The sequence below is a fragment of the Equus asinus genome, chromosome 24, assembly GCF_041296235.1.
Source record: "Equus asinus isolate D_3611 breed Donkey chromosome 24, EquAss-T2T_v2, whole genome shotgun sequence".
NCBI lineage: Eukaryota > Metazoa > Chordata > Mammalia > Perissodactyla > Equidae > Equus > Equus asinus.
Genome location: NC_091813.1, coordinates 4,611,964 through 4,756,142, shown reverse-complemented (window position 1 = coordinate 4,756,142; position 144,179 = coordinate 4,611,964).

Genomic DNA, 144,179 nt, shown 5'->3' with positions numbered 1-144,179 from the left:
GAAAATGCAAATCCAAACTGCAAGGCCATGGCAGCTCACTGTGGTCAGCATGGCTAGAAGGAAGCAGACAGGAAATAACAAGTGTCAGAGAGGAGGTGCAGAGAAGGGAAGCCTCCTGCACTGCTGGTGGGAGTGTAACCCGGTGCAGCCACGATGCCAAAGGTGTGGAACTGCCTCAGAAATTTAAGTATCCATGTCCCGTATGACCCAGCTATTAATCTGCCGCTTGCTTATCCAAAAAAGTCAGAAAGACTACCGCATAAAGACATGTGCATGGCTGTGTTCACCACAGTCTTACTCCTGATATCCAAGACTTGGAAAGCACCCTGGTGTCCAGCAAGGGATGATTGGAGAAGGAAGATGGGCTATAGCCACACAATGGTATACCACTCAGCCGGAACAAATGATGCAATCCAGCCATTTGTGACCACCAGAATGGCTGTGAGGGTTTTAGGGGAAGTGTAACAAGCCCCAGTGAGAAATTCAAATACCATAGAATCTCACTTACAAGGAGAAGAAAAAGCAAGCACTAACCAACAGGTGGCACTGAACATTTGTATGCGGGCTCCCAGAGGCAAAGAGGGGCGGTGACGGAGGGTGAAAGAGAAGATTAGGCACAAGTGTGTGGTGAGGGCCTGTGATTAGTCTTACACTGGTGAAGATGATGTAAGCTACACAGAAGTCTAAAGCAATGAGGATGTGAATCTGGAAGTTATAGTACGTTCTAATGCAGGGCCATGGCTATAAATTCACCTCAAATCAAAAATCCAAAAAGGGGTCCAGAATGATGTCATAAAGCTTTGGGGGCGGAAAGAGTTTACGGAAGGTGAACTTCCAAGGATGGAAAATCACCTCCAAATGCTTACAGATGCTACAGAAAGGCAGACCATTCCAAATAGGTGAAGAGGAATACTACGAAGAGAACATGATCAGTCCTAAACCCATGAACGAACGGAAAATGTTACCGTCCATGATGTTATTACTAATCACCTTCACGAATAATCCAAACAGGCCCACGTCTTCCCAAGTTCAGGCAAAAGGTTGGTCCAAAAGTACAATTCAGGGCCGGCCCTGTGGTGGAGCAGGTAAGTGCCCACATTCCGCTTGGGCGGCCCGGGCCTCACTGTTTCACATTACGAGTGCATATCACATTAGTAGTGTTAGGAAATATAGATTTCATGGTATGGTGCGGGCAGAGATCATAAATAAGCAGCAATTGTGAGGATACGTTATCAATACGCACAAGAAAAGGAACCATAAGAATATTACAATCTATGGAAGTATCTGGTACACTTCCCAAAGGCAGAAGGAAGGAAAACTTGTGACCTGCCAAGGTGGAATTGGCAGAGTGCCACGAGATGACACCATCATCGTGCATCAGAACATTCCCTGGGCAACTTCAACTTGTGAGGGAGTCCAGGACTTTTTCTGGGTAAGGTCCACCCATTTTGCCATCTACCCAAGATATAAGAGATAAAACCCAGGATAATCTTACAGGAGTGACACCAGTGTCTAGAGAGAATGTAGGAGCCCTTTCGAAGTTCAAGGAGAAAGATAGAAACTGACAACAATTGCAGAAAAAGGAAAACTATCCTACCTAGACAGGGTGAGGAGTCAGACTGGTCTGAGATGGCTGTGAAACTCTGTGTGCACGGAGGTTGTCAGGACAACTTCGAATTTTGAGGTCGCTTATGACATCACGGTGAACATGTCCCCCAGGGTGGCCGCATGGTTACAGTCTGAGGATTGGCCTAGGCTAGGCTATTAAAGGGACAGATACCCAGAAACAGGTTTGGCAAACAGAAAGCAGGCACAGAAACTAGAAGAGATAAAACAGAGTCTGATGCAAGGGATAAGAAAGGAACCCTAGGCCACAAGTGAGAATAGAGGGACAGGCACGGAGAGGAGAACATTGTCATCTATTCAAGTCTATGGGGAGGTCATGCTGATTCAAGCTTGCAACTTCATTGGAAACAAGTGGCCGGACTTGGCGTTCATCACACCTACAGTGCCCTTGTGCCTTAAGCATAATGCAAAGTCAAGAAAGATGTCTTGAGGACATTGAAGAGAAGAATCGATGCCTCCTTTCCAAGGCCCATAGCATTCTTTGCAGGTCAGTCTCTTTTTCCGAAGCTCTGGTGTCACGTGGGCCCACTGGGCACATGGTAATGTGTCCCAAGAGATGTCTTGGAAGCCTTGAAGGAATGGAGCCCTGTCACGCTTGGGGTATGTCTCTTTGTTTGGAAGTGCTCTACAAGGGTGCTGAAAAGCACCCTCTTCCACAGGGCTTCGTTCCTTCGTGAAGGCTGCCCTCCCAGGCTAGTGTGCTCTGTTTGCCTCCATCGAAATTCTCTCCCCCTACCTCTTGCCGTAGAAGGATTATTGATTATGTGTTTTGACACCACATGTAAGGAAGTTGCAGGAAAATTAGAACTTTACAGTTGTGTTTCAAGAAAAATAAACAGGCCAGGGTAGAGGATGTAGGGCAAACAAATGGCACACCCTATAAAAATTAAGTAAGCCCGTATCTGGACGGAATCTAGGGGAACGTTCAAGGATCAGGGGTCAAGTTCGAAACTTCCCAAATCCGGAAAAGAGACAGAAAAATATCTTTCCTGGAGAGTGGAATTCATCCGATTTGTCTAAGTTGTCTTGGAAACATTGTGTCCGTGAAGGGGGTTGCCAGGACCACCTCGAATTTGGAGTTTCTGATCTCAGGATGTCAAACCAACCCACATGACCACGTGTTCTCAGTGCTTAGTTTGACCTAGGCTAGGGTAGCCAAGAGTCCTACAAGTGACCGGTGCAAATTCAAGGACAACAACCAAGAGTCACGAAAGCACTCACACCTCACCCTAGAGAACATACAGCGATTAAAGAAATACAAACTAATCCCTTGGAATGAAGGAGAACGGACTGATAAGCATGTCTAAGGGAGATAGCTGAGAAAGACCATGACGAGTATACTATGGAAAAGAAAAAGAGGACCCAGAAAATGGAAGGTGAACAGAAATCACACCTGAATTATCCACAATGAAAGATGATGTCCGTCTTTAGACAGACTCTGCTGGAACGTTTGAAAGTCAGAGAAATTCACAAGCCAAAAAACGGCAGCGAAGGTCAAGCATGGGCTAACTGGGAAGGGTGAGTTATGAGACTGCTCCAAGCAGGCTCTGAAACCTGTATCCAGGAAGCATGCTGGACCTCAGAGACACAATTATGACAAATCCTCTGACATCACAATGGACCCGAAAAACAACCTAGCCTCATCTACACAGTGCTAGAGTTGGGCTCACTAGTATATTTAACTCCCATTGCACTCAACTGCACGTTGCCACTGAACATGTAAGTGGCCGGCCGGTGGTGCAGTGGTGAGGTCCGCACCTTCTGGGTCTGTGGCCCAGTATGGGCTGGGTGGAATCCTCGGTTTGGGCCTCCTCACCACTGCTTCAGTTGTTCTGGTGCAGGCGTCCGAGGTAGAGTAGAGGCAGATGGGAAGGGACGTTGGACAGGGCCAGACTTCCACAGCAAATACAGGAGCATTGCCAGCAGATGTGAGCACAGCAATGCACTTGTGCCAAAACAAAACCAATTAAAAGTTGCAAAGAATAGAAAAACTGAAGCTAAGGAAAAAAAAAACAAAAAAACAGGAGCTTGCCATTACGAAGAATAGGATCTCTGTGAATAACCTTAGCAAAACAGGTGAATTCTATGTTAATTCAAAAACTAGCAAACCTTTGGCGAAAGAAACTCAAGAAGACACAAGAAAAAAAAAGATATCGAGGGATCTAGGAATGGAAGGATTAACACACTTGAAAGGTTCATACCGCAGTAAGGAATCTCTGGATTCCATGCAATCCCAGTCAAAGTTGCAGCAGTATTTGCCACAGAGAAGAAGAGAGAATCCTGAAGTTTCTAGCCAGCAACACGAGACCCTGACTAGGCAAAGGAATCCTCAGGAAAACGAACAAAGCAGCACGTGTCACAATTTCTGATTTCAACATAGAGGACGAAGCGCTAGGTACCGAAACGGCACAGTCTGGGCCCCAAAACAGGCATGAAGACCCATGCAAAACAATTGAGAGCCCAGAGCCCAACTCAAACTTACATGGACAGCCCATTTTGGACCAGGGAGCCAAGTGGAGACAGCGGAGAAAGGAGAGTCTCTACAATAAACGGTGCTGGGAAGCCTGCACAGCCACATGGAACACAACGAGAGTACACCATGATGTTACACCTGGCACACACACCACCTGAAGTGGATTAAAGCCTTGAATGGCAGACTTGAAACCGTGAACCTTGTAGGAGAAGACCTAGGCAGAGTGCTCTTTGCCATCTGTCTGAGCCGCCTATTTGGAAGAAGCATGTCTGACTGGGCAAGGGCAACAAAGGAAACAAGAAACAAACGGGACCACATCAAATGCACACACTTCTGCCCACTCAAGGAAACCATCAACTGAATACTAAGACACCACAACAATTGGGAGAGGATGTTTGCAAACCACACATCGGACAAGGGGTGAAAAGCCCAAAGATACAATCAACTCGCACGTCTCCACAAGAAAAAAAACAAGCCAATGAAAACCTGGTCAAAAGATGGAAGCAGAGATTTCTCCGAAGAAGACAGAAAGAGGGCCAGTAGGTGCATGAAAACTTGTTCACCATCATTAAGTCTCAGGAAAATGCAAATCCAAACTGCAAGGCCATGGCAGCTCACTGTGGTCAGCATGGCTAGAAGGAAGCAGACAGGAAATAACAAGTGTCAGAGAGGAGGTGCAGAGAAGGGAAGCCTCCTGCACTGCTGGTGGGAGTGTAACCCGGTGCAGCCACGATGCCAAAGGTGTGGAACTGCCTCAGAAATTTAAGTATCCATGTCCCGTATGACCCAGCTATTAATCTGCCGCTTGCTTATCCAAAAAAGTCAGAAAGACTACCGCATAAAGACATGTGCATGGCTGTGTTCACCACAGTCTTACTCCTGATATCCAAGACTTGGAAAGCACCCTGGTGTCCAGCAAGGGATGATTGGAGAAGGAAGATGGGCTATAGCCACACAATGGTATACCACTCAGCCGGAACAAATGATGCAATCCAGCCATTTGTGACCACCAGAATGGCTGTGAGGGTTTTAGGGGAAGTGTAACAAGCCCCAGTGAGAAATTCAAATACCATAGAATCTCACTTACAAGGAGAAGAAAAAGCAAGCACTAACCAACAGGTGGCACTGAACATTTGTATGCGGGCTCCCAGAGGCAAAGAGGGGCGGTGACGGAGGGTGAAAGAGAAGATTAGGCACAAGTGTGTGGTGAGGGCCTGTGATTAGTCTTACACTGGTGAAGATGATGTAAGCTACACAGAAGTCTAAAGCAATGAGGATGTGAATCTGGAAGTTATAGTACGTTCTAATGCAGGGCCATGGCTATAAATTCACCTCAAATCAAAAATCCAAAAAGGGGTCCAGAATGATGTCATAAAGCTTTGGGGGCGGAAAGAGTTTACGGAAGGTGAACTTCCAAGGATGGAAAATCACCTCCAAATGCTTACAGATGCTACAGAAAGGCAGACCATTCCAAATAGGTGAAGAGGAATACTACGAAGAGAACATGATCAGTCCTAAACCCATGAACGAACGGAAAATGTTACCGTCCATGATGTTATTACTAATCACCTTCACGAATAATCCAAACAGGCCCACGTCTTCCCAAGTTCAGGCAAAAGGTTGGTCCAAAAGTACAATTCAGGGCCGGCCCTGTGGTGGAGCAGGTAAGTGCCCACATTCCGCTTGGGCGGCCCGGGCCTCACTGTTTCACATTACGAGTGCATATCACATTAGTAGTGTTAGGAAATATAGATTTCATGGTATGGTGCGGGCAGAGATCATAAATAAGCAGCAATTGTGAGGATACGTTATCAATACGCACAAGAAAAGGAACCATAAGAATATTACAATCTATGGAAGTATCTGGTACACTTCCCAAAGGCAGAAGGAAGGAAAACTTGTGACCTGCCAAGGTGGAATTGGCAGAGTGCCACGAGATGACACCATCATCGTGCATCAGAACATTCCCTGGGCAACTTCAACTTGTGAGGGAGTCCAGGACTTTTTCTGGGTAAGGTCCACCCATTTTGCCATCTACCCAAGATATAAGAGATAAAACCCAGGATAATCTTACAGGAGTGACACCAGTGTCTAGAGAGAATGTAGGAGCCCTTTCGAAGTTCAAGGAGAAAGATAGAAACTGACAACAATTGCAGAAAAAGGAAAACTATCCTACCTAGACAGGGTGAGGAGTCAGACTGGTCTGAGATGGCTGTGAAACTCTGTGTGCACGGAGGTTGTCAGGACAACTTCGAATTTTGAGGTCGCTTATGACATCACGGTGAACATGTCCCCCAGGGTGGCCGCATGGTTACAGTCTGAGGATTGGCCTAGGCTAGGCTATTAAAGGGACAGATACCCAGAAACAGGTTTGGCAAACAGAAAGCAGGCACAGAAACTAGAAGAGATAAAACAGAGTCTGATGCAAGGGATAAGAAAGGAACCCTAGGCCACAAGTGAGAATAGAGGGACAGGCACGGAGAGGAGAACATTGTCATCTATTCAAGTCTATGGGGAGGTCATGCTGATTCAAGCTTGCAACTTCATTGGAAACAAGTGGCCGGACTTGGCGTTCATCACACCTACAGTGCCCTTGTGCCTTAAGCATAATGCAAAGTCAAGAAAGATGTCTTGAGGACATTGAAGAGAAGAATCGATGCCTCCTTTCCAAGGCCCATAGCATTCTTTGAAGGTCAGTCTCTTTTTCCGAAGCTCTGGTGTCACGTGGGCCCACTGGGCACATGGTAATGTGTCCCAAGAGATGTCTTGGAAGCCTTGAAGGAATGGAGCCCTGTCACGCTTGGGGTATGTCTCTTTGTTTGGAAGTGCTCTACAAGGGTGCTGAAAAGCACCCTCTTCCACAGGGCTTCGTTCCTTCGTGAAGGCTGCCCTCCCAGGCTAGTGTGCTCTGTTTGCCTCCATCGAAATTCTCTCCCCCTACCTCTTGCCGTAGAAGGATTATTGATTATGTGTTTTGACACCATATGTAAGGAAGTTGCACGAAAATTAGAACTTTACAGTTGTGTTTCAAGAAAAATAAACAGGCCAGGGTAGAGGATGTAGGGCAAACAAATGGCACACCCTATAAAAATTAAGTAAGCCCGTATCTGGACGGAATCTAGGGGAACGTTCAAGGATCAGGGGTCAAGTTCGAAACTTCCCAAATCCGGAAAAGAGACAGAAAAATATCTTTCCTGGAGAGTGGAATTCATCCGATTTGTCTAAGTTGTCTTGGAAACATTGTGTCCGTGAAGGGGGTTGCCAGGACCACCTCGAATTTGGAGTTTCTGATCTCAGGATGTCAAACCAACCCACATGACCACGTGTTCTCAGTGCTTAGTTTGACCTAGGCTAGGATAGCCAAGAGTCCTACAAGTGACCGGTGCAAATTCAAGGACAACAACCAAGAGTCACGAAAGCACTCACACCTCACCCTAGAGAACATACAGCGATTAACGAAATACAAACTAATCCCTTGGAATGAAGGAGAACGGACTGATAAGCATGTCTAAGGGAGATAGCTGAGAAAGACCATGACGAGTATACTATGGAAAAGAAAAAGAGGACCCAGAAAATGGAAGGTGAACAGAAATCACACCTGAATTATCCACAATGAAAGATGATGTCCGTCTTTAGACAGACTCTGCTGGAACGTTTGAAAGTCAGAGAAATTCACAAGCCAAAAAACGGCAGCGAAGGTCAAGCATGGGCTAACTGGGAAGGGTGAGTTATGAGACTGCTCCAAGCAGGCTCTGAAACCTGTATCCAGGAAGCATGCTGGACCTCAGAGACACAATTATGACAAATCCTCTGACATCACAATGGACCCGAAAAACAACCTAGCCTCATCTACACAGTGCTAGAGTTGGGCTCACTAGTATATTTAACTCCCATTGCACTCAACTGCACGTTGCCACTGAACATGTAAGTGGCCGGCCGGTGGTGCAGTGGTGAGGTCCGCACCTTCTGGGTCTGTGGCCCAGTATGGGCTGGGTGGAATCCTCGGTTTGGGCCTCCTCACCACTGCTTCAGTTGTTCTGGTGCAGGCGTCCGAGGTAGAGTAGAGGCAGATGGGAAGGGACGTTGGACAGGGCCAGACTTCCACAGCAAATACAGGAGCATTGCCAGCAGATGTGAGCACAGCAATGCACTTGTGCCAAAACAAAACCAATTAAAAGTTGCAAAGAATAGAAAAACTGAAGCTAAGGAAAAAAAAAACAAAAAAACAGGAGCTTGCCATTACGAAGAATAGGATCTCTGTGAATAACCTTAGCAAAACAGGTGAATTCTATGTTAATTCAAAAACTAGCAAACCTTTGGCGAAAGAAACTCAAGAAGACACAAGAAAAAAAAAGATATCGAGGGATCTAGGAATGGAAGGATTAACACACTTGAAAGGTTCATACCGCAGTAAGGAATCTCTGGATTCCATGCAATCCCAGTCAAAGTTGCAGCAGTATTTGCCACAGAGAAGAAGAGAGAATCCTGAAGTTTCTAGCCAGCAACACGAGACCCTGACTAGGCAAAGGAATCCTCAGGAAAACGAACAAAGCAGCACGTGTCACAATTTCTGATTTCAACATAGAGGACGAAGCGCTAGGTACCGAAACGGCACAGTCTGGGCCCCAAAACAGGCATGAAGACCCATGCAAAACAATTGAGAGCCCAGAGCCCAACTCAAACTTACATGGACAGCCCATTTTGGACCAGGGAGCCAAGTGGAGACAGCGGAGAAAGGAGAGTCTCTACAATAAACGGTGCTGGGAAGCCTGCACAGCCACATGGAACACAACGAGAGTACACCATGATGTTACACCTGGCACACACACCACCTGAAGTGGATTAAAGCCTTGAATGGCAGACTTGAAACCGTGAACCTTGTAGGAGAAGACCTAGGCAGAGTGCTCTTTGCCATCTGTCTGAGCCGCCTATTTGGAAGAAGCATGTCTGACTGGGCAAGGGCAACAAAGGAAACAAGAAACAAACGGGACCACATCAAATGCACACACTTCTGCCCACTCAAGGAAACCATCAACTGAATACTAAGACACCACAACAATTGGGAGAGGATGTTTGCAAACCACACATCGGACAAGGGGTGAAAAGCCCAAAGATACAATCAACTCGCACGTCTCCACAAGAAAAAAAACAAGCCAATGAAAACCTGGTCAAAAGATGGAAGCAGAGATTTCTCCGAAGAAGACAGAAAGAGGGCCAGTAGGTGCATGAAAACTTGTTCACCATCATTAAGTCTCAGGAAAATGCAAATCCAAACTGCAAGGCCATGGCAGCTCACTGTGGTCAGCATGGCTAGAAGGAAGCAGACAGGAAATAACAAGTGTCAGAGAGGAGGTGCAGAGAAGGGAAGCCTCCTGCACTGCTGGTGGGAGTGTAACCCGGTGCAGCCACGATGCCAAAGGTGTGGAACTGCCTCAGAAATTTAAGTATCCATGTCCCGTATGACCCAGCTATTAATCTGCCGCTTGCTTATCCAAAAAAGTCAGAAAGACTACCGCATAAAGACATGTGCATGGCTGTGTTCACCACAGTCTTACTCCTGATATCCAAGACTTGGAAAGCACCCTGGTGTCCAGCAAGGGATGATTGGAGAAGGAAGATGGGCTATAGCCACACAATGGTATACCACTCAGCCGGAACAAATGATGCAATCCAGCCATTTGTGACCACCAGAATGGCTGTGAGGGTTTTAGGGGAAGTGTAACAAGCCCCAGTGAGAAATTCAAATACCATAGAATCTCACAAGGAGAAGAAAAAGCAAGCACTAACCAACAGGTGGCACTGAACATTTGTATGCGGGCTCCCAGAGGCAAAGAGGGGCGGTGACGGAGGGTGAAAGAGAAGATTAGGCACAAGTGTGTGGTGAGGGCCTGTGATTAGTCTTACACTGGTGAAGATGATGTAAGCTACACAGAAGTCTAAAGCAATGAGGATGTGAATCTGGAAGTTATAGTACGTTCTAATGCAGGGTCATGGCTATAAATTCACCTCAAATCAAAAATCCAAAAAGGGGTCCAGAATGATGTCATAAAGCTTTGGGGGCGGAAAGAGTTTACGGAAGGTGAACTTCCAAGGATGGAAAATCACCTCCAAATGCTTACAGATGCTACAGAAAGGCAGACCATTCCAAATAGGTGAAGAGGAATACTACGAAGAGAACATGATCAGTCCTAAACCCATGAACGAACGGAAAATGTTACCGTCCATGATGTTATTACTAATCACCTTCACGAATAATCCAAACAGGCCCACGTCTTCCCAAGTTCAGGCAAAAGGTTGGTCCAAAAGTACAATTCAGGGCCGGCCCTGTGGTGGAGCAGGTAAGTGCCCACATTCCGCTTGGGCGGCCCGGGCCTCACTGTTTCACATTACGAGTGCATATCACATTAGTAGTGTTAGGAAATATAGATTTCATGGTATGGTGCGGGCAGAGATCATAAATAAGCAGCAATTGTGAGGATACGTTATCAATACGCACAAGAAAAGGAACCATAAGAATATTACAATCTATGGAAGTATCTGGTACACTTCCCAAAGGCAGAAGGAAGGAAATCTTGTGACCTGCCAAGGTGGAATTGGCAGAGTGCCACGAGATGACACCATCATCGTGCATCAGAACATTCCCTGGGCAACTTCAACTTGTGAGGGAGTCCAGGACTTTTTCTGGGTAAGGTCCACCCATTTTGCCATCTACCCAAGATATAAGAGATAAAACCCAGGATAATCTTACAGGAGTGAAACCAGTGTCTAGAGAGAATGTAGGAGCCCTTTCGAAGTTCAAGGAGAAAGATAGAAACTGACAACAATTGCAGAAAAAGGAAAACTATCCTACCTAGACAGGGTGAGGAGTCAGACTGGTCTGAGATGGCTGTGAAACTCTGTGTGCACGGAGGTTGTCAGGACAACTTCGAATTTTGAGGTCGCTTATGACATCACGGTGAACATGTCCCCCAGGGTGGCCGCATGGTTACAGTCTGAGGATTGGCCTAGGCTAGGCTATTAAAGGGACAGATACCCAGAAACAGGTTTGGCAAACAGAAAGCAGGCACAGAAACTAGAAGAGATAAAACAGAGTCTGATGCAAGGGATAAGAAAGGAACCCTAGGCCACAAGTGAGAATAGAGGGACAGGCACGGAGAGGAGAACATTGTCATCTATTCAAGTCTATGGGGAGGTCATGCTGATTCAAGCTTGCAACTTCATTGGAAACAAGTGGCCGGACTTGGCGTTCATCACACCTACAGTGCCCTTGTGCCTTAAGCATAATGCAAAGTCAAGAAAGATGTCTTGAGGACATTGAAGAGAAGAATCGATGCCTCCTTTCCAAGGCCCATAGCATTCTTTGCAGGTCAGTCTCTTTTTCCGAAGCTCTGGTGTCACGTGGGCCCACTGGGCACATGGTAATGTGTCCCAAGAGATGTCTTGGAAGCCTTGAAGGAATGGAGCCCTGTCACGCTTGGGGTATGTCTCTTTGTTTGGAAGTGCTCTACAAGGGTGCTGAAAAGCACCCTCTTCCACAGGGCTTCGTTCCTTCGTGAAGGCTGCCCTCCCAGGCTAGTGTGCTCTGTTTGCCTCCATCGAAATTCTCTCCCCCTACCTCTTGCCGTAGAAGGATTATTGATTATGTGTTTTGACACCATATGTAAGGAAGTTGCACGAAAATTAGAACTTTACAGTTGTGTTTCAAGAAAAATAAACAGGCCAGGGTAGAGGATGTAGGGCAAACAAATGGCACACCCTATAAAAATTAAGTAAGCCCGTATCTGGACGGAATCTAGGGGAACGTTCAAGGATCAGGGGTCAAGTTCGAAACTTCCCAAATCCGGAAAAGAGACAGAAAAATATCTTTCCTGGAGAGTGGAATTCATCCGATTTGTCTAAGTTGTCTTGGAAACATTGTGTCCGTGAAGGGGGTTGCCAGGACCACCTCGAATTTGGAGTTTCTGATCTCAGGATGTCAAACCAACCCACATGACCACGTGTTCTCAGTGCTTAGTTTGACCTAGGCTAGGATAGCCAAGAGTCCTACAAGTGACCGGTGCAAATTCAAGGACAACAACCAAGAGTCACGAAAGCACTCACACCTCACCCTAGAGAACATACAGCGATTAAAGAAATACAAACTAATCCCTTGGAATGAAGGAGAACGGACTGATAAGCATGTCTAAGGGAGATAGCTGAGAAAGACCATGACGAGTATACTATGGAAAAGAAAAAGAGGACCCAGAAAATGGAAGGTGAACAGAAATCACACCTGAATTATCCACAATGAAAGATGATGTCCGTCTTTAGACAGACTCTGCTGGAACGTTTGAAAGTCAGAGAAATTCACAAGCCAAAAAACGGCAGCGAAGGTCAAGCATGGGCTAACTGGGAAGGGTGAGTTATGAGACTGCTCCAAGCAGGCTCTGAAACCTGTATCCAGGAAGCATGCTGGACCTCAGAGACACAATTATGACAAATCCTCTGACATCACAATGGACCCGAAAAACAACCTAGCCTCATCTACACAGTGCTAGAGTTGGGCTCACTAGTATATTTAACTCCCATTGCACTCAACTGCACGTTGCCACTGAACATGTAAGTGGCCGGCCGGTGGTGCAGTGGTGAGGTCCGCACCTTCTGGGTCTGTGGCCCAGTATGGGCTGGGTGGAATCCTCGGTTTGGGCCTCCTCACCACTGCTTCAGTTGTTCTGGTGCAGGCGTCCGAGGTAGAGTAGAGGCAGATGGGAAGGGACGTTGGACAGGGCCAGACTTCCACAGCAAATACAGGAGCATTGCCAGCAGATGTGAGCACAGCAATGCACTTGTGCCAAAACAAAACCAATTAAAAGTTGCAAAGAATAGAAAAACTGAAGCTAAGGAAAAAAAAAACAAAAAAACAGGAGCTTGCCATTACGAAGAATAGGATCTCTGTGAATAACCTTAGCAAAACAGGTGAATTCTATGTTAATTCAAAAACTAGCAAACCTTTGGCGAAAGAAACTCAAGAAGACACAAGAAAAAAAAAGATATCGAGGGATCTAGGAATGGAAGGATTAACACACTTGAAAGGTTCATACCGCAGTAAGGAATCTCTGGATTCCATGCAATCCCAGTCAAAGTTGCAGCAGTATTTGCCACAGAGAAGAAGAGAGAATCCTGAAGTTTCTAGCCAGCAACACGAGACCCTGACTAGGCAAAGGAATCCTCAGGAAAACGAACAAAGCAGCACGTGTCACAATTTCTGATTTCAACATAGAGGACGAAGCGCTAGGTACCGAAACGGCACAGTCTGGGCCCCAAAACAGGCATGAAGACCCATGCAAAACAATTGAGAGCCCAGAGCCCAACTCAAACTTACATGGACAGCCCATTTTGGACCAGGGAGCCAAGTGGAGACAGCGGAGAAAGGAGAGTCTCTACAATAAACGGTGCTGGGAAGCCTGCACAGCCACATGGAACACAACGAGAGTACACCATGATGTTACACCTGGCACACACACCACCTGAAGTGGATTAAAGCCTTGAATGGCAGACTTGAAACCGTGAACCTTGTAGGAGAAGACCTAGGCAGAGTGCTCTTTGCCATCTGTCTGAGCCGCCTATTTGGAAGAAGCATGTCTGACTGGGCAAGGGCAACAAAGGAAACAAGAAACAAACGGGACCACATCAAATGCACACACTTCTGCCCACTCAAGGAAACCATCAACTGAATACTAAGACACCACAACAATTGGGAGAGGATGTTTGCAAACCACACATCGGACAAGGGGTGAAAAGCCCAAAGATACAATCAACTCGCACGTCTCCACAAGAAAAAAAACAAGCCAATGAAAACCTGGTCAAAAGATGGAAGCAGAGATTTCTCCGAAGAAGACAGAAAGAGGGCCAGTAGGTGCATGAAAACTTGTTCACCATCATTAAGTCTCAGGAAAATGCAAATCCAAACTGCAAGGCCATGGCAGCTCACTGTGGTCAGCATGGCTAGAAGGAAGCAGACAGGAAATAACAAGTGTCAGAGAGGAGGTGCAGAGAAGGGAAGCCTCCTGCACTGCTGGTGGGAGTGTAACCCGGTGCAGCCACGATGCCAAAGGTGTGGAACTGCCTCAGAAATTTAAGTATCCATGTCCCGTATGACCCAGCTATTAATCTGCCGCTTGCTTATCCAAAAAAGTCAGAAAGACTACCGCATAAAGACATGTGCATGGCTGTGTTCACCACAGTCTTACTCCTGATATCCAAGACTTGGAAAGCACCCTGGTGTCCAGCAAGGGATGATTGGAGAAGGAAGATGGGCTATAGCCACACAATGGTATACCACTCAGCCGGAACAAATGATGCAATCCAGCCATTTGTGACCACCAGAATGGCTGTGAGGGTTTTAGGGGAAGTGTAACAAGCCCCAGTGAGAAATTCAAATACCATAGAATCTCACAAGGAGAAGAAAAAGCAAGCACTAACCAACAGGTGGCACTGAACATTTGTATGCGGGCTCCCAGAGGCAAAGAGGGGCGGTGACGGAGGGTGAAAGAGAAGATTAGGCACAAGTGTGTGGTGAGGGCCTGTGATTAGTCTTACACTGGTGAAGATGATGTAAGCTACACAGAAGTCTAAAGCAATGAGGATGTGAATCTGGAAGTTATAGTACGTTCTAATGCAGGGTCATGGCTATAAATTCACCTCAAATCAAAAATCCAAAAAGGGGTCCAGAATGATGTCATAAAGCTTTGGGGGCGGAAAGAGTTTACGGAAGGTGAACTTCCAAGGATGGAAAATCACCTCCAAATGCTTACAGATGCTACAGAAAGGCAGACCATTCCAAATAGGTGAAGAGGAATACTACGAAGAGAACATGATCAGTCCTAAACCCATGAACGAACGGAAAATGTTACCGTCCATGATGTTATTACTAATCACCTTCACGAATAATCCAAACAGGCCCACGTCTTCCCAAGTTCAGGCAAAAGGTTGGTCCAAAAGTACAATTCAGGGCCGGCCCTGTGGTGGAGCAGGTAAGTGCCCACATTCCGCTTGGGCGGCCCGGGCCTCACTGTTTCACATTACGAGTGCATATCACATTAGTAGTGTTAGGAAATATAGATTTCATGGTATGGTGCGGGCAGAGATCATAAATAAGCAGCAATTGTGAGGATACGTTATCAATACGCACAAGAAAAGGAACCATAAGAATATTACAATCTATGGAAGTATCTGGTACACTTCCCAAAGGCAGAAGGAAGGAAATCTTGTGACCTGCCAAGGTGGAATTGGCAGAGTGCCACGAGATGACACCATCATCGTGCATCAGAACATTCCCTGGGCAACTTCAACTTGTGAGGGAGTCCAGGACTTTTTCTGGGTAAGGTCCACCCATTTTGCCATCTACCCAAGATATAAGAGATAAAACCCAGGATAATCTTACAGGAGTGAAACCAGTGTCTAGAGAGAATGTAGGAGCCCTTTCGAAGTTCAAGGAGAAAGATAGAAACTGACAACAATTGCAGAAAAAGGAAAACTATCCTACCTAGACAGGGTGAGGAGTCAGACTGGTCTGAGATGGCTGTGAAACTCTGTGTGCACGGAGGTTGTCAGGACAACTTCGAATTTTGAGGTCGCTTATGACATCACGGTGAACATGTCCCCCAGGGTGGCCGCATGGTTACAGTCTGAGGATTGGCCTAGGCTAGGCTATTAAAGGGACAGATACCCAGAAACAGGTTTGGCAAACAGAAAGCAGGCACAGAAACTAGAAGAGATAAAACAGAGTCTGATGCAAGGGATAAGAAAGGAACCCTAGGCCACAAGTGAGAATAGAGGGACAGGCACGGAGAGGAGAACATTGTCATCTATTCAAGTCTATGGGGAGGTCATGCTGATTCAAGCTTGCAACTTCATTGGAAACAAGTGGCCGGACTTGGCGTTCATCACACCTACAGTGCCCTTGTGCCTTAAGCATAATGCAAAGTCAAGAAAGATGTCTTGAGGACATTGAAGAGAAGAATCGATGCCTCCTTTCCAAGGCCCATAGCATTCTTTGCAGGTCAGTCTCTTTTTCCGAAGCTCTGGTGTCACGTGGGCCCACTGGGCACATGGTAATGTGTCCCAAGAGATGTCTTGGAAGCCTTGAAGGAATGGAGCCCTGTCACGCTTGGGGTATGTCTCTTTGTTTGGAAGTGCTCTACAAGGGTGCTGAAAAGCACCCTCTTCCACAGGGCTTCGTTCCTTCGTGAAGGCTGCCCTCCCAGGCTAGTGTGCTCTGTTTGCCTCCATCGAAATTCTCTCCCCCTACCTCTTGCCGTAGAAGGATTATTGATTATGTGTTTTGACACCATATGTAAGGAAGTTGCACGAAAATTAGAACTTTACAGTTGTGTTTCAAGAAAAATAAACAGGCCAGGGTAGAGGATGTAGGGCAAACAAATGGCACACCCTATAAAAATTAAGTAAGCCCGTATCTGGACGGAATCTAGGGGAACGTTCAAGGATCAGGGGTCAAGTTCGAAACTTCCCAAATCCGGAAAAGAGACAGAAAAATATCTTTCCTGGAGAGTGGAATTCATCCGATTTGTCTAAGTTGTCTTGGAAACATTGTGTCCGTGAAGGGGGTTGCCAGGACCACCTCGAATTTGGAGTTTCTGATCTCAGGATGTCAAAGCAACCCACATGACCACGTGTTCTCAGTGCTTAGTTTGACCTAGGCTAGGATAGCCAAGAGTCCTACAAGTGACCGGTGCAAATTCAAGGACAACAACCAAGAGTCACGAAAGCACTCACACCTCACCCTAGAGAACATACAGCGATTAAAGAAATACAAACTAATCCCTTGGAATGAAGGAGAACGGACTGATAAGCATGTCTAAGGGAGATAGCTGAGAAAGACCATGACGAGTATACTATGGAAAAGAAAAAGAGGACCCAGAAAATGGAAGGTGAACAGAAATCACACCTGAATTATCCACAATGAAAGATGATGTCCGTCTTTAGACAGACTCTGCTGGAACGTTTGAAAGTCAGAGAAATTCACAAGCCAAAAAACGGCAGCGAAGGTCAAGCATGGGCTAACTGGGAAGGGTGAGTTATGAGACTGCTCCAAGCAGGCTCTGAAACCTGTATCCAGGAAGCATGCTGGACCTCAGAGACACAATTATGACAAATCCTCTGACATCACAATGGACCCGACAAACAACCTAGCCTCATCTACACAGTGCTAGAGTTGGGCTCACTAGTATATTTAACTCCCATTGCACTCAACTGCACGTTGCCACTGAACATGTAAGTGGCCGGCCGGTGGTGCAGTGGTGAGGTCCGCACCTTCTGGGTCTGTGGCCCAGTATGGGCTGGGTGGAATCCTCGGTTTGGGCCTCCTCACCACTGCTTCAGTTGTTCTGGTGCAGGCGTCCGAGGTAGAGTAGAGGCAGATGGGAAGGGACGTTGGACAGGGCCAGACTTCCACAGCAAATACAGGAGCATTGCCAGCAGATGTGAGCACAGCAATGCACTTGTGCCAAAACAAAACCAATTAAAAGTTGCAAAGAATAGAAAAACTGAAGCTAAGGAAAAAAAAAACAAAAAAACAGGAGCTTGCCATTACGAAGAATAGGATCTCTGTGAATAACCTTAGCAAAACAGGTGAATTCTATGTTAATTCAAAAACTAGCAAACCTTTGGCGAAAGAAACTCAAGAAGACACAAGAAAAAAAAAGATATCGAGGGATCTAGGAATGGAAGGATTAACACACTTGAAAGGTTCATACCGCAGTAAGGAATCTCTGGATTCCATGCAATCCCAGTCAAAGTTGCAGCAGTATTTGCCACAGAGAAGAAGAGAGAATCCTGAAGTTTCTAGCCAGCAACACGAGACCCTGACTAGGCAAAGGAATCCTCAGGAAAACGAACAAAGCAGCACGTGTCACAATTTCTGATTTCAACATAGAGGACGAAGCGCTAGGTACCGAAACGGCACAGTCTGGGCCCCAAAACAGGCATGAAGACCCATGCAAAACAATTGAGAGCCCAGAGCCCAACTCAAACTTACATGGACAGCCCATTTTGGACCAGGGAGCCAAGTGGAGACAGCGGAGAAAGGAGAGTCTCTACAATAAACGGTGCTGGGAAGCCTGCACAGCCACATGGAACACAACGAGAGTACACCATGATGTTACACCTTGCACACACACCACCTGAAGTGGATTAAAGCCTTGAATGGCAGACTTGAAACCGTGAACCTTGTAGGAGAAGACCTAGGCAGAGTGCTCTTTGCCATCTGTCTGAGCCGCCTATTTGGAAGAAGCATGTCTGACTGGGCAAGGGCAACAAAGGAAACAAGAAACAAACGGGACCACATCAAATGCACACACTTCTGCCCACTCAAGGAAACCATCAACTGAATACTAAGACACCACAACAATTGGGAGAGGATGTTTGCAAACCACACATCGGACAAGGGGTGAAAAGCCCAAAGATACAATCAACTCGCACGTCTCCACAAGAAAAAAAACAAGCCAATGAAAACCTGGTCAAAAGATGGAAGCAGAGATTTCTCCGAAGAAGACAGAAAGAGGGCCAGTAGGTGCATGAAAACTTGTTCACCATCATTAAGTCTCAGGAAAATGCAAATCCAAACTGCAAGGCCATGGCAGCTCACTGTGGTCAGCATGGCTAGAAGGAAGCAGACAGGAAATAACAAGTGTCAGAGAGGAGGTGCAGAGAAGGGAAGCCTCCTGCACTGCTGGTGGGAGTGTAACCCGGTGCAGCCACGATGCCAAAGGTGTGGAACTGCCTCAGAAATTTAAGTATCCATGTCCCGTATGACCCAGCTATTAATCTGCCGCTTGCTTATCCAAAAAAGTCAGAAAGACTACCGCATAAAGACATGTGCATGGCTGTGTTCACCACAGTCTTACTCCTGATATCCAAGACTTGGAAAGCACCCTGGTGTCCAGCAAGGGATGATTGGAGAAGGAAGATGGGCTATAGCCACACAATGGTATACCACTCAGCCGGAACAAATGATGCAATCCAGCCATTTGTGACCACCAGAATGGCTGTGAGGGTTTTAGGGGAAGTGTAACAAGCCCCAGTGAGAAATTCAAATACCATAGAATCTCACTTACAAGGAGAAGAGAAAGCAAGCACTAACCAACAGGTGGCACTGAACATTTGTATGCGGGCTCCCAGAGGCAAAGAGGGGCGGTGACGGAGGGTGAAAGAGAAGATTAGGCACAAGTGTGTGGTGAGGGCCTGTGATTAGTCTTACACTGGTGAAGATGATGTAAGCTACACAGAAGTCTAAAGCAATGAGGATGTGAATCTGGAAGTTATAGTACGTTCTAATGCAGGGTCATGGCTATAAATTCACCTCAAATCAAAAATCCAAAAAGGGGTCCAGAATGATGTCATAAAGCTTTGGGGGCGGAAAGAGTTTACGGAAGGTGAACTTCCAAGGATGGAAAATCACCTCCAAATGCTTACAGATGCTACAGAAAGGCAGACCATTCCAAATAGGTGAAGAGGAATACTACGAAGAGAACATGATCAGTCCTAAACCCATGAACGAACGGAAAATGTTACCGTCCATGATGTTATTACTAATCACCTTCACGAATAATCCAAACAGGCCCACGTCTTCCCAAGTTCAGGCAAAAGGTTGGTCCAAAAGTACAATTCAGGGCCGGCCCTGTGGTGGAGCAGGTAAGTGCCCACATTCCGCTTGGGCGGCCCGGGCCTCACTGTTTCACATTACGAGTGCATATCACATTAGTAGTGTTAGGAAATATAGATTTCATGGTATGGTGCGGGCAGAGATCATAAATAAGCAGCAATTGTGAGGATACGTTATCAATACGCACAAGAAAAGGAACCATAAGAATATTACAATCTATGGAAGTATCTGGTACACTTCCCAAAGGCAGAAGGAAGGAAATCTTGTGACCTGCCAAGGTGGAATTGGCAGAGTGCCACGAGATGACACCATCATCGTGCATCAGAACATTCCCTGGGCAACTTCAACTTGTGAGGGAGTCCAGGACTTTTTCTGGGTAAGGTCCACCCATTTTGCCATCTACCCAAGATATAAGAGATAAAACCCAGGATAATCTTACAGGAGTGACACCAGTGTCTAGAGAGAATGTAGGAGCCCTTTCGAAGTTCAAGGAGAAAGATAGAAACTGACAACAATTGCAGAAAAAGGAAAACTATCCTACCTAGACAGGGTGAGGAGTCAGACTGGTCTGAGATGGCTGTGAAACTCTGTGTGCACGGAGGTTGTCAGGACAACTTCGAATTTTGAGGTCGCTTATGACATCACGGTGAACATGTCCCCCAGGGTGGCCGCATGGTTACAGTCTGAGGATTGGCCTAGGCTAGGCTATTAAAGGGACAGATACCCAGAAACAGGTTTGGCAAACAGAAAGCAGGCACAGAAACTAGAAGAGATAAAACAGAGTCTGATGCAAGGGATAAGAAAGGAACCCTAGGCCACAAGTGAGAATAGAGGGACAGGCACGGAGAGGAGAACATTGTCATCTATTCAAGTCTATGGGGAGGTCATGCTGATTCAAGCTTGCAACTTCATTGGAAACAAGTGGCCGGACTTGGCGTTCATCACACCTACAGTGCCCTTGTGCCTTAAGCATAATGCAAAGTCAAGAAAGATGTCTTGAGGACATTGAAGAGAAGAATCGATGCCTCCTTTCCAAGGCCCATAGCATTCTTTGCAGGTCAGTCTCTTTTTCCGAAGCTCTGGTGTCACGTGGGCCCACTGGGCACATGGTAATGTGTCCCAAGAGATGTCTTGGAAGCCTTGAAGGAATGGAGCCCTGTCACGCTTGGGGTATGTCTCTTTGTTTGGAAGTGCTCTACAAGGGTGCTGAAAAGCACCCTCTTCCACAGGGCTTCGTTCCTTCGTGAAGGCTGCCCTCCCAGGCTAGTGTGCTCTGTTTGCCTCCATCGAAATTCTCTCCCCCTACCTCTTGCCGTAGAAGGATTATTGATTATGTGTTTTGACACCATATGTAAGGAAGTTGCACGAAAATTAGAACTTTACAGTTGTGTTTCAAGAAAAATAAACAGGCCAGGGTAGAGGATGTAGGGCAAACAAATGGCACACCCTATAAAAATTAAGTAAGCCCGTATCTGGACGGAATCTAGGGGAACGTTCAAGGATCAGGGGTCAAGTTCGAAACTTCCCAAATCCGGAAAAGAGACAGAAAAATATCTTTCCTGGAGAGTGGAATTCATCCGATTTGTCTAAGTTGTCTTGGAAACATTGTGTCCGTGAAGGGGGTTGCCAGGACCACCTCGAATTTGGAGTTTCTGATCTCAGGATGTCAAACCAACCCACATGACCACGTGTTCTCAGTGCTTAGTTTGACCTAGGCTAGGGTAGCCAAGAGTCCTACAAGTGACCGGTGCAAATTCAAGGACAACAACCAAGAGTCACGAAAGCACTCACACCTCACCCTAGAGAACATACAGCGATTAAAGAAATACAAACTAATCCCTTGGAATGAAGGAGAACGGACTGATAAGCATGTCTAAGGGAGATAGCTGAGAAAGACCATGACGAGTATACTATGGAAAAGAAAAAGAGGACCCAGAAAATGGAAGGTGAACAGAAATCACACCTGAATTATCCACAATGAAAGATGATGTCCGTCTTTAGACAGACTCTGCTGGAACGTTTGAAAGTCAGAGAAATTCACAAGCCAAAAAACGGCAGCGAAGGTCAAGCATGGGCTAACTGGGAAGGGTGAGTTATGAGACTGCTCCAAGCAGGCTCTGAAACCTGTATCCAGGAAGCATGCTGGACCTCAGAGACACAATTATGACAAATCCTCTGACATCACAATGGACCCGAAAAACAACCTAGCCTCATCTACACAGTGCTAGAGTTGGGCTCACTAGTATATTTAACTCCCATTGCACTCAACTGCACGTTGCCACTGAACATGTAAGTGGCCGGCCGGTGGTGCAGTGGTGAGGTCCGCACCTTCTGGGTCTGTGGCCCAGTATGGGCTGGGTGGAATCCTCGGTTTGGGCCTCCTCACCACTGCTTCAGTTGTTCTGGTGCAGGCGTCCGAGGTAGAGTAGAGGCAGATGGGAAGGGACGTTGGACAGGGCCAGACTTCCACAGCAAATACAGGAGCATTGCCAGCAGATGTGAGCACAGCAATGCACTTGTGCCAAAACAAAACCAATTAAAAGTAGCAAAGAATAGAAAAACTGAAGCTAAGGAAAAAAAAAACAAAAAAACAGGAGCTTGCCATTACGAAGAATAGGATCTCTGTGAATAACCTTAGCAAAACAGGTGAATTCTATGTTAATTCAAAAACTAGCAAACCTTTGGCGAAAGAAACTCAAGAAGACACAAGAAAAAAAAAGATATCGAGGGATCTAGGAATGGAAGGATTAACACACTTGAAAGGTTCATACCGCAGTAAGGAATCTCTGGATTCCATGCAATCCCAGTCAAAGTTGCAGCAGTATTTGCCACAGAGAAGAAGAGAGAATCCTAAAGTTTCTAGCCAGCAACGCGAGACCCTGACTAGGCAAAGGAATCCTCAGGAAAACGAACAAAGCAGCACGTGTCACAATTTCTGATTTCAACATAGAGGACGAAGCGCGAGGTACCGAAACGGCACAGTCTGGGCCCCAAAACAGGCATGAAGACCCATGCAAAACAATTGAGAGCCCAGAGCCGAACTCAAACTTACATGGACAGCCCATTTTGGACCAGGGAGCCAAGTGGAGACAGCGGAGAAAGGAGAGTCTCTACAATAAACGGTGCTGGGAAGCCTGCACAGCCACATGGAACACAACGAGAGTACACCATGATGTTACACCTGGCACACACACCACCTGAAGTGGATTAAAGCCTTGAATGGCAGACTTGAAACCGTGAACCTTGTAGGAGAAGATCTAGGCAGAGTGCTCTTTGCCATCTGTCTGAGCCGCCTATTTGGAAGAAGCATGTCTGACTGGGCAAGGGCAACAAAGGAAACAAGAAACAAACGGGACCACATCAAATGCACACACTTCTGCCCACTCAAGGAAACCATCAACTGAATACTAAGACACCACAACAATTGGGAGAGGATGTTTGCAAACCACACATGGGACAAGGGGTGAAAAGCCCAAAGATACAATCAACTCGCACGTCTCCACAAGAAAAAAAACAAGCCAATGAAAACCTGGTCAAAAGATGGAAGCAGAGATTTCTCCGAAGAAGACAGAAAGAGGGCCAGTAGGTGCATGAAAACTTGTTCACCATCATGAAGTCTCAGGAAAATGCAAATCCAAACTGCAAGGCCATGGCAGCTCACTGTGGTCAGCATGGCTAGAAGGAAGCAGACAGGAAATAACAAGTGTCAGAGAGGAGGTGGAGAGAAGGGAAGCCTCCTGCACTGCTGGTGGGAGTGTAACCCGGTGCAGCCACGATGCCAAAGGTGTGGAACTGCCTCAGAAGTTTAAGTATCCATGTCCCGTATGACCCAGCTATTAATCTGCCGCTTGCTTATCCAAAACAGTCAGAAAGACTACCGCATAAAGACATGTGCATGGCTGTGTTCACCACAGTCTTACTCCTGATATCCAAGACTTGGAAAGCACCCTGGTGTCCAGCAAGGGATGATTGGAGAAGGAAGATGGGCTATAGCCACACAATGGTATACCACTCAGCCGGAACAAATGATGCAATCCAGCCATTTGTGACCACCAGAATGGCTGTGAGCGTTTTAGGGGAAGTGTAACAAGCCCCAGTGAGAAATTCAAATACCATAGAATCTCACTTACAAGGCGAAGAAAAAGCAAGCACTAACCAACAGGTGGCACTGAACATTTGTATGCGGGCTCCCAGAGGCAAAGAGGGGCGGTGACGGAGGGTGAAAGAGAAGATTAGGCACAAGTGTGTGGTGAGGGCCTGTGATTAGTCTTACACTGGTGAAGATGATGTAAGCTACACAGAAGTCTAAAGCAATGAGGATGTGAATCTGGAAGTTATAGTACGTTCTAATGCAGGGCCATGGCTATAAATTCACCTCAAATCAAAAATCCAAAAAGGGGTCCAGAATGATGTCATAAAGCTTTGGGGGCGGAAAGAGTTTACAGAAGGTGAACTTCCAAGGATGGAAAATCACCTCCAAATGCTTACAGATGCTACAGAAAGGCAGACCATTCCAAATAGGTGAAGAGGAATACTACGAAGAGAACATGATCAGTCCTAAACCCATGAACGAACGGAAAATGTTACCGTCCATGATGTTATTACTAATCACCTTCACGAATAATCCAAACAGGCCCACGTCTTCCCAAGTTCAGGCAAAAGGTTGGTCCAAAAGTACAATTCAGGGCCGGCCCTGTGGTGGAGCAGGTAAGTGCCCACATTCCGCTTGGGCGGCCCGGGCCTCACTGTTTCACATTACGAGTGCATATCACATTAGTAGTGTTAGGAAATATAGATTTCATGGTATGGTGCGGGCAGAGATCATAAATAAGCAGCAATTGTGAGGATACGTTATCAATACGCACAAGAAAAGGAACCATAAGAATATTACAATCTATGGAAGTATCTGGTACACTTCCCAAAGGCAGAAGGAAGGAAAACTTGTGACCTGCCAAGGTGGAATTGGCAGAGTGCCACGAGATGACACCATCATCGTGCATCAGAACATTCCCTGGGCAACTTCAACTTGTGAGGGAGTCCAGGACTTTTTCTGGGTAAGGTCCACCCATTTTGCCATCTACCCAAGATATAAGAGATAAAACCCAGGATAATCTTACAGGAGTGACACCAGTGTCTAGAGAGAATGTAGGAGCCCTTTCGAAGTTCAAGGAGAAAGATAGAAACTGACAACAATTGCAGAAAAAGGAAAACTATCCTACCTAGACAGGGTGAGGAGTCAGACTGGTCTGAGATGGCTGTGAAACTCTGTGTGCACGGAGGTTGTCAGGACAACTTCGAATTTTGAGGTCGCTTATGACATCACGGTGAACATGTCCCCCAGGGTGGCCGCATGGTTACAGTCTGAGGATTGGCCTAGGCTAGGCTATTAAAGGGACAGATACCCAGAAACAGGTTTGGCAAACAGAAAGCAGGCACAGAAACTAGAAGAGATAAAACAGAGTCTGATGCAAGGGATAAGAAAGGAACCCTAGGCCACAAGTGAGAATAGAGGGACAGGCACGGAGAGGAGAACATTGTCATCTATTCAAGTCTATGGGGAGGTCATGCTGATTCAAGCTTGCAACTTCATTGGAAACAAGTGGCCGGACTTGGCGTTCATCACACCTACAGTGCCCTTGTGCCTTAAGCATAATGCAAAGTCAAGAAAGATGTCTTGAGGACATTGAAGAGAAGAATCGATGCCTCCTTTCCAAGGCCCATAGCATTCTTTGCAGGTCAGTCTCTTTTTCCGAAGCTCTGGTGTCACGTGGGCCCACTGGGCACATGGTAATGTGTCCCAAGAGATGTCTTGGAAGCCTTGAAGGAATGGAGCCCTGTCACGCTTGGGGTATGTCTCTTTGTTTGGAAGTGCTCTACAAGGGTGCTGAAAAGCACCCTCTTCCACAGGGCTTCGTTCCTTCGTGAAGGCTGCCCTCCCAGGCTAGTGTGCTCTGTTTGCCTCCATCGAAATTCTCTCCCCCTACCTCTTGCCGTAGAAGGATTATTGATTATGTGTTTTGACACCACATGTAAGGAAGTTGCACGAAAATTAGAACTTTACAGTTGTGTTTCAAGAAAAATAAACAGGCCAGGGTAGAGGATGTAGGGCAAACAAATGGCACACCCTATAAAAATTAAGTAAGCCCGTATCTGGACGGAATCTAGGGGAACGTTCAAGGATCAGGGGTCAAGTTCGAAACTTCCCAAATCCGGAAAAGAGACAGAAAAATATCTTTCCTGGAGAGTGGAATTCATCCGATTTGTCTAAGTTGTCTTGGAAACATTGTGTCCGTGAAGGGGGTTGCCAGGACCACCTCGAATTTGGAGTTTCTGATCTCAGGATGTCAAACCAACCCACATGACCACGTGTTCTCAGTGCTTAGTTTGACCTAGGCTAGGGTAGCCAAGAGTCCTACAAGTGACCGGTGCAAATTCAAGGACAACAACCAAGAGTCACGAAAGCACTCACACCTCACCCTAGAGAACATACAGCGATTAAAGAAATACAAACTAATCCCTTGGAATGAAGGAGAACGGACTGATAAGCATGTCTAAGGGAGATAGCTGAGAAAGACCATGACGAGTATACTATGGAAAAGAAAAAGAGGACCCAGAAAATGGAAGGTGAACAGAAATCACACCTGAATTATCCACAATGAAAGATGATGTCCGTCTTTAGACAGACTCTGCTGGAACGTTTGAAAGTCAGAGAAATTCACAAGCCAAAAAACGGCAGCGAAGGTCAAGCATGGGCTAACTGGGAAGGGTGAGTTATGAGACTGCTCCAAGCAGGCTCTGAAACCTGTATCCAGGAAGCATGCTGGACCTCAGAGACACAATTATGACAAATCCTCTGACATCACAATGGACCCGACAAACAACCTAGCCTCATCTACACAGTGCTAGAGTTGGGCTCACTAGTATATTTAACTCCCATTGCACTCAACTGCACGTTGCCACTGAACATGTAAGTGGCCGGCCGGTGGTGCAGTGGTGAGGTCCGCACCTTCTGGGTCTGTGGCCCAGTATGGGCTGGGTGGAATCCTCGGTTTGGGCCTCCTCACCACTGCTTCAGTTGTTCTGGTGCAGGCGTCCGAGGTAGAGTAGAGGCAGATGGGAAGGGACGTTGGACAGGGCCAGACTTCCACAGCAAATACAGGAGCATTGCCAGCAGATGTGAGCACAGCAATGCACTTGTGCCAAAACAAAACCAATTAAAAGTTGCAAAGAATAGAAAAACTGAAGCTAAGGAAAAAAAAAACAAAAAAAACAGGAGCTTGCCATTACGAAGAATAGGATCTCTGTGAATACCCTTAGCAAAACAGGTGAATTCTATGTTAATTCAAAAACTAGCAAACCTTTGGGGAAAGAAACTCAAGAAGACACAAGAAAAAAAAAGATATCGAGGGATCTAGGAATGGAAGGATTAACACACTTGAAAGGTTCATACCGCAGTAAGGAATCTCTGGATTCCATGCAATCCCAGTCAAAGTTGCAGCAGTATTTGCCACAGAGAAGAAGAGAGAATCCTGAAGTTTCTAGCCAGCAACACGAGACCCTGACTAGGCAAAGGAATCCTCAGGAAAACGAACAAAGCAGCACGTGTCACAATTTCTGATTTCAACATAGAGGACGAAGCGCTAGGTACCGAAACGGCACAGTCTGGGCCCCAAAACAGGCATGAAGACCCATGCAAAACAATTGAGAGCCCAGAGCCCAACTCAAACTTACATGGACAGCCCATTTTGGACCAGGGAGCCAAGTGGAGACAGCGGAGAAAGGAGAGTCTCTACAATAAACGGTGCTGGGAAGCCTGCACAGCCACATGGAACACAACGAGAGTACACCATGATGTTACACCTGGCACACACACCACCTGAAATGGATTAAAGCCTTGAATGGCAGACTTGAAACCGTGAACCTTGTAGGAGAAGACCTAGGCAGAGTGCTCTTTGCCATCTGTCTGAGCCGCCTATTTGGAAGAAGCATGTCTGACTGGGCAAGGGCAACAAAGGAAACAAGAAACAAACGGGACCACATCAAATGCACACACTTCTGCCCACTCAAGGAAACCATCAACTGAATACTAAGACACCACAACAATTGGGAGAGGATGTTTGCAAACCACACATCGGACAAGGGGTGAAAAGCCCAAAGATACAATCAACTCGCACGTCTCCACAAGAAAAAAAACAAGCCAATGAAAACCTGGTCAAAAGATGGAAGCAGAGATTTCTCCGAAGAAGACAGAAAGAGGGCCAGTAGGTGCATGAAAACTTGTTCACCATCATGAAGTCTCAGGAAAATGCAAATCCAAACTGCAAGGCCATGGCAGCTAACTGTGGTCAGCATGGCTAGAAGGAAGCAGACAGGAAATAACAAGTGTCAGAGAGGAGGTGGAGAGAAGGGAAGCCTCCTGCACTGCTGGTGGGAGTGTAACCCGGTGCAGCCACGATGCCAAAGGTGTGGAACTGCCTCAGAAGTTTAAGTATCCATGTCCCGTATGACCCAGCTATTAATCTGCCGCTTGCTTATCCAAAAAAGTCAGAAAGACTACCGCATAAAGACATGTGCATGGCTGTGTTCACCACAGTCTTACTCCTGATATCCAAGACTTGGAAAGCACCCTGGTGTCCAGCAAGGGATGATTGGAGAAGGAAGATGGGCTATAGCCACACAATGGTATACCACTCAGCCGGAACAAATGATGCAATCCAGCCATTTGTGACCACCAGAATGGCTGTGAGGGTTTTAGGGGAAGTGTAACAAGCCCCAGTGAGAAATTCAAATACCATAGAATCTCACTTACAAGGAGAAGAGAAAGCAAGCACTAACCAACAGGTGGCACTGAACATTTGTATGCGGGCTCCCAGAGGCAAAGAGGGGCGGTGACGGAGGGTGAAAGAGAAGATTAGGCACAAGTGTGTGGTGAGGGCCTGTGATTAGTCTTACACTGGTGAAGATGATGTAAGCTACACAGAAGTCTAAAGCAATGAGGATGTGAATCTGGAAGTTATAGTACGTTCTAATGCAGGGTCATGGCTATAAATTCACCTCAAATCAAAAATCCAAAAAGGGGTCCAGAATGATGTCATAAAGCTTTGGGGGCGGAAAGAGTTTACGGAAGGTGAACTTCCAAGGATGGAAAATCACCTCCAAATGCTTACAGATGCTACAGAAAGGCAGACCATTCCAAATAGGTGAAGAGGAATACTACGAAGAGAACATGATCAGTCCTAAACCCATGAACGAACGGAAAATGTTACCGTCCATGATGTTATTACTAATCACCTTCACGAATAATCCAAACAGGCCCACGTCTTCCCAAGTTCAGGCAAAAGGTTGGTCCAAAAGTACAATTCAGGGCCGGCCCTGTGGTGGAGCAGGTAAGTGCCCACATTCCGCTTGGGCGGCCCGGGCCTCACTGTTTCACATTACGAGTGCATATCACATTAGTAGTGTTAGGAAATATAGATTTCATGGTATGGTGCGGGCAGAGATCATAAATAAGCAGCAATTGTGAGGATACGTTATCAATACGCACAAGAAAAGGAACCATAAGAATATTACAATCTATGGAAGTATCTGGTACACTTCCCAAAGGCAGAAGGAAGGAAAACTTGTGACCTGCCAAGGTGGAATTGGCAGAGTGCCACGAGATGACACCATCATCGTGCATCAGAACATTCCCTGGGCAACTTCAACTTGTGAGGGAGTCCAGGACTTTTTCTGGGTAAGGTCCACCCATTTTGCCATCTACCCAAGATATAAGAGATAAAACCCAGGATAATCTTACAGGAGTGACACCAGTGTCTAGAGAGAATGTAGGAGCCCTTTCGAAGTTCAAGGAGAAAGATAGAAACTGACAACAATTGCAGAAAAAGGAAAACTATCCTACCTAGACAGGGTGAGGAGTCAGACTGGTCTGAGATGGCTGTGAAACTCTGTGTGCACGGAGGTTGTCAGGACAACTTCGAATTTTGAGGTCGCTTATGACATCACGGTGAACATGTCCCCCAGGGTGGCCGCATGGTTACAGTCTGAGGATTGGCCTAGGCTAGGCTATTAAAGGGACAGATACCCAGAAACAGGTTTGGCAAACAGAAAGCAGGCACAGAAACTAGAAGAGATAAAACAGAGTCTGATGCAAGGGATAAGAAAGGAACCCTAGGCCACAAGTGAGAATAGAGGGACAGGCACGGAGAGGAGAACATTGTCATCTATTCAAGTCTATGGGGAGGTCATGCTGATTCAAGCTTGCAACTTCATTGGAAACAAGTGGCCGGACTTGGCGTTCATCACACCTACAGTGCCCTTGTGCCTTAAGCATAATGCAAAGTCAAGAAAGATGTCTTGAGGACATTGAAGAGAAGAATCGATGCCTCCTTTCCAAGGCCCATAGCATTCTTTGAAGGTCAGTCTCTTTTTCCGAAGCTCTGGTGTCACGTGGGCCCACTGGGCACATGGTAATGTGTCCCAAGAGATGTCTTGGAAGCCTTGAAGGAATGGAGCCCTGTCACGCTTGGGGTATGTCTCTTTGTTTGGAAGTGCTCTACAAGGGTGCTGAAAAGCACCCTCTTCCACAGGGCTTCGTTCCTTCGTGAAGGCTGCCCTCCCAGGCTAGTGTGCTCTGTTTGCCTCCATCGAAATTCTCTCCCCCTACCTCTTGCCGTAGAAGGATTATTGATTATGTGTTTTGACACCACATGTAAGGAAGTTGCACGAAAATTAGAACTTTACAGTTGTGTTTCAAGAAAAATAAACAGGCCAGGGTAGAGGATGTAGGGCAAACAAATGGCACACCCTATAAAAATTAAGTAAGCCCGTATCTGGACGGAATCTAGGGGAACGTTCAAGGATCAGGGGTCAAGTTCGAAACTTCCCAAATCCGGAAAAGAGACAGAAAAATATCTTTCCTGGAGAGTGGAATTCATCCGATTTGTCTAAGTTGTCTTGGAAACATTGTGTCCGTGAAGGGGGTTGCCAGGACCACCTCGAATTTGGAGTTTCTGATCTCAGGATGTCAAACCAACCCACATGACCACGTGTTCTCAGTGCTTAGTTTGACCTAGGCTAGGGTAGCCAAGAGTCCTACAAGTGACCGGTGCAAATTCAAGGACAACAACCAAGAGTCACGAAAGCACTCACACCTCACCCTAGAGAACATACAGCGATTAACGAAATACAAACTAATCCCTTGGAATGAAGGAGAACGGACTGATAAGCATGTCTAAGGGAGATAGCTGAGAAAGACCATGACGAGTATACTATGGAAAAGAAAAAGAGGACCCAGAAAATGGAAGGTGAACAGAAATCACACCTGAATTATCCACAATGAAAGATGATGTCCGTCTTTAGACAGACTCTGCTGGAACGTTTGAAAGTCAGAGAAATTCACAAGCCAAAAAACGGCAGCGAAGGTCAAGCATGGGCTAACTGGGAAGGGTGAGTTATGAGACTGCTCCAAGCAGGCTCTGAAACCTGTATCCAGGAAGCATGCTGGACCTCAGAGACACAATTATGACAAATCCTCTGACATCACAATGGACCCGACAAACAACCTAGCCTCATCTACACAGTGCTAGAGTTGGGCTCACTAGTATATTTAACTCCCATTGCACTCAACTGCACGTTGCCACTGAACAGGTAAGTGGCCGGCCGGTGGTGCAGTGGTGAGGTCCACACCTTCTGGGTCTGTGGCCCAGTATGGGCTGGGTGGAATCCTCGGTTTGGGCCTCCTCACCACTGCTTCAGTTGTTCTGGTGCAGGCGTCCGAGGTAGAGTAGAGGCAGATGGGAAGGGACGTTGGACAGGGCCAGACTTCCACAGCAAATACAGGAGCATTGCCAGCAGATGTGAGCACAGCAATGCACTTGTGCCAAAACAAAACCAATTAAAAGTTGCAAAGAACAGAAAAACTGAAGCTAAGGAAAAAAAAAACAAAAAAAACAGGAGCTTGCCATTACGAAGAATAGGATCTCTGTGAATACCCTTAGCAAAACAGGTGAATTCTATGTTAATTCAAAAACTAGCAAACCTTTGGGGAAAGAAACTCAAGAAGACACAAGAAAAAAAAAGATATCGAGGGATCTAGGAATGGAAGGATTAACACACTTGAAAGGTTCATACCGCAGTAAGGAATCTCTGGATTCCATGCAATCCCAGTCAAAGTTGCAGCAGTATTTGCCACAGAGAAGAAGAGAGAATCCTGAAGTTTCTAGCCAGCAACACGAGACCCTGACTAGGCAAAGGAATCCTCAGGAAAACGAACAAAGCAGCACGTGTCACAATTTCTGATTTCAACATAGAGGACGAAGCGCTAGGTACCGAAACGGCACAGTCTGGGCCCCAAAACAGGCATGAAGACCCATGCAAAACAATTGAGAGCCCAGAGCCCAACTCAAACTTACATGGACAGCCCATTTTGGACCAGGGAGCCAAGTGGAGACAGCGGAGAAAGGAGAGTCTCTACAATAAACGGTGCTGGGAAGCCTGCACAGCCACATGGAACACAACGAGAGTACACCATGATGTTACACCTGGCACACACACCACCTGAAGTGGATTAAAGCCTTGAATGGCAGACTTGAAACCGTGAACCTTGTAGGAGAAGACCTAGGCAGAGTGCTCTTTGCCATCTGTCTGAGCCGCCTATTTGGAAGAAGCATGTCTGACTGGGCAAGGGCAACAAAGGAAACAAGAAACAAACGGGACCACATCAAATGCACACACTTCTGCCCACTCAAGGAAACCATCAACTGAATACTAAGACACCACAACAATTGGGAGAGGATGTTTGCAAACCACACATCGGACAAGGGGTGAAAAGCCCAAAGATACAATCAACTCGCACGTCTCCACAAGAAAAAAAACAAGCCAATGAAAACCTGGTCAAAAGATGGAAGCAGAGATTTCTCCGAAGAAGACAGAAAGAGGGCCAGTAGGTGCATGAAAACTTGTTCACCATCATTAAGTCTCAGGAAAATGCAAATCCAAACTGCAAGGCCATGGCAGCTCACTGTGGTCAGCATGGCTAGAAGGAAGCAGACAGGAAATAACAAGTGTCAGAGAGGAGGTGCAGAGAAGGGAAGCCTCCTGCACTGCTGGTGGGAGTGTAACCCGGTGCAGCCACGATGCCAAAGGTGTGGAACTGCCTCAGAAGTTTAAGTATCCATGTCCCGTATGACCCAGCTATTAATCTGCCGCTTGTTTATCCAAAAAAGTCAGAAAGACTACCGCATAAAGACATGTGCATGGCTGTGTTCACCACAGTCTTACTCCTGATATCCAAGACTTGGAAAGCACCCTGGTGTCCAGCAAGGGATGATTGGAGAAGGAAGATGGGCTATAGCCACACAATGGTATACCACTCAGCCGGAACAAATGATGCAATCCAGCCATTTGTGACCACCAGAATGGCTGTGAGGGTTTTAGGGGAAGTGTAACAAGCCCCAGTGAGAAATTCAAATACCATAGAATCTCACTTACAAGGAGAAGAGAAAGCAAGCACTAACCAACAGGTGGCACTGAACATTTGTATGCGGGCTCCCAGAGGCAAAGAGGGGCGGTGACGGAGGGTGAAAGAGAAGATTAGGCACAAGTGTGTGGTGAGGGCCTGTGATTAGTCTTACACTGGTGAAGATGATGTAAGCTACACAGAAGTCTAAAGCAATGAGGATGTGAATCTGGAAGTTATAGTACGTTCTAATGCAGGGTCATGGCTATAAATTCACCTCAAATCAAAAATCCAAAAAGGGGTCCAGAATGATGTCATAAAGCTTTGGGGGCGGAAAGAGTTTACGGAAGGTGAACTTCCAAGGATGGAAAATCACCTCCAAATGCTTACAGATGCTACAGAAAGGCAGACCATTCCAAATAGGTGAAGAGGAATACTACGACCATGAACGAACGGAAAATGTTACCGTCCATGATGTTATTACTAATCACCTTCACGAATAATCCAAACAGGCCCACGTCTTCCCAAGTTCAGGCAAAAGGTTGGTCCAAAAGTACAATTCAGGGCCGGCCCTGTGGTGGAGCAGGTAAGTGCCCACATTCCGCTTGGGCGGCCCGGGCCTCACTGTTTCACATTACGAGTGCATATCACATTAGTAGTGTTAGGAAATATAGATTTCATGGTATGGTGCGGGCAGAGATCATAAATAAGCAGCAATTGTGAGGATACGTTATCAATACGCACAAGAAAAGGAACCATAAGAATATTACAATCTATGGAAGTATCTGGTACACTTCCCAAAGGCAGAAGGAAGGAAATCTTGTGACCTGCCAAGGTGGAATTGGCAGAGTGCCACGAGATGACACCATCATCGTGCATCAGAACATTCCCTGGGCAACTTCAACTTGTGAGGGAGTCCAGGACTTTTTCTGGGTAAGGTCCACCCATTTTGCCATCTACCCAAGATATAAGAGATAAAACCCAGGATAATCTTACAGGAGTGAAACCAGTGTCTAGAGAGAATGTAGGAGCCCTTTCGAAGTTCAAGGAGAAAGATAGAAACTGACAACAATTGCAGAAAAAGGAAAACTATCCTACCTAGACAGGGTGAGGAGTCAGACTGGTCTGAGATGGCTGTGAAACTCTGTGTGCACGGAGGTTGTCAGGACAACTTCGAATTTTGAGGTCGCTTATGACATCACGGTGAACATGTCCCCCAGGGTGGCCGCATGGTTACAGACTGAGGATTGGCCTAGGCTAGGCTATTAAAGGGACAGATACCCAGAAACAGGTTTGGCAAACAGAAAGCAGGCACAGAAACTAGAAGAGATAAAACAGAGTCTGATGCAAGGGATAAGAAAGGAACCCTAGGCCACAAGTGAGAATAGAGGGACAGGCACGGAGAGGAGAACATTGTCATCTATTCAAGTCTATGGGGAGGTCATGCTGATTCAAGCTTGCAACTTCATTGGAAACAAGTGGCCGGACTTGGGGTTCATCACACCTACAGTGCCCTTGTGCCTTAAGCATAATGCAAAGTCAAGAAAGATGTCTTGAGGACATTGAAGAGAAGAATCGATGCCTCCTTTCCAAGGCCCATAGCATTCTTTGCAGGTCAGTCTCTTTTTCCGAAGCTCTGGTGTCACGTGGGCCCACTGGGCACATGGTAATGTGTCCCAAGAGATGTCTTGGAAGCCTTGAAGGAATGGAGCCCTGTCACGCTTGGGGTATGTCTCTTTGTTTGGAAGTGCTCTACAAGGGTGCTGAAAAGCACCCTCTTCCACAGGGCTTCGTTCCTTCGTGAAGGCTGCCCTCCCAGGCTAGTGTGCTCTGTTTGCCTCCATCGAAATTCTCTCCCCCTACCTCTTGCCGTAGAAGGATTATTGATTATGTGTTTTGACACCACATGTAAGGAAGTTGCACGAAAATTAGAACTTTACAGTTGTGTTTCAAGAAAAATAAACAGGCCAGGGTAGAGGATGTAGGGCAAACAAATGGCACACCCTATAAAAATTAAGTAAGCCCGTATCTGGACGGAATCTAGGGGAACGTTCAAGGATCAGGGGTCAAGTTCGAAACTTCCCAAATCCGGAAAAGAGACAGAAAAATATCTTTCCTGGAGAGTGGAATTCATCCGATTTGTCTAAGTTGTCTTGGAAACATTGTGTCCGTGAAGGGGGTTGCCAGGACCACCTCGAATTTGGAGTTTCTGATCTCAGGATGTCAAACCAACCCACATGACCACGTGTTCTCAGTGCTTAGTTTGACCTAGGCTAGGGTAGCCAAGAGTCCTACAAGTGACCGGTGCAAATTCAAGGACAACAACCAAGAGTCACGAAAGCACTCACACCTCACCCTAGAGAACATACAGCGATTAAAGAAATACAAACTAATCCCTCGGAATGAAGGAGAACGGACTGATAAGCATGTCTAAGGGAGATAGCTGAGAAAGACCATGACGAGTATACTATGGAAAAGAAAAAGAGGACCCAGAAAATGGAAGGTGAACAGAAATCACACCTGAATTATCCACAATGAAAGATGATGTCCGTCTTTAGACAGACTCTGCTGGAACGTTTGAAAGTCAGAGAAATTCACAAGCCAAAAAACGGCAGCGAAGGTCAAGCATGGGCTAACTGGGAAGGGTGAGTTATGAGACTGCTCCAAGCAGGCTCTGAAACCTGTATCCAGGAAGCATGCTGGACCTCAGAGACACAATTATGACAAATCCTCTGACATCACAATGGACCCGACAAACAACCTAGCCTCATCTACACAGTGCTAGAGTTGGGCTCACTAGTATATTTAACTCCCATTGCACTCAACTGCACGTTGCCACTGAACATGTAAGTGGCCGGCCGGTGGTGCAGTGGTGAGGTCCGCACCTTCTGGGTCTGTGGCCCAGTATGGGCTGGGTGGAATCCTCGGTTTGGGCCTCCTCACCACTGCTTCAGTTGTTCTGGTGCAGGCGTCCGAGGTAGAGTAGAGGCAGATGGGAAGGGACGTTGGACAGGGCCAGACTTCCACAGCAAATACAGGAGCATTGCCAGCAGATGTGAGCACAGCAATGCACTTGTGCCAAAACAAAACCAATTAAAAGTTGCAAAGAATAGAAAAACTGAAGCTAAGGAAAAAAAAAACAAAAAAACAGGAGCTTGCCATTACGAAGAATAGGATCTCTGTGAATACCCTTAGCAAAACAGGTGAATTCTATGTTAATTCAAAAACTAGCAAACCTTTGGGGAAAGAAACTCAAGAAGACACAAGAAAAAAAAAGATATCGAGGGATCTAGGAATGGAAGGATTAACACACTTGAAAGGTTCATACCGCAGTAAGGAATCTCTGGATTCCATGCAATCCCAGTCAAAGTTGCAGCAGTATTTGCCACAGAGAAGAAGAGAGAATCCTGAAGTTTCTAGCCAGCAACACGAGACCCTGACTAGGCAAAGGAATCCTCAGGAAAACGAACAAAGCAGCACGTGTCACAATTTCTGATTTCAACATAGAGGACGAAGCGCTAGGTACCGAAACGGCACAGTCTGGGCCCCAAAACAGGCATGAAGACCCATGCAAAACAATTGAGAGCCCAGAGCCCAACTCAAACTTACATGGACAGCCCATTTTGGACCAGGGAGCCAAGTGGAGACAGCGGAGAAAGGAGAGTCTCTACAATAAACGGTGCTGGGAAGCCTGCACAGCCACATGGAACACAACGAGAGTACACCATGATGTTACACCTGGCACACACACCACCTGAAGTGGATTAAAGCCTTGAATGGCAGACTTGAAACCGTGAACCTTGTAGGAGAAGACCTAGGCAGAGTGCTCTTTGCCATCTGTCTGAGCCGCCTATTTGGAAGAAGCATGTCTGACTGGGCAAGGGCAACAAAGGAAACAAGAAACAAACGGGACCACATCAAATGCACACACTTCTGCCCACTCAAGGAAACCATCAACTGAATACTAAGACACCACAACAATTGGGAGAGGATGTTTGCAAACCACACATCGGACAAGGGGTGAAAAGCCCAAAGATACAATCAACTCGCACGTCTCCACAAGAAAAAAAACAAGCCAATGAAAACCTGGTCAAAAGATGGAAGCAGAGATTTCTCCGAAGAAGACAGAAAGAGGGCCAGTAGGTGCATGAAAACTTGTTCACCATCATTAAGTCTCAGGAAAATGCAAATCCAAACTGCAAGGCCATGGCAGCTCACTGTGGTCAGCATGGCTAGAAGGAAGCAGACAGGAAATAACAAGTGTCAGAGAGGAGGTGCAGAGAAGGGAAGCCTCCTGCACTGCTGGTGGGAGTGTAACCCGGTGCAGCCACGATGCCAAAGGTGTGGAACTGCCTCAGAAGTTTAAGTATCCATGTCCCGTATGACCCAGCTATTAATCTGCCGCTTGTTTATCCAAAAAAGTCAGAAAGACTACCGCATAAAGACATGTGCATGGCTGTGTTCACCACAGTCTTACTCCTGATATCCAAGACTTGGAAAGCACCCTGGTGTCCAGCAAGGGATGATTGGAGAAGGAAGATGGGCTATAGCCACACAATGGTATACCACTCAGCCGGAACAAATGATGCAATCCAGCCATTTGTGACCACCAGAATGGCTGTGAGGGTTTTAGGGGAAGTGTAACAAGCCCCAGTGAGAAATTCAAATACCATAGAATCTCACTTACAAGGAGAAGAGAAAGCAAGCACTAACCAACAGGTGGCACTGAACATTTGTATGCGGGCTCCCAGAGGCAAAGAGGGGCGGTGACGGAGGGTGAAAGAGAAGATTAGGCACAAGTGTGTGGTGAGGGCCTGTGATTAGTCTTACACTGGTGAAGATGATGTAAGCTACACAGAAGTCTAAAGCAATGAGGATGTGAATCTGGAAGTTATAGTACGTTCTAATGCAGGGTCATGGCTATAAATTCACCTCAAATCAAAAATCCAAAAAGGGGTCCAGAATGATGTCATAAAGCTTTGGGGGCGGAAAGAGTTTACGGAAGGTGAACTTCCAAGGATGGAAAATCACCTCCAAATGCTTACAGATGCTACAGAAAGGCAGACCATTCCAAATAGGTGAAGAGGAATACTACGACCATGAACGAACGGAAAATGTTACCGTCCATGATGTTATTACTAATCACCTTCACGAATAATCCAAACAGGCCCACGTCTTCCCAAGTTCAGGCAAAAGGTTGGTCCAAAAGTACAATTCAGGGCCGGCCCTGTGGTGGAGCAGGTAAGTGCCCACATTCCGCTTGGGCGGCCCGGGCCTCACTGTTTCACATTACGAGTGCATATCACATTAGTAGTGTTAGGAAATATAGATTTCATGGTATGGTGCGGGCAGAGATCATAAATAAGCAGCAATTGTGAGGATACGTTATCAATACGCACAAGAAAAGGAACCATAAGAATATTACAATCTATGGAAGTATCTGGTACACTTCCCAAAGGCAGAAGGAAGGAAATCTTGTGACCTGCCAAGGTGGAATTGGCAGAGTGCCACGAGATGACACCATCATCGTGCATCAGAACATTCCCTGGGCAACTTCAACTTGTGAGGGAGTCCAGGACTTTTTCTGGGTAAGGTCCACCCATTTTGCCATCTACCCAAGATATAAGAGATAAAACCCAGGATAATCTTACAGGAGTGAAACCAGTGTCTAGAGAGAATGTAGGAGCCCTTTCGAAGTTCAAGGAGAAAGATAGAAACTGACAACAATTGCAGAAAAAGGAAAACTATCCTACCTAGACAGGGTGAGGAGTCAGACTGGTCTGAGATGGCTGTGAAACTCTGTGTGCACGGAGGTTGTCAGGACAACTTCGAATTTTGAGGTCGCTTATGACATCACGGTGAACATGTCCCCCAGGGTGGCCGCATGGTTACAGACTGAGGATTGGCCTAGGCTAGGCTATTAAAGGGACAGATACCCAGAAACAGGTTTGGCAAACAGAAAGCAGGCACAGAAACTAGAAGAGATAAAACAGAGTCTGATGCAAGGGATAAGAAAGGAACCCTAGGCCACAAGTGAGAATAGAGGGACAGGCACGGAGAGGAGAACATTGTCATCTATTCAAGTCTATGGGGAGGTCATGCTGATTCAAGCTTGCAACTTCATTGGAAACAAGTGGCCGGACTTGGGGTTCATCACACCTACAGTGCCCTTGTGCCTTAAGCATAATGCAAAGTCAAGAAAGATGTCTTGAGGACATTGAAGAGAAGAATCGATGCCTCCTTTCCAAGGCCCATAGCATTCTTTGCAGGTCAGTCTCTTTTTCCGAAGCTCTGGTGTCACGTGGGCCCACTGGGCACATGGTAATGTGTCCCAAGAGATGTCTTGGAAGCCTTGAAGGAATGGAGCCCTGTCACGCTTGGGGTATGTCTCTTTGTTTGGAAGTGCTCTACAAGGGTGCTGAAAAGCACCCTCTTCCACAGGGCTTCGTTCCTTCGTGAAGGCTGCCCTCCCAGGCTAGTGTGCTCTGTTTGCCTCCATCGAAATTCTCTCCCCCTACCTCTTGCCGTAGAAGGATTATTGATTATGTGTTTTGACACCACATGTAAGGAAGTTGCACGAAAATTAGAACTTTACAGTTGTGTTTCAAGAAAAATAAACAGGCCAGGGTAGAGGATGTAGGGCAAACAAATGGCACACCCTATAAAAATTAAGTAAGCCCGTATCTGGACGGAATCTAGGGGAACGTTCAAGGATCAGGGGTCAAGTTCGAAACTTCCCAAATCCGGAAAAGAGACAGAAAAATATCTTTCCTGGAGAGTGGAATTCATCCGATTTGTCTAAGTTGTCTTGGAAACATTGTGTCCGTGAAGGGGGTTGCCAGGACCACCTCGAATTTGGAGTTTCTGATCTCAGGATGTCAAACCAACCCACATGACCACGTGTTCTCAGTGCTTAGTTTGACCTAGGCTAGGGTAGCCAAGAGTCCTACAAGTGACCGGTGCAAATTCAAGGACAACAACCAAGAGTCACGAAAGCACTCACACCTCACCCTAGAGAACATACAGCGATTAAAGAAATACAAACTAATCCCTTGGAATGAAGGAGAACGGACTGATAAGCATGTCTAAGGGAGATAGCTGAGAAAGACCATGACGAGTATACTATGGAAAAGAAAAAGAGGACCCAGAAAATGGAAGGTGAACAGAAATCACACCTGAATTATCCACAATGAAAGATGATGTCCGTCTTTAGACAGACTCTGCTGGAACGTTTGAAAGTCAGAGAAATTCACAAGCCAAAAAACGGCAGCGAAGGTCAAGCATGGGCTAACTGGGAAGGGTGAGTTATGAGACTGCTCCAAGCAGGCTCTGAAACCTGTATCCAGGAAGCATGCTGGACCTCAGAGACACAATTATGACAAATCCTCTGACATCACAATGGACCCGACAAACAACCTAGCCTCATCTACACAGTGCTAGAGTTGGGCTCACTAGTATATTTAACTCCCATTGCACTCAACTGCACGTTGCCACTGAACATGTAAGTGGCCGGCCGGTGGTGCAGTGGTGAGGTCCGCACCTTCTGGGTCTGTGGCCCAGTATGGGCTGGGTGGAATCCTCGGTTTGGGCCTCCTCACCACTGCTTCAGTTGTTCTGGTGCAGGCGTCCGAGGTAGAGTAGAGGCAGATGGGAAGGGACGTTGGACAGGGCCAGACTTCCACAGCAAATACAGGAGCATTGCCAGCAGATGTGAGCACAGCAATGCACTTGTGCCAAAACAAAACCAATTAAAAGTTGCAAAGAATAGAAAAACTGAAGCTAAGGAAAAAAAAAACAAAAAAACAGGAGCTTGCCATTACGAAGAATAGGATCTCTGTGAATACCCTTAGCAAAACAGGTGAATTCTATGTTAATTCAAAAACTAGCAAACCTTTGGGGAAAGAAACTCAAGAAGACACAAGAAAAAAAAAGATATCGAGGGATCTAGGAATGGAAGGATTAACACACTTGAAAGGTTCATACCGCAGTAAGGAATCTCTGGATTCCATGCAATCCCAGTCAAAGTTGCAGCAGTATTTGCCACAGAGAAGAAGAGAGAATCCTGAAGTTTCTAGCCAGCAACACGAGACCCTGACTAGGCAAAGGAATCCTCAGGAAAACGAACAAAGCAGCACGTGTCACAATTTCTGATTTCAACATAGAGGACGAAGCGCTAGGTACCGAAACGGCACAGTCTGGGCCCCAAAACAGGCATGAAGACCCATGCAAAACAATTGAGAGCCCAGAGCCCAACTCAAACTTACATGGACAGCCCATTTTGGACCAGGGAGCCAAGTGGAGACAGCGGAGAAAGGAGAGTCTCTACAATAAACGGTGCTGGGAAGCCTGCACAGCCACATGGAACACAACGAGAGTACACCATGATGTTACACCTGGCACACACACCACCTGAAGTGGATTAAAGCCTTGAATGGCAGACTTGAAACCGTGAACCTTGTAGGAGAAGACCTAGGCAGAGTGCTCTTTGCCATCTGTCTGAGCCGCCTATTTGGAAGAAGCATGTCTGACTGGGCAAGGGCAACAAAGGAAACAAGAAACAAACGGGACCACATCAAATGCACACACTTCTGCCCACTCAAGGAAACCATCAACTGAATACTAAGACACCACAACAATTGGGAGAGGATGTTTGCAAACCACACATCGGACAAGGGGTGAAAAGCCCAAAGATACAATCAACTCGCACGTCTCCACAAGAAAAAAAACAAGCCAATGAAAACCTGGTCAAAAGATGGAAGCAGAGATTTCTCCGAAGAAGACAGAAAGAGGGCCAGTAGGTGCATGAAAACTTGTTCACCATCATTAAGTCTCAGGAAAATGCAAATCCAAACTGCAAGGCCATGGCAGCTCACTGTGGTCAGCATGGCTAGAAGGAAGCAGACAGGAAATAACAAGTGTCAGAGAGGAGGTGCAGAGAAGGGAAGCCTCCTGCACTGCTGGTGGGAGTGTAACCCGGTGCAGCCACGATGCCAAAGGTGTGGAACTGCCTCAGAAATTTAAGTATCCATGTCCCGTATGACCCAGCTATTAATCTGCCGCTTGCTTATCCAAAAAAGTCAGAAAGACTACCGCATAAAGACATGTGCATGGCTGTGTTCACCACAGTCTTACTCCTGATATCCAAGACTTGGAAAGCACCCTGGTGTCCAGCAAGGGATGATTGGAGAAGGAAGATGGGCTATAGCCACACAATGGTATACCACTCAGCCGGAACAAATGATGCAATCCAGCCATTTGTGACCACCAGAATGGCTGTGAGGGTTTTAGGGGAAGTGTAACAAGCCCCAGTGAGAAATTCAAATACCATAGAATCTCACTTACAAGGAGAAGAGAAAGCAAGCACTAACCAACAGGTGGCACTGAACATTTGTATGCGGGCTCCCAGAGGCAAAGAGGGGCGGTGACGGAGGGTGAAAGAGAAGATTAGGCACAAGTGTGTGGTGAGGGCCTGTGATTAGTCTTACACTGGTGAAGATGATGTAAGCTACACAGAAGTCTAAAGCAATGAGGATGTGAATCTGGAAGTTATAGTACGTTCTAATGCAGGGTCATGGCTATAAATTCACCTCAAATCAAAAATCCAAAAAGGGGTCCAGAATGATGTCATAAAGCTTTGGGGGCGGAAAGAGTTTACGGAAGGTGAACTTCCAAGGATGGAAAATCACCTCCAAATGCTTACAGATGCTACAGAAAGGCAGACCATTCCAAATAGGTGAAGAGGAATACTACGAAGAGAACATGATCAGTCCTAAACCCATGAACGAACGGAAAATGTTACCGTCCATGATGTTATTACTAATCACCTTCACGAATAATCCAAACAGGCCCACGTCTTCCCAAGTTCAGGCAAAAGGTTGGTCCAAAAGTACAATTCAGGGCCGGCCCTGTGGTGGAGCAGGTAAGTGCCCACATTCCGCTTGGGCGGCCCGGGCCTCACTGTTTCACATTACGAGTGCATATCACATTAGTAGTGTTAGGAAATATAGATTTCATGGTATGGTGCGGGCAGAGATCATAAATAAGCAGCAATTGTGAGGATACGTTATCAATACGCACAAGAAAAGGAACCATAAGAATATTACAATCTATGGAAGTATCTGGTACACTTCCCAAAGGCAGAAGGAAGGAAATCTTGTGACCTGCCAAGGTGGAATTGGCAGAGTGCCACGAGATGACACCATCATTGTGCATCAGAACATTCCCTGGGCAACTTCAACTTGTGAGGGAGTCCAGGACTTTTTCTGGGTAAGGTCCACCCATTTTGCCATCTACCCAAGATATAAGAGATAAAACCCAGGATAATCTTACAGGAGTGAAACCAGTGTCTAGAGAGAATGTAGGAGCCCTTTCGAAGTTCAAGGAGAAAGATAGAAACTGACAACAATTGCAGAAAAAGGAAAACTATCCTACCTAGACAGGGTGAGGAGTCAGACTGGTCTGAGATGGCTGTGAAACTCTGTGTGCACGGAGGTTGTCAGGACAACTTCGAATTTTGAGGTCGCTTATGACATCACGGTGAACATGTCCCCCAGGGTGGCCGCATGGTTACAGTCTGAGGATTGGCCTAGGCTAGGCTATTAAAGGGACAGATACCCAGAAACAGGTTTGGCAAACAGAAAGCAGGCACAGAAACTAGAAGAGATAAAACAGAGTCTGATGCAAGGGATAAGAAAGGAACCCTAGGCCACAAGTGAGAATAGAGGGACAGGCACGGAGAGGAGAACATTGTCATCTATTCAAGTCTATGGGGAGGTCATGCTGATTCAAGCTTGCAACTTCATTGGAAACAAGTGGCCGGACTTGGGGTTCATCACACCTACAGTGCCCTTGTGCCTTAAGCATAATGCAAAGTCAAGAAAGATGTCTTGAGGACATTGAAGAGAAGAATCGATGCCTCCTTTCCAAGGCCCATAGCATTCTTTGCAGGTCAGTCTCTTTTTCCGAAGCTCTGGTGTCACGTGGGCCCACTGGGCACATGGTAATGTGTCCCAAGAGATGTCTTGGAAGCCTTGAAGGAATGGAGCCCTGTCACGCTTGGGGTATGTCTCTTTGTTTGGAAGTGCTCTACAAGGGTGCTGAAAAGCACCCTCTTCCACAGGGCTTCGTTCCTTCGTGAAGGCTGCCCTCCCAGGCTAGTGTGCTCTGTTTGCCTCCATCGAAATTCTCTCCCCCTACCTCTTGCCGTAGAAGGATTATTGATTATGTGTTTTGACACCACATGTAAGGAAGTTGCACGAAAATTAGAACTTTACAGTTGTGTTTCAAGAAAAATAAACAGGCCAGGGTAGAGGATGTAGGGCAAACAAATGGCACACCCTATAAAAATTAAGTAAGCCCGTATCTGGACGGAATCTAGGGGAACGTTCAAGGATCAGGGGTCAAGTTCGAAACTTCCCAAATCCGGAAAAGAGACAGAAAAATATCTTTCCTGGAGAGTGGAATTCATCCGATTTGTCTAAGTTGTCTTGGAAACATTGTGTCCGTGAAGGGGGTTGCCAGGACCACCTCGAATTTGGAGTTTCTGATCTCAGGATGTCAAACCAACCCACATGACCACGTGTTCTCAGTGCTTAGTTTGACCTAGGCTAGGGTAGCCAAGAGTCCTACAAGTGACCGGTGCAAATTCAAGGACAACAACCAAGAGTCACGAAAGCACTCACACCTCACCCTAGAGAACATACAGCGATTAAAGAAATACAAACTAATCCCTTGGAATGAAGGAGAACGGACTGATAAGCATGTCTAAGGGAGATAGCTGAGAAAGACCATGACGAGTATACTATGGAAAAGAAAAAGAGGACCCAGAAAATGGAAGGTGAACAGAAATCACACCTGAATTATCCACAATGAAAGATGATGTCCGTCTTTAGACAGACTCTGCTGGAACGTTTGAAAGTCAGAGAAATTCACAAGCCAAAAAACGGCAGCGAAGGTCAAGCATGGGCTAACTGGGAAGGGTGAGTTATGAGACTGCTCCAAGCAGGCTCTGAAACCTGTATCCAGGAAGCATGCTGGACCTCAGAGACACAATTATGACAAATCCTCTGACATCACAATGGACCCGACAAACAACCTAGCCTCATCTACACAGTGCTAGAGTTGGGCTCACTAGTATATTTAACTCCCATTGCACTCAACTGCACGTTGCCACTGAACATGTAAGTGGCCGGCCGGTGGTGCAGTGGTGAGGTCCGCACCTTCTGGGTCTGTGGCCCAGTATGGGCTGGGTGGAATCCTCGGTTTGGGCCTCCTCACCACTGCTTCAGTTGTTCTGGTGCAGGCGTCCGAGGTAGAGTAGAGGCAGATGGGAAGGGACGTTGGACAGGGCCAGACTTCCACAGCAAATACAGGAGCATTGCCAGCAGATGTGAGCACAGCAATGCACTTGTGCCAAAACAAAACCAATTAAAAGTTGCAAAGAATAGAAAAACTGAAGCTAAGGAAAAAAAAAACAAAAAAACAGGAGCTTGCCATTACGAAGAATAGGATCTCTGTGAATACCCTTAGCAAAACAGGTGAATTCTATGTTAATTCAAAAACTAGCAAACCTTTGGGGAAAGAAACTCAAGAAGACACAAGAAAAAAAAAGATATCGAGGGATCTAGGAATGGAAGGATTAACACACTTGAAAGGTTCATACCGCAGTAAGGAATCTCTGGATTCCATGCAATCCCAGTCAAAGTTGCAGCAGTATTTGCCACAGAGAAGAAGAGAGAATCCTGAAGTTTCTAGCCAGCAACACGAGACCCTGACTAGGCAAAGGAATCCTCAGGAAAACGAACAAAGCAGCACGTGTCACAATTTCTGATTTCAACATAGAGGACGAAGCGCTAGGTACCGAAACGGCACAGTCTGGGCCCCAAAACAGGCATGAAGACCCATGCAAAACAATTGAGAGCCCAGAGCCCAACTCAAACTTACATGGACAGCCCATTTTGGACCAGGGAGCCAAGTGGAGACAGCGGAGAAAGGAGAGTCTCTACAATAAACGGTGCTGGGAAGCCTGCACAGCCACATGGAACACAACGAGAGTACACCATGATGTTACACCTGGCACACACACCACCTGAAGTGGATTAAAGCCTTGAATGGCAGACTTGAAACCGTGAACCTTGTAGGAGAAGACCTAGGCAGAGTGCTCTTTGCCATCTGTCTGAGCCGCCTATTTGGAAGAAGCATGTCTGACTGGGCAAGGGCAACAAAGGAAACAAGAAACAAACGGGACCACATCAAATGCACACACTTCTGCCCACTCAAGGAAACCATCAACTGAATACTAAGACACCACAACAATTGGGAGAGGATGTTTGCAAACCACACATCGGACAAGGGGTGAAAAGCCCAAAGATACAATCAACTCGCACGTCTCCACAAGAAAAAAAACAAGCCAATGAAAACCTGGTCAAAAGATGGAAGCAGAGATTTCTCCGAAGAAGACAGAAAGAGGGCCAGTAGGTGCATGAAAACTTGTTCACCATCATTAAGTCTCAGGAAAATGCAAATCCAAACTGCAAGGCCATGGCAGCTCACTGTGGTCAGCATGGCTAGAAGGAAGCAGACAGGAAATAACAAGTGTCAGAGAGGAGGTGGAGAGAAGGGAAGCCTCCTGCACTGCTGGTGGGAGTGTAACCCGGTGCAGCCACGATGCCAAAGGTGTGGAACTGCCTCAGAAGTTTAAGTATCCATGTCCCGTATGACCCAGCTATTAATCTGCCGCTTGCTTATCCAAAACAGTCAGAAAGACTACCGCATAAAGACATGTGCATGGCTGTGTTCACCACAGTCTTACTCCTGATATCCAAGACTTGGAAAGCACCCTGGTGTCCAGCAAGGGATGATTGGAGAAGGAAGATGGGCTATAGCCACACAATGGTATACCACTCAGCCGGAACAAATGATGCAATCCAGCCATTTGTGACCACCAGAATGGCTGTGAGGGTTTTAGGGGAAGTGTAACAAGCCCCAGTGAGAAATTCAAATACCATAGAATCTCACTTACAAGGAGAAGAAAAAGCAAGCACTAACCAACAGGTGGCACTGAACATTTGTATGCGGGCTCCCAGAGGCAAAGAGGGGCGGTGACGGAGGGTGAAAGAGAAGATTAGGCACAAGTGTGTGGTGAGGGCCTGTGATTAGTCTTACACTGGTGAAGATGATGTAAGCTACACAGAAGTCTAAAGCAATGAGGATGTGAATCTGGAAGTTATAGTACGTTCTAATGCAGGGTCATGGCTATAAATTCACCTCAAATCAAAAATCCAAAAAGGGGTCCAGAATGATGTCATAAAGCTTTGGGGGCGGAAAGAGTTTACGGAAGGTGAACTTCCAAGGATGGAAAATCACCTCCAAATGCTTACAGATGCTACAGAAAGGCAGACCATTCCAAATAGGTGAAGAGGAATACTACGAAGAGAACATGATCAGTCCTAAACCCATGAACGAACGGAAAATGTTACCGTCCATGATGTTATTACTAATCACCTTCACGAATAATCCAAACAGGCCCACGTCTTCCCAAGTTCAGGCAAAAGGTTGGTCCAAAAGTACAATTCAGGGCCGGCCCTGTGGTGGAGCAGGTAAGTGCCCACATTCCGCTTGGGCGGCCCGGGCCTCACTGTTTCACATTACGAGTGCATATCACATTAGTAGTGTTAGGAAATATAGATTTCATGGTATGGTGCGGGCAGAGATCATAAATAAGCAGCAATTGTGAGGATACGTTATCAATACGCACAAGAAAAGGAACCATAAGAATATTACAATCTATGGAAGTATCTGGTACACTTCCCAAAGGCAGAAGGAAGGAAATCTTGTGACCTGCCAAGGTGGAATTGGCAGAGTGCCACGAGATGACACCATCATCGTGCATCAGAACATTCCCTGGGCAACTTCAACTTGTGAGGGAGTCCAGGACTTTTTCTGGGTAAGGTCCACCCATTTTGCCATCTACCCAAGATATAAGAGATAAAACCCAGGATAATCTTACAGGAGTGACACCAGTGTCTAGAGAGAATGTAGGAGCCCTTTCGAAGTTCAAGGAGAAAGATAGAAACTGACAACAATTGCAGAAAAAGGAAAACTATCCTACCTAGACAGGGTGAGGAGTCAGACTGGTCTGAGATGGCTGTGAAACTCTGTGTGCACGGAGGTTGTCAGGACAACTTCGAATTTTGAGGTCGCTTATGACATCACGGTGAACATGTCCCCCAGGGTGGCCGCATGGTTACAGTCTGAGGATTGGCCTAGGCTAGGCTATTAAAGGGACAGATACCCAGAAACAGGTTTGGCAAACAGAAAGCAGGCACAGAAACTAGAAGAGATAAAACAGAGTCTGATGCAAGGGATAAGAAAGGAACCCTAGGCCACAAGTGAGAATAGAGGGACAGGCACGGAGAGGAGAACATTGTCATCTATTCAAGTCTATGGGGAGGTCATGCTGATTCAAGCTTGCAACTTCATTGGAAACAAGTGGCCGGACTTGGCGTTCATCACACCTACAGTGCCCTTGTGCCTTAAGCATAATGCAAAGTCAAGAAAGATGTCTTGAGGACATTGAAGAGAAGAATCGATGCCTCCTTTCCAAGGCCCATAGCATTCTTTGCAGGTCAGTCTCTTTTTCCGAAGCTCTGGTGTCACGTGGGCCCACTGGGCACATGGTAATGTGTCCCAAGAGATGTCTTGGAAGCCTTGAAGGAATGGAGCCCTGTCACGCTTGGGGTATGTCTCTTTGTTTGGAAGTGCTCTACAAGGGTGCTGAAAAGCACCCTCTTCCACAGGGCTTCGTTCCTTCGTGAAGGCTGCCCTCCCAGGCTAGTGTGCTCTGTTTGCCTCCATCGAAATTCTCTCCCCCTACCTCTTGCCGTAGAAGGATTATTGATTATGTGTTTTGACACCACATGTAAGGAAGTTGCACGAAAATTAGAACTTTACAGTTGTGTTTCAAGAAAAATAAACAGGCCAGGGTAGAGGATGTAGGGCAAACAAATGGCACACCCTATAAAAATTAAGTAAGCCCGTATCTGGACGGAATCTAGGGGAACGTTCAAGGATCAGGGGTCAAGTTCGAAACTTCCCAAATCCGGAAAAGAGACAGAAAAATATCTTTCCTGGAGAGTGGAATTCATCCGATTTGTCTAAGTTGTCTTGGAAACATTGTGTCCGTGAAGGGGGTTGCCAGGACCACCTCGAATTTGGAGTTTCTGATCTCAGGATGTCAAACCAACCCACATGACCACGTGTTCTCAGTGCTTAGTTTGACCTAGGCTAGGGTAGCCAAGAGTCCTACAAGTGACCGGTGCAAATTCAAGGACAACAACCAAGAGTCACGAAAGCACTCACACCTCACCCTAGAGAACATACAGCGATTAAAGAAATACAAACTAATCCCTTGGAATGAAGGAGAACGGACTGATAAGCATGTCTAAGGGAGATAGCTGAGAAAGACCATGACGAGTATACTATGGAAAAGAAAAAGAGGACCCAGAAAATGGAAGGTGAACAGAAATCACACCTGAATTATCCACAATGAAAGATGATGTCCGTCTTTAGACAGACTCTGCTGGAACGTTTGAAAGTCAGAGAAATTCACAAGCCAAAAAACGGCAGCGAAGGTCAAGCATGGGCTAACTGGGAAGGGTGAGTTATGAGACTGCTCCAAGCAGGCTCTGAAACCTGTATCCAGGAAGCATGCTGGACCTCAGAGACACAATTATGACAAATCCTCTGACATCACAATGGACCCGACAAACAACCTAGCCTCATCTACACAGTGCTAGAGTTGGGCTCACTAGTATATTTAACTCCCATTGCACTCAACTGCACGTTGCCACTGAACATGTAAGTGGCCGGCCGGTGGTGCAGTGGTGAGGTCCGCACCTTCTGGGTCTGTGGCCCAGTATGGGCTGGGTGGAATCCTCGGTTTGGGCCTCCTCACCACTGCTTCAGTTGTTCTGGTGCAGGCGTCCGAGGTAGAGTAGAGGCAGATGGGAAGGGACGTTGGACAGGGCCAGACTTCCACAGCAAATACAGGAGCATTGCCAGCAGATGTGAGCACAGCAATGCACTTGTGCCAAAACAAAACCAATTAAAAGTTGCAAAGAACAGAAAAACTGAAGCTAAGGAAAAAAAAAACAAAAAAACAGGAGCTTGCCATTACGAAGAATAGGATCTCTGTGAATAACCTTAGCAAAACAGGTGAATTCTATGTTAATTCAAAAACTAGCAAACCTTTGGCGAAAGAAACTCAAGAAGACACAAGAAAAAAAAAGATATCGAGGGATCTAGGAATGGAAGGATTAACACACTTGAAAGGTTCATACCGCAGTAAGGAATCTCTGGATTCCATGCAATCCCAGTCAAAGTTGCAGCAGTATTTGCCACAGAGAAGAAGAGAGAATCCTGAAGTTTCTAGCCAGCAACACGAGACCCTGACTAGGCAAAGGAATCCTCAGGAAAACGAACAAAGCAGCACGTGTCACAATTTCTGATTTCAACATAGAGGACGAAGCGCTAGGTACCGAAACGGCACAGTCTGGGCCCCAAAACAGGCATGAAGACCCATGCAAAACAATTGAGAGCCCAGAGCCCAACTCAAACTTACATGGACAGCCCATTTTGGACCAGGGAGCCAAGTGGAGACAGCGGAGAAAGGAGAGTCTCTACAATAAACGGTGCTGGGAAGCCTGCACAGCCACATGGAACACAACGAGAGTACACCATGATGTTACACCTGGCACACACACCACCTGAAGTGGATTAAAGCCTTGAATGGCAGACTTGAAACCGTGAACCTTGTAGGAGAAGACCTAGGCAGAGTGCTCTTTGCCATCTGTCTGAGCCGCCTATTTGGAAGAAGCATGTCTGACTGGGCAAGGGCAACAAAGGAAACAAGAAACAAACGGGACCACATCAAATGCACACACTTCTGCCCACTCAAGGAAACCATCAACTGAATACTAAGACACCACAACAATTGGGAGAGGATGTTTGCAAACCACACATCGGACAAGGGGTGAAAAGCCCAAAGATACAATCAACTCGCACGTCTCCACAAGAAAAAAAACAAGCCAATGAAAACCTGGTCAAAAGATGGAAGCAGAGATTTCTCCGAAGAAGACAGAAAGAGGGCCAGTAGGTGCATGAAAACTTGTTCACCATCATTAAGTCTCAGGAAAATGCAAATCCAAACTGCAAGGCCATGGCAGCTCACTGTGGTCAGCATGGCTAGAAGGAAGCAGACAGGAAATAACAAGTGTCAGAGAGGAGGTGCAGAGAAGGGAAGCCTCCTGCACTGCTGGTGGGAGTGTAACCCGGTGCAGCCACGATGCCAAAGGTGTGGAACTGCCTCAGAAATTTAAGTATCCATGTCCCGTATGACCCAGCTATTAATCTGCCGCTTGCTTATCCAAAAAAGTCAGAAAGACTACCGCATAAAGACATGTGCATGGCTGTGTTCACCACAGTCTTACTCCTGATATCCAAGACTTGGAAAGCACCCTGGTGTCCAGCAAGGGATGATTGGAGAAGGAAGATGGGCTATAGCCACACAATGGTATACCACTCAGCCGGAACAAATGATGCAATCCAGCCATTTGTGACCACCAGAATGGCTGTGAGGGTTTTAGGGGAAGTGTAACAAGCCCCAGTGAGAAATTCAAATACCATAGAATCTCACTTACAAGGAGAAGAGAAAGCAAGCACTAACCAACAGGTGGCACTGAACATTTGTATGCGGGCTCCCAGAGGCAAAGAGGGGCGGTGACGGAGGGTGAAAGAGAAGATTAGGCACAAGTGTGTGGTGAGGGCCTGTGATTAGTCTTACACTGGTGAAGATGATGTAAGCTACACAGAAGTCTAAAGCAATGAGGATGTGAATCTGGAAGTTATAGTACGTTCTAATGCAGGGTCATGGCTATAAATTCACCTCAAATCAAAAATCCAAAAAGGGGTCCAGAATGATGTCATAAAGCTTTGGGGGCGGAAAGAGTTTACGGAAGGTGAACTTCCAAGGATGGAAAATCACCTCCAAATGCTTACAGATGCTACAGAAAGGCAGACCATTCCAAATAGGTGAAGAGGAATACTACGAAGAGAACATGATCAGTCCTAAACCCATGAACGAACGGAAAATGTTACCGTCCATGATGTTATTACTAATCACCTTCACGAATAATCCAAACAGGCCCACGTCTTCCCAAGTTCAGGCAAAAGGTTGGTCCAAAAGTACAATTCAGGGCCGGCCCTGTGGTGGAGCAGGTAAGTGCCCACATTCCGCTTGGGCGGCCCGGGCCTCACTGTTTCACATTACGAGTGCATATCACATTAGTAGTGTTAGGAAATATAGATTTCATGGTATGGTGCGGGCAGAGATCATAAATAAGCAGCAATTGTGAGGATACGTTATCAATACGCACAAGAAAAGGAACCATAAGAATATTACAATCTATGGAAGTATCTGGTACACTTCCCAAAGGCAGAAGGAAGGAAAACTTGTGACCTGCCAAGGTGGAATTGGCAGAGTGCCACGAGATGACACCATCATCGTGCATCAGAACATTCCCTGGGCAACTTCAACTTGTGAGGGAGTCCAGGACTTTTTCTGGGTAAGGTCCACCCATTTTGCCATCTACCCAAGATATAAGAGATAAAACCCAGGATAATCTTACAGGAGTGACACCAGTGTCTAGAGAGAATGTAGGAGCCCTTTCGAAGTTCAAGGAGAAAGATAGAAACTGACAACAATTGCAGAAAAAGGAAAACTATCCTACCTAGACAGGGTGAGGAGTCAGACTGGTCTGAGATGGCTGTGAAACTCTGTGTGCACGGAGGTTGTCAGGACAACTTCGAATTTTGAGGTCGCTTATGACATCACGGTGAACATGTCCCCCAGGGTGGCCGCATGGTTACAGTCTGAGGATTGGCCTAGGCTAGGCTATTAAAGGGACAGATACCCAGAAACAGGTTTGGCAAACAGAAAGCAGGCACAGAAACTAGAAGAGATAAAACAGAGTCTGATGCAAGGGATAAGAAAGGAACCCTAGGCCACAAGTGAGAATAGAGGGACAGGCACGGAGAGGAGAACATTGTCATCTATTCAAGTCTATGGGGAGGTCATGCTGATTCAAGCTTGCAACTTCATTGGAAACAAGTGGCCGGACTTGGCGTTCATCACACCTACAGTGCCCTTGTGCCTTAAGCATAATGCAAAGTCAAGAAAGATGTCTTGAGGACATTGAAGAGAAGAATCGATGCCTCCTTTCCAAGGCCCATAGCATTCTTTGCAGGTCAGTCTCTTTTTCCGAAGCTCTGGTGTCACGTGGGCCCACTGGGCACATGGTAATGTGTCCCAAGAGATGTCTTGGAAGCCTTGAAGGAATGGAGCCCTGTCACGCTTGGGGTATGTCTCTTTGTTTGGAAGTGCTCTACAAGGGTGCTGAAAAGCACCCTCTTCCACAGGGCTTCGTTCCTTCGTGAAGGCTGCCCTCCCAGGCTAGTGTGCTCTGTTTGCCTCCATCGAAATTCTCTCCCCCTACCTCTTGCCGTAGAAGGATTATTGATTATGTGTTTTGACACCACATGTAAGGAAGTTGCACGAAAATTAGAACTTTACAGTTGTGTTTCAAGAAAAATAAACAGGCCAGGGTAGAGGATGTAGGGCAAACAAATGGCACACCCTATAAAAATTAAGTAAGCCCGTATCTGGACGGAATCTAGGGGAACGTTCAAGGATCAGGGGTCAAGTTCGAAACTTCCCAAATCCGGAAAAGAGACAGAAAAATATCTTTCCTGGAGAGTGGAATTCATCCGATTTGTCTAAGTTGTCTTGGAAACATTGTGTCCGTGAAGGGGGTTGCCAGGACCACCTCGAATTTGGAGTTTCTGATCTCAGGATGTCAAACCAACCCACATGACCACGTGTTCTCAGTGCTTAGTTTGACCTAGGCTAGGGTAGCCAAGAGTCCTACAAGTGACCGGTGCAAATTCAAGGACAACAACCAAGAGTCACGAAAGCACTCACACCTCACCCTAGAGAACATACAGCGATTAAAGAAATACAAACTAATCCCTTGGAATGAAGGAGAACGGACTGATAAGCATGTCTAAGGGAGATAGCTGAGAAAGACCATGACGAGTATACTATGGAAAAGAAAAAGAGGACCCAGAAAATGGAAGGTGAACAGAAATCACACCTGAATTATCCACAATGAAAGATGATGTCCGTCTTTAGACAGACTCTGCTGGAACGTTTGAAAGTCAGAGAAATTCACAAGCCAAAAAACGGCAGCGAAGGTCAAGCATGGGCTAACTGGGAAGGGTGAGTTATGAGACTGCTCCAAGCAGGCTCTGAAACCTGTATCCAGGAAGCATGCTGGACCTCAGAGACACAATTATGACAAATCCTCTGACATCACAATGGACCCGAAAAACAACCTAGCCTCATCTACACAGTGCTAGAGTTGGGCTCACTAGTATATTTAACTCCCATTGCACTCAACTGCACGTTGCCACTGAACATGTAAGTGGCCGGCCGGTGGTGCAGTGGTGAGGTCCGCACCTTCTGGGTCTGTGGCCCAGTATGGGCTGGGTGGAATCCTCGGTTTGGGCCTCCTCACCACTGCTTCAGTTGTTCTGGTGCAGGCGTCCGAGGTAGAGTAGAGGCAGATGGGAAGGGACGTTGGACAGGGCCAGACTTCCACAGCAAATACAGGAGCATTGCCAGCAGATGTGAGCACAGCAATGCACTTGTGCCAAAACAAAACCAATTAAAAGTTGCAAAGAATAGAAAAACTGAAGCTAAGGAAAAAAAAAACAAAAAAACAGGAGCTTGCCATTACGAAGAATAGGATCTCTGTGAATACCCTTAGCAAAACAGGTGAATTCTATGTTAATTCAAAAACTAGCAAACCTTTGGCGAAAGAAACTCAAGAAGACACAAGAAAAAAAAAGATATCGAGGGATCTAGGAATGGAAGGATTAACACACTTGAAAGGTTCATACCGCAGTAAGGAATCTCTGGATTCCATGCAATCCCAGTCAAAGTTGCAGCAGTATTTGCCACAGAGAAGAAGAGAGAATCCTGAAGTTTCTAGCCAGCAACACGAGACCCTGACTAGGCAAAGGAATCCTCAGGAAAACGAACAAAGCAGCACGTGTCACAATTTCTGATTTCAACATAGAGGACGAAGCGCTAGGTAACGAAACGGCACAGTCTGGGCCCCAAAACAGGCATGAAGACCCATGCAAAACAATTGAGAGCCCAGAGCCCAACTCAAACTTACATGGACAGCCCATTTTGGACCAGGGAGCCAAGTGGAGACAGCGGAGAAAGGAGAGTCTCTACAATAAACGGTGCTGGGAAGCCTGCACAGCCACATGGAACACAACGAGAGTACACCATGATGTTACACCTGGCACACACACCACCTGAAGTGGATTAAAGCCTTGAATGGCAGACTTGAAACCGTGAACCTTGTAGGAGAAGACCTAGGCAGAGTGCTCTTTGCCATCTGTCTGAGCCGCCTATTTGGAAGAAGCATGTCTGACTGGGCAAGGGCAACAAAGGAAACAAGAAACAAACGGGACCACATCAAATGCACACACTTCTGCCCACTCAAGGAAACCATCAACTGAATACTAAGACACCACAACAATTGGGAGAGGATGTTTGCAAACCACACATCGGACAAGGGGTGAAAAGCCCAAAGATACAATCAACTCGCACGTCTCCACAAGAAAAAAAACAAGCCAATGAAAACCTGGTCAAAAGATGGAAGCAGAGATTTCTCCGAAGAAGACAGAAAGAGGGCCAGTAGGTGCATGAAAACTTGTTCACCATCATTAAGTCTCAGGAAAATGCAAATCCAAACTGCAAGGCCATGGCAGCTCACTGTGGTCAGCATGGCTAGAAGGAAGCAGACAGGAAATAACAAGTGTCAGAGAGGAGGTGGAGAGAAGGGAAGCCTCCTGCACTGCTGGTGGGAGTGTAACCCGGTGCAGCCACGATGCCAAAGGTGTGGAACTGCCTCAGAAGTTTAAGTATCCATGTCCCGTATGACCCAGCTATTAATCTGCCGCTTGCTTATCCAAAACAGTCAGAAAGACTACCGCATAAAGACATGTGCATGGCTGTGTTCACCACAGTCTTACTCCTGATATCCAAGACTTGGAAAGCACCCTGGTGTCCAGCAAGGGATGATTGGAGAAGGAAGATGGGCTATAGCCACACAATGGTATACCACTCAGCCGGAACAAATGATGCAATCCAGCCATTTGTGACCACCAGAATGGCTGTGAGGGTTTTAGGGGAAGTGTAACAAGCCCCAGTGAGAAATTCAAATACCATAGAATCTCACTTACAAGGAGAAGAGAAAGCAAGCACTAACCAACAGGTGGCACTGAACATTTGTATGCGGGCTCCCAGAGGCAAAGAGGGGCGGTGACGGAGGGTGAAAGAGAAGATTAGGCACAAGTGTGTGGTGAGGGCCTGTGATTAGTCTTACATTGGTGAAGATGATGTAAGCTACACAGAAGTCTAAAGCAATGAGGATGTGAATCTGGAAGTTATAGTACGTTCTAATGCAGGGTCATGGCTATAAATTCACCTCAAATCAAAAATCCAAAAAGGGGTCCAGAATGATGTCATAAAGCTTTGGGGGCGGAAAGAGTTTACGGAAGGTGAACTTCCAAGGATGGAAAATCACCTCCAAATGCTTACAGATGCTACAGAAAGGCAGACCATTCCAAATAGGTGAAGAGGAATACTACGAAGAGAACATGATCAGTCCTAAACCCATGAACGAACGGAAAATGTTACCGTCCATGATGTTATTACTAATCACCTTCACGAATAATCCAAACAGGCCCACGTCTTCCCAAGTTCAGGCAAAAGGTTGGTCCAAAAGTACAATTCAGGGCCGGCCCTGTGGTGGAGCAGGTAAGTGCCCACATTCCGCTTGGGCGGCCCGGGCCTCACTGTTTCACATTACGAGTGCATATCACATTAGTAGTGTTAGGAAATATAGATTTCATGGTATGGTGCGGGCAGAGATCATAAATAAGCAGCAATTGTGAGGATACGTTATCAATACGCACAAGAAAAGGAACCATAAGAATATTACAATCTATGGAAGTATCTGGTACACTTCCCAAAGGCAGAAGGAAGGAAATCTTGTGACCTGCCAAGGTGGAATTGGCAGAGTGCCACGAGATGACACCATCATCGTGCATCAGAACATTCCCTGGGCAACTTCAACTTGTGAGGGAGTCCAGGACTTTTTCTGGGTAAGGTCCACCCATTTTGCCATCTACCCAAGATATAAGAGATAAAACCCAGGATAATCTTACAGGAGTGACACCAGTGTCTAGAGAGAATGTAGGAGCCCTTTCGAAGTTCAAGGAGAAAGATAGAAACTGACAACAATTGCAGAAAAAGGAAAACTATCCTACCTAGACAGGGTGAGGAGTCAGACTGGTCTGAGATGGCTGTGAAACTCTGTGTGCACGGAGGTTGTCAGGACAACTTCGAATTTTGAGGTCGCTTATGACATCACGGTGAACATGTCCCCCAGGGTGGCCGCATGGTTACAGTCTGAGGATTGGCCTAGGCTAGGCTATTAAAGGGACAGATACCCAGAAACAGGTTTGGCAAACAGAAAGCAGGCACAGAAACTAGAAGAGATAAAACAGAGTCTGATGCAAGGGATAAGAAAGGAACCCTAGGCCACAAGTGAGAATAGAGGGACAGGCACGGAGAGGAGAACATTGTCATCTATTCAAGTCTATGGGGAGGTCATGCTGATTCAAGCTTGCAACTTCATTGGAAACAAGTGGCCGGACTTGGCGTTCATCACACCTACAGTGCCCTTGTGCCTTAAGCATAATGCAAAGTCAAGAAAGATGTCTTGAGGACATTGAAGAGAAGAATCGATGCCTCCTTTCCAAGGCCCATAGCATTCTTTGCAGGTCAGTCTCTTTTTCCGAAGCTCTGGTGTCACGTGGGCCCACTGGGCACATGGTAATGTGTCCCAAGAGATGTCTTGGAAGCCTTGAAGGAATGGAGCCCTGTCACGCTTGGGGTATGTCTCTTTGTTTGGAAGTGCTCTACAAGGGTGCTGAAAAGCACCCTCTTCCACAGGGCTTCGTTCCTTCGTGAAGGCTGCCCTCCCAGGCTAGTGTGCTCTGTTTGCCTCCATCGAAATTCTCTCCCCCTACCTCTTGCCGTAGAAGGATTATTGATTATGTGTTTTGACACCACATGTAAGGAAGTTGCACGAAAATTAGAACTTTACAGTTGTGTTTCAAGAAAAATAAACAGGCCAGGGTAGAGGATGTAGGGCAAACAAATGGCACACCCTATAAAAATTAAGTAAGCCCGTATCTGGACGGAATCTAGGGGAACGTTCAAGGATCAGGGGTCAAGTTCGAAACTTCCCAAATCCGGAAAAGAGACAGAAAAATATCTTTCCTGGAGAGTGGAATTCATCCGATTTGTCTAAGTTGTCTTGGAAACATTGTGTCCGTGAAGGGGGTTGCCAGGACCACCTCGAATTTGGAGTTTCTGATCTCAGGATGTCAAACCAACCCACATGACCACGTGTTCTCAGTGCTTAGTTTGACCTAGGCTAGGGTAGCCAAGAGTCCTACAAGTGACCGGTGCAAATTCAAGGACAACAACCAAGAGTCACGAAAGCACTCACACCTCACCCTAGAGAACATACAGCGATTAACGAAATACAAACTAATCCCTTGGAATGAAGGAGAACGGACTGATAAGCATGTCTAAGGGAGATAGCTGAGAAAGACCATGACGAGTATACTATGGAAAAGAAAAAGAGGACCCAGAAAATGGAAGGTGAACAGAAATCACACCTGAATTATCCACAATGAAAGATGATGTCCGTCTTTAGACAGACTCTGCTGGAACGTTTGAAAGTCAGAGAAATTCACAAGCCAAAAAACGGCAGCGAAGGTCAAGCATGGGCTAACTGGGAAGGGTGAGTTATGAGACTGCTCCAAGCAGGCTCTGAAACCTGTATCCAGGAAGCATGCTGGACCTCAGAGACACAATTATGACAAATCCTCTGACATCACAATGGACCCGACAAACAACCTAGCCTCATCTACACAGTGCTAGAGTTGGGCTCACTAGTATATTTAACTCCCATTGCACTCAACTGCACGTTGCCACTGAACATGTAAGTGGCCGGCCGGTGGTGCAGTGGTGAGGTCCGCACCTTCTGGGTCTGTGGCCCAGTATGGGCTGGGTGGAATCCTCGGTTTGGGCCTCCTCACCACTGCTTCAGTTGTTCTGGTGCAGGCGTCCGAGGTAGAGTAGAGGCAGATGGGAAGGGACGTTGGACAGGGCCAGACTTCCACAGCAAATACAGGAGCATTGCCAGCAGATGTGAGCACAGCAATGCACTTGTGCCAAAACAAAACCAATTAAAAGTTGCAAAGAACAGAAAAACTGAAGCTAAGGAAAAAAAAAACAAAAAAACAGGAGCTTGCCATTACGAAGAATAGGATCTCTGTGAATAACCTTAGCAAAACAGGTGAATTCTATGTTAATTCAAAAACTAGCAAACCTTTGGGGAAAGAAACTCAAGAAGACACAAGAAAAAAAAAGATATCGAGGGATCTAGGAATGGAAGGATTAACACACTTGAAAGGTTCATACCGCAGTAAGGAATCTCTGGATTCCATGCAATCCCAGTCAAAGTTGCAGCAGTATTTGCCACAGAGAAGAAGAGAGAATCCTGAAGTTTCTAGCCAGCAACACGAGACCCTGACTAGGCAAAGGAATCCTCAGGAAAACGAACAAAGCAGCACGTGTCACAATTTCTGATTTCAACATAGAGGACGAAGCGCTAGGTACCGAAACGGCACAGTCTGGGCCCCAAAACAGGCATGAAGACCCATGCAAAACAATTGAGAGCCCAGAGCCCAACTCAAACTTACATGGACAGCCCATTTTGGACCAGGGAGCCAAGTGGAGACAGCGGAGGAAGGAGAGTCTCTACAATAAACGGTGCTGGGAAGCCTGCACAGCCACATGGAACACAACGAGAGTACACCATGATGTTACACCTGGCACACACACCACCTGAAATGGATTAAAGCCTTGAATGGCAGACTTGAAACCGTGAACCTTGTAGGAGAAGACCTAGGCAGAGTGCTCTTTGCCATCTGTCTGAGCCGCCTATTTGGAAGAAGCATGTCTGACTGGGCAAGGGCAACAAAGGAAACAAGAAACAAACGGGACCACATCAAATGCACACACTTCTGCCCACTCAAGGAAACCATCAACTGAATACTAAGACACCACAACAATTGGGAGAGGATGTTTGCAAACCACACATCGGACAAGGGGTGAAAAGCCCAAAGATACAATCAACTCGCACGTCTCCACAAGAAAAAAAACAAGCCAATGAAAACCTGGTCAAAAGATGGAAGCAGAGATTTCTCCGAAGAAGACAGAAAGAGGGCCAGTAGGTGCATGAAAACTTGTTCACCATCATGAAGTCTCAGGAAAATGCAAATCCAAACTGCAAGGCCATGGCAGCTCACTGTGGTCAGCATGGCTAGAAGGAAGCAGACAGGAAATAACAAGTGTCAGAGAGGAGGTGGAGAGAAGGGAAGCCTCCTGCACTGCTGGTGGGAGTGTAACCCGGTGCAGCCACGATGCCAAAGGTGTGGAACTGCCTCAGAAGTTTAAGTATCCATGTCCCGTATGACCCAGCTATTAATCTGCCGCTTGCTTATCCAAAACAGTCAGAAAGACTACCGCATAAAGACATGTGCATGGCTGTGTTCACCACAGTCTTACTCCGGATATCCAAGACTTGGAAAGCACCCTGGTGTCCAGCAAGGGATGATTGGAGAAGGAAGATGGGCTATAGCCACACAATGGTATACCACTCAGCCGGAACAAATGATGCAATCCAGCCATTTGTGACCACCAGAATGGCTGTGAGGGTTTTAGGGGAAGTGTAACAAGCCCCAGTGAGAAATTCAAATACCATAGAATCTCACTTACAAGGAGAAGAAAAAGCAAGCACTAACCAACAGGTGGCACTGAACATTTGTATGCGGGCTCCCAGAGGCAAAGAGGGGCGGTGACGGAGGGTGAAAGAGAAGATTAGGCACAAGTGTGTGGTGAGGGCCTGTGATTAGTCTTACACTGGTGAAGATGATGTAAGCTACACAGAAGTCTAAAGCAATGAGGATGTGAATCTGGAAGTTATAGTACGTTCTAATGCAGGGTCATGGCTATAAATTCACCTCAAATCAAAAATCCAAAAAGGGGTCCAGAATGATGTCATAAAGCTTTGGGGGCGGAAAGAGTTTACGGAAGGTGAACTTCCAAGGATGGAAAATCACCTCCAAATGCTTACAGATGCTACAGAAAGGCAGACCATTCCAAATAGGTGAAGAGGAATACTACGAAGAGAACATGATCAGTCCTAAACCCATGAACGAACGGAAAATGTTACCGTCCATGATGTTATTACTAATCACCTTCACGAATAATCCAAACAGGCCCACGTCTTCCCAAGTTCAGGCAAAAGGTTGGTCCAAAAGTACAATTCAGGGCCGGCCCTGTGGTGGAGCAGGTAAGTGCCCACATTCCGCTTGGGCGGCCCGGGCCTCACTGTTTCACATTACGAGTGCATATCACATTAGTAGTGTTAGGAAATATAGATTTCATGGTATGGTGCGGGCAGAGATCATAAATAAGCAGCAATTGTGAGGATACGTTATCAATACGCACAAGAAAAGGAACCATAAGAATATTACAATCTATGGAAGTATCTGGTACACTTCCCAAAGGCAGAAGGAAGGAAAACTTGTGACCTGCCAAGGTGGAATTGGCAGAGTGCCACGAGATGACACCATCATTGGGCATCAGAACATTCCCTGGGCAACTTCAACTTGTGAGGGAGTCCAGGACTTTTTCTGGGTAAGGTCCACCCATTTTGCCATCTACCCAAGATATAAGAGATAAAACCCAGGATAATCTTACAGGAGTGACACCAGTGTCTAGAGAGAATGTAGGAGCCCTTTCGAAGTTCAAGGAGAAAGATAGAAACTGACAACAATTGCAGAAAAAGGAAAACTATCCTACCTAGACAGGGTGAGGAGTCAGACTGGTCTGAGATGGCTGTGAAACTCTGTGTGCACGGAGGTTGTCAGGACAACTTCGAATTTTGAGGTCGCTTATGACATCACGGTGAACATGTCCCCCAGGGTGGCCGCATGGTTACAGTCTGAGGATTGGCCTAGGCTAGGCTATTAAAGGGACAGATACCCAGAAACAGGTTTGGCAAACAGAAAGCAGGCACAGAAACTAGAAGAGATAAAACAGAGTCTGATGCAAGGGATAAGAAAGGAACCCTAGGCCACAAGTGAGAATAGAGGGACAGGCACGGAGAGGAGAACATTGTCATCTATTCAAGTCTATGGGGAGGTCATGCTGATTCAAGCTTGCAACTTCATTGGAAACAAGTGGCCGGACTTGGCGTTCATCACACCTACAGTGCCCTTGTGCCTTAAGCATAATGCAAAGTCAAGAAAGATGTCTTGAGGACATTGAAGAGAAGAATCGATGCCTCCTTTCCAAGGCCCATAGCATTCTTTGCAGGTCAGTCTCTTTTTCCGAAGCTCTGGTGTCACGTGGGCCCACTGGGCACATGGTAATGTGTCCCAAGAGATGTCTTGGAAGCCTTGAAGGAATGGAGCCCTGTCACGCTTGGGGTATGTCTCTTTGTTTGGAAGTGCTCTACAAGGGTGCTGAAAAGCACCCTCTTCCACAGGGCTTCGTTCCTTCGTGAAGGCTGCCCTCCCAGGCTAGTGTGCTCTGTTTGCCTCCATCGAAATTCTCTCCCCCTACCTCTTGCCGTAGAAGGATTATTGATTATGTGTTTTGACACCACATGTAAGGAAGTTGCACGAAAATTAGAACTTTACAGTTGTGTTTCAAGAAAAATAAACAGGCCAGGGTAGAGGATGTAGGGCAAACAAATGGCACACCCTATAAAAATTAAGTAAGCCCGTATCTGGACGGAATCTAGGGGAACGTTCAAGGATCAGGGGTCAAGTTCGAAACTTCCCAAATCCGGAAAAGAGACAGAAAAATATCTTTCCTGGAGAGTGGAATTCATCCGATTTGTCTAAGTTGTCTTGGAAACATTGTGTCCGTGAAGGGGGTTGCCAGGACCACCTCGAATTTGGAGTTTCTGATCTCAGGATGTCAAACCAACCCACATGACCACGTGTTCTCAGTGCTTAGTTTGACCTAGGCTAGGGTAGCCAAGAGTCCTACAAGTGACCGGTGCAAATTCAAGGACAACAACCAAGAGTCACGAAAGCACTCACACCTCACCCTAGAGAACATACAGCGATTAACGAAATACAAACTAATCCCTCGGAATGAAGGAGAACGGACTGATAAGCATGTCTAAGGGAGATAGCTGAGAAAGACCATGACGAGTATACTATGGAAAAGAAAAAGAGGACCCAGAAAATGGAAGGTGAACAGAAATCACACCTGAATTATCCACAATGAAAGATGATGTCCGTCTTTAGACAGACTCTGCTGGAACGTTTGAAAGTCAGAGAAATTCACAAGCCAAAAAACGGCAGCGAAGGTCAAGCATGGGCTAACTGGGAAGGGTGAGTTATGAGACTGCTCCAAGCAGGCTCTGAAACCTGTATCCAGGAAGCATGCTGGACCTCAGAGACACAATTATGACAAATCCTCTGACATCACAATGGACCCGAAAAACAACCTAGCCTCATCTACACAGTGCTAGAGTTGGGCTCACTAGTATATTTAACTCCCGTTGCACTCAACTGCACGTTGCCACTGAACATGTAAGTGGCCGGCCGGTGGTGCAGTGGTGAGGTCCGCACCTTCTGGGTCTGTGGCCCAGTATGGGCTGGGTGGAATCCTCGGTTTGGGCCTCCTCACCACTGCTTCAGTTGTTCTGGTGCAGGCGTCCGAGGTAGAGTAGAGGCAGATGGGAAGGGACGTTGGACAGGGCCAGACTTCCACAGCAAATACAGGAGCATTGCCAGCAGATGTGAGCACAGCAATGCACTTGTGCCAAAACAAAACCAATTAAAAGTTGCAAAGAATAGAAAAACTGAAGCTAAGGAAAAAAAAAAACAAAAAAACAGGAGCTTGCCATTACGAAGAATAGGATCTCTGTGAATAACCTTAGCAAAACAGGTGAATTCTATGTTAATTCAAAAACTAGCAAACCTTTGGGGAAAGAAACTCAAGAAGACACAAGAAAAAAAAAGATATCGAGGGATCTAGGAATGGAAGGATTAACACACTTGAAAGGTTCATACCGCAGTAAGGAATCTCTGGATTCCATGCAATCCCAGTCAAAGTTGCAGCAGTATTTGCCACAGAGAAGAAGAGAGAATCCTGAAGTTTCTAGCCAGCAACACGAGACCCTGACTAGGCAAAGGAATCCTCAGGAAAACGAACAAAGCAGCACGTGTCACAATTTCTGATTTCAACATAGAGGACGAAGCGCTAGGTACCGAAACGGCACAGTCTGGGCCCCAAAACAGGCATGAAGACCCATGCAAAACAATTGAGAGCCCAGAGCCCAACTCAAACTTACATGGACAGCCCATTTTGGACCAGGGAGCCAAGTGGAGACAGCGGAGAAAGGAGAGTCTCTACAATAAACGGTGCTGGGAAGCCTGCACAGCCACATGGAACACAACGAGAGTACACCATGATGTTACACCTGGCACACACACCACCTGAAATGGATTAAAGCCTTGAATGGCAGACTTGAAACCGTGAACCTTGTAGGAGAAGACCTAGGCAGAGTGCTCTTTGCCATCTGTCTGAGCCGCCTATTTGGAAGAAGCATGTCTGACTGGGCAAGGGCAACAAAGGAAACAAGAAACAAACGGGACCACATCAAATGCACACACTTCTGCCCACTCAAGGAAACCATCAACTGAATACTAAGACACCACAACAATTGGGAGAGGATGTTTGCAAACCACACATCGGACAAGGGGTGAAAAGCCCAAAGATACAATCAACTCGCACGTCTCCACAAGAAAAAAAACAAGCCAATGAAAACCTGGTCAAAAGATGGAAGCAGAGATTTCTCCGAAGAAGACAGAAAGAGGGCCAGTAGGTGCATGAAAACTTGTTCACCATCATGAAGTCTCAGGAAAATGCAAATCCAAACTGCAAGGCCATGGCAGCTCACTGTGGTCAGCATGGCTAGAAGGAAGCAGACAGGAAATAACAAGTGTCAGAGAGGAGGTGGAGAGAAGGGAAGCCTCCTGCACTGCTGGTGGGAGTGTAACCCGGTGCAGCCACGATGCCAAAGGTGTGGAACTGCCTCAGAAGTTTAAGTATCCATGTCCCGTATGACCCAGCTATTAATCTGCCGCTTGCTTATCCAAAACAGTCAGAAAGACTACCGCATAAAGACATGTGCATGGCTGTGTTCACCACAGTCTTACTCCGGATATCCAAGACTTGGAAAGCACCCTGGTGTCCAGCAAGGGATGATTGGAGAAGGAAGATGGGCTATAGCCACACAATGGTATACCACTCAGCCGGAACAAATGATGCAATCCAGCCATTTGTGACCACCAGAATGGCTGTGAGGGTTTTAGGGGAAGTGTAACAAGCCCCAGTGAGAAATTCAAATACCATAGAATCTCACTTACAAGGCGAAGAAAAAGCAAGCACTAACCAACAGGTGGCACTGAACATTTGTATGCGGGCTCCCAGAGGCAAAGAGGGGCGGTGACGGAGGGTGAAAGAGAAGATTAGGCACAAGTGTGTGGTGAGGGCCTGTGATTAGTCTTACACTGGTGAAGATGATGTAAGCTACACAGAAGTCTAAAGCAATGAGGATGTGAATCTGGAAGTTATAGTACGTTCTAATGCAGGGTCATGGCTATAAATTCACCTCAAATCAAAAATCCAAAAAGGGGTCCAGAATGATGTCATAAAGCTTTGGGGGCGGAAAGAGTTTACGGAAGGTGAACTTCCAAGGATGGAAAATCACCTCCAAATGCTTACAGATGCTACAGAAAGGCAGACCATTCCAAATAGGTGAAGAGGAATACTACGAAGAGAACATGATCAGTCCTAAACCCATGAACGAACGGAAAATGTTACCGTCCATGATGTTATTACTAATCACCTTCACGAATAATCCAAACAGGCCCACGTCTTCCCAAGTTCAGGCAAAAGGTTGGTCCAAAAGTACAATTCAGGGCCGGCCCTGTGGTGGAGCAGGTAAGTGCCCACATTCCGCTTGGGCGGCCCGGGCCTCACTGTTTCACATTACGAGTGCATATCACATTAGTAGTGTTAGGAAATATAGATTTCATGGTATGGTGCGGGCAGAGATCATAAATAAGCAGCAATTGTGAGGATACGTTATCAATACGCACAAGAAAAGGAACCATAAGAATATTACAATCTATGGAAGTATCTGGTACACTTCCCAAAGGCAGAAGGAAGGAAAACTTGTGACCTGCCAAGGTGGAATTGGCAGAGTGCCACGAGATGACACCATCATTGGGCATCAGAACATTCCCTGGGCAACTTCAACTTGTGAGGGAGTCCAGGACTTTTTCTGGGTAAGGTCCACCCATTTTGCCATCTACCCAAGATATAAGAGATAAAACCCAGGATAATCTTACAGGAGTGACACCAGTGTCTAGAGAGAATGTAGGAGCCCTTTCGAAGTTCAAGGAGAAAGATAGAAACTGACAACAATTGCAGAAAAAGGAAAACTATCCTACCTAGACAGGGTGAGGAGTCAGACTGGTCTGAGATGGCTGTGAAACTCTGTGTGCACGGAGGTTGTCAGGACAACTTCGAATTTTGAGGTCGCTTATGACATCACGGTGAACATGTCCCCCAGGGTGGCCGCATGGTTACAGTCTGAGGATTGGCCTAGGCTACGCTATTAAAGGGACAGATACCCAGAAACAGGTTTGGCAAACAGAAAGCAGGCACAGAAACTAGAAGAGATAAAACAGAGTCTGATGCAAGGGATAAGAAAGGAACCCTAGGCCACAAGTGAGAATAGAGGGACAGGCACGGAGAGGAGAACATTGTCATCTATTCAAGTCTATGGGGAGGTCATGCTGATTCAAGCTTGCAACTTCATTGGAAACAAGTGGCCGGACTTGGCGTTCATCACACCTACAGTGCCCTTGTGCCTTAAGCATAATGCAAAGTCAAGAAAGATGTCTTGAGGACATTGAAGAGAAGAATCGATGCCTCCTTTCCAAGGCCCATAGCATTCTTTGCAGGTCAGTCTCTTTTTCCGAAGCTCTGGTGTCACGTGGGCCCACTGGGCACATGGTAATGTGTCCCAAGAGATGTCTTGGAAGCCTTGAAGGAATGGAGCCCTGTCACGCTTGGGGTATGTCTCTTTGTTTGGAAGTGCTCTACAAGGGTGCTGAAAAGCACCCTCTTCCACAGGGCTTCGTTCCTTCGTGAAGGCTGCCCTCCCAGGCTAGTGTGCTCTGTTTGCCTCCATCGAAATTCTCTCCCCCTACCTCTTGCCGTAGAAGGATTATTGATTATGTGTTTTGACACCACATGTAAGGAAGTTGCACGAAAATTAGAACTTTACAGTTGTGTTTCAAGAAAAATAAACAGGCCAGGGTAGAGGATGTAGGGCAAACAAATGGCACACCCTATAAAAATTAAGTAAGCCCGTATCTGGACGGAATCTAGGGGAACGTTCAAGGATCAGGGGTCAAGTTCGAAACTTCCCAAATCCGGAAAAGAGACAGAAAAATATCTTTCCTGGAGAGTGGAATTCATCCGATTTGTCTAAGTTGTCTTGGAAACATTGTGTCCGTGAAGGGGGTTGCCAGGACCACCTCGAATTTGGAGTTTCTGATCTCAGGATGTCAAACCAACCCACATGACCACGTGTTCTCAGTTCTTAGTTTGACCTAGGCTAGGGTAGCCAAGAGTCCTACAAGTGACCGGTGCAAATTCAAGGACAACAACCAAGAGTCACGAAAGCACTCACACCTCACCCTAGAGAACATACAGCGATTAAAGAAATACAAACTAATCCCTCGGAATGAAGGAGAACGGACTGATAAGCATGTCTAAGGGAGATAGCTGAGAAAGACCATGACGAGTATACTATGGAAAAGAAAAAGAGGACCCAGAAAATGGAAGGTGAACAGAAATCACACCTGAATTATCCACAATGAAAGATGATGTCCGTCTTTAGACAGACTCTGCTGGAACGTTTGAAAGTCAGAGAAATTCACAAGCCAAAAAACGGCAGCGAAGGTCAAGCATGGGCTAACTGGGAAGGGTGAGTTATGAGACTGCTCCAAGCAGGCTCTGAAACCTGTATCCAGGAAGCATGCTGGACCTCAGAGACACAATTATGACAAATCCTCTGACATCACAATGGACCCGAAAAACAACCTAGCCTCATCTACACAGTGCTAGAGTTGGGCTCACTAGTATATTTAACTCCCGTTGCACTCAACTGCACGTTGCCACTGAACATGTAAGTGGCCGGCCGGTGGTGCAGTGGTGAGGTCCGCACCTTCTGGGTCTGTGGCCCAGTATGGGCTGGGTGGAATCCTCGGTTTGGGCCTCCTCACCACTGCTTCAGTTGTTCTGGTGCAGGCGTCCGAGGTAGAGTAGAGGCAGATGGGAAGGGACGTTGGACAGGGCCAGACTTCCACAGCAAATACAGGAGCATTGCCAGCAGATGTGAGCACAGCAATGCACTTGTGCCAAAACAAAACCAATTAAAAGTTGCAAAGAATAGAAAAACTGAAGCTAAGGAAAAAAAAAAACAAAAAAACAGGAGCTTGCCATTACGAAGAATAGGATCTCTGTGAATAACCTTAGCAAAACAGGTGAATTCTATGTTAATTCAAAAACTAGCAAACCTTTGGGGAAAGAAACTCAAGAAGACACAAGAAAAAAAAAGATATCGAGGGATCTAGGAATGGAAGGATTAACACACTTGAAAGGTTCATACCGCAGTAAGGAATCTCTGGATTCCATGCAATCCCAGTCAAAGTTGCAGCAGTATTTGCCACAGAGAAGAAGAGAGAATCCTGAAGTTTCTAGCCAGCAACACGAGACCCTGACTAGGCAAAGGAATCCTCAGGAAAACGAACAAAGCAGCACGTGTCACAATTTCTGATTTCAACATAGAGGACGAAGCGCTAGGTACCGAAACGGCACAGTCTGGGCCCCAAAACAGGCATGAAGACCCATGCAAAACAATTGAGAGCCCAGAGCCCAACTCAAACTTACATGGACAGCCCATTTTGGACCAGGGAGCCAAGTGGAGACAGCGGAGAAAGGAGAGTCTCTACAATAAACGGTGCTGGGAAGCCTGCACAGCCACATGGAACACAACGAGAGTACACCATGATGTTACACCTGGCACACACACCACCTGAAATGGATTAAAGCCTTGAATGGCAGACTTGAAACCGTGAACCTTGTAGGAGAAGACCTAGGCAGAGTGCTCTTTGCCATCTGTCTGAGCCGCCTATTTGGAAGAAGCATGTCTGACTGGGCAAGGGCAACAAAGGAAACAAGAAACAAACGGGACCACATCAAATGCACACACTTCTGCCCACTCAAGGAAACCATCAACTGAATACTAAGACACCACAACAATTGGGAGAGGATGTTTGCAAACCACACATCGGACAAGGGGTGAAAAGCCCAAAGATACAATCAACTCGCACGTCTCCACAAGAAAAAAAACAAGCCAATGAAAACCTGGTCAAAAGATGGAAGCAGAGATTTCTCCGAAGAAGACAGAAAGAGGGCCAGTAGGTGCATGAAAACTTGTTCACCATCATGAAGTCTCAGGAAAATGCAAATCCAAACTGCAAGGCCATGGCAGCTCACTGTGGTCAGCATGGCTAGAAGGAAGCAGACAGGAAATAACAAGTGTCAGAGAGGAGGTGGAGAGAAGGGAAGCCTCCTGCACTGCTGGTGGGAGTGTAACCCGGTGCAGCCACGATGCCAAAGGTGTGGAACTGCCTCAGAAGTTTAAGTATCCATGTCCCGTATGACCCAGCTATTAATCTGCCGCTTGCTTATCCAAAACAGTCAGAAAGACTACCGCATAAAGACATGTGCATGGCTGTGTTCACCACAGTCTTACTCCGGATATCCAAGACTTGGAAAGCACCCTGGTGTCCAGCAAGGGATGATTGGAGAAGGAAGATGGGCTATAGCCACACAATGGTATACCACTCAGCCGGAACAAATGATGCAATCCAGCCATTTGTGACCACCAGAATGGCTGTGAGGGTTTTAGGGGAAGTGTAACAAGCCCCAGTGAGAAATTCAAATACCATAGAATCTCACTTACAAGGCGAAGAAAAAGCAAGCACTAACCAACAGGTGGCACTGAACATTTGTATGCGGGCTCCCAGAGGCAAAGAGGGGCGGTGACGGAGGGTGAAAGAGAAGATTAGGCACAAGTGTGTGGTGAGGGCCTGTGATTAGTCTTACACTGGTGAAGATGATGTAAGCTACACAGAAGTCTAAAGCAATGAGGATGTGAATCTGGAAGTTATAGTACGTTCTAATGCAGGGTCATGGCTATAAATTCACCTCAAATCAAAAATCCAAAAAGGGGTCCAGAATGATGTCATAAAGCTTTGGGGGCGGAAAGAGTTTACGGAAGGTGAACTTCCAAGGATGGAAAATCACCTCCAAATGCTTACAGATGCTACAGAAAGGCAGACCATTCCAAATAGGTGAAGAGGAATACTACGAAGAGAACATGATCAGTCCTAAACCCATGAACGAACGGAAAATGTTACCGTCCATGATGTTATTACTAATCACCTTCACGAATAATCCAAACAGGCCCACGTCTTCCCAAGTTCAGGCAAAAGGTTGGTCCAAAAGTACAATTCAGGGCCGGCCCTGTGGTGGAGCAGGTAAGTGCCCACATTCCGCTTGGGCGGCCCGGGCCTCACTGTTTCACATTACGAGTGCATATCACATTAGTAGTGTTAGGAAATATAGATTTCATGGTATGGTGCGGGCAGAGATCATAAATAAGCAGCAATTGTGAGGATACGTTATCAATACGCACAAGAAAAGGAACCATAAGAATATTACAATCTATGGAAGTATCTGGTACACTTCCCAAAGGCAGAAGGAAGGAAAACTTGTGACCTGCCAAGGTGGAATTGGCAGAGTGCCACGAGATGACACCATCATTGGGCATCAGAACATTCCCTGGGCAACTTCAACTTGTGAGGGAGTCCAGGACTTTTTCTGGGTAAGGTCCACCCATTTTGCCATCTACCCAAGATATAAGAGATAAAACCCAGGATAATCTTACAGGAGTGACACCAGTGTCTAGAGAGAATGTAGGAGCCCTTTCGAAGTTCAAGGAGAAAGATAGAAACTGACAACAATTGCAGAAAAAGGAAAACTATCCTACCTAGACAGGGTGAGGAGTCAGACTGGTCTGAGATGGCTGTGAAACTCTGTGTGCACGGAGGTTGTCAGGACAACTTCGAATTTTGAGGTCGCTTATGACATCACGGTGAACATGTCCCCCAGGGTGGCCGCATGGTTACAGTCTGAGGATTGGCCTAGGCTAGGCTATTAAAGGGACAGATACCCAGAAACAGGTTTGGCAAACAGAAAGCAGGCACAGAAACTAGAAGAGATAAAACAGAGTCTGATGCAAGGGATAAGAAAGGAACCCTAGGCCACAAGTGAGAATAGAGGGACAGGCACGGAGAGGAGAACATTGTCATCTATTCAAGTCTATGGGGAGGTCATGCTGATTCAAGCTTGCAACTTCATTGGAAACAAGTGGCCGGACTTGGCGTTCATCACACCTACAGTGCCCTCGTGCCTTAAGCATAATGCAAAGTCAAGAAAGATGTCTTGAGGACATTGAAGAGAAGAATCGATGCCTCCTTTCCAAGGCCCATAGCATTCTTTGCAGGTCAGTCTCTTTTTCCGAAGCTCTGGTGTCACGTGGGCCCACTGGGCACATGGTAATGTGTCCCAAGAGATGTCTTGGAAGCCTTGAAGGAATGGAGCCCTGTCACGCTTGGGGTATGTCTCTTTGTTTGGAAGTGCTCTACAAGGGTGCTGAAAAGCACCCTCTTCCACAGGGCTTCGTTCCTTCGTGAAGGCTGCCCTCCCAGGCTAGTGTGCTCTGTTTGCCTCCATCGAAATTCTCTCCCCCTACCTCTTGCCGTAGAAGGATTATTGATTATGTGTTTTGACACCACATGTAAGGAAGTTGCACGAAAATTAGAACTTTACAGTTGTGTTTCAAGAAAAATAAACAGGCCAGGGTAGAGGATGTAGGGCAAACAAATGGCACACCCTATAAAAATTAAGTAAGCCCGTATCTGGACGGAATCTAGGGGAACGTTCAAGGATCAGGGGTCAAGTTCGAAACTTCCCAAATCCGGAAAAGAGACAGAAAAATATCTTTCCTGGAGAGTGGAATTCATCCGATTTGTCTAAGTTGTCTTGGAAACATTGTGTCCGTGAAGGGGGTTGCCAGGACCACCTCGAATTTGGAGTTTCTGATCTCAGGATGTCAAACCAACCCACATGACCACGTGTTCTCAGTTCTTAGTTTGACCTAGGCTAGGGTAGCCAAGAGTCCTACAAGTGACCGGTGCAAATTCAAGGACAACAACCAAGAGTCACGAAAGCACTCACACCTCACCCTAGAGAACATACAGCGATTAAAGAAATACAAACTAATCCCTCGGAATGAAGGAGAACGGACTGATAAGCATGTCTAAGGGAGATAGCTGAGAAAGACCATGACGAGTATACTATGGAAAAGAAAAAGAGGACCCAGAAAATGGAAGGTGAACAGAAATCACACCTGAATTATCCACAATGAAAGATGATGTCCGTCTTTAGACAGACTCTGCTGGAACGTTTGAAAGTCAGAGAAATTCACAAGCCAAAAAACGGCAGCGAAGGTCAAGCATGGGCTAACTGGGAAGGGTGAGTTATGAGACTGCTCCAAGCAGGCTCTGAAACCTGTATCCAGGAAGCATGCTGGACCTCAGAGACACAATTATGACAAATCCTCTGACATCACAATGGACCCGAAAAACAACCTAGCCTCATCTACACAGTGCTAGAGTTGGGCTCACTAGTATATTTAACTCCCGTTGCACTCAACTGCACGTTGCCACTGAACATGTAAGTGGCCGGCCGGTGGTGCAGTGGTGAGGTCCGCACCTTCTGGGTCTGTGGCCCAGTATGGGCTGGGTGGAATCCTCGGTTTGGGCCTCCTCACCACTGCTTCAGTTGTTCTGGTGCAGGCGTCCGAGGTAGAGTAGAGGCAGATGGGAAGGGACGTTGGACAGGGCCAGACTTCCACAGCAAATACAGGAGCATTGCCAGCAGATGTGAGCACAGCAATGCACTTGTGCCAAAACAAAACCAATTAAAAGTTGCAAAGAATAGAAAAACTGAAGCTAAGGAAAAAAAAAAACAAAAAAACAGGAGCTTGCCATTACGAAGAATAGGATCTCTGTGAATAACCTTAGCAAAACAGGTGAATTCTATGTTAATTCAAAAACTAGCAAACCTTTGGGGAAAGAAACTCAAGAAGACACAAGAAAAAAAAAGATATCGAGGGATCTAGGAATGGAAGGATTAACACACTTGAAAGGTTCATACCGCAGTAAGGAATCTCTGGATTCCATGCAATCCCAGTCAAAGTTGCAGCAGTATTTGCCACAGAGAAGAAGAGAGAATCCTGAAGTTTCTAGCCAGCAACACGAGACCCTGACTAGGCAAAGGAATCCTCAGGAAAACGAACAAAGCAGCACGTGTCACAATTTCTGATTTCAACATAGAGGACGAAGCGCTAGGTACCGAAACGGCACAGTCTGGGCCCCAAAACAGGCATGAAGACCCATGCAAAACAATTGAGAGCCCAGAGCCCAACTCAAACTTACATGGACAGCCCATTTTGGACCAGGGAGCCAAGTGGAGACAGCGGAGAAAGGAGAGTCTCTACAATAAACGGTGCTGGGAAGCCTGCACAGCCACATGGAACACAACGAGAGTACACCATGATGTTACACCTGGCACACACACCACCTGAAATGGATTAAAGCCTTGAATGGCAGACTTGAAACCGTGAACCTTGTAGGAGAAGACCTAGGCAGAGTGCTCTTTGCCATCTGTCTGAGCCGCCTATTTGGAAGAAGCATGTCTGACTGGGCAAGGGCAACAAAGGAAACAAGAAACAAACGGGACCACATCAAATGCACACACTTCTGCCCACTCAAGGAAACCATCAACTGAATACTAAGACACCACAACAATTGGGAGAGGATGTTTGCAAACCACACATCGGACAAGGGGTGAAAAGCCCAAAGATACAATCAACTCGCACGTCTCCACAAGAAAAAAAACAAGCCAATGAAAACCTGGTCAAAAGATGGAAGCAGAGATTTCTCCGAAGAAGACAGAAAGAGGGCCAGTAGGTGCATGAAAACTTGTTCACCATCATGAAGTCTCAGGAAAATGCAAATCCAAACTGCAAGGCCATGGCAGCTCACTGTGGTCAGCATGGCTAGAAGGAAGCAGACAGGAAATAACAAGTGTCAGAGAGGAGGTGGAGAGAAGGGAAGCCTCCTGCACTGCTGGTGGGAGTGTAACCCGGTGCAGCCACGATGCCAAAGGTGTGGAACTGCCTCAGAAGTTTAAGTATCCATGTCCCGTATGACCCAGCTATTAATCTGCCGCTTGCTTATCCAAAACAGTCAGAAAGACTACCGCATAAAGACATGTGCATGGCTGTGTTCACCACAGTCTTACTCCGGATATCCAAGACTTGGAAAGCACCCTGGTGTCCAGCAAGGGATGATTGGAGAAGGAAGATGGGCTATAGCCACACAATGGTATACCACTCAGCCGGAACAAATGATGCAATCCAGCCATTTGTGACCACCAGAATGGCTGTGAGGGTTTTAGGGGAAGTGTAACAAGCCCCAGTGAGAAATTCAAATACCATAGAATCTCACTTACAAGGCGAAGAAAAAGCAAGCACTAACCAACAGGTGGCACTGAACATTTGTATGCGGGCTCCCAGAGGCAAAGAGGGGCGGTGACGGAGGGTGAAAGAGAAGATTAGGCACAAGTGTGTGGTGAGGGCCTGTGATTAGTCTTACACTGGTGAAGATGATGTAAGCTACACAGAAGTCTAAAGCAATGAGGATGTGAATCTGGAAGTTATAGTACGTTCTAATGCAGGGTCATGGCTATAAATTCACCTCAAATCAAAAATCCAAAAAGGGGTCCAGAATGATGTCATAAAGCTTTGGGGGCGGAAAGAGTTTACGGAAGGTGAACTTCCAAGGATGGAAAATCACCTCCAAATGCTTACAGATGCTACAGAAAGGCAGACCATTCCAAATAGGTGAAGAGGAATACTACGAAGAGAACATGATCAGTCCTAAACCCATGAACGAACGGAAAATGTTACCGTCCATGATGTTATTACTAATCACCTTCACGAATAATCCAAACAGGCCCACGTCTTCCCAAGTTCAGGCAAAAGGTTGGTCCAAAAGTACAATTCAGGGCCGGCCCTGTGGTGGAGCAGGTAAGTGCCCACATTCCGCTTGGGCGGCCCGGGCCTCACTGTTTCACATTACGAGTGCATATCACATTAGTAGTGTTAGGAAATATAGATTTCATGGTATGGTGCGGGCAGAGATCATAAATAAGCAGCAATTGTGAGGATACGTTATCAATACGCACAAGAAAAGGAACCATAAGAATATTACAATCTATGGAAGTATCTGGTACACTTCCCAAAGGCAGAAGGAAGGAAAACTTGTGACCTGCCAAGGTGGAATTGGCAGAGTGCCACGAGATGACACCATCATTGGGCATCAGAACATTCCCTGGGCAACTTCAACTTGTGAGGGAGTCCAGGACTTTTTCTGGGTAAGGTCCACCCATTTTGCCATCTACCCAAGATATAAGAGATAAAACCCAGGATAATCTTACAGGAGTGACACCAGTGTCTAGAGAGAATGTAGGAGCCCTTTCGAAGTTCAAGGAGAAAGATAGAAACTGACAACAATTGCAGAAAAAGGAAAACTATCCTACCTAGACAGGGTGAGGAGTCAGACTGGTCTGAGATGGCTGTGAAACTCTGTGTGCACGGAGGTTGTCAGGACAACTTCGAATTTTGAGGTCGCTTATGACATCACGGTGAACATGTCCCCCAGGGTGGCCGCATGGTTACAGTCTGAGGATTGGCCTAGGCTAGGCTATTAAAGGGACAGATACCCAGAAACAGGTTTGGCAAACAGAAAGCAGGCACAGAAACTAGAAGAGATAAAACAGAGTCTGATGCAAGGGATAAGAAAGGAACCCTAGGCCACAAGTGAGAATAGAGGGACAGGCACGGAGAGGAGAACATTGTCATCTATTCAAGTCTATGGGGAGGTCATGCTGATTCAAGCTTGCAACTTCATTGGAAACAAGTGGCCGGACTTGGCGTTCATCACACCTACAGTGCCCTCGTGCCTTAAGCATAATGCAAAGTCAAGAAAGATGTCTTGAGGACATTGAAGAGAAGAATCGATGCCTCCTTTCCAAGGCCCATAGCATTCTTTGCAGGTCAGTCTCTTTTTCCGAAGCTCTGGTGTCACGTGGGCCCACTGGGCACATGGTAATGTGTCCCAAGAGATGTCTTGGAAGCCTTGAAGGAATGGAGCCCTGTCACGCTTGGGGTATGTCTCTTTGTTTGGAAGTGCTCTACAAGGGTGCTGAAAAGCACCCTCTTCCACAGGGCTTCGTTCCTTCGTGAAGGCTGCCCTCCCAGGCTAGTGTGCTCTGTTTGCCTCCATCGAAATTCTCTCCCCCTACCTCTTGCCGTAGAAGGATTATTGATTATGTGTTTTGACACCACATGTAAGGAAGTTGCACGAAAATTAGAACTTTACAGTTGTGTTTCAAGAAAAATAAACAGGCCAGGGTAGAGGATGTAGGGCAAACAAATGGCACACCCTATAAAAATTAAGTAAGCCCGTATCTGGACGGAATCTAGGGGAACGTTCAAGGATCAGGGGTCAAGTTCGAAACTTCCCAAATCCGGAAAAGAGACAGAAAAATATCTTTCCTGGAGAGTGGAATTCATCCGATTTGTCTAAGTTGTCTTGGAAACATTGTGTCCGTGAAGGGGGTTGCCAGGACCACCTCGAATTTGGAGTTTCTGATCTCAGGATGTCAAACCAACCCACATGACCACGTGTTCTCAGTTCTTAGTTTGACCTAGGCTAGGGTAGCCAAGAGTCCTACAAGTGACCGGTGCAAATTCAAGGACAACAACCAAGAGTCACGAAAGCACTCACACCTCACCCTAGAGAACATACAGCGATTAAAGAAATACAAACTAATCCCTCGGAATGAAGGAGAACGGACTGATAAGCATGTCTAAGGGAGATAGCTGAGAAAGACCATGACGAGTATACTATGGAAAAGAAAAAGAGGACCCAGAAAATGGAAGGTGAACAGAAATCACACCTGAATTATCCACAATGAAAGATGATGTCCGTCTTTAGACAGACTCTGCTGGAACGTTTGAAAGTCAGAGAAATTCACAAGCCAAAAAACGGCAGCGAAGGTCAAGCATGGGCTAACTGGGAAGGGTGAGTTATGAGACTGCTCCAAGCAGGCTCTGAAACCTGTATCCAGGAAGCATGCTGGACCTCAGAGACACAATTATGACAAATCCTCTGACATCACAATGGACCCGAAAAACAACCTAGCCTCATCTACACAGTGCTAGAGTTGGGCTCACTAGTATATTTAACTCCCGTTGCACTCAACTGCACGTTGCCACTGAACATGTAAGTGGCCGGCCGGTGGTGCAGTGGTGAGGTCCGCACCTTCTGGGTCTGTGGCCCAGTATGGGCTGGGTGGAATCCTCGGTTTGGGCCTCCTCACCACTGCTTCAGTTGTTCTGGTGCAGGCGTCCGAGGTAGAGTAGAGGCAGATGGGAAGGGACGTTGGACAGGGCCAGACTTCCACAGCAAATACAGGAGCATTGCCAGCAGATGTGAGCACAGCAATGCACTTGTGCCAAAACAAAACCAATTAAAAGTTGCAAAGAATAGAAAAACTGAAGCTAAGGAAAAAAAAAAACAAAAAAACAGGAGCTTGCCATTACGAAGAATAGGATCTCTGTGAATAACCTTAGCAAAACAGGTGAATTCTATGTTAATTCAAAAACTAGCAAACCTTTGGGGAAAGAAACTCAAGAAGACACAAGAAAAAAAAAGATATCGAGGGATCTAGGAATGGAAGGATTAACACACTTGAAAGGTTCATACCGCAGTAAGGAATCTCTGGATTCCATGCAATCCCAGTCAAAGTTGCAGCAGTATTTGCCACAGAGAAGAAGAGAGAATCCTGAAGTTTCTAGCCAGCAACACGAGACCCTGACTAGGCAAAGGAATCCTCAGGAAAACGAACAAAGCAGCACGTGTCACAATTTCTGATTTCAACATAGAGGACGAAGCGCTAGGTACCGAAACGGCACAGTCTGGGCCCCAAAACAGGCATGAAGACCCATGCAAAACAATTGAGAGCCCAGAGCCCAACTCAAACTTACATGGACAGCCCATTTTGGACCAGGGAGCCAAGTGGAGACAGCGGAGAAAGGAGAGTCTCTACAATAAACGGTGCTGGGAAGCCTGCACAGCCACATGGAACACAACGAGAGTACACCATGATGTTACACCTGGCACACACACCACCTGAAATGGATTAAAGCCTTGAATGGCAGACTTGAAACCGTGAACCTTGTAGGAGAAGACCTAGGCAGAGTGCTCTTTGCCATCTGTCTGAGCCGCCTATTTGGAAGAAGCATGTCTGACTGGGCAAGGGCAACAAAGGAAACAAGAAACAAACGGGACCACATCAAATGCACACACTTCTGCCCACTCAAGGAAACCATCAACTGAATACTAAGACACCACAACAATTGGGAGAGGATGTTTGCAAACCACACATCGGACAAGGGGTGAAAAGCCCAAAGATACAATCAACTCGCACGTCTCCACAAGAAAAAAAACAAGCCAATGAAAACCTGGTCAAAAGATGGAAGCAGAGATTTCTCCGAAGAAGACAGAAAGAGGGCCAGTAGGTGCATGAAAACTTGTTCACCATCATGAAGTCTCAGGAAAATGCAAATCCAAACTGCAAGGCCATGGCAGCTCACTGTGGTCAGCATGGCTAGAAGGAAGCAGACAGGAAATAACAAGTGTCAGAGAGGAGGTGGAGAGAAGGGAAGCCTCCTGCACTGCTGGTGGGAGTGTAACCCGGTGCAGCCACGATGCCAAAGGTGTGGAACTGCCTCAGAAGTTTAAGTATCCATGTCCCGTATGACCCAGCTATTAATCTGCCGCTTGCTTATCCAAAACAGTCAGAAAGACTACCGCATAAAGACATGTGCATGGCTGTGTTCACCACAGTCTTACTCCGGATATCCAAGACTTGGAAAGCACCCTGGTGTCCAGCAAGGGATGATTGGAGAAGGAAGATGGGCTATAGCCACACAATGGTATACCACTCAGCCGGAACAAATGATGCAATCCAGCCATTTGTGACCACCAGAATGGCTGTGAGGGTTTTAGGGGAAGTGTAACAAGCCCCAGTGAGAAATTCAAATACCATAGAATCTCACTTACAAGGCGAAGAAAAAGCAAGCACTAACCAACAGGTGGCACTGAACATTTGTATGCGGGCTCCCAGAGGCAAAGAGGGGCGGTGACGGAGGGTGAAAGAGAAGATTAGGCACAAGTGTGTGGTGAGGGCCTGTGATTAGTCTTACACTGGTGAAGATGATGTAAGCTACACAGAAGTCTAAAGCAATGAGGATGTGAATCTGGAAGTTATAGTACGTTCTAATGCAGGGTCATGGCTATAAATTCACCTCAAATCAAAAATCCAAAAAGGGGTCCAGAATGATGTCATAAAGCTTTGGGGGCGGAAAGAGTTTACGGAAGGTGAACTTCCAAGGATGGAAAATCACCTCCAAATGCTTACAGATGCTACAGAAAGGCAGACCATTCCAAATAGGTGAAGAGGAATACTACGAAGAGAACATGATCAGTCCTAAACCCATGAACGAACGGAAAATGTTACCGTCCATGATGTTATTACTAATCACCTTCACGAATAATCCAAACAGGCCCACGTCTTCCCAAGTTCAGGCAAAAGGTTGGTCCAAAAGTACAATTCAGGGCCGGCCCTGTGGTGGAGCAGGTAAGTGCCCACATTCCGCTTGGGCGGCCCGGGCCTCACTGTTTCACATTACGAGTGCATATCACATTAGTAGTGTTAGGAAATATAGATTTCATGGTATGGTGCGGGCAGAGATCATAAATAAGCAGCAATTGTGAGGATACGTTATCAATACGCACAAGAAAAGGAACCATAAGAATATTACAATCTATGGAAGTATCTGGTACACTTCCCAAAGGCAGAAGGAAGGAAAACTTGTGACCTGCCAAGGTGGAATTGGCAGAGTGCCACGAGATGACACCATCATTGGGCATCAGAACATTCCCTGGGCAACTTCAACTTGTGAGGGAGTCCAGGACTTTTTCTGGGTAAGGTCCACCCATTTTGCCATCTACCCAAGATATAAGAGATAAAACCCAGGATAATCTTACAGGAGTGACACCAGTGTCTAGAGAGAATGTAGGAGCCCTTTCGAAGTTCAAGGAGAAAGATAGAAACTGACAACAATTGCAGAAAAAGGAAAACTATCCTACCTAGACAGGGTGAGGAGTCAGACTGGTCTGAGATGGCTGTGAAACTCTGTGTGCACGGAGGTTGTCAGGACAACTTCGAATTTTGAGGTCGCTTATGACATCACGGTGAACATGTCCCCCAGGGTGGCCGCATGGTTACAGTCTGAGGATTGGCCTAGGCTAGGCTATTAAAGGGACAGATACCCAGAAACAGGTTTGGCAAACAGAAAGCAGGCACAGAAACTAGAAGAGATAAAACAGAGTCTGATGCAAGGGATAAGAAAGGAACCCTAGGCCACAAGTGAGAATAGAGGGACAGGCACGGAGAGGAGAACATTGTCATCTATTCAAGTCTATGGGGAGGTCATGCTGATTCAAGCTTGCAACTTCATTGGAAACAAGTGGCCGGACTTGGCGTTCATCACACCTACAGTGCCCTCGTGCCTTAAGCATAATGCAAAGTCAAGAAAGATGTCTTGAGGACATTGAAGAGAAGAATCGATGCCTCCTTTCCAAGGCCCATAGCATTCTTTGCAGGTCAGTCTCTTTTTCCGAAGCTCTGGTGTCACGTGGGCCCACTGGGCACATGGTAATGTGTCCCAAGAGATGTCTTGGAAGCCTTGAAGGAATGGAGCCCTGTCACGCTTGGGGTATGTCTCTTTGTTTGGAAGTGCTCTACAAGGGTGCTGAAAAGCACCCTCTTCCACAGGGCTTCGTTCCTTCGTGAAGGCTGCCCTCCCAGGCTAGTGTGCTCTGTTTGCCTCCATCGAAATTCTCTCCCCCTACCTCTTGCCGTAGAAGGATTATTGATTATGTGTTTTGACACCACATGTAAGGAAGTTGCACGAAAATTAGAACTTTACAGTTGTGTTTCAAGAAAAATAAACAGGCCAGGGTAGAGGATGTAGGGCAAACAAATGGCACACCCTATAAAAATTAAGTAAGCCCGTATCTGGACGGAATCTAGGGGAACGTTCAAGGATCAGGGGTCAAGTTCGAAACTTCCCAAATCCGGAAAAGAGACAGAAAAATATCTTTCCTGGAGAGTGGAATTCATCCGATTTGTCTAAGTTGTCTTGGAAACATTGTGTCCGTGAAGGGGGTTGCCAGGACCACCTCGAATTTGGAGTTTCTGATCTCAGGATGTCAAACCAACCCACATGACCACGTGTTCTCAGTGCTTAGTTTGACCTAGGCTAGGGTAGCCAAGAGTCCTACAAGTGACCGGTGCAAATTCAAGGACAACAACCAAGAGTCACGAAAGCACTCACACCTCACCCTAGAGAACATACAGCGATTAAAGAAATACAAACTAATCCCTCGGAATGAAGGAGAACGGACTGATAAGCATGTCTAAGGGAGATAGCTGAGAAAGACCATGACGAGTATACTATGGAAAAGAAAAAGAGGACCCAGAAAATGGAAGGTGAACAGAAATCACACCTGAATTATCCACAATGAAAGATGATGTCCGTCTTTAGACAGACTCTGCTGGAACGTTTGAAAGTCAGAGAAATTCACAAGCCAAAAAACGGCAGCGAAGGTCAAGCATGGGCTAACTGGGAAGGGTGAGTTATGAGACTGCTCCAAGCAGGCTCTGAAACCTGTATCCAGGAAGCATGCTGGACCTCAGAGACACAATTATGACAAATCCTCTGACATCACAATGGACCCGAAAAACAACCTAGCCTCATCTACACAGTGCTAGAGTTGGGCTCACTAGTATATTTAACTCCCGTTGCACTCAACTGCACGTTGCCACTGAACATGTAAGTGGCCGGCCGGTGGTGCAGTGGTGAGGTCCGCACCTTCTGGGTCTGTGGCCCAGTATGGGCTGGGTGGAATCCTCGGTTTGGGCCTCCTCACCACTGCTTCAGTTGTTCTGGTGCAGGCGTCCGAGGTAGAGTAGAGGCAGATGGGAAGGGACGTTGGACAGGGCCAGACTTCCACAGCAAATACAGGAGCATTGCCAGCAGATGTGAGCACAGCAATGCACTTGTGCCAAAACAAAACCAATTAAAAGTTGCAAAGAATAGAAAAACTGAAGCTAAGGAAAAAAAAAAACAAAAAAACAGGAGCTTGCCATTACGAAGAATAGGATCTCTGTGAATAACCTTAGCAAAACAGGTGAATTCTATGTTAATTCAAAAACTAGCAAACCTTTGGGGAAAGAAACTCAAGAAGACACAAGAAAAAAAAAGATATCGAGGGATCTAGGAATGGAAGGATTAACACACTTGAAAGGTTCATACCGCAGTAAGGAATCTCTGGATTCCATGCAATCCCAGTCAAAGTTGCAGCAGTATTTGCCACAGAGAAGAAGAGAGAATCCTGAAGTTTCTAGCCAGCAACACGAGACCCTGACTAGGCAAAGGAATCCTCAGGAAAACGAACAAAGCAGCACGTGTCACAATTTCTGATTTCAACATAGAGGACGAAGCGCTAGGTACCGAAACGGCACAGTCTGGGCCCCAAAACAGGCATGAAGACCCATGCAAAACAATTGAGAGCCCAGAGCCCAACTCAAACTTACATGGACAGCCCATTTTGGACCAGGGAGCCAAGTGGAGACAGCGGAGAAAGGAGAGTCTCTACAATAAACGGTGCTGGGAAGCCTGCACAGCCACATGGAACACAACGAGAGTACACCATGATGTTACACCTGGCACACACACCACCTGAAATGGATTAAAGCCTTGAATGGCAGACTTGAAACCGTGAACCTTGTAGGAGAAGACCTAGGCAGAGTGCTCTTTGCCATCTGTCTGAGCCGCCTATTTGGAAGAAGCATGTCTGACTGGGCAAGGGCAACAAAGGAAACAAGAAACAAACGGGACCACATCAAATGCACACACTTCTGCCCACTCAAGGAAACCATCAACTGAATACTAAGACACCACAACAATTGGGAGAGGATGTTTGCAAACCACACATCGGACAAGGGGTGAAAAGCCCAAAGATACAATCAACTCGCACGTCTCCACAAGAAAAAAAACAAGCCAATGAAAACCTGGTCAAAAGATGGAAGCAGAGATTTCTCCGAAGAAGACAGAAAGAGGGCCAGTAGGTGCATGAAAACTTGTTCACCATCATGAAGTCTCAGGAAAATGCAAATCCAAACTGCAAGGCCATGGCAGCTCACTGTGGTCAGCATGGCTAGAAGGAAGCAGACAGGAAATAACAAGTGTCAGAGAGGAGGTGGAGAGAAGGGAAGCCTCCTGCACTGCTGGTGGGAGTGTAACCCGGTGCAGCCACGATGCCAAAGGTGTGGAACTGCCTCAGAAGTTTAAGTATCCATGTCCCGTATGACCCAGCTATTAATCTGCCGCTTGCTTATCCAAAACAGTCAGAAAGACTACCGCATAAAGACATGTGCATGGCTGTGTTCACCACAGTCTTACTCCGGATATCCAAGACTTGGAAAGCACCCTGGTGTCCAGCAAGGGATGATTGGAGAAGGAAGATGGGCTATAGCCACACAATGGTATACCACTCAGCCGGAACAAATGATGCAATCCAGCCATTTGTGACCACCAGAATGGCTGTGAGGGTTTTAGGGGAAGTGTAACAAGCCCCAGTGAGAAATTCAAATACCATAGAATCTCACTTACAAGGCGAAGAAAAAGCAAGCACTAACCAACAGGTGGCACTGAACATTTGTATGCGGGCTCCCAGAGGCAAAGAGGGGCGGTGACGGAGGGTGAAAGAGAAGATTAGGCACAAGTGTGTGGTGAGGGCCTGTGATTAGTCTTACACTGGTGAAGATGATGTAAGCTACACAGAAGTCTAAAGCAATGAGGATGTGAATCTGGAAGTTATAGTACGTTCTAATGCAGGGTCATGGCTATAAATTCACCTCAAATCAAAAATCCAAAAAGGGGTCCAGAATGATGTCATAAAGCTTTGGGGGCGGAAAGAGTTTACGGAAGGTGAACTTCCAAGGATGGAAAATCACCTCCAAATGCTTACAGATGCTACAGAAAGGCAGACCATTCCAAATAGGTGAAGAGGAATACTACGAAGAGAACATGATCAGTCCTAAACCCATGAACGAACGGAAAATGTTACCGTCCATGATGTTATTACTAATCACCTTCACGAATAATCCAAACAGGCCCACGTCTTCCCAAGTTCAGGCAAAAGGTTGGTCCAAAAGTACAATTCAGGGCCGGCCCTGTGGTGGAGCAGGTAAGTGCCCACATTCCGCTTGGGCGGCCCGGGCCTCACTGTTTCACATTACGAGTGCATATCACATTAGTAGTGTTAGGAAATATAGATTTCATGGTATGGTGCGGGCAGAGATCATAAATAAGCAGCAATTGTGAGGATACGTTATCAATACGCACAAGAAAAGGAACCATAAGAATATTACAATCTATGGAAGTATCTGGTACACTTCCCAAAGGCAGAAGGAAGGAAAACTTGTGACCTGCCAAGGTGGAATTGGCAGAGTGCCACGAGATGACACCATCATTGGGCATCAGAACATTCCCTGGGCAACTTCAACTTGTGAGGGAGTCCAGGACTTTTTCTGGGTAAGGTCCACCCATTTTGCCATCTACCCAAGATATAAGAGATAAAACCCAGGATAATCTTACAGGAGTGACACCAGTGTCTAGAGAGAATGTAGGAGCCCTTTCGAAGTTCAAGGAGAAAGATAGAAACTGACAACAATTGCAGAAAAAGGAAAACTATCCTACCTAGACAGGGTGAGGAGTCAGACTGGTCTGAGATGGCTGTGAAACTCTGTGTGCACGGAGGTTGTCAGGACAACTTCGAATTTTGAGGTCGCTTATGACATCACGGTGAACATGTCCCCCAGGGTGGCCGCATGGTTACAGTCTGAGGATTGGCCTAGGCTACGCTATTAAAGGGACAGATACCCAGAAACAGGTTTGGCAAACAGAAAGCAGGCACAGAAACTAGAAGAGATAAAACAGAGTCTGATGCAAGGGATAAGAAAGGAACCCTAGGCCACAAGTGAGAATAGAGGGACAGGCACGGAGAGGAGAACATTGTCATCTATTCAAGTCTATGGGGAGGTCATGCTGATTCAAGCTTGCAACTTCATTGGAAACAAGTGGCCGGACTTGGCGTTCATCACACCTACAGTGCCCTCGTGCCTTAAGCATAATGCAAAGTCAAGAAAGATGTCTTGAGGACATTGAAGAGAAGAATCGATGCCTCCTTTCCAAGGCCCATAGCATTCTTTGCAGGTCAGTCTCTTTTTCCGAAGCTCTGGTGTCACGTGGGCCCACTGGGCACATGGTAATGTGTCCCAAGAGATGTCTTGGAAGCCTTGAAGGAATGGAGCCCTGTCACGCTTGGGGTATGTCTCTTTGTTTGGAAGTGCTCTACAAGGGTGCTGAAAAGCACCCTCTTCCACAGGGCTTCGTTCCTTCGTGAAGGCTGCCCTCCCAGGCTAGTGTGCTCTGTTTGCCTCCATCGAAATTCTCTCCCCCTACCTCTTGCCGTAGAAGGATTATTGATTATGTGTTTTGACACCACATGTAAGGAAGTTGCACGAAAATTAGAACTTTACAGTTGTGTTTCAAGAAAAATAAACAGGCCAGGGTAGAGGATGTAGGGCAAACAAATGGCACACCCTATAAAAATTAAGTAAGCCCGTATCTGGACGGAATCTAGGGGAACGTTCAAGGATCAGGGGTCAAGTTCGAAACTTCCCAAATCCGGAAAAGAGACAGAAAAATATCTTTCCTGGAGAGTGGAATTCATCCGATTTGTCTAAGTTGTCTTGGAAACATTGTGTCCGTGAAGGGGGTTGCCAGGACCACCTCGAATTTGGAGTTTCTGATCTCAGGATGTCAAACCAACCCACATGACCACGTGTTCTCAGTTCTTAGTTTGACCTAGGCTAGGGTAGCCAAGAGTCCTACAAGTGACCGGTGCAAATTCAAGGACAACAACCAAGAGTCACGAAAGCACTCACACCTCACCCTAGAGAACATACAGCGATTAAAGAAATACAAACTAATCCCTCGGAATGAAGGAGAACGGACTGATAAGCATGTCTAAGGGAGATAGCTGAGAAAGACCATGACGAGTATACTATGGAAAAGAAAAAGAGGACCCAGAAAATGGAAGGTGAACAGAAATCACACCTGAATTATCCACAATGAAAGATGATGTCCGTCTTTAGACAGACTCTGCTGGAACGTTTGAAAGTCAGAGAAATTCACAAGCCAAAAAACGGCAGCGAAGGTCAAGCATGGGCTAACTGGGAAGGGTGAGTTATGAGACTGCTCCAAGCAGGCTCTGAAACCTGTATCCAGGAAGCATGCTGGACCTCAGAGACACAATTATGACAAATCCTCTGACATCACAATGGACCCGAAAAACAACCTAGCCTCATCTACACAGTGCTAGAGTTGGGCTCACTAGTATATTTAACTCCCGTTGCACTCAACTGCACGTTGCCACTGAACATGTAAGTGGCCGGCCGGTGGTGCAGTGGTGAGGTCCGCACCTTCTGGGTCTGTGGCCCAGTATGGGCTGGGTGGAATCCTCGGTTTGGGCCTCCTCACCACTGCTTCAGTTGTTCTGGTGCAGGCGTCCGAGGTAGAGTAGAGGCAGATGGGAAGGGACGTTGGACAGGGCCAGACTTCCACAGCAAATACAGGAGCATTGCCAGCAGATGTGAGCACAGCAATGCACTTGTGCCAAAACAAAACCAATTAAAAGTTGCAAAGAATAGAAAAACTGAAGCTAAGGAAAAAAAAAAACAAAAAAACAGGAGCTTGCCATTACGAAGAATAGGATCTCTGTGAATAACCTTAGCAAAACAGGTGAATTCTATGTTAATTCAAAAACTAGCAAACCTTTGGGGAAAGAAACTCAAGAAGACACAAGAAAAAAAAAGATATCGAGGGATCTAGGAATGGAAGGATTAACACACTTGAAAGGTTCATACCGCAGTAAGGAATCTCTGGATTCCATGCAATCCCAGTCAAAGTTGCAGCAGTATTTGCCACAGAGAAGAAGAGAGAATCCTGAAGTTTCTAGCCAGCAACACGAGACCCTGACTAGGCAAAGGAATCCTCAGGAAAACGAACAAAGCAGCACGTGTCACAATTTCTGATTTCAACATAGAGGACGAAGCGCTAGGTACCGAAACGGCACAGTCTGGGCCCCAAAACAGGCATGAAGACCCATGCAAAACAATTGAGAGCCCAGAGCCCAACTCAAACTTACATGGACAGCCCATTTTGGACCAGGGAGCCAAGTGGAGACAGCGGAGAAAGGAGAGTCTCTACAATAAACGGTGCTGGGAAGCCTGCACAGCCACATGGAACACAACGAGAGTACACCATGATGTTACACCTGGCACACACACCACCTGAAATGGATTAAAGCCTTGAATGGCAGACTTGAAACCGTGAACCTTGTAGGAGAAGACCTAGGCAGAGTGCTCTTTGCCATCTGTCTGAGCCGCCTATTTGGAAGAAGCATGTCTGACTGGGCAAGGGCAACAAAGGAAACAAGAAACAAACGGGACCACATCAAATGCACACACTTCTGCCCACTCAAGGAAACCATCAACTGAATACTAAGACACCACAACAATTGGGAGAGGATGTTTGCAAACCACACATCGGACAAGGGGTGAAAAGCCCAAAGATACAATCAACTCGCACGTCTCCACAAGAAAAAAAACAAGCCAATGAAAACCTGGTCAAAAGATGGAAGCAGAGATTTCTCCGAAGAAGACAGAAAGAGGGCCAGTAGGTGCATGAAAACTTGTTCACCATCATGAAGTCTCAGGAAAATGCAAATCCAAACTGCAAGGCCATGGCAGCTCACTGTGGTCAGCATGGCTAGAAGGAAGCAGACAGGAAATAACAAGTGTCAGAGAGGAGGTGGAGAGAAGGGAAGCCTCCTGCACTGCTGGTGGGAGTGTAACCCGGTGCAGCCACGATGCCAAAGGTGTGGAACTGCCTCAGAAGTTTAAGTATCCATGTCCCGTATGACCCAGCTATTAATCTGCCGCTTGCTTATCCAAAACAGTCAGAAAGACTACCGCATAAAGACATGTGCATGGCTGTGTTCACCACAGTCTTACTCCGGATATCCAAGACTTGGAAAGCACCCTGGTGTCCAGCAAGGGATGATTGGAGAAGGAAGATGGGCTATAGCCACACAATGGTATACCACTCAGCCGGAACAAATGATGCAATCCAGCCATTTGTGACCACCAGAATGGCTGTGAGGGTTTTAGGGGAAGTGTAACAAGCCCCAGTGAGAAATTCAAATACCATAGAATCTCACTTACAAGGCGAAGAAAAAGCAAGCACTAACCAACAGGTGGCACTGAACATTTGTATGCGGGCTCCCAGAGGCAAAGAGGGGCGGTGACGGAGGGTGAAAGAGAAGATTAGGCACAAGTGTGTGGTGAGGGCCTGTGATTAGTCTTACACTGGTGAAGATGATGTAAGCTACACAGAAGTCTAAAGCAATGAGGATGTGAATCTGGAAGTTATAGTACGTTCTAATGCAGGGTCATGGCTATAAATTCACCTCAAATCAAAAATCCAAAAAGGGGTCCAGAATGATGTCATAAAGCTTTGGGGGCGGAAAGAGTTTACGGAAGGTGAACTTCCAAGGATGGAAAATCACCTCCAAATGCTTACAGATGCTACAGAAAGGCAGACCATTCCAAATAGGTGAAGAGGAATACTACGAAGAGAACATGATCAGTCCTAAACCCATGAACGAACGGAAAATGTTACCGTCCATGATGTTATTACTAATCACCTTCACGAATAATCCAAACAGGCCCACGTCTTCCCAAGTTCAGGCAAAAGGTTGGTCCAAAAGTACAATTCAGGGCCGGCCCTGTGGTGGAGCAGGTAAGTGCCCACATTCCGCTTGGGCGGCCCGGGCCTCACTGTTTCACATTACGAGTGCATATCACATTAGTAGTGTTAGGAAATATAGATTTCATGGTATGGTGCGGGCAGAGATCATAAATAAGCAGCAATTGTGAGGATACGTTATCAATACGCACAAGAAAAGGAACCATAAGAATATTACAATCTATGGAAGTATCTGGTACACTTCCCAAAGGCAGAAGGAAGGAAAACTTGTGACCTGCCAAGGTGGAATTGGCAGAGTGCCACGAGATGACACCATCATTGGGCATCAGAACATTCCCTGGGCAACTTCAACTTGTGAGGGAGTCCAGGACTTTTTCTGGGTAAGGTCCACCCATTTTGCCATCTACCCAAGATATAAGAGATAAAACCCAGGATAATCTTACAGGAGTGACACCAGTGTCTAGAGAGAATGTAGGAGCCCTTTCGAAGTTCAAGGAGAAAGATAGAAACTGACAACAATTGCAGAAAAAGGAAAACTATCCTACCTAGACAGGGTGAGGAGTCAGACTGGTCTGAGATGGCTGTGAAACTCTGTGTGCACGGAGGTTGTCAGGACAACTTCGAATTTTGAGGTCGCTTATGACATCACGGTGAACATGTCCCCCAGGGTGGCCGCATGGTTACAGTCTGAGGATTGGCCTAGGCTAGGCTATTAAAGGGACAGATACCCAGAAACAGGTTTGGCAAACAGAAAGCAGGCACAGAAACTAGAAGAGATAAAACAGAGTCTGATGCAAGGGATAAGAAAGGAACCCTAGGCCACAAGTGAGAATAGAGGGACAGGCACGGAGAGGAGAACATTGTCATCTATTCAAGTCTATGGGGAGGTCATGCTGATTCAAGCTTGCAACTTCATTGGAAACAAGTGGCCGGACTTGGCGTTCATCACACCTACAGTGCCCTCGTGCCTTAAGCATAATGCAAAGTCAAGAAAGATGTCTTGAGGACATTGAAGAGAAGAATCGATGCCTCCTTTCCAAGGCCCATAGCATTCTTTGCAGGTCAGTCTCTTTTTCCGAAGCTCTGGTGTCACGTGGGCCCACTGGGCACATGGTAATGTGTCCCAAGAGATGTCTTGGAAGCCTTGAAGGAATGGAGCCCTGTCACGCTTGGGGTATGTCTCTTTGTTTGGAAGTGCTCTACAAGGGTGCTGAAAAGCACCCTCTTCCACAGGGCTTCGTTCCTTCGTGAAGGCTGCCCTCCCAGGCTAGTGTGCTCTGTTTGCCTCCATCGAAATTCTCTCCCCCTACCTCTTGCCGTAGAAGGATTATTGATTATGTGTTTTGACACCACATGTAAGGAAGTTGCACGAAAATTAGAACTGTACAGTTGTGTTTCAAGAAAAATAAACAGGCCAGGGTAGAGGATGTAGGGCAAACAAATGGCACACCCTATAAAAATTAAGTAAGCCCGTATCTGGACGGAATCTAGGGGAACGTTCAAGGATCAGGGGTCAAGTTCGAAACTTCCCAAATCCGGAAAAGAGACAGAAAAATATCTTTCCTGGAGAGTGGAATTCATCCGATTTGTCTAAGTTGTCTTGGAAACATTGTGTCCGTGAAGGGGGTTGCCAGGACCACCTCGAATTTGGAGTTTCTGATCTCAGGATGTCAAACCAACCCACATGACCACGTGTTCTCAGTTCTTAGTTTGACCTAGGCTAGGGTAGCCAAGAGTCCTACAAGTGACCGGTGCAAATTCAAGGACAACAACCAAGAGTCACGAAAGCACTCACACCTCACCCTAGAGAACATACAGCGATTAACGAAATACAAACTAATCCCTCGGAATGAAGGAGAACGGACTGATAAGCATGTCTAAGGGAGATAGCTGAGAAAGACCATGACGAGTATACTATGGAAAAGAAAAAGAGGACCCAGAAAATGGAAGGTGAACAGAAATCACACCTGAATTATCCACAATGAAAGATGATGTCCGTCTTTAGACAGACTCTGCTGGAACGTTTGAAAGTCAGAGAAATTCACAAGCCAAAAAACGGCAGCGAAGGTCAAGCATGGGCTAACTGGGAAGGGTGAGTTATGAGACTGCTCCAAGCAGGCTCTGAAACCTGTATCCAGGAAGCATGCTGGACCTCAGAGACACAATTATGACAAATCCTCTGACATCACAATGGACCCGAAAAACAACCTAGCCTCATCTACACAGTGCTAGAGTTGGGCTCACTAGTATATTTAACTCCCGTTGCACTCAACTGCACGTTGCCACTGAACATGTAAGTGGCCGGCCGGTGGTGCAGTGGTGAGGTCAGCACCTTCTGGGTCTGTGGCCCAGTATGGGCTGGGTGGAATCCTCGGTTTGGGCCTCCTCACCACTGCTTCAGTTGTTCTGGTGCAGGCGTCCGAGGTAGAGTAGAGGCAGATGGGAAGGGACGTTGGACAGGGCCAGACTTCCACAGCAAATACAGGAGCATTGCCAGCAGATGTGAGCACAGCAATGCACTTGTGCCAAAACAAAACCAATTAAAAGTTGCAAAGAATAGAAAAACTGAAGCTAAGGAAAAAAAAAAACAAAAAAACAGGAGCTTGCCATTACGAAGAATAGGATCTCTGTGAATAACCTTAGCAAAACAGGTGAATTCTATGTTAATTCAAAAACTAGCAAACCTTTGGGGAAAGAAACTCAAGAAGACACAAGAAAAAAAAAGATATCGAGGGATCTAGGAATGGAAGGATTAACACACTTGAAAGGTTCATACCGCAGTAAGGAATCTCTGGATTCCATGCAATCCCAGTCAAAGTTGCAGCAGTATTTGCCACAGAGAAGAAGAGAGAATCCTGAAGTTTCTAGCCAGCAACACGAGACCCTGACTAGGCAAAGGAATCCTCAGGAAAACGAACAAAGCAGCACGTGTCACAATTTCTGATTTCAACATAGAGGACGAAGCGCTAGGTACCGAAACGGCACAGTCTGGGCCCCAAAACAGGCATGAAGACCCATGCAAAACAATTGAGAGCCCAGAGCCCAACTCAAACTTACATGGACAGCCCATTTTGGACCAGGGAGCCAAGTGGAGACAGCGGAGAAAGGAGAGTCTCTACAATAAACGGTGCTGGGAAGCCTGCACAGCCACATGGAACACAACGAGAGTACACCATGATGTTACACCTGGCACACACACCACCTGAAATGGATTAAAGCCTTGAATGGCAGACTTGAAACCGTGAACCTTGTAGGAGAAGACCTAGGCAGAGTGCTCTTTGCCATCTGTCTGAGCCGCCTATTTGGAAGAAGCATGTCTGACTGGGCAAGGGCAACAAAGGAAACAAGAAACAAACGGGACCACATCAAATGCACACACTTCTGCCCACTCAAGGAAACCATCAACTGAATACTAAGACACCACAACAATTGGGAGAGGATGTTTGCAAACCACACATCGGACAAGGGGTGAAAAGCCCAAAGATACAATCAACTCGCACGTCTCCACAAGAAAAAAAACAAGCCAATGAAAACCTGGTCAAAAGATGGAAGCAGAGATTTCTCCGAAGAAGACAGAAAGAGGGCCAGTAGGTGCATGAAAACTTGTTCACCATCATGAAGTCTCAGGAAAATGCAAATCCAAACTGCAAGGCCATGGCAGCTCACTGTGGTCAGCATGGCTAGAAGGAAGCAGACAGGAAATAACAAGTGTCAGAGAGGAGGTGGAGAGAAGGGAAGCCTCCTGCACTGCTGGTGGGAGTGTAACCCGGTGCAGCCACGATGCCAAAGGTGTGGAACTGCCTCAGAAGTTTAAGTATCCATGTCCCGTATGACCCAGCTATTAATCTGCCGCTTGCTTATCCAAAACAGTCAGAAAGACTACCGCATAAAGACATGTGCATGGCTGTGTTCACCACAGTCTTACTCCGGATATCCAAGACTTGGAAAGCACCCTGGTGTCCAGCAAGGGATGATTGGAGAAGGAAGATGGGCTATAGCCACACAATGGTATACCACTCAGCCGGAACAAATGATGCAATCCAGCCATTTGTGACCACCAGAATGGCTGTGAGGGTTTTAGGGGAAGTGTAACAAGCCCCAGTGAGAAATTCAAATACCATAGAATCTCACTTACAAGGCGAAGAAAAAGCAAGCACTAACCAACAGGTGGCACTGAACATTTGTATGCGGGCTCCCAGAGGCAAAGAGGGGCGGTGACGGAGGGTGAAAGAGAAGATTAGGCACAAGTGTGTGGTGAGGGCCTGTGATTAGTCTTACACTGGTGAAGATGATGTAAGCTACACAGAAGTCTAAAGCAATGAGGATGTGAATCTGGAAGTTATAGTACGTTCTAATGCAGGGTCATGGCTATAAATTCACCTCAAATCAAAAATCCAAAAAGGGGTCCAGAATGATGTCATAAAGCTTTGGGGGCGGAAAGAGTTTACGGAAGGTGAACTTCCAAGGATGGAAAATCACCTCCAAATGCTTACAGATGCTACAGAAAGGCAGACCATTCCAAATAGGTGAAGAGGAATACTACGAAGAGAACATGATCAGTCCTAAACCCATGAACGAACGGAAAATGTTACCGTCCATGATGTTATTACTAATCACCTTCACGAATAATCCAAACAGGCCCACGTCTTCCCAAGTTCAGGCAAAAGGTTGGTCCAAAAGTACAATTCAGGGCCGGCCCTGTGGTGGAGCAGGTAAGTGCCCACATTCCGCTTGGGCGGCCCGGGCCTCACTGTTTCACATTACGAGTGCATATCACATTAGTAGTGTTAGGAAATATAGATTTCATGGTATGGTGCGGGCAGAGATCATAAATAAGCAGCAATTGTGAGGATACGTTATCAATACGCACAAGAAAAGGAACCATAAGAATATTACAATCTATGGAAGTATCTGGTACACTTCCCAAAGGCAGAAGGAAGGAAAACTTGTGACCTGCCAAGGTGGAATTGGCAGAGTGCCACGAGATGACACCATCATTGGGCATCAGAACATTCCCTGGGCAACTTCAACTTGTGAGGGAGTCCAGGACTTTTTCTGGGTAAGGTCCACCCATTTTGCCATCTACCCAAGATATAAGAGATAAAACCCAGGATAATCTTACAGGAGTGACACCAGTGTCTAGAGAGAATGTAGGAGCCCTTTCGAAGTTCAAGGAGAAAGATAGAAACTGACAACAATTGCAGAAAAAGGAAAACTATCCTACCTAGACAGGGTGAGGAGTCAGACTGGTCTGAGATGGCTGTGAAACTCTGTGTGCACGGAGGTTGTCAGGACAACTTCGAATTTTGAGGTCGCTTATGACATCACGGTGAACATGTCCCCCAGGGTGGCCGCATGGTTACAGTCTGAGGATTGGCCTAGGCTAGGCTATTAAAGGGACAGATACCCAGAAACAGGTTTGGCAAACAGAAAGCAGGCACAGAAACTAGAAGAGATAAAACAGAGTCTGATGCAAGGGATAAGAAAGGAACCCTAGGCCACAAGTGAGAATAGAGGGACAGGCACGGAGAGGAGAACATTGTCATCTATTCAAGTCTATGGGGAGGTCATGCTGATTCAAGCTTGCAACTTCATTGGAAACAAGTGGCCGGACTTGGCGTTCATCACACCTACAGTGCCCTTGTGCCTTAAGCATAATGCAAAGTCAAGAAAGATGTCTTGAGGACATTGAAGAGAAGAATCGATGCCTCCTTTCCAAGGCCCATAGCATTCTTTGCAGGTCAGTCTCTTTTTCCGAAGCTCTGGTGTCACGTGGGCCCACTGGGCACATGGTAATGTGTCCCAAGAGATGTCTTGGAAGCCTTGAAGGAATGGAGCCCTGTCACGCTTGGGGTATGTCTCTTTGTTTGGAAGTGCTCTACAAGGGTGCTGAAAAGCACCCTCTTCCACAGGGCTTCGTTCCTTCGTGAAGGCTGCCCTCCCAGGCTAGTGTGCTCTGTTTGCCTCCATCGAAATTCTCTCCCCCTACCTCCTGCCGTAGAAGGATTATTGATTATGTGTTTTGACACCACATGTAAGGAAGTTGCACGAAAATTAGAACTGTACAGTTGTGTTTCAAGAAAAATAAACAGGCCAGGGTAGAGGATGTAGGGCAAACAAATGGCACACCCTATAAAAATTAAGTAAGCCCGTATCTGGACGGAATCTAGGGGAACGTTCAAGGATCAGGGGTCAAGTTCGAAACTTCCCAAATCCGGAAAAGAGACAGAAAAATATCTTTCCTGGAGAGTGGAATTCATCCGATTTGTCTAAGTTGTCTTGGAAACATTGTGTCCGTGAAGGGGGTTGCCAGGACCACCTCGAATTTGGAGTTTCTGATCTCAGGATGTCAAACCAACCCACATGACCACGTGTTCTCAGTGCTTAGTTTGACCTAGGCTAGGGTAGCCAAGAGTCCTACAAGTGACCGGTGCAAATTCAAGGACAACAACCAAGAGTCACGAAAGCACTCACACCTCACCCTAGAGAACATACAGCGATTAAAGAAATACAAACTAATCCCTCGGAATGAAGGAGAACGGACTGATAAGCATGTCTAAGGGAGATAGCTGAGAAAGACCATGACGAGTATACTATGGAAAAGAAAAAGAGGACCCAGAAAATGGAAGGTGAACAGAAATCACACCTGAATTATCCACAATGAAAGATGATGTCCGTCTTTAGACAGACTCTGCTGGAACGTTTGAAAGTCAGAGAAATGCACAAGGCAAAAAACGGCAGCGAAGGTCAAGCATGGGCTAACTGGGAAGGGTGAGTTATGAGACTGCTCCAAGCAGGCTCTGAAACCTGTATCCAGGAAGCATGCTGGACCTCAGAGACACAATTATGACAAATCCTCTGACATCACAATGGACCCGAAAAACAACCTAGCCTCATCTACACAGTGCTAGAGTTGGGCTCACTAGTATATTTAAGTCCCGTTGCACTCAACTGCACGTTGCCACTGAACATGTAAGTGGCCGGCCGGTGGTGCAGTGGTGAGGTCCGCACCTTCTGGGTCTGTGGCCCAGTATGGGCTGGGTGGAATCCTCGGTTTGGGCCTCCTCACCACTGCTTCAGTTGTTCTGGTGCAGGCGTCCGAGGTAGAGTAGAGGCAGATGGGAAGGGACGTTGGACAGGGCCAGACTTCCACAGCAAATACAGGAGCATTGCCAGCAGATGTGAGCACAGCAATGCACTTGTGCCAAAACAAAACCAATTAAAAGTTGCAAAGAATAGAAAAACTGAAGCTAAGGAAAAAAAAAACAAAAAAACAGGAGCTTGCCATTACGAAGAATAGGATCTCTGTGAATAACCTTAGCAAAACAGGTGAATTCTATGTTAATTCAAAAACTAGCAAACCTTTGGGGAAAGAAACTCAAGAAGACACAAGAAAAAAAAAGATATCGAGGGATCTAGGAATGGAAGGATTAACACACTTGAAAGGTTCATACCGCAGTAAGGAATCTCTGGATTCCATGCAATCCCAGTCAAAGTTGCAGCAGTATTTGCCACAGAGAAGAAGAGAGAATCCTGAAGTTTCTAGCCAGCAACACGAGACCCTGACTAGGCAAAGGAATCCTCAGGAAAACGAACAAAGCAGCACGTGTCACAATTTCTGATTTCAACATAGAGGACGAAGCGCTAGGTACCGAAACGGCACAGTCTGGGCCCCAAAACAGGCATGAAGACCCATGCAAAACAATTGAGAGCCCAGAGCCCAACTCAAACTTACATGGACAGCCCATTTTGGACCAGGGAGCCAAGTGGAGACAGCGGAGAAAGGAGAGTCTCTACAATAAACGGTGCTGGGAAGCCTGCACAGCCACATGGAACACAACGAGAGTACACCATGATGTTACACCTGGCACACACACCACCTGAAATGGATTAAAGCCTTGAATGGCAGACTTGAAACCGTGAACCTTGTAGGAGAAGACCTAGGCAGAGTGCTCTTTGCCATCTGTCTGAGCCGCCTATTTGGAAGAAGCATGTCTGACTGGGCAAGGGCAACAAAGGAAACAAGAAACAAACGGGACCACATCAAATGCACACACTTCTGCCCACTCAAGGAAACCATCAACTGAATACTAAGACACCACAACAATTGGGAGAGGATGTTTGCAAACCACACATCGGACAAGGGGTGAAAAGCCCAAAGATACAATCAACTCGCACGTCTCCACAAGAAAAAAAACAAGCCAATGAAAACCTGGTCAAAAGATGGAAGCAGAGATTTCTCCGAAGAAGACAGAAAGAGGGCCAGTAGGTGCATGAAAACTTGTTCACCATCATGAAGTCTCAGGAAAATGCAAATCCAAACTGCAAGGCCATGGCAGCTCACTGTGGTCAGCATGGCTAGAAGGAAGCAGACAGGAAATAACAAGTGTCAGAGAGGAGGTGGAGAGAAGGGAAGCCTCCTGCACTGCTGGTGGGAGTGTAACCCGGTGCAGCCACGATGCCAAAGGTGTGGAACTGCCTCAGAAGTTTAAGTATCCATGTCCCGTATGACCCAGCTATTAATCTGCCGCTTGCTTATCCAAAACAGTCAGAAAGACTACCGCATAAAGACATGTGCATGGCTGTGTTCACCACAGTCTTACTCCGGATATCCAAGACTTGGAAAGCACCCTGGTGTCCAGCAAGGGATGATTGGAGAAGGAAGATGGGCTATAGCCACACAATGGTATACCACTCAGCCGGAACAAATGATGCAATCCAGCCATTTGTGACCACCAGAATGGCTGTGAGGGTTTTAGGGGAAGTGTAACAAGCCCCAGTGAGAAATTCAAATACCATAGAATCTCACTTACAAGGCGAAGAAAAAGCAAGCACTAACCAACAGGTGGCACTGAACATTTGTATGCGGGCTCCCAGAGGCAAAGAGGGGCGGTGACGGAGGGTGAAAGAGAAGATTAGGCACAAGTGTGTGGTGAGGGCCTGTGATTAGTCTTACACTGGTGAAGATGATGTAAGCTACACAGAAGTCTAAAGCAATGAGGATGTGAATCTGGAAGTTATAGTACGTTCTAATGCAGGGTCATGGCTATAAATTCACCTCAAATCAAAAATCCAAAAAGGGGTCCAGAATGATGTCATAAAGCTTTGGGGGCGGAAAGAGTTTACGGAAGGTGAACTTCCAAGGATGGAAAATCACCTCCAAATGCTTACAGATGCTACAGAAAGGCAGACCATTCCAAATAGGTGAAGAGGAATACTACGAAGAGAACATGATCAGTCCTAAACCCATGAACGAACGGAAAATGTTACCGTCCATGATGTTATTACTAATCACCTTCACGAATAATCCAAACAGGCCCACGTCTTCCCAAGTTCAGGCAAAAGGTTGGTCCAAAAGTACAATTCAGGGCCGGCCCTGTGGTGGAGCAGGTAAGTGCCCACATTCCGCTTGGGCGGCCCGGGCCTCACTGTTTCACATTACGAGTGCATATCACATTAGTAGTGTTAGGAAATATAGATTTCATGGTATGGTGCGGGCAGAGATCATAAATAAGCAGCAATTGTGAGGATACGTTATCAATACGCACAAGAAAAGGAACCATAAGAATATTACAATCTATGGAAGTATCTGGTACACTTCCCAAAGGCAGAAGGAAGGAAAACTTGTGACCTGCCAAGGTGGAATTGGCAGAGTGCCACGAGATGACACCATCATTGGGCATCAGAACATTCCCTGGGCAACTTCAACTTGTGAGGGAGTCCAGGACTTTTTCTGGGTAAGGTCCACCCATTTTGCCATCTACCCAAGATATAAGAGATAAAACCCAGGATAATCTTACAGGAGTGACACCAGTGTCTAGAGAGAATGTAGGAGCCCTTTCGAAGTTCAAGGAGAAAGATAGAAACTGACAACAATTGCAGAAAAAGGAAAACTATCCTACCTAGACAGGGTGAGGAGTCAGACTGGTCTGAGATGGCTGTGAAACTCTGTGTGCACGGAGGTTGTCAGGACAACTTCGAATTTTGAGGTCGCTTATGACATCACGGTGAACATGTCCCCCAGGGTGGCCGCATGGTTACAGTCTGAGGATTGGCCTAGGCTAGGCTATTAAAGGGACAGATACCCAGAAACAGGTTTGGCAAACAGAAAGCAGGCACAGAAACTAGAAGAGATAAAACAGAGTCTGATGCAAGGGATAAGAAAGGAACCCTAGGCCACAAGTGAGAATAGAGGGACAGGCACGGAGAGGAGAACATTGTCATCTATTCAAGTCTATGGGGAGGTCATGCTGATTCAAGCTTGCAACTTCATTGGAAACAAGTGGCCGGACTTGGCGTTCATCACACCTACAGTGCCCTTGTGCCTTAAGCATAATGCAAAGTCAAGAAAGATGTCTTGAGGACATTGAAGAGAAGAATCGATGCCTCCTTTCCAAGGCCCATAGCATTCTTTGCAGGTCAGTCTCTTTTTCCGAAGCTCTGGTGTCACGTGGGCCCACTGGGCACATGGTAATGTGTCCCAAGAGATGTCTTGGAAGCCTTGAAGGAATGGAGCCCTGTCACGCTTGGGGTATGTCTCTTTGTTTGGAAGTGCTCTACAAGGGTGCTGAAAAGCACCCTCTTCCACAGGGCTTCGTTCCTTCGTGAAGGCTGCCCTCCCAGGCTAGTGTGCTCTGTTTGCCTCCATCGAAATTCTCTCCCCCTACCTCCTGCCGTAGAAGGATTATTGATTATGTGTTTTGACACCACATGTAAGGAAGTTGCACGAAAATTAGAACTGTACAGTTGTGTTTCAAGAAAAATAAACAGGCCAGGGTAGAGGATGTAGGGCAAACAAATGGCACACCCTATAAAAATTAAGTAAGCCCATATCTGGACGGAATCTAGGGGAACGTTCAAGGATCAGGGGTCAAGTTCGAAACTTCCCAAATCCGGAAAAGAGACAGAAAAATATCTTTCCTGGAGAGTGGAATTCATCCGATTTGTCTAAGTTGTCTTGGAAACATTGTGTCCGTGAAGGGGGTTGCCAGGACCACCTCGAATTTGGAGTTTCTGATCTCAGGATGTCAAACCAACCCACATGACCACGTGTTCTCAGTGCTTAGTTTGACCTAGGCTAGGGTAGCCAAGAGTCCTACAAGTGACCGGTGCAAATTCAAGGACAACAACCAAGAGTCACGAAAGCACTCACACCTCACCCTAGAGAACATACAGCGATTAAAGAAATACAAACTAATCCCTCGGAATGAAGGAGAACGGACTGATAAGCATGTCTAAGGGAGATAGCTGAGAAAGACCATGACGAGTATACTATGGAAAAGAAAAAGAGGACCCAGAAAATGGAAGGTGAACAGAAATCACACCTGAATTATCCACAATGAAAGATGATGTCCGTCTTTAGACAGACTCTGCTGGAACGTTTGAAAGTCAGAGAAATGCACAAGGCAAAAAACGGCAGCGAAGGTCAAGCATGGGCTAACTGGGAAGGGTGAGTTATGAGACTGCTCCAAGCAGGCTCTGAAACCTGTATCCAGGAAGCATGCTGGACCTCAGAGACACAATTATGACAAATCCTCTGACATCACAATGGACCCGAAAAACAACCTAGCCTCATCTACACAGTGCTAGAGTTGGGCTCACTAGTATATTTAAGTCCCGTTGCACTCAACTGCACGTTGCCACTGAACATGTAAGTGGCCGGCCGGTGGTGCAGTGGTGAGGTCCGCACCTTCTGGGTCTGTGGCCCAGTATGGGCTGGGTGGAATCCTCGGTTTGGGCCTCCTCACCACTGCTTCAGTTGTTCTGGTGCAGGCGTCCGAGGTAGAGTAGAGGCAGATGGGAAGGGACGTTGGACAGGGCCAGACTTCCACAGCAAATACAGGAGCATTGCCAGCAGATGTGAGCACAGCAATGCACTTGTGCCAAAACAAAACCAATTAAAAGTTGCAAAGAATAGAAAAACTGAAGCTAAGGAAAAAAAAAACAAAAAAACAGGAGCTTGCCATTACGAAGAATAGGATCTCTGTGAATAACCTTAGCAAAACAGGTGAATTCTATGTTAATTCAAAAACTAGCAAACCTTTGGGGAAAGAAACTCAAGAAGACACAAGAAAAAAAAAGATATCGAGGGATCTAGGAATGGAAGGATTAACACACTTGAAAGGTTCATACCGCAGTAAGGAATCTCTGGATTCCATGCAATCCCAGTCAAAGTTGCAGCAGTATTTGCCACAGAGAAGAAGAGAGAATCCTGAAGTTTCTAGCCAGCAACACGAGACCCTGACTAGGCAAAGGAATCCTCAGGAAAACGAACAAAGCAGCACGTGTCACAATTTCTGATTTCAACATAGAGGACGAAGCGCTAGGTACCGAAACGGCACAGTCTGGGCCCCAAAACAGGCATGAAGACCCATGCAAAACAATTGAGAGCCCAGAGCCCAACTCAAACTTACATGGACAGCCCATTTTGGACCAGGGAGCCAAGTGGAGACAGCGGAGAAAGGAGAGTCTCTACAATAAACGGTGCTGGGAAGCCTGCACAGCCACATGGAACACAACGAGAGTACACCATGATGTTACACCTGGCACACACACCACCTGAAATGGATTAAAGCCTTGAATGGCAGACTTGAAACCGTGAACCTTGTAGGAGAAGACCTAGGCAGAGTGCTCTTTGCCATCTGTCTGAGCCGCCTATTTGGAAGAAGCATGTCTGACTGGGCAAGGGCAACAAAGGAAACAAGAAACAAACGGGACCACATCAAATGCACACACTTCTGCCCACTCAAGGAAACCATCAACTGAATACTAAGACACCACAACAATTGGGAGAGGATGTTTGCAAACCACACATCGGACAAGGGGTGAAAAGCCCAAAGATACAATCAACTCGCACGTCTCCACAAGAAAAAAAACAAGCCAATGAAAACCTGGTCAAAAGATGGAAGCAGAGATTTCTCCGAAGAAGACAGAAAGAGGGCCAGTAGGTGCATGAAAACTTGTTCACCATCATTAAGTCTCAGGAAAATGCAAATCCAAACTGCAAGGCCATGGCAGCTCACTGTGGTCAGCATGGCTAGAAGGAAGCAGACAGGAAATAACAAGTGTCAGAGAGGAGGTGCAGAGAAGGGAAGCCTCCTGCACTGCTGGTGGGAGTGTAACCCGGTGCAGCCACGATGCCAAAGGTGTGGAACTGCCTCAGAAATTTAAGTATCCATGTCCCGTATGACCCAGCTATTAATCTGCCGCTTGCTTATCCAAAAAAGTCAGAAAGACTACCGCATAAAGACATGTGCATGGCTGTGTTCACCACAGTCTTACTCCTGATATCCAAGACTTGGAAAGCACCCTGGTGTCCAGCAAGGGATGATTGGAGAAGGAAGATGGGCTATAGCCACACAATGGTATACCACTCAGCCGGAACAAATGATGCAATCCAGCCATTTGTGACCACCAGAATGGCTGTGAGGGTTTTAGGGGAAGTGTAACAAGCCCCAGTGAGAAATTCAAATACCATAGAATCTCACTTACAAGGAGAAGAAAAAGCAAGCACTAACCAACAGGTGGCACTGAACATTTGTATGCGGGCTCCCAGAGGCAAAGAGGGGCGGTGACGGAGGGTGAAAGAGAAGATTAGGCACAAGTGTGTGGTGAGGGCCTGTGATTAGTCTTACACTGGTGAAGATGATGTAAGCTACACAGAAGTCTAAAGCAATGAGGATGTGAATCTGGAAGTTATAGTACGTTCTAATGCAGGGTCATGGCTATAAATTCACCTCAAATCAAAAATCCAAAAAGGGGTCCAGAATGATGTCATAAAGCTTTGGGGGCGGAAAGAGTTTACGGAAGGTGAACTTCCAAGGATGGAAAATCACCTCCAAATGCTTACAGATGCTACAGAAAGGCAGACCATTCCAAATAGGTGAAGAGGAATACTACGAAGAGAACATGATCAGTCCTAAACCCATGAACGAACGGAAAATGTTACCGTCCATGATGTTATTACTAATCACCTTCACGAATAATCCAAACAGGCCCACGTCTTCCCAAGTTCAGGCAAAAGGTTGGTCCAAAAGTACAATTCAGGGCCGGCCCTGTGGTGGAGCAGGTAAGTGCCCACATTCCGCTTGGGCGGCCCGGGCCTCACTGTTTCACATTACGAGTGCATATCACATTAGTAGTGTTAGGAAATATAGATTTCATGGTATGGTGCGGGCAGAGATCATAAATAAGCAGCAATTGTGAGGATACGTTATCAATACGCACAAGAAAAGGAACCATAAGAATATTACAATCTATGGAAGTATCTGGTACACTTCCCAAAGGCAGAAGGAAGGAAATCTTGTGACCTGCCAAGGTGGAATTGGCAGAGTGCCACGAGATGACACCATCATCGTGCATCAGAACATTCCCTGGGCAACTTCAACTTGTGAGGGAGTCCAGGACTTTTTCTGGGTAAGGTCCACCCATTTTGCCATCTACCCAAGATATAAGAGATAAAACCCAGGATAATCTTACAGGAGTGACACCAGTGTCTAGAGAGAATGTAGGAGCCCTTTCGAAGTTCAAGGAGAAAGATAGAAACTGACAACAATTGCAGAAAAAGGAAAACTATCCTACCTAGACAGGGTGAGGAGTCAGACTGGTCTGAGATGGCTGTGAAACTCTGTGTGCACGGAGGTTGTCAGGACAACTTCGAATTTTGAGGTCGCTTATGACATCACGGTGAACATGTCCCCCAGGGTGGCCGCATGGTTACAGTCTGAGGATTGGCCTAGGCTAGGCTATTAAAGGGACAGATACCCAGAAACAGGTTTGGCAAACAGAAAGCAGGCACAGAAACTAGAAGAGATAAAACAGAGTCTGATGCAAGGGATAAGAAAGGAACCCTAGGCCACAAGTGAGAATAGAGGGACAGGCACGGAGAGGAGAACATTGTCATCTATTCAAGTCTATGGGGAGGTCATGCTGATTCAAGCTTGCAACTTCATTGGAAACAAGTGGCCGGACTTGGCGTTCATCACACCTACAGTGCCCTCGTGCCTTAAGCATAATGCAAAGTCAAGAAAGATGTCTTGAGGACATTGAAGAGAAGAATCGATGCCTCCTTTCCAAGGCCCATAGCATTCTTTGCAGGTCAGTCTCTTTTTCCGAAGCTCTGGTGTCACGTGGGCCCACTGGGCACATGGTAATGTGTCCCAAGAGATGTCTTGGAAGCCTTGAAGGAATGGAGCCCTGTCACGCTTGGGGTATGTCTCTTTGTTTGGAAGTGCTCTACAAGGGTGCTGAAAAGCACCCTCTTCCACAGGGCTTCGTTCCTTCGTGAAGGCTGCCCTCCCAGGCTAGTGTGCTCTGTTTGCCTCCATCGAAATTCTCTCCCCCTACCTCTTGCCGTAGAAGGATTATTGATTATGTGTTTTGACACCATATGTAAGGAAGTTGCACGAAAATTAGAACTTTACAGTTGTGTTTCAAGAAAAATAAACAGGCCAGGGTAGAGGATGTAGGGCAAACAAATGGCACACCCTATAAAAATTAAGTAAGCCCGTATCTGGACGGAATCTAGGGGAACGTTCAAGGATCAGGGGTCAAGTTCGAAACTTCCCAAATCCGGAAAAGAGACAGAAAAATATCTTTCCTGGAGAGTGGAATTCATCCGATTTGTCTAAGTTGTCTTGGAAACATTGTGTCCGTGAAGGGGGTTGCCAGGACCACCTCGAATTTGGAGTTTCTGATCTCAGGATGTCAAACCAACCCACATGACCACGTGTTCTCAGTGCTTAGTTTGACCTAGGCTAGGATAGCCAAGAGTCCTACAAGTGACCGGTGCAAATTCAAGGACAACAACCAAGAGTCACGAAAGCACTCACACCTCACCCTAGAGAACATACAGCGATTAAAGAAATACAAACTAATCACTCGGAATGAAGGAGAACGGACTGATAAGCATGTCTAAGGGAGATAGCTGAGAAAGACCATGACGAGTATACTATGGAAAAGAAAAAGAGGACCCAGAAAATGGAAGGTGAACAGAAATCACACCTGAATTATCCACAATGAAAGATGATGTCCGTCTTTAGACAGACTCTGCTGGAACGTTTGAAAGTCAGAGAAATTCACAAGCCAAAAAACGGCAGCGAAGGTCAAGCATGGGCTAACTGGGAAGGGTGAGTTATGAGACTGCTCCAAGCAGGCTCTGAAACCTGTATCCAGGAAGCATGCTGGACCTCAGAGACACAATTATGACAAATCCTCTGACATCACAATGGACCCGAAAAACAACCTAGCCTCATCTACACAGTGCTAGAGTTGGGCTCACTAGTATATTTAACTCCCGTTGCACTCAACTGCACGTTGCCACTGAACATGTAAGTGGCCGGCCGGTGGTGCAGTGGTGAGGTCCGCACCTTCTGGGTCTGTGGCCCAGTATGGGCTGGGTGGAATCCTCGGTTTGGGCCTCCTCACCACTGCTTCAGTTGTTCTGGTGCAGGCGTCCGAGGTAGAGTAGAGGCAGATGGGAAGGGACGTTGGACAGGGCCACACTTCCACAGCAAATACAGGAGCATTGCCAGCAGATGTGAGCACAGCAATGCACTTGTGCCAAAACAAAACCAATTAAAAGTTGCAAAGAATAGAAAAACTGAAGCTAAGGAAAAAAAAACCAAAAAAACAGGAGCTTGCCATTACGAAGAATAGGATCTCTGTGAATAACCTTAGCAAAACAGGTGAATTCTATGTTAATTCAAAAACTAGCAAACCTTTGGGGAAAGAAACTCAAGAAGACACAAGAAAAAAAAAGATATCGAGGGATCTAGGAATGGAAGGATTAACACACTTGAAAGGTTCATACCGCAGTAAGGAATCTCTGGATTCCATGCAATCCCAGTCAAAGTTGCAGCAGTATTTGCCACAGAGAAGAAGAGAGAATCCTGAAGTTTCTAGCCAGCAACACGAGACCCTGACTAGGCAAAGGAATCCTCAGGAAAACGAACAAAGCAGCACGTGTCACAATTTCTGATTTCAACATAGAGGACGAAGCGCTAGGTACCGAAACGGCACAGTCTGGGCCCCAAAACAGGCATGAAGACCCATGCAAAACAATTGAGAGCCCAGAGCCCAACTCAAACTTACATGGACAGCCCATTTTGGACCAGGGAGCCAAGTGGAGACAGCGGAGAAAGGAGAGTCTCTACAATAAACGGTGCTGGGAAGCCTGCACAGCCACATGGAACACAACGAGAGTACACCATGATGTTACACCTGGCACACACACCACCTGAAATGGATTAAAGCCTTGAATGGCAGACTTGAAACCGTGAACCTTGTAGGAGAAGACCTAGGCAGAGTGCTCTTTGCCATCTGTCTGAGCCGCCTATTTGGAAGAAGCATGTCTGACTGGGCAAGGGCAACAAAGGAAACAAGAAACAAACGGGACCACATCAAATGCACACACTTCTGCCCACTCAAGGAAACCATCAACTGAATACTAAGACACCACAACAATTGGGAGAGGATGTTTGCAAACCACACATCGGACAAGGGGTGAAAAGCCCAAAGATACAATCAACTCGCACGTCTCCACAAGAAAAAAAACAAGCCAATGAAAACCTGGTCAAAAGATGGAAGCAGAGATTTCTCCGAAGAAGACAGAAAGAGGGCCAGTAGGTGCATGAAAACTTGTTCACCATCATGAAGTCTCAGGAAAATGCAAATCCAAACTGCAAGGCCATGGCAGCTCACTGTGGTCAGCATGGCTAGAAGGAAGCAGACAGGAAATAACAAGTGTCAGAGAGGAGGTGGAGAGAAGGGAAGCCTCCTGCACTGCTGGTGGGAGTGTAACCCGGTGCAGCCACGATGCCAAAGGTGTGGAACTGCCTCAGAAATTTAAGTATCCATGTCCCGTATGACCCAGCTATTAATCTGCCGCTTGCTTATCCAAAAAAGTCAGAAAGACTACCGCATAAAGACATGTGCATGGCTGTGTTCACCACAGTCTTACTCCTGATATCCAAGACTTGGAAAGCACCCTGGTGTCCAGCAAGGGATGATTGGAGAAGGAAGATGGGCTATAGCCACACAATGGTATACCACTCAGCCGGAACAAATGATGCAATCCAGCCATTTGTGACCACCAGAATGGCTGTGAGGGTTTTAGGGGAAGTGTAACAAGCCCCAGTGAGAAATTCAAATACCATAGAATCTCACTTACAAGGAGAAGAAAAAGCAAGCACTAACCAACAGGTGGCACTGAACATTTGTATGCGGGCTCCCAGAGGCAAAGAGGGGCGGTGACGGAGGGTGAAAGAGAAGATTAGGCACAAGTGTGTGGTGAGGGCCTGTGATTAGTCTTACACTGGTGAAGATGATGTAAGCTACACAGAAGTCTAAAGCAATGAGGATGTGAATCTGGAAGTTATAGTACGTTCTAATGCAGGGTCATGGCTATAAATTCACCTCAAATCAAAAATCCAAAAAGGGGTCCAGAATGATGTCATAAAGCTTTGGGGGCGGAAAGAGTTTACAGAAGGTGAACTTCCAAGGATGGAAAATCACCTCCAAATGCTTACAGATGCTACAGAAAGGCAGACCATTCCAAATAGGTGAAGAGGAATACTACGAAGAGAACATGATCAGTCCTAAACCCATGAACGAACGGAAAATGTTACCGTCCATGATGTTATTACTAATCACCTTCACGAATAATCCAAACAGGCCCACGTCTTCCCAAGTTCAGGCAAAAGGTTGGTCCAAAAGTACAATTCAGGGCCGGCCCTGTGGTGGAGCAGGTAAGTGCCCACATTCCGCTTGGGCGGCCCGGGCCTCACTGTTTCACATTACGAGTGCATATCACATTAGTAGTGTTAGGAAATATAGATTTCATGGTATGGTGCGGGCAGAGATCATAAATAAGCAGCAATTGTGAGGATACGTTATCAATACGCACAAGAAAAGGAACCATAAGAATATTACAATCTATGGAAGTATCTGGTACACTTCCCAAAGGCAGAAGGAAGGAAATCTTGTGACCTGCCAAGGTGGAATTGGCAGAGTGCCACGAGATGACACCATCATCGTGCATCAGAACATTCCCTGGGCAACTTCAACTTGTGAGGGAGTCCAGGACTTTTTCTGGGTAAGGTCCACCCATTTTGCCATCTACCCAAGATATAAGAGATAAAACCCAGGATAATCTTACAGGAGTGACACCAGTGTCTAGAGAGAATGTAGGAGCCCTTTCGAAGTTCAAGGAGAAAGATAGAAACTGACAACAATTGCAGAAAAAGGAAAACTATCCTACCTAGACAGGGTGAGGAGTCAGACTGGTCTGAGATGGCTGTGAAACTCTGTGTGCACGGAGGTTGTCAGGACAACTTCGAATTTTGAGGTCGCTTATGACATCACGGTGAACATGTCCCCCAGGGTGGCCGCATGGTTACAGTCTGAGGATTGGCCTAGGCTAGGCTATTAAAGGGACAGATACCCAGAAACAGGTTTGGCAAACAGAAAGCAGGCACAGAAACTAGAAGAGATAAAACAGAGTCTGATGCAAGGGATAAGAAAGGAACCCTAGGCCACAAGTGAGAATAGAGGGACAGGCACGGAGAGGAGAACATTGTCATCTATTCAAGTCTATGGGGAGGTCATGCTGATTCAAGCTTGCAACTTCATTGGAAACAAGTGGCCGGACTTGGCGTTCATCACACCTACAGTGCCCTTGTGCCTTAAGCATAATGCAAAGTCAAGAAAGATGTCTTGAGGACATTGAAGAGAAGAATCGATGCCTCCTTTCCAAGGCCCATAGCATTCTTTGCAGGTCAGTCTCTTTTTCCGAAGCTCTGGTGTCACGTGGGCCCACTGGGCACATGGTAATGTGTCCCAAGAGATGTCTTGGAAGCCTTGAAGGAATGGAGCCCTGTCACGCTTGGGGTATGTCTCTTTGTTTGGAAGTGCTCTACAAGGGTGCTGAAAAGCACCCTCTTCCACAGGGCTTCGTTCCTTCGTGAAGGCTGCCCTCCCAGGCTAGTGTGCTCTGTTTGCCTCCATCGAAATTCTCTCCCCCTACCTCTTGCCATAGAAGGATTATTGATTATGTGTTTTGACACCACATGTAAGGAAGTTGCACGAAAATTAGAACTGTACAGTTGTGTTTCAAGAAAAATAAACAGGCCAGGGTAGAGGATGTAGGGCAAACAAATGGCACACCCTATAAAAATTAAGTAAGCCCGTATCTGGACGGAATCTAGGGGAACGTTCAAGGATCAGGGGTCAAGTTCGAAACTTCCCAAATCCGGAAAAGAGACAGAAAAATATCTTTCCTGGAGAGTGGAATTCATCCGATTTGTCTAAGTTGTCTTGGAAACATTGTGTCCGTGAAGGGGGTTGCCAGGACCACCTCGAATTTGGAGTTTCTGATCTCAGGATGTCAAACCAACCCACATGACCACGTGTTCTCAGTGCTTAGTTTGACCTAGGCTAGGATAGCCAAGAGTCCTACAAGTGACCGGTGCAAATTCAAGGACAACAACCAAGAGTCACGAAAGCACTCACACCTCACCCTAGAGAACATACAGCGATTAAAGAAATACAAACTAATCACTCGGAATGAAGGAGAACGGACTGATAAGCATGTCTAAGGGAGATAGCTGAGAAAGACCATGACGAGTATACTATGGAAAAGAAAAAGAGGACCCAGAAAATGGAAGGTGAACAGAAATCACACCTGAATTATCCACAATGAAAGATGATGTCCGTCTTTAGACAGACTCTGCTGGAACGTTTGAAAGTCAGAGAAATTCACAAGCCAAAAAACGGCAGCGAAGGTCAAGCATGGGCTAACTGGGAAGGGTGAGTTATGAGACTGCTCCAAGCAGGCTCTGAAACCTGTATCCAGGAAGCATGCTGGACCTCAGAGACACAATTATGACAAATCCTCTGACATCACAATGGACCCGAAAAACAACCTAGCCTCATCTACACAGTGCTAGAGTTGGGCTCACTAGTATATTTAACTCCCGTTGCACTCAACTGCACGTTGCCACTGAACATGTAAGTGGCCGGCCGGTGGTGCAGTGGTGAGGTCCGCACCTTCTGGGTCTGTGGCCCAGTATGGGCTGGGTGGAATCCTCGGTTTGGGCCTCCTCACCACTGCTTCAGTTGTTCTGGTGCAGGCGTCCGAGGTAGAGTAGAGGCAGATGGGAAGGGACGTTGGACAGGGCCACACTTCCACAGCAAATACAGGAGCATTGCCAGCAGATGTGAGCACAGCAATGCACTTGTGCCAAAACAAAACCAATTAAAAGTTGCAAAGAATAGAAAAACTGAAGCTAAGGAAAAAAAAACCAAAAAAACAGGAGCTTGCCATTACGAAGAATAGGATCTCTGTGAATAACCTTAGCAAAACAGGTGAATTCTATGTTAATTCAAAAACTAGCAAACCTTTGGGGAAAGAAACTCAAGAAGACACAAGAAAAAAAAAGATATCGAGGGATCTAGGAATGGAAGGATTAACACACTTGAAAGGTTCATACCGCAGTAAGGAATCTCTGGATTCCATGCAATCCCAGTCAAAGTTGCAGCAGTATTTGCCACAGAGAAGAAGAGAGAATCCTGAAGTTTCTAGCCAGCAACACGAGACCCTGACTAGGCAAAGGAATCCTCAGGAAAACGAACAAAGCAGCACGTGTCACAATTTCTGATTTCAACATAGAGGACGAAGCGCTAGGTACCGAAACGGCACAGTCTGGGCCCCAAAACAGGCATGAAGACCCATGCAAAACAATTGAGAGCCCAGAGCCCAACTCAAACTTACATGGACAGCCCATTTTGGACCAGGGAGCCAAGTGGAGACAGCGGAGAAAGGAGAGTCTCTACAATAAACGGTGCTGGGAAGCCTGCACAGCCACATGGAACACAACGAGAGTACACCATGATGTTACACCTGGCACACACACCACCTGAAATGGATTAAAGCCTTGAATGGCAGACTTGAAACCGTGAACCTTGTAGGAGAAGACCTAGGCAGAGTGCTCTTTGCCATCTGTCTGAGCCGCCTATTTGGAAGAAGCATGTCTGACTGGGCAAGGGCAACAAAGGAAACAAGAAACAAACGGGACCACATCAAATGCACACACTTCTGCCCACTCAAGGAAACCATCAACTGAATACTAAGACACCACAACAATTGGGAGAGGATGTTTGCAAACCACACATCGGACAAGGGGTGAAAAGCCCAAAGATACAATCAACTCGCACGTCTCCACAAGAAAAAAAACAAGCCAATGAAAACCTGGTCAAAAGATGGAAGCAGAGATTTCTCCGAAGAAGACAGAAAGAGGGCCAGTAGGTGCATGAAAACTTGTTCACCATCATGAAGTCTCAGGAAAATGCAAATCCAAACTGCAAGGCCATGGCAGCTCACTGTGGTCAGCATGGCTAGAAGGAAGCAGACAGGAAATAACAAGTGTCAGAGAGGAGGTGGAGAGAAGGGAAGCCTCCTGCACTGCTGGTGGGAGTGTAACCCGGTGCAGCCACGATGCCAAAGGTGTGGAACTGCCTCAGAAATTTAAGTATCCATGTCCCGTATGACCCAGCTATTAATCTGCCGCTTGCTTATCCAAAAAAGTCAGAAAGACTACCGCATAAAGACATGTGCATGGCTGTGTTCACCACAGTCTTACTCCTGATATCCAAGACTTGGAAAGCACCCTGGTGTCCAGCAAGGGATGATTGGAGAAGGAAGATGGGCTATAGCCACACAATGGTATACCACTCAGCCGGAACAAATGATGCAATCCAGCCATTTGTGACCACCAGAATGGCTGTGAGGGTTTTAGGGGAAGTGTAACAAGCCCCAGTGAGAAATTCAAATACCATAGAATCTCACTTACAAGGAGAAGAAAAAGCAAGCACTAACCAACAGGTGGCACTGAACATTTGTATGCGGGCTCCCAGAGGCAAAGAGGGGCGGTGACGGAGGGTGAAAGAGAAGATTAGGCACAAGTGTGTGGTGAGGGCCTGTGATTAGTCTTACACTGGTGAAGATGATGTAAGCTACACAGAAGTCTAAAGCAATGAGGATGTGAATCTGGAAGTTATAGTACGTTCTAATGCAGGGTCATGGCTATAAATTCACCTCAAATCAAAAATCCAAAAAGGGGTCCAGAATGATGTCATAAAGCTTTGGGGGCGGAAAGAGTTTACAGAAGGTGAACTTCCAAGGATGGAAAATCACCTCCAAATGCTTACAGATGCTACAGAAAGGCAGACCATTCCAAATAGGTGAAGAGGAATACTACGAAGAGAACATGATCAGTCCTAAACCCATGAACGAACGGAAAATGTTACCGTCCATGATGTTATTACTAATCACCTTCACGAATAATCCAAACAGGCCCACGTCTTCCCAAGTTCAGGCAAAAGGTTGGTCCAAAAGTACAATTCAGGGCCGGCCCTGTGGTGGAGCAGGTAAGTGCCCACATTCCGCTTGGGCGGCCCGGGCCTCACTGTTTCACATTACGAGTGCATATCACATTAGTAGTGTTAGGAAATATAGATTTCATGGTATGGTGCGGGCAGAGATCATAAATAAGCAGCAATTGTGAGGATACGTTATCAATACGCACAAGAAAAGGAACCATAAGAATATTACAATCTATGGAAGTATCTGGTACACTTCCCAAAGGCAGAAGGAAGGAAATCTTGTGACCTGCCAAGGTGGAATTGGCAGAGTGCCACGAGATGACACCATCATCGTGCATCAGAACATTCCCTGGGCAACTTCAACTTGTGAGGGAGTCCAGGACTTTTTCTGGGTAAGGTCCACCCATTTTGCCATCTACCCAAGATATAAGAGATAAAACCCAGGATAATCTTACAGGAGTGACACCAGTGTCTAGAGAGAATGTAGGAGCCCTTTCGAAGTTCAAGGAGAAAGATAGAAACTGACAACAATTGCAGAAAAAGGAAAACTATCCTACCTAGACAGGGTGAGGAGTCAGACTGGTCTGAGATGGCTGTGAAACTCTGTGTGCACGGAGGTTGTCAGGACAACTTCGAATTTTGAGGTCGCTTATGACATCACGGTGAACATGTCCCCCAGGGTGGCCGCATGGTTACAGTCTGAGGATTGGCCTAGGCTAGGCTATTAAAGGGACAGATACCCAGAAACAGGTTTGGCAAACAGAAAGCAGGCACAGAAACTAGAAGAGATAAAACAGAGTCTGATGCAAGGGATAAGAAAGGAACCCTAGGCCACAAGTGAGAATAGAGGGACAGGCACGGAGAGGAGAACATTGTCATCTATTCAAGTCTATGGGGAGGTCATGCTGATTCAAGCTTGCAACTTCATTGGAAACAAGTGGCCGGACTTGGCGTTCATCACACCTACTGTGCCCTCGTGCCTTAAGTATAATGCAAAGTCAAGAAAGATGTCTTGAGGACATTGAAGAGAAGAATCGATGCCTCCTTTCCAAGGCCCATAGCATTCTTTGCAGGTCAGTCTCTTTTTCCGAAGCTCTGGTGTCACGTGGGCCCACTGGGCACATGGTAATGTGTCCCAAGAGATGTCTTGGAAGCCTTGAAGGAATGGAGCCCTGTCACGCTTGGGGTATGTCTCTTTGTTTGGAAGTGCTCTACAAGGGTGCTGAAAAGCACCCTCTTCCACAGGGCTTCGTTCCTTCGTGAAGGCTGCCCTCCCAGGCTAGTGTGCTCTGTTTGCCTCCATCGAAATTCTCTCCCCCTACCTCTTGCCGTAGAAGGATTATTGATTATGTGTTTTGACACCATATGTAAGGAAGTTGCACGAAAATTAGAACTTTACAGTTGTGTTTCAAGAAAAATAAACAGGCCAGGGTAGAGGATGTAGGGCAAACAAATGGCACACCCTATAAAAATTAAGTAAGCCCGTATCTGGACGGAATCTAGGGGAACGTTCAAGGATCAGGGGTCAAGTTCGAAACTTCCCAAATCCGGAAAAGAGACAGAAAAATATCTTTCCTGGAGAGTGGAATTCATCCGATTTGTCTAAGTTGTCTTGGAAACATTGTGTCCGTGAAGGGGGTTGCCAGGACCACCTCGAATTTGGAGTTTCTGATCTCAGGATGTCAAACCAACCCACATGACCACGTGTTCTCAGTGCTTAGTTTGACCTAGGCTAGGATAGCCAAGAGTCCTACAAGTGACCGGTGCAAATTCAAGGACAACAACCAAGAGTCACGAAAGCACTCACACCTCACCCTAGAGAACATACAGCGATTAAAGAAATACAAACTAATCACTTGGAATGAAGGAGAACGGACTGATAAGCATGTCTAAGGGAGATAGCTGAGAAAGACCATGACGAGTATACTATGGAAAAGAAAAAGAGGACCCAGAAAATGGAAGGTGAACAGAAATCACACCTGAATTATCCACAATGAAAGATGATGTCCGTCTTTAGACAGACTCTGCTGGAACGTTTGAAAGTCAGAGAAATTCACAAGCCAAAAAACGGCAGCGAAGGTCAAGCATGGGCTAACTGGGAAGGGTGAGTTATGAGACTGCTCCAAGCAGGCTCTGAAACCTGTATCCAGGAAGCATGCTGGACCTCAGAGACACAATTATGACAAATCCTCTGACATCACAATGGACCCGAAAAACAACCTAGCCTCATCTACACAGTGCTAGAGTTGGGCTCACTAGTATATTTAACTCCCGTTGCACTCAACTGCACGTTGCCACTGAACATGTAAGTGGCCGGCCGGTGGTGCAGTGGTGAGGTCCGCACCTTCTGGGTCTGTGGCCCAGTATGGGCTGGGTGGAATCCTCGGTTTGGGCCTCCTCACCACTGCTTCAGTTGTTCTGGTGCAGGCGTCCGAGGTAGAGTAGAGGCAGATGGGAAGGGACGTTGGACAGGGCCAGACTTCCACAGCAAATACAGGAGCATTGCCAGCAGATGTGAGCACAGCAATGCACTTGTGCCAAAACAAAACCAATTAAAAGTTGCAAAGAATAGAAAAACTGAAGCTAAGGAAAAAAAAACAAAAAAACAGGAGCTTGCCATTACGAAGAATAGGATCTCTGTGAATAACCTTAGCAAAACAGGTGAATTCTATGTTAATTCAAAAACTAGCAAACCTTTGGGGAAAGAAACTCAAGAAGACACAAGAAAAAAAAAGATATCGAGGGATCTAGGAATGGAAGGATTAACACACTTGAAAGGTTCATACCGCAGTAAGGAATCTCTGGATTCCATGCAATCCCAGTCAAAGTTGCAGCAGTATTTGCCACAGAGAAGAAGAGAGAATCCTGAAGTTTCTAGCCAGCAACACGAGACCCTGACTAGGCAAAGGAATCCTCAGGAAAACGAACAAAGCAGCACGTGTCACAATTTCTGATTTCAACATAGAGGACGAAGCGCTAGGTACCGAAACGGCACAGTCTGGGCCCCAAAACAGGCATGAAGACCCATGCAAAACAATTGAGAGCCCAGAGCCCAACTCAAACTTACATGGACAGCCCATTTTGGACCAGGGAGCCAAGTGGAGACAGCGGAGAAAGGAGAGTCTCTACAATAAACGGTGCTGGGAAGCCTGCACAGCCACATGGAACACAACGAGAGTACACCATGATGTTACACCTGGCACACACACCACCTGAAATGGATTAAAGCCTTGAATGGCAGACTTGAAACCGTGAACCTTGTAGGAGAAGACCTAGGCAGAGTGCTCTTTGCCATCTGTCTGAGCCGCCTATTTGGAAGAAGCATGTCTGACTGGGCAAGGGCAACAAAGGAAACAAGAAACAAACGGGACCACATCAAATGCACACACTTCTGCCCACTCAAGGAAACCATCAACTGAATACTAAGACACCACAACAATTGGGAGAGGATGTTTGCAAACCACACATCGGACAAGGGGTGAAAAGCCCAAAGATACAATCAACTCGCACGTCTCCACAAGAAAAAAAACAAGCCAATGAAAACCTGGTCAAAAGATGGAAGCAGAGATTTCTCCGAAGAAGACAGAAAGAGGGCCAGTAGGTGCATGAAAACTTGTTCACCATCATGAAGTCTCAGGAAAATGCAAATCCAAACTGCAAGGCCATGGCAGCTCACTGTGGTCAGCATGGCTAGAAGGAAGCAGACAGGAAATAACAAGTGTCAGAGAGGAGGTGGAGAGAAGGGAAGCCTCCTGCACTGCTGGTGGGAGTGTAACCCGGTGCAGCCACGATGCCAAAGGTGTGGAACTGCCTCAGAAATTTAAGTATCCATGTCCCGTATGACCCAGCTATTAATCTGCCGCTTGCTTATCCAAAAAAGTCAGAAAGACTACCGCATAAAGACATGTGCATGGCTGTGTTCACCACAGTCTTACTCCTGATATCCAAGACTTGGAAAGCACCCTGGTGTCCAGCAAGGGATGATTGGAGAAGGAAGATGGGCTATAGCCACACAATGGTATACCACTCAGCCGGAACAAATGATGCAATCCAGCCATTTGTGACCACCAGAATGGCTGTGAGGGTTTTAGGGGAAGTGTAACAAGCCCCAGTGAGAAATTCAAATACCATAGAATCTCACTTACAAGGAGAAGAAAAAGCAAGCACTAACCAACAGGTGGCACTGAACATTTGTATGCGGGCTCCCAGAGGCAAAGAGGGGCGGTGACGGAGGGTGAAAGAGAAGATTAGGCACAAGTGTGTGGTGAGGGCCTGTGATTAGTCTTACACTGGTGAAGATGATGTAAGCTACACAGAAGTCTAAAGCAATGAGGATGTGAATCTGGAAGTTATAGTACGTTCTAATGCAGGGTCATGGCTATAAATTCACCTCAAATCAAAAATCCAAAAAGGGGTCCAGAATGATGTCATAAAGCTTTGGGGGCGGAAAGAGTTTACAGAAGGTGAACTTCCAAGGATGGAAAATCACCTCCAAATGCTTACAGATGCTACAGAAAGGCAGACCATTCCAAATAGGTGAAGAGGAATACTACGAAGAGAACATGATCAGTCCTAAACCCATGAACGAACGGAAAATGTTACCGTCCATGATGTTATTACTAATCACCTTCACGAATAATCCAAACAGGCCCACGTCTTCCCAAGTTCAGGCAAAAGGTTGGTCCAAAAGTACAATTCAGGGCCGGCCCTGTGGTGGAGCAGGTAAGTGCCCACATTCCGCTTGGGCGGCCCGGGCCTCACTGTTTCACATTACGAGTGCATATCACATTAGTAGTGTTAGGAAATATAGATTTCATGGTATGGTGCGGGCAGAGATCATAAATAAGCAGCATTTGTGAGGATACGTTATCAATACGCACAAGAAAAGGAACCATAAGAATATTACAATCTATGGAAGTATCTGGTACACTTCCCAAAGGCAGAAGGAAGGAAATCTTGTGACCTGCCAAGGTGGAATTGGCAGAGTGCCACGAGATGACACCATCATCGTGCATCAGAACATTCCCTGGGCAACTTCAACTTGTGAGGGAGTCCAGGACTTTTTCTGGGTAAGGTCCACCCATTTTGCCATCTACCCAAGATATAAGAGATAAAACCCAGGATAATCTTACAGGAGTGACACCAGTGTCTAGAGAGAATGTAGGAGCCCTTTCGAAGTTCAAGGAGAAAGATAGAAACTGACAACAATTGCAGAAAAAGGAAAACTATCCTACCTAGACAGGGTGAGGAGTCAGACTGGTCTGAGATGGCTGTGAAACTCTGTGTGCACGGAGGTTGTCAGGACAACTTCGAATTTTGAGGTCGCTTATGACATCACGGTGAACATGTCCCCCAGGGTGGCCGCATGGTTACAGTCTGAGGATTGGCCTAGGCTAGGCTATTAAAGGGACAGATACCCAGAAACAGGTTTGGCAAACAGAAAGCAGGCACAGAAACTAGAAGAGATAAAACAGAGTCTGATGCAAGGGATAAGAAAGGAACCCTAGGCCACAAGTGAGAATAGAGGGACAGGCACGGAGAGGAGAACATTGTCATCTATTCAAGTCTATGGGGAGGTCATGCTGATTCAAGCTTGCAACTTCATTGGAAACAAGTGGCCGGACTTGGCGTTCATCACACCTACAGTGCCCTCGTGCCTTAAGCATAATGCAAAGTCAAGAAAGATGTCTTGAGGACATTGAAGAGAAGAATCGATGCCTCCTTTCCAAGGCCCATAGCATTCTTTGCAGGTCAGTCTCTTTTTCCGAAGCTCTGGTGTCACGTGGGCCCACTGGGCACATGGTAATGTGTCCCAAGAGATGTCTTGGAAGCCTTGAAGGAATGGAGCCCTGTCACGCTTGGGGTATGTCTCTTTGTTTGGAAGTGCTCTACAAGGGTGCTGAAAAGCACCCTCTTCCACAGGGCTTCGTTCCTTCGTGAAGGCTGCCCTCCCAGGCTAGTGTGCTCTGTTTGCCTCCATCGAAATTCTCTCCCCCTACCTCTTGCCGTAGAAAGATTATTGATTATGTGTTTTGACACCATATGTAAGGAAGTTGCACGAAAATTAGAACTTTACAGTTGTGTTTCAAGAAAAATAAACAGGCCAGGGTAGAGGATGTAGGGCAAACAAATGGCACACCCTATAAAAATTAAGTAAGCCCGTATCTGGACGGAATCTAGGGGAACGTTCAAGGATCAGGGGTCAAGTTCGAAACTTCCCAAATCCGGAAAAGAGACAGAAAAATATCTTTCCTGGAGAGTGGAATTCATCCGATTTGTCTAAGTTGTCTTGGAAACATTGTGTCCGTGAAGGGGGTTGCCAGGACCACCTCGAATTTGGAGTTTCTGATCTCAGGATGTCAAACCAACCCACATGACCACGTGTTCTCAGTGCTTAGTTTGACCTAGGCTAGGATAGCCAAGAGTCCTACAAGTGACCGGTGCAAATTCAAGGACAACAACCAAGAGTCACGAAAGCACTCACACCTCACCCTAGAGAACATACAGCGATTAAAGAAATACAAACTAATCACTTGGAATGAAGGAGAACGGACTGATAAGCATGTCTAAGGGAGATAGCTGAGAAAGACCATGACGAGTATACTATGGAAAAGAAAAAGAGGACCCAGAAAATGGAAGGTGAACAGAAATCACACCTGAATTATCCACAATGAAAGATGATGTCCGTCTTTAGACAGACTCTGCTGGAACGTTTGAAAGTCAGAGAAATTCACAAGCCAAAAAACGGCAGCGAAGGTCAAGCATGGGCTAACTGGGAAGGGTGAGTTATGAGACTGCTCCAAGCAGGCTCTGAAACCTGTATCCAGGAAGCATGCTGGACCTCAGAGACACAATTATGACAAATCCTCTGACATCACAATGGACCCGAAAAACAACCTAGCCTCATCTACACAGTGCTAGAGTTGGGCTCACTAGTATATTTAACTCCCGTTGCACTCAACTGCACGTTGCCACTGAACATGTAAGTGGCCGGCCGGTGGTGCAGTGGTGAGGTCCGCACCTTCTGGGTCTGTGGCCCAGTATGGGCTGGGTGGAATCCTCGGTTTGGGCCTCCTCACCACTGCTTCAGTTGTTCTGGTGCAGGCGTCCGAGGTAGAGTAGAGGCAGATGGGAAGGGACGTTGGACAGGGCCAGACTTCCACAGCAAATACAGGAGCATTGCCAGCAGATGTGAGCACAGCAATGCACTTGTGCCAAAACAAAACCAATTAAAAGTTGCAAAGAATAGAAAAACTGAAGCTAAGGAAAAAAAAAACAAAAAAACAGGAGCTTGCCATTACGAAGAATAGGATCTCTGTGAATAACCTTAGCAAAACAGGTGAATTCTATGTTAATTCAAAAACTAGCAAACCTTTGGGGAAAGAAACTCAAGAAGACACAAGAAAAAAAAAGATATCGAGGGATCTAGGAATGGAAGGATTAACACACTTGAAAGGTTCATACCGCAGTAAGGAATCTCTGGATTCCATGCAATCCCAGTCAAAGTTGCAGCAGTATTTGCCACAGAGAAGAAGAGAGAATCCTGAAGTTTCTAGCCAGCAACACGAGACCCTGACTAGGCAAAGGAATCCTCAGGAAAACGAACAAAGCAGCACGTGTCACAATTTCTGATTTCAACATAGAGGACGAAGCGCTAGGTACCGAAACGGCACAGTCTGGGCCCCAAAACAGGCATGAAGACCCATGCAAAACAATTGAGAGCCCAGAGCCCAACTCAAACTTACATGGACAGCCCATTTTGGACCAGGGAGCCAAGTGGAGACAGCGGAGAAAGGAGAGTCTCTACAATAAACGGTGCTGGGAAGCCTGCACAGCCACATGGAACACAACGAGAGTACACCATGATGTTACACCTGGCACACACACCACCTGAAATGGATTAAAGCCTTGAATGGCAGACTTGAAACCGTGAACCTTGTAGGAGAAGACCTAGGCAGAGTGCTCTTTGCCATCTGTCTGAGCCGCCTATTTGGAAGAAGCATGTCTGACTGGGCAAGGGCAACAAAGGAAACAAGAAACAAACGGGACCACATCAAATGCACACACTTCTGCCCACTCAAGGAAACCATCAACTGAATACTAAGACACCACAACAATTGGGAGAGGATGTTTGCAAACCACACATCGGACAAGGGGTGAAAAGCCCAAAGATACAATCAACTCGCACGTCTCCACAAGAAAAAAAACAAGCCAATGAAAACCTGGTCAAAAGATGGAAGCAGAGATTTCTCCGAAGAAGACAGAAAGAGGGCCAGTAGGTGCATGAAAACTTGTTCACCATCATTAAGTCTCAGGAAAATGCAAATCCAAACTGCAAGGCCATGGCAGCTCACTGTGGTCAGCATGGCTAGAAGGAAGCAGACAGGAAATAACAAGTGTCAGAGAGGAGGTGCAGAGAAGGGAAGCCTCCTGCACTGCTGGTGGGAGTGTAACCCGGTGCAGCCACGATGCCAAAGGTGTGGAACTGCCTCAGAAATTTAAGTATCCATGTCCCGTATGACCCAGCTATTAATCTGCCGCTTGCTTATCCAAAAAAGTCAGAAAGACTACCGCATAAAGACATGTGCATGGCTGTGTTCACCACAGTCTTACTCCTGATATCCAAGACTTGGAAAGCACCCTGGTGTCCAGCAAGGGATGATTGGAGAAGGAAGATGGGCTATAGCCACACAATGGTATACCACTCAGCCGGAACAAATGATGCAATCCAGCCATTTGTGACCACCAGAATGGCTGTGAGGGTTTTAGGGGAAGTGTAACAAGCCCCAGTGAGAAATTCAAATACCATAGAATCTCACTTACAAGGAGAAGAAAAAGCAAGCACTAACCAACAGGTGGCACTGAACATTTGTATGCGGGCTCCCAGAGGCAAAGAGGGGCGGTGACGGAGGGTGAAAGAGAAGATTAGGCACAAGTGTGTGGTGAGGGCCTGTGATTAGTCTTACACTGGTGAAGATGATGTAAGCTACACAGAAGTCTAAAGCAATGAGGATGTGAATCTGGAAGTTATAGTACGTTCTAATGCAGGGTCATGGCTATAAATTCACCTCAAATCAAAAATCCAAAAAGGGGTCCAGAATGATGTCATAAAGCTTTGGGGGCGGAAAGAGTTTACAGAAGGTGAACTTCCAAGGATGGAAAATCACCTCCAAATGCTTACAGATGCTACAGAAAGGCAGACCATTCCAAATAGGTGAAGAGGAATACTACAAAGAGAACATGATCAGTCCTAAACCCATGAACGAACGGAAAATGTTACCGTCCATGATGTTATTACTAATCACCTTCACGAATAATCCAAACAGGCCCACGTCTTCCCAAGTTCAGGCAAAAGGTTGGTCCAAAAGTACAATTCAGGGCCGGCCCTGTGGTGGAGCAGGTAAGTGCCCACATTCCGCTTGGGCGGCCCGGGCCTCACTGTTTCACATTACGAGTGCATATCACATTAGTAGTGTTAGGAAATATAGATTTCATGGTATGGTGCGGGCAGAGATCATAAATAAGCAGCAATTGTGAGGATACGTTATCAATACGCACAAGAAAAGGAACCATAAGAATATTACAATCTATGGAAGTATCTGGTACACTTCCCAAAGGCAGAAGGAAGGAAAACTTGTGACCTGCCAAGGTGGAATTGGCAGAGTGCCACGAGATGACACCATCATCGTGCATCAGAACATTCCCTGGGCAACTTCAACTTGTGAGGGAGTCCAGGACTTTTTCTGGGTAAGGTCCACCCATTTTGCCATCTACCCAAGATATAAGAGATAAAACCCAGGATAATCTTACAGGAGTGAAACCAGTGTCTAGAGAGAATGTAGGAGCCCTTTCGAAGTTCAAGGAGAAAGATAGAAACTGACAACAATTGCAGAAAAAGGAAAACTATCCTACCTAGACAGGGTGAGGAGTCAGACTGGTCTGAGATGGCTGTGAAACTCTGTGTGCACGGAGGTTGTCAGGACAACTTCGAATTTTGAGGTCGCTTATGACATCACGGTGAACATGTCCCCCAGGGTGGCCGCATGGTTACAGTCTGAGGATTGGCCTAGGCTAGGCTATTAAAGGGACAGATACCCAGAAACAGGTTTGGCAAACAGAAAGCAGGCACAGAAACTAGAAGAGATAAAACAGAGTCTGATGCAAGGGATAAGAAAGGAACCCTAGGCCACAAGTGAGAATAGAGGGACAGGCACGGAGAGGAGAACATTGTCATCTATTCAAGTCTATGGGGAGGTCATGCTGATTCAAGCTTGCAACTTCATTGGAAACAAGTGGCCGGACTTGGCGTTCATCACACCTACAGTGCCCTCGTGCCTTAAGCATAATGCAAAGTCAAGAAAGATGTCTTGAGGACATTGAAGAGAAGAATCGATGCCTCCTTTCCAAGGCCCATAGCATTCTTTGCAGGTCAGTCTCTTTTTCCGAAGCTCTGGTGTCACGTGGGCCCACTGGGCACATGGTAATGTGTCCCAAGAGATGTCTTGGAAGCCTTGAAGGAATGGAGCCCTGTCACGCTTGGGGTATGTCTCTTTGTTTGGAAGTGCTCTACAAGGGTGCTGAAAAGCACCCTCTTCCACAGGGCTTCGTTCCTTCGTGAAGGCTGCCCTCCCAGGCTAGTGTGCTCTGTTTGCCTCCATCGAAATTCTCTCCCCCTACCTCTTGCCGTAGAAGGATTATTGATTATGTGTTTTGACACCATATGTAAGGAAGTTGCACGAAAATTAGAACTTTACAGTTGTGTTTCAAGAAAAATAAACAGGCCAGGGTAGAGGATGTAGGGCAAACAAATGGCACACCCTATAAAAATTAAGTAAGCCCGTATCTGGACGGAATCTAGGGGAACGTTCAAGGATCAGGGGTCAAGTTCGAAACTTCCCAAATCCGGAAAAGAGACAGAAAAATATCTTTCCTGGAGAGTGGAATTCATCCGATTTGTCTAAGTTGTCTTGGAAACATTGTGTCCGTGAAGGGGGTTGCCAGGACCACCTCGAATTTGGAGTTTCTGATCTCAGGATGTCAAACCAACCCACATGACCACGTGTTCTCAGTGCTTAGTTTGACCTAGGCTAGGATAGCCAAGAGTCCTACAAGTGACCGGTGCAAATTCAAGGACAACAACCAAGAGTCACGAAAGCACTCACACCTCACCCTAGAGAACATACAGCGATTAAAGAAATACAAACTAATCACTCGGAATGAAGGAGAACGGACTGATAAGCATGTCTAAGGGAGATAGCTGAGAAAGACCATGACGAGTATACTATGGAAAAGAAAAAGAGGACCCAGAAAATGGAAGGTGAACAGAAATCACACCTGAATTATCCACAATGAAAGATGATGTCCGTCTTTAGACAGACTCTGCTGGAACGTTTGAAAGTCAGAGAAATTCACAAGCCAAAAAACGGCAGCGAAGGTCAAGCATGGGCTAACTGGGAAGGGTGAGTTATGAGACTGCTCCAAGCAGGCTCTGAAACCTGTATCCAGGAAGCATGCTGGACCTCAGAGACACAATTATGACAAATCCTCTGACATCACAATGGACCCGAAAAACAACCTAGCCTCATCTACACAGTGCTAGAGTTGGGCTCACTAGTATATTTAACTCCCGTTGCATTCAACTGCACGTTGCCACTGAACATGTAAGTGGCCGGCCGGTGGTGCAGTGGTGAGGTCCGCACCTTCTGGGTCTGTGGCCCAGTATGGGCTGGGTGGAATCCTCGGTTTGGGCCTCCTCACCACTGCTTCAGTTGTTCTGGTGCAGGCGTCCGAGGTAGAGTAGAGGCAGATGGGAAGGGACGTTGGACAGGGCCAGACTTCCACAGCAAATACAGGAGCATTGCCAGCAGATGTGAGCACAGCAATGCACTTGTGCCAAAACAAAACCAATTAAAAGTTGCAAAGAATAGAAAAACTGAAGCTAAGGAAAAAAAAAACAAAAAAACAGGAGCTTGCCATTACGAAGAATAGGATCTCTGTGAATAACCTTAGCAAAACAGGTGAATTCTATGTTAATTCAAAAACTAGCAAACCTTTGGGGAAAGAAACTCAAGAAGACACAAGAAAAAAAAAGATATCGAGGGATCTAGGAATGGAAGGATTAACACACTTGAAAGGTTCATACCGCAGTAAGGAATCTCTGGATTCCATGCAATCCCAGTCAAAGTTGCAGCAGTATTTGCCACAGAGAAGAAGAGAGAATCCTAAAGTTTCTAGCCAGCAACACGAGACCCTGACTAGGCAAAGGAATCCTCAGGAAAACGAACAAAGCAGCACGTGTCACAATTTCTGATTTCAACATAGAGGACGAAGCGCTAGGTACCGAAACGGCACAGTCTGGGCCCCAAAACAGGCATGAAGACCCATGCAAAACAATTGAGAGCCCAGAGCCCAACTCAAACTTACATGGACAGCCCATTTTGGACCAGGGAGCCAAGTGGAGACAGCGGAGAAAGGAGAGTCTCTACAATAAACGGTGCTGGGAAGCCTGCACAGCCACATGGAACACAACGAGAGTACACCATGATGTTACACCTGGCACACACACCACCTGAAATGGATTAAAGCCTTGAATGGCAGACTTGAAACCGTGAACCTTGTAGGAGAAGACCTAGGCAGAGTGCTCTTTGCCATCTGTCTGAGCCGCCTATTTGGAAGAAGCATGTCTGACTGGGCAAGGGCAACAAAGGAAACAAGAAACAAACGGGACCACATCAAATGCACACACTTCTGCCCACTCAAGGAAACCATCAACTGAATACTAAGACACCACAACAATTGGGAGAGGATGTTTGCAAACCACACATCGGACAAGGGGTGAAAAGCCCAAAGATACAATCAACTCGCACGTCTCCACAAGAAAAAAAACAAGCCAATGAAAACCTGGTCAAAAGATGGAAGCAGAGATTTCTCCGAAGAAGACAGAAAGAGGGCCAGTAGGTGCATGAAAACTTGTTCACCATCATTAAGTCTCAGGAAAATGCAAATCCAAACTGCAAGGCCATGGCAGCTCACTGTGGTCAGCATGGCTAGAAGGAAGCAGACAGGAAATAACAAGTGTCAGAGAGGAGGTGCAGAGAAGGGAAGCCTCCTGCACTGCTGGTGGGAGTGTAACCCGGTGCAGCCACGATGCCAAAGGTGTGGAACTGCCTCAGAAGTTTAAGTATCCATGTCCCGTATGACCCAGCTATTAATCTGCCGCTTGCTTATCCAAAAAAGTCAGAAAGACTACCGCATAAAGACATGTGCATGGCTGTGTTCACCACAGTCTTACTCCTGATATCCAAGACTTGGAAAGCACCCTGGTGTCCAGCAAGGGATGATTGGAGAAGGAAGATGGGCTATAGCCACACAATGGTATACCAGTCAGCCGGAACAAATGATGCAATCCAGCCATTTGTGACCACCAGAATGGCTGTGAGGGTTTTAGGGGAAGTGTAACAAGCCCCAGTGAGAAATTCAAATACCATAGAATCTCACTTACAAGGAGAAGAAAAAGCAAGCACTAACCAACAGGTGGCACTGAACATTTGTATGCGGGCTCCCAGAGGCAAAGAGGGGCGGTGACGGAGGGTGAAAGAGAAGATTAGGCACAAGTGTGTGGTGAGGGCCTGTGATTAGTCTTACACTGGTGAAGATGATGTAAGCTACACAGAAGTCTAAAGCAATGAGGATGTGAATCTGGAAGTTATAGTACGTTCTAATGCAGGGTCATGGCTATAAATTCACCTCAAATCAAAAATCCAAAAAGGGGTCCAGAATGATGTCATAAAGCTTTGGGGGCGGAAAGAGTTTACGGAAGGTGAACTTCCAAGGATGGAAAATCACCTCCAAATGCTTACAGATGCTACAGAAAGGCAGACCATTCCAAATAGGTGAAGAGGAATACTACGAAGAGAACATGATCAGTCCTAAACCCATGAACGAACGGAAAATGTTACCGTCCATGATGTTATTACTAATCACCTTCACGAATAATCCAAACAGGCCCACGTCTTCCCAAGTTCAGGCAAAAGGTTGGTCCAAAAGTACAATTCAGGGCCGGCCCTGTGGTGGAGCAGGTAAGTGCCCACATTCCGCTTGGGCGGCCCGGGCCTCACTGTTTCACATTACGAGTGCATATCACATTAGTAGTGTTAGGAAATATAGATTTCATGGTATGGTGCGGGCAGAGATCATAAATAAGCAGCAATTGTGAGGATACGTTATCAATACGCACAAGAAAAGGAACCATAAGAATATTACAATCTATGGAAGTATCTGGTACACTTCCCAAAGGCAGAAGGAAGGAAATCTTGTGACCTGCCAAGGTGGAATTGGCAGAGTGCCACGAGATGACACCATCATCGTGCATCAGAACATTCCCTGGGCAACTTCAACTTGTGAGGGAGTCCAGGACTTTTTCTGGGTAAGGTCCACCCATTTTGCCATCTACCCAAGATATAAGAGATAAAACCCAGGATAATCTTACAGGAGTGACACCAGTGTCTAGAGAGAATGTAGGAGCCCTTTCGAAGTTCAAGGAGAAAGATAGAAACTGACAACAATTGCAGAAAAAGGAAAACTATCCTACCTAGACAGGGTGAGGAGTCAGACTGGTCTGAGATGGCTGTGAAACTCTGTGTGCACGGAGGTTGTCAGGACAACTTCGAATTTTGAGGTCGCTTATGACATCACGGTGAACATGTCCCCCAGGGTGGCCGCATGGTTACAGTCTGAGGATTGGCCTAGGCTAGGCTATTAAAGGGACAGATACCCAGAAACAGGTTTGGCAAACAGAAAGCAGGCACAGAAACTAGAAGAGATAAAACAGAGTCTGATGCAAGGGATAAGAAAGGAACCCTAGGCCACAAGTGAGAATAGAGGGACAGGCACGGAGAGGAGAACATTGTCATCTATTCAAGTCTATGGGGAGGTCATGCTGATTCAAGCTTGCAACTTCATTGGAAACAAGTGGCCGGACTTGGCGTTCATCACACCTACAGTGCCCTCGTGCCTTAAGCATAATGCAAAGTCAAGAAAGATGTCTTGAGGACATTGAAGAGAAGAATCGATGCCTCCTTTCCAAGGCCCATAGCATTCTTTGAAGGTCAGTCTCTTTTTCCGAAGCTCTGGTGTCACGTGGGCCCACTGGGCACATGGTAATGTGTCCCAAGAGATGTCTTGGAAGCCTTGAAGGAATGGAGCCCTGTCACGCTTGGGGTATGTCTCTTTGTTTGGAAGTGCTCTACAAGGGTGCTGAAAAGCACCCTCTTCCACAGGGCTTCGTTCCTTCGTGAAGGCTGCCCTCCCAGGCTAGTGTGCTCTGTTTGCCTCCATTGAAATTCTCTCCCCCTACCTCTTGCCGTAGAAGGATTATTGATTATGTGTTTTGACACCATATGTAAGGAAGTTGCACGAAAATTAGAACTTTACAGTTGTGTTTCAAGAAAAATAAACAGGCCAGGGTAGAGGATGTAGGGCAAACAAATGGCACACCCTATAAAAATTAAGTAAGCCCGTATCTGGACGGAATCTAGGGGAACGTTCAAGGATCAGGGGTCAAGTTCGAAACTTCCCAAATCCGGAAAAGAGACAGAAAAATATCTTTCCTGGAGAGTGGAATTCATCCGATTTGTCTAAGTTGTCTTGGAAACATTGTGTCCGTGAAGGGGGTTGCCAGGACCACCTCGAATTTGGAGTTTCTGATCTCAGGATGTCAAACCAACCCACATGACCACGTGTTCTCAGTGCTTAGTTTGACCTAGGCTAGGGTAGCCAAGAGTCCTACAAGTGACCGGTGCAAATTCAAGGACAACAACCAAGAGTCACGAAAGCACTCACACCTCACCCTAGAGAACATACAGCGATTAAAGAAATACAAACTAATCCCTCGGAATGAAGGAGAACGGACTGATAAGCATGTCTAAGGGAGATAGCTGAGAAAGACCATGACGAGTATACTATGGAAAAGAAAAAGAGGACCCAGAAAATGGAAGGTGAACAGAAATCACACCTGAATTATCCACAATGAAAGATGATGTCCGTCTTTAGACAGACTCTGCTGGAACGTTTGAAAGTCAGAGAAATTCACAAGCCAAAAAACGGCAGCGAAGGTCAAGCATGGGCTAACTGGGAAGGGTGAGTTATGAGACTGCTCCAAGCAGGCTCTGAAACCTGTATCCAGGAAGCATGCTGGACCTCAGAGACACAATTATGACAAATCCTCTGACATCACAATGGACCCGAAAAACAACCTAGCCTCATCTACACAGTGCTAGAGTTGGGCTCACTAGTATATTTAACTCCCGTTGCACTCAACTGCACGTTGCCACTGAACATGTAAGTGGCCGGCCGGTGGTGCAGTGGTGAGGTCCGCACCTTCTGGGTCTGTGGCCCAGTATGGGCTGGGTGGAATCCTCGGTTTGGGCCTCCTCACCACTGCTTCAGTTGTTCTGGTGCAGGCGTCCGAGGTAGAGTAGAGGCAGATGGGAAGGGACGTTGGACAGGGCCAGACTTCCACAGCAAATACAGGAGCATTGCCAGCAGATGTGAGCACAGCAATGCACTTGTGCCAAAACAAAACCAATTAAAAGTTGCAAAGAATAGAAAAACTGAAGCTAAGGAAAAAAAAAACAAAAAAACAGGAGCTTGCCATTACGAAGAATAGGATCTCTGTGAATAACCTTAGCAAAACAGGTGAATTCTATGTTAATTCAAAAACTAGCAAACCTTTGGGGAAAGAAACTCAAGAAGACACAAGAAAAAAAAAGATATCGAGGGATCTAGGAATGGAAGGATTAACACACTTGAAAGGTTCATACCGCAGTAAGGAATCTCTGGATTCCATGCAATCCCAGTCAAAGTTGCAGCAGTATTTGCCACAGAGAAGAAGAGAGAATCCTGAAGTTTCTAGCCAGCAACACGAGACCCTGACTAGGCAAAGGAATCCTCAGGAAAACGAACAAAGCAGCACGTGTCACAATTTCTGATTTCAACATAGAGGACGAAGCGCTAGGTACCGAAACGGCACAGTCTGGGCCCCAAAACAGGCATGAAGACCCATGCAAAACAATTGAGAGCCCAGAGCCCAACTCAAACTTACATGGACAGCCCATTTTGGACCAGGGAGCCAAGTGGAGACAGCGGAGAAAGGAGAGTCTCTACAATAAACGGTGCTGGGAAGCCTGCACAGCCACATGGAACACAACGAGAGTACACCATGATGTTACACCTGGCACACACACCACCTGAAATGGATTAAAGCCTTGAATGGCAGACTTGAAACCGTGAACCTTGTAGGAGAAGACCTAGGCAGAGTGCTCTTTGCCATCTGTCTGAGCCGCCTATTTGGAAGAAGCATGTCTGACTGGGCAAGGGCAACAAAGGAAACAAGAAACAAACGGGACCACATCAAATGCACACACTTCTGCCCACTCAAGGAAACCATCAACTGAATACTAAGACACCACAACAATTGGGAGAGGATGTTTGCAAACCACACATCGGACAAGGGGTGAAAAGCCCAAAGATACAATCAACTCGCACGTCTCCACAAGAAAAAAAACAAGCCAATGAAAACCTGGTCAAAAGATGGAAGCAGAGATTTCTCCGAAGAAGACAGAAAGAGGGCCAGTAGGTGCATGAAAACTTGTTCACCATCATTAAGTCTCAGGAAAATGCAAATCCAAACTGCAAGGCCATGGCAGCTCACTGTGGTCAGCATGGCTAGAAGGAAGCAGACAGGAAATAACAAGTGTCAGAGAGGAGGTGCAGAGAAGGGAAGCCTCCTGCACTGCTGGTGGGAGTGTAACCCGGTGCAGCCACGATGCCAAAGGTGTGGAACTGCCTCAGAAGTTTAAGTATCCATGTCCCGTATGACCCAGCTATTAATCTGCCGCTTGCTTATCCAAAAAAGTCAGAAAGACTACCGCATAAAGACATGTGCATGGCTGTGTTCACCACAGTCTTACTCCTGATATCCAAGACTTGGAAAGCACCCTGGTGTCCAGCAAGGGATGATTGGAGAAGGAAGATGGGCTATAGCCACACAATGGTATACCAGTCAGCCGGAACAAATGATGCAATCCAGCCATTTGTGACCACCAGAATGGCTGTGAGGGTTTTAGGGGAAGTGTAACAAGCCCCAGTGAGAAATTCAAATACCATAGAATCTCACTTACAAGGAGAAGAAAAAGCAAGCACTAACCAACAGGTGGCACTGAACATTTGTATGCGGGCTCCCAGAGGCAAAGAGGGGCGGTGACGGAGGGTGAAAGAGAAGATTAGGCACAAGTGTGTGGTGAGGGCCTGTGATTAGTCTTACACTGGTGAAGATGATGTAAGCTACACAGAAGTCTAAAGCAATGAGGATGTGAATCTGGAAGTTATAGTACGTTCTAATGCAGGGTCATGGCTATAAATTCACCTCAAATCAAAAATCCAAAAAGGGGTCCAGAATGATGTCATAAAGCTTTGGGGGCAGAAAGAGTTTACGGAAGGTGAACTTCCAAGGATGGAAAATCACCTCCAAATGCTTACAGATGCTACAGAAAGGCAGACCATTCCAAATAGGTGAAGAGGAATACTACGAAGAGAACATGATCAGTCCTAAACCCATGAACGAACGGAAAATGTTACCGTCCATGATGTTATTACTAATCACCTTCACGAATAATCCAAACAGGCCCACGTCTTCCCAAGTTCAGGCAAAAGGTTGGTCCAAAAGTACAATTCAGGGCCGGCCCTGTGGTGGAGCAGGTAAGTGCCCACATTCCGCTTGGGCGGCCCGGGCCTCACTGTTTCACATTACGAGTGCATATCACATTAGTAGTGTTAGGAAATATAGATTTCATGGTATGGTGCGGGCAGAGATCATAAATAAGCAGCAATTGTGAGGATACGTTATCAATACGCACAAGAAAAGGAACCATAAGAATATTACAATCTATGGAAGTATCTGGTACACTTCCCAAAGGCAGAAGGAAGGAAAACTTGTGACCTGCCAAGGTGGAATTGGCAGAGTGCCACGAGATGACACCATCATCGGGCATCAGAACATTCCCTGGGCAACTTCAACTTGTGAGGGAGTCCAGGACTTTTTCTGGGTAAGGTCCACCCATTTTGCCATCTACCCAAGATATAAGAGATAAAACCCAGGATAATCTTACAGGAGTGACACCAGTGTCTAGAGAGAATGTAGGAGCCCTTTCGAAGTTCAAGGAGAAAGATAGAAACTGACAACAATTGCAGAAAAAGGAAAACTATCCTACCTAGACAGGGTGAGGAGTCAGACTGGTCTGAGATGGCTGTGAAACTCTGTGTGCACGGAGGTTGTCAGGACAACTTCGAATTTTGAGGTCGCTTATGACATCACGGTGAACATGTCCCCCAGGGTGGCCGCATGGTTACAGTCTGAGGATTGGCCTAGGCTAGGCTATTAAAGGGACAGATACCCAGAAACAGGTTTGGCAAACAGAAAGCAGGCACAGAAACTAGAAGAGATAAAACAGAGTCTGATGCAAGGGATAAGAAAGGAACCCTAGGCCACAAGTGAGAATAGAGGGACAGGCACGGAGAGGAGAACATTGTCATCTATTCAAGTCTATGGGGAGGTCATGCTGATTCAAGCTTGCAACTTCATTGGAAACAAGTGGCCGGACTTGGCGTTCATCACACCTACAGTGCCCTCGTGCCTTAAGCATAATGCAAAGTCAAGAAAGATGTCTTGAGGACATTGAAGAGAAGAATCGATGCCTCCTTTCCAAGGCCCATAGCATTCTTTGAAGGTCAGTCTCTTTTTCCGAAGCTCTGGTGTCACGTGGGCCCACTGGGCACATGGTAATGTGTCCCAAGAGATGTCTTGGAAGCCTTGAAGGAATGGAGCCCTGTCACGCTTGGGGTATGTCTCTTTGTTTGGAAGTGCTCTACAAGGGTGCTGAAAAGCACCCTCTTCCACAGGGCTTCGTTCCTTCGTGAAGGCTGCCCTCCCAGGCTAGTGTGCTCTGTTTGCCTCCATTGAAATTCTCTCCCCCTACCTCTTGCCGTAGAAGGATTATTGATTATGTGTTTTGACACCATATGTAAGGAAGTTGCACGAAAATTAGAACTTTACAGTTGTGTTTCAAGAAAAATAAACAGGCCAGGGTAGAGGATGTAGGGCAAACAAATGGCACACCCTATAAAAATTAAGTAAGCCCGTATCTGGACGGAATCTAGGGGAACGTTCAAGGATCAGGGGTCAAGTTCGAAACTTCCCAAATCCGGAAAAGAGACAGAAAAATATCTTTCCTGGAGAGTGGAATTCATCCGATTTGTCTAAGTTGTCTTGGAAACATTGTGTCCGTGAAGGGGGTTGCCAGGACCACCTCGAATTTGGAGTTTCTGATCTCAGGATGTCAAACCAACCCACATGACCACGTGTTCTCAGTGCTTAGTTTGACCTAGGCTAGGGTAGCCAAGAGTCCTACAAGTGACCAGTGCAAATTCAAGGACAACAACCAAGAGTCACGAAAGCACTCACACCTCACCCTAGAGAACATACAGCGATTAAAGAAATACAAACTAATCCCTCGGAATGAAGGAGAACGGACTGATAAGCATGTCTAAGGGAGATAGCTGAGAAAGACCATGACGAGTATACTATGGAAAAGAAAAAGAGGACCCAGAAAATGGAAGGTGAACAGAAATCACACCTGAATTATCCACAATGAAAGATGATGTCCGTCTTTAGACAGACTCTGCTGGAACGTTTGAAAGTCAGAGAAATTCACAAGCCAAAAAACGGCAGCGAAGGTCAAGCATGGGCTAACTGGGAAGGGTGAGTTATGAGACTGCTCCAAGCAGGCTCTGAAACCTGTATCCAGGAAGCATGCTGGACCTCAGAGACACAATTATGACAAATCCTCTGACATCACAATGGACCCGAAAAACAACCTAGCCTCATCTACACAGTGCTAGAGTTGGGCTCACTAGTATATTTAACTCCCGTTGCACTCAACTGCACGTTGCCACTGAACATGTAAGTGGCCGGCCGGTGGTGCAGTGGTGAGGTCCGCACCTTCTGGGTCTGTGGCCCAGTATGGGCTGGGTGGAATCCTCGGTTTGGGCCTCCTCACCACTGCTTCAGTTGTTCTGGTGCAGGCGTCCGAGGTAGAGTAGAGGCAGATGGGAAGGGACGTTGGACAGGGCCAGACTTCCACAGCAAATACAGGAGCATTGCCAGCAGATGTGAGCACAGCAATGCACTTGTGCCAAAACAAAACCAATTAAAAGTTGCAAAGAATAGAAAAACTGAAGCTAAGGAAAAAAAAAACAAAAAAACAGGAGCTTGCCATTACGAAGAATAGGATCTCTGTGAATAACCTTAGCAAAACAGGTGAATTCTATGTTAATTCAAAAACTAGCAAACCTTTGGGGAAAGAAACTCAAGAAGACACAAGAAAAAAAAAGATATCGAGGGATCTAGGAATGGAAGGATTAACACACTTGAAAGGTTCATACCGCAGTAAGGAATCTCTGGATTCCATGCAATCCCAGTCAAAGTTGCAGCAGTATTTGCCACAGAGAAGAAGAGAGAATCCTGAAGTTTCTAGCCAGCAACACGAGACCCTGACTAGGCAAAGGAATCCTCAGGAAAACGAACAAAGCAGCACGTGTCACAATTTCTGATTTCAACATAGAGGACGAAGCGCTAGGTACCGAAACGGCACAGTCTGGGCCCCAAAACAGGCATGAAGACCCATGCAAAACAATTGAGAGCCCAGAGCCCAACTCAAACTTACATGGACAGCCCATTTTGGACCAGGGAGCCAAGTGGAGACAGCGGAGAAAGGAGAGTCTCTACAATAAACGGTGCTGGGAAGCCTGCACAGCCACATGGAACACAACGAGAGTACACCATGATGTTACACCTGGCACACACACCACCTGAAATGGATTAAAGCCTTGAATGGCAGACTTGAAACCGTGAACCTTGTAGGAGAAGACCTAGGCAGAGTGCTCTTTGCCATCTGTCTGAGCCGCCTATTTGGAAGAAGCATGTCTGACTGGGCAAGGGCAACAAAGGAAACAAGAAACAAACGGGACCACATCAAATGCACACACTTCTGCCCACTCAAGGAAACCATCAAATGAATACTAAGACACCACAACAATTGGGAGAGGATGTTTGCAAACCACACATCGGACAAGGGGTGAAAAGCCCAAAGATACAATCAACTCGCACGTCTCCACAAGAAAAAAAACAAGCCAATGAAAACCTGGTCAAAAGATGGAAGCAGAGATTTCTCCGAAGAAGACAGAAAGAGGGCCAGTAGGTGCATGAAAACTTGTTCACCATCATTAAGTCTCAGGAAAATGCAAATCCAAACTGCAAGGCCATGGCAGCTCACTGTGGTCAGCATGGCTAGAAGGAAGCAGACAGGAAATAACAAGTGTCAGAGAGGAGGTGCAGAGAAGGGAAGCCTCCTGCACTGCTGGTGGGAGTGTAACCCGGTGCAGCCACGATGCCAAAGGTGTGGAACTGCCTCAGAAGTTTAAGTATCCATGTCCCGTATGACCCAGCTATTAATCTGCCGCTTGCTTATCCAAAAAAGTCAGAAAGACTACCGCATAAAGACATGTGCATGGCTGTGTTCACCACAGTCTTACTCCTGATATCCAAGACTTGGAAAGCACCCTGGTGTCCAGCAAGGGATGATTGGAGAAGGAAGATGGGCTATAGCCACACAATGGTATACCACTCAGCCGGAACAAATGATGCAATCCAGCCATTTGTGACCACCAGAATGGCTGTGAGGGTTTTAGGGGAAGTGTAACAAGCCCCAGTGAGAAATTCAAATACCATAGAATCTCACTTACAAGGAGAAGAAAAAGCAAGCACTAACCAACAGGTGGCACTGAACATTTGTATGCGGGCTCCCAGAGGCAAAGAGGGGCGGTGACGGAGGGTGAAAGAGAAGATTAGGCACAAGTGTGTGGTGAGGGCCTGTGATTAGTCTTACACTGGTGAAGATGATGTAAGCTACACAGAAGTCTAAAGCAATGAGGATGTGAATCTGGAAGTTATAGTACGTTCTAATGCAGGGTCATGGCTATAAATTCACCTCAAATCAAAAATCCAAAAAGGGGTCCAGAATGATGTCATAAAGCTTTGGGGGCGGAAAGAGTTTACGGAAGGTGAACTTCCAAGGATGGAAAATCACCTCCAAATGCTTACAGATGCTACAGAAAGGCAGACCATTCCAAATAGGTGAAGAGGAATACTACGAAGAGAACATGATCAGTCCTAAACCCATGAACGAACGGAAAATGTTACCGTCCATGATGTTATTACTAATCACCTTCACGAATAATCCAAACAGGCCCACGTCTTCCCAAGTTCAGGCAAAAGGTTGGTCCAAAAGTACAATTCAGGGCCGGCCCTGTGGTGGAGCAGGTAAGTGCCCACATTCCGCTTGGGCGGCCCGGGCCTCACTGTTTCACATTACGAGTGCATATCACATTAGTAGTGTTAGGAAATATAGATTTCATGGTATGGTGCGGGCAGAGATCATAAATAAGCAGCAATTGTGAGGATACGTTATCAATACGCACAAGAAAAGGAACCATAAGAATATTACAATCTATGGAAGTATCTGGTACACTTCCCAAAGGCAGAAGGAAGGAAAACTTGTGACCTGCCAAGGTGGAATTGGCAGAGTGCCACGAGATGACACCATCATCGGGCATCAGAACATTCCCTGGGCAACTTCAACTTGTGAGGGAGTCCAGGACTTTTTCTGGGTAAGGTCCACCCATTTTGCCATCTACCCAAGATATAAGAGATAAAACCCAGGATAATCTTACAGGAGTGACACCAGTGTCTAGAGAGAATGTAGGAGCCCTTTCGAAGTTCAAGGAGAAAGATAGAAACTGACAACAATTGCAGAAAAAGGAAAACTATCCTACCTAGACAGGGTGAGGAGTCAGACTGGTCTGAGATGGCTGTGAAACTCTGTGTGCACGGAGGTTGTCAGGACAACTTCGAATTTTGAGGTCGCTTATGACATCACGGTGAACATGTCCCCCAGGGTGGCCGCATGGTTACAGTCTGAGGATTGGCCTAGGCTAGGCTATTAAAGGGACAGATACCCAGAAACAGGTTTGGCAAACAGAAAGCAGGCACAGAAACTAGAAGAGATAAAACAGAGTCTGATGCAAGGGATAAGAAAGGAACCCTAGGCCACAAGTGAGAATAGAGGGACAGGCACGGAGAGGAGAACATTGTCATCTATTCAAGTCTATGGGGAGGTCATGCTGATTCAAGCTTGCAACTTCATTGGAAACAAGTGGCCGGACTTGGCGTTCATCACACCTACAGTGCCCTCGTGCCTTAAGCATAATGCAAAGTCAAGAAAGATGTCTTGAGGACATTGAAGAGAAGAATCGATGCCTCCTTTCCAAGGCCCATAGCATTCTTTGCAGGTCAGTCTCTTTTTCCGAAGCTCTGGTGTCACGTGGGCCCACTGGGCACATGGTAATGTGTCCCAAGAGATGTCTTGGAAGCCTTGAAGGAATGGAGCCCTGTCACGCTTGGGGTATGTCTCTTTGTTTGGAAGTGCTCTACAAGGGTGCTGAAAAGCACCCTCTTCCACAGGGCTTCGTTCCTTCGTGAAGGCTGCCCTCCCAGGCTAGTGTGCTCTGTTTGCCTCCATCGAAATTCTCTCCCCCTACCTCTTGCCGTAGAAGGATTATTGATTATGTGTTTTGACACCATATGTAAGGAAGTTGCACGAAAATTAGAACTTTACAGTTGTGTTTCAAGAAAAATAAACAGGCCAGGGTAGAGGATGTAGGGCAAACAAATGGCACACCCTATAAAAATTAAGTAAGCCCGTATCTGGACGGAATCTAGGGGAACGTTCAAGGATCAGGGGTCAAGTTCGAAACTTCCCAAATCCGGAAAAGAGACAGAAAAATATCTTTCCTGGAGAGTGGAATTCATCCGATTTGTCTAAGTTGTCTTGGAAACATTGTGTCCGTGAAGGGGGTTGCCAGGACCACCTCGAATTTGGAGTTTCTGATCTCAGGATGTCAAACCAACCCACATGACCACGTGTTCTCAGTGCTTAGTTTGACCTAGGCTAGGATAGCCAAGAGTCCTACAAGTGACCGGTGCAAATTCAAGGACAACAACCAAGAGTCACGAAAGCACTCACACCTCACCCTAGAGAACATACAGCGATTAACGAAATACAAACTAATCCCTTGGAATGAAGGAGAACGGACTGATAAGCATGTCTAAGGGAGATAGCTGAGAAAGACCATGACGAGTATACTATGGAAAAGAAAAAGAGGACCCAGAAAATGGAAGGTGAACAGAAATCACACCTGAATTATCCACAATGAAAGATGATGTCCGTCTTTAGACAGACTCTGCTGGAACGTTTGAAAGTCAGAGAAATTCACAAGCCAAAAAACGGCAGCGAAGGTCAAGCATGGGCTAACTGGGAAGGGTGAGTTATGAGACTGCTCCAAGCAGGCTCTGAAACCTGTATCGAGGAAGCATGCTGGACCTCAGAGACACAATTATGACAAATCCTCTGACATCACAATGGACCCGAAAAACAACCTAGCCTCATCTACACAGTGCTAGAGTTGGGCTCACTAGTATATTTAACTCCCATTGCACTCAACTGCACGTTGCCACTGAACATGTAAGTGGCCGGCCGGTGGTGCAGTGGTGAGGTCCGCACCTTCTGGGTCTGTGGCCCAGTATGGGCTGGGTGGAATCCTCGGTTTGGGCCTCCTCACCACTGCTTCAGTTGTTCTGGTGCAGGCGTCCGAGGTAGAGTAGAGGCAGATGGGAAGGGACGTTGGACAGGGCCAGACTTCCACAGCAAATACAGGAGCATTGCCAGCAGATGTGAGCACAGCAATGCACTTGTGCCAAAACAAAACCAATTAAAAGTTGCAAAGAATAGAAAAACTGAAGCTAAGGAAAAAAAAAACAAAAAAACAGGAGCTTGCCATTACGAAGAATAGGATCTCTGTGAATAACCTTAGCAAAACAGGTGAATTCTATGTTAATTCAAAAACTAGCAAACCTTTGGGGAAAGAAACTCAAGAAGACACAAGAAAAAAAAAGATATCGAGGGATCTAGGAATGGAAGGATTAACACACTTGAAAGGTTCATACCGCAGTAAGGAATCTCTGGATTCCATGCAATCCCAGTCAAAGTTGCAGCAGTATTTGCCACAGAGAAGAAGAGAGAATCCTGAAGTTTCTAGCCAGCAACACGAGACCCTGACTAGGCAAAGGAATCCTCAGGAAAACGAACAAAGCAGCACGTGTCACAATTTCTGATTTCAACATAGAGGACGAAGCGCTAGGTACCGAAACGGCACAGTCTGGGCCCCAAAACAGGCATGAAGACCCATGCAAAACAATTGAGAGCCCAGAGCCCAACTCAAACTTACATGGACAGCCCATTTTGGACCAGGGAGCCAAGTGGAGACAGCGGAGAAAGGAGAGTCTCTACAATAAACGGTGCTGGGAAGCCTGCACAGCCACATGGAACACAACGAGAGTACACCATGATGTTACACCTGGCACACACACCACCTGAAATGGATTAAAGCCTTGAATGGCAGACTTGAAACCGTGAACCTTGTAGGAGAAGACCTAGGCAGAGTGCTCTTTGCCATCTGTCTGAGCCGCCTATTTGGAAGAAGCATGTCTGACTGGGCAAGGGCAACAAAGGAAACAAGAAACAAACGGGACCACATCAAATGCACACACTTCTGCCCACTCAAGGAAACCATCAACTGAATACTAAGACACCACAACAATTGGGAGAGGATGTTTGCAAACCACACATCGGACAAGGGGTGAAAAGCCCAAAGATACAATCAACTCGCACGTCTCCACAAGAAAAAAAACAAGCCAATGAAAACCTGGTCAAAAGATGGAAGCAGAGATTTCTCCGAAGAAGACAGAAAGAGGGCCAGTAGGTGCATGAAAACTTGTTCACCATCATTAAGTCTCAGGAAAATGCAAATCCAAACTGCAAGGCCATGGCAGCTCACTGTGGTCAGCATGGCTAGAAGGAAGCAGACAGGAAATAACAAGTGTCAGAGAGGAGGTGCAGAGAAGGGAAGCCTCCTGCACTGCTGGTGGGAGTGTAACCCGGTGCAGCCACGATGCCAAAGGTGTGGAACTGCCTCAGAAATTTAAGTATCCATGTCCCGTATGACCCAGCTATTAATCTGCCGCTTGCTTATCCAAAAAAGTCAGAAAGACTACCGCATAAAGACATGTGCATGGCTGTGTTCACCACAGTCTTACTCCTGATATCCAAGACTTGGAAAGCACCCTGGTGTCCAGCAAGGGATGATTGGAGAAGGAAGATGGGCTATAGCCACACAATGGTATACCAGTCAGCCGGAACAAATGATGCAATCCAGCCATTTGTGACCACCAGAATGGCTGTGAGGGTTTTAGGGGAAGTGTAACAAGCCCCAGTGAGAAATTCAAATACCATAGAATCTCACTTACAAGGAGAAGAAAAAGCAAGCACTAACCAACAGGTGGCACTGAACATTTGTATGCGGGCTCCCAGAGGCAAAGAGGGGCGGTGACGGAGGGTGAAAGAGAAGATTAGGCACAAGTGTGTGGTGAGGGCCTGTGATTAGTCTTACACTGGTGAAGATGATGTAAGCTACACAGAAGTCTAAAGCAATGAGGATGTGAATCTGGAAGTTATAGTACGTTCTAATGCAGGGTCATGGCTATAAATTCACCTCAAATCAAAAATCCAAAAAGGGGTCCAGAATGATGTCATAAAGCTTTGGGGGCGGAAAGAGTTTACGGAAGGTGAACTTCCAAGGATGGAAAATCACCTCCAAATGCTTACAGATGCTACAGAAAGGCAGACCATTCCAAATAGGTGAAGAGGAATACTACGAAGAGAACATGATCAGTCCTAAACCCATGAACGAACGGAAAATGTTACCGTCCATGATGTTATTACTAATCACCTTCACGAATAATCCAAACAGGCCCACGTCTTCCCAAGTTCAGGCAAAAGGTTGGTCCAAAAGTACAATTCAGGGCCGGCCCTGTGGTGGAGCAGGTAAGTGCCCACATTCCGCTTGGGCGGCCCGGGCCTCACTGTTTCACATTACGAGTGCATATCACATTAGTAGTGTTAGGAAATATAGATTTCATGGTATGGTGCGGGCAGAGATCATAAATAAGCAGCAATTGTGAGGATACGTTATCAATACGCACAAGAAAAGGAACCATAAGAATATTGCAATCTATGGAAGTATCTGGTACACTTCCCAAAGGCAGAAGGAAGGAAATCTTGTGACCTGCCAAGGTGGAATTGGCAGAGTGCCACGAGATGACACCATCATCGTGCATCAGAACATTCCCTGGGCAACTTCAACTTGTGAGGGAGTCCAGGACTTTTTCTGGGTAAGGTCCACCCATTTTGCCATCTACCCAAGATATAAGAGATAAAACCCAGGATAATCTTACAGGAGTGACACCAGTGTCTAGAGAGAATGTAGGAGCCCTTTCGAAGTTCAAGGAGAAAGATAGAAACTGACAACAATTGCAGAAAAAGGAAAACTATCCTAGCTAGACAGGGTGAGGAGTCAGACTGGTCTGAGATGGCTGTGAAACTCTGTGTGCACGGAGGTTGTCAGGACAACTTCGAATTTTGAGGTCGCTTATGACATCACGGTGAACATGTCCCCCAGGGTGGCCGCATGGTTACAGTCTGAGGATTGGCCTAGGCTAGGCTATTAAAGGGACAGATACCCAGAAACAGGTTTGGCAAACAGAAAGCAGGCACAGAAACTAGAAGAGATAAAACAGAGTCTGATGCAAGGGATAAGAAAGGAACCCTAGGCCACAAGTGAGAATAGAGGGACAGGCACGGAGAGGAGAACATTGTCATCTATTCAAGTCTATGGGGAGGTCATGCTGATTCAAGCTTGCAACTTCATTGGAAACAAGTGGCCGGACTTGGCGTTCATCACACCTACAGTGCCCTCGTGCCTTAAGCATAATGCAAAGTCAAGAAAGATGTCTTGAGGACATTGAAGAGAAGAATCGATGCCTCCTTTCCAAGGCCCATAGCATTCTTTGAAGGTCAGTCTCTTTTTCCGAAGCTCTGGTGTCACGTGGGCCCACTGGGCACATGGTAATGTGTCCCAAGAGATGTCTTGGAAGCCTTGAAGGAATGGAGCCCTGTCACGCTTGGGGTATGTCTCTTTGTTTGGAAGTGCTCTACAAGGGTGCTGAAAAGCACCCTCTTCCACAGGGCTTCGTTCCTTCGTGAAGGCTGCCCTCCCAGGCTAGTGTGCTCTGTTTGCCTCCATCGAAATTCTCTCCCCCTACCTCTTGCCGTAGAAGGATTATTGATTATGTGTTTTGACACCATATGTAAGGAAGTTGCACGAAAATTAGAACTTTACAGTTGTGTTTCAAGAAAAATAAACAGGCCAGGGTAGAGGATGTAGGGCAAACAAATGGCACACCCTATAAAAATTAAGTAAGCCCGTATCTGGACGGAATCTAGGGGAACGTTCAAGGATCAGGGGTCAAGTTCGAAACTTCCCAAATCCGGAAAAGAGACAGAAAAATATCTTTCCTGGAGAGTGGAATTCATCCGATTTGTCTAAGTTGTCTTGGAAACATTGTGTCCGTGAAGGGGGTTGCCAGGACCACCTCGAATTTGGAGTTTCTGATCTCAGGATGTCAAACCAACCCACATGACCACGTGTTCTCAGTGCTTAGTTTGACCTAGGCTAGGGTAGCCAAGAGTCCTACAAGTGACCGGTGCAAATTCAAGGACAACAACCAAGAGTCACGAAAGCACTCACACCTCACCCTAGAGAACATACAGCGATTAAAGAAATACAAACTAATCACTCGGAATGAAGGAGAACGGACTGATAAGCATGTCTAAGGGAGATAGCTGAGAAAGACCATGACGAGTATACTATGGAAAAGAAAAAGAGGACCCAGAAAATGGAAGGTGAACAGAAATCACACCTGAATTATCCACAATGAAAGATGATGTCCGTCTTTAGACAGACTCTGCTGGAACGTTTGAAAGTCAGAGAAATTCACAAGCCAAAAAACGGCAGCGAAGGTCAAGCATGGGCTAACTGGGAAGGGTGAGTTATGAGACTGCTCCAAGCAGGCTCTGAAACCTGTATCCAGGAAGCATGCTGGACCTCAGAGACACAATTATGACAAATCCTCTGACATCACAATGGACCCGAAAAACAACCTAGCCTCATCTACACAGTGCTAGAGTTGGGCTCACTAGTATATTTAACTCCCATTGCACTCAACTGCACGTTGCCACTGAACATGTAAGTGGCCGGCCGGTGGTGCAGTGGTGAGGTCCGCACCTTCTGGGTCTGTGGCCCAGTATGGGCTGGGTGGAATCCTCGGTTTGGGCCTCCTCACCACTGCTTCAGTTGTTCTGGTGCAGGCGTCCGAGGTAGAGTAGAGGCAGATGGGAAGGGACGTTGGACAGGGCCAGACTTCCACAGCAAATACAGGAGCATTGCCAGCAGATGTGAGCACAGCAATGCACTTGTGCCAAAACAAAACCAATTAAAAGTTGCAAAGAATAGAAAAACTGAAGCTAAGGAAAAAAAAAACAAAAAAACAGGAGCTTGCCATTACGAAGAATAGGATCTCTGTGAATAACCTTAGCAAAACAGGTGAATTCTATGTTAATTCAAAAACTAGCAAACCTTTGGCGAAAGAAACTCAAGAAGACACAAGAAAAAAAAAGATATCGAGGGATCTAGGAATGGAAGGATTAACACACTTGAAAGGTTCATACCGCAGTAAGGAATCTCTGGATTCCATGCAATCCCAGTCAAAGTTGCAGCAGTATTTGC